The 142,806-nt window shown below is 40.5% G+C and overlaps 7 protein-coding genes across 11 annotated transcripts; 5 read left to right on the top strand and 2 right to left on the bottom strand.

Moving 5' to 3' along the window:
- Positions 1 to 33,370: 33,370 nt before the first annotated feature.
- utp6 (UTP6 small subunit processome component) lies at positions 33,371 to 40,654 on the bottom strand. Its single transcript, XM_026304348.2, has 19 exons — positions 40,399 to 40,654; positions 39,966 to 40,050; positions 39,812 to 39,853; positions 39,562 to 39,654; positions 39,164 to 39,211; positions 39,000 to 39,063; positions 38,760 to 38,878; positions 38,460 to 38,537; positions 38,255 to 38,336; positions 37,830 to 37,911; positions 37,523 to 37,701; positions 36,943 to 37,022; positions 36,748 to 36,825; positions 36,091 to 36,270; positions 35,187 to 35,267; positions 34,619 to 34,728; positions 34,411 to 34,477; positions 34,229 to 34,301; positions 33,371 to 33,882 (listed from the first exon to the last, which is right to left on the bottom strand). The coding sequence occupies exons 1-19, from the start codon at positions 40,488 to 40,490 to the stop codon at positions 33,716 to 33,718; spliced, it is 1,800 nt and encodes a 599-aa protein (XP_026160133.1). The 5' UTR covers positions 40,491 to 40,654; the 3' UTR covers positions 33,371 to 33,715.
- An 855-nt stretch (positions 40,655 to 41,509) lies between these two features.
- Positions 41,510 to 52,253, top strand: suz12b (SUZ12 polycomb repressive complex 2 subunit b). Of its 2 annotated transcripts, none has more exons than XM_026303754.2 (17): positions 41,510 to 41,848; positions 42,095 to 42,239; positions 42,787 to 42,833; positions 42,925 to 42,989; positions 43,159 to 43,227; positions 43,386 to 43,435; positions 43,912 to 43,997; positions 44,127 to 44,358; positions 44,619 to 44,724; positions 44,801 to 44,906; positions 45,062 to 45,239; positions 46,239 to 46,324; positions 46,672 to 46,815; positions 48,247 to 48,404; positions 49,009 to 49,207; positions 49,830 to 49,909; positions 50,308 to 52,253. In XM_026303754.2, the coding sequence occupies exons 1-17, from the start codon at positions 41,834 to 41,836 to the stop codon at positions 50,618 to 50,620; spliced, it is 2,079 nt and encodes a 692-aa protein (XP_026159539.1). In that variant the 5' UTR covers positions 41,510 to 41,833; the 3' UTR covers positions 50,621 to 52,253. The 2 variants fall into 2 exon arrangements, with proteins under 2 accessions (XP_026159539.1, XP_026159538.1); XM_026303753.2 differs by having other exon boundaries at positions 46,236 to 46,324.
- A 1,487-nt stretch (positions 52,254 to 53,740) lies between these two features.
- atad5b (ATPase family AAA domain containing 5b) lies at positions 53,741 to 59,415 on the top strand. Its single transcript, XM_026304335.2, has 14 exons — positions 53,741 to 54,224; positions 54,299 to 54,589; positions 54,674 to 54,770; positions 54,862 to 54,944; positions 55,741 to 55,889; positions 56,320 to 56,488; positions 56,694 to 56,977; positions 57,072 to 57,165; positions 57,237 to 57,301; positions 57,414 to 57,612; positions 57,720 to 57,844; positions 57,929 to 58,737; positions 58,976 to 59,134; positions 59,279 to 59,415. Exons 1-14 carry the CDS (start codon positions 53,774 to 53,776, stop codon positions 59,370 to 59,372), a joined length of 3,069 nt encoding a protein of 1,022 aa, XP_026160120.1. The 5' UTR covers positions 53,741 to 53,773; the 3' UTR covers positions 59,373 to 59,415.
- A 112-nt stretch (positions 59,416 to 59,527) lies between these two features.
- On the bottom strand, positions 59,528 to 61,847 carry tefm (transcription elongation factor, mitochondrial). Its single transcript, XM_026304336.1, has 5 exons — positions 61,652 to 61,847; positions 61,096 to 61,577; positions 60,629 to 60,778; positions 60,339 to 60,517; positions 59,528 to 60,142 (listed from the first exon to the last, which is right to left on the bottom strand). The coding sequence occupies exons 1-5, from the start codon at positions 61,692 to 61,694 to the stop codon at positions 59,884 to 59,886; spliced, it is 1,113 nt and encodes a 370-aa protein (XP_026160121.1). The 5' UTR covers positions 61,695 to 61,847; the 3' UTR covers positions 59,528 to 59,883.
- Positions 61,848 to 62,762: 915 nt separating this feature from the next.
- LOC113128860 (arf-GAP with dual PH domain-containing protein 2-like) lies at positions 62,763 to 66,887 on the top strand. Its single transcript, XM_026304459.1, has 11 exons — positions 62,763 to 63,045; positions 63,630 to 63,760; positions 63,946 to 64,037; positions 64,444 to 64,532; positions 64,639 to 64,751; positions 64,871 to 65,017; positions 65,267 to 65,350; positions 65,444 to 65,506; positions 65,668 to 65,745; positions 66,048 to 66,276; positions 66,406 to 66,887. The coding sequence occupies exons 1-11, from the start codon at positions 62,958 to 62,960 to the stop codon at positions 66,432 to 66,434; spliced, it is 1,143 nt and encodes a 380-aa protein (XP_026160244.1). The 5' UTR covers positions 62,763 to 62,957; the 3' UTR covers positions 66,435 to 66,887.
- Positions 66,888 to 68,431: 1,544 nt separating this feature from the next.
- On the top strand, positions 68,432 to 81,021 carry rhot1b (ras homolog family member T1). Of its 2 annotated transcripts, XM_026304109.1 has the most exons (20): positions 68,432 to 68,770; positions 69,951 to 70,009; positions 70,160 to 70,241; positions 70,446 to 70,489; positions 70,578 to 70,631; positions 70,719 to 70,771; positions 71,089 to 71,197; positions 72,157 to 72,258; positions 72,459 to 72,557; positions 72,657 to 72,765; positions 72,851 to 72,971; positions 74,727 to 74,811; positions 75,218 to 75,363; positions 75,683 to 75,783; positions 75,941 to 76,071; positions 76,332 to 76,415; positions 76,924 to 77,046; positions 77,149 to 77,351; positions 78,170 to 78,292; positions 79,429 to 81,021. In XM_026304109.1, the coding sequence occupies exons 1-20, from the start codon at positions 68,734 to 68,736 to the stop codon at positions 79,544 to 79,546; spliced, it is 1,983 nt and encodes a 660-aa protein (XP_026159894.1). In that variant the 5' UTR covers positions 68,432 to 68,733; the 3' UTR covers positions 79,547 to 81,021. The 2 variants fall into 2 exon arrangements, with proteins under 2 accessions (XP_026159894.1, XP_026159895.1); XM_026304110.1 differs by lacking the exon at positions 78,170 to 78,292 and having other exon boundaries at positions 79,429 to 81,019.
- A 3,291-nt stretch (positions 81,022 to 84,312) lies between these two features.
- On the top strand, positions 84,313 to 136,627 carry rhbdl3 (rhomboid, veinlet-like 3 (Drosophila)). 3 transcript variants are annotated; one of them, XM_026304412.1, is made up of 10 exons: positions 84,313 to 84,396; positions 84,729 to 85,371; positions 86,007 to 86,030; positions 115,937 to 116,095; positions 121,248 to 121,472; positions 122,148 to 122,296; positions 127,727 to 127,839; positions 133,693 to 133,793; positions 134,457 to 134,517; positions 135,564 to 136,627. In XM_026304412.1, the coding sequence occupies exons 2-10, from the start codon at positions 85,231 to 85,233 to the stop codon at positions 135,833 to 135,835; spliced, it is 1,245 nt and encodes a 414-aa protein (XP_026160197.1). In that variant the 5' UTR covers positions 84,313 to 84,396; positions 84,729 to 85,230; the 3' UTR covers positions 135,836 to 136,627. The 3 variants fall into 3 exon arrangements, with proteins under 3 accessions (XP_026160197.1, XP_026160198.1, XP_026160199.1); XM_026304413.1 differs by lacking the exon at positions 84,313 to 84,396 and adding an exon at positions 84,447 to 84,535; XM_026304414.1 differs by lacking the exon at positions 84,313 to 84,396 and adding an exon at positions 84,535 to 84,648.
- Positions 136,628 to 142,806: the final 6,179 nt, after the last annotated feature.

The following is a 142,806-nucleotide window of genomic DNA, read 5'->3' as shown; positions in this document are numbered from 1 at the left end:
CACACAGGTGTCTTTCCATCACTGCAAGGGACTTTATATTGGCTTACAGTCCGTTTAGCTTACACTAACCTTAACATTATCTGCTACTGGCCTAACCCTTAACTTACCCTCACCCTCTCTTATAAACCTACAGTCATCCTTGTAAAATGTAATGGTTTATGATTTGGTGACTTGCTTTTTACCACCTTAGGGATGTCAAGTCCCACAACATGAGTAAAACCAGCCCACATACAGAGATACATACATCTGAAACATCCCAAGACTCTTCCTCTCAGAGGCATTCAAAAGCACATGCTTTGATTCTGACCTCCTTCTAATATTATTATAAAAAGTGTATGCAAACAGGAAAAATACCTAACACTCCAGCTGCAAATATTTTACTGTCTCCTCTTCTTCCATTCCAGGAATATTCATCTATCTTGTTCGTCTTGTTCATCTGTCAGACACACGGAAATACATACACACACATATGCATAAATAGGCTGACCTGTTGATCGGGCTGCACATTGACTCGTTAAATCTCACATGTTGGTCCCATCTGGACTCATCAGAGGTTATCTTATGTCAGATCTGGTAAAAAGATGTGAGAGGAGCTAATAAGACGAAAGAACTACCATTAATAAATACATCCTAATCCTAATGTTAGTAATTCTTTGACTAAAACACCTACAAACACCAGGTAGTAATATAAAAGATTTCTACATAGTTACATGATTGCTAATGTTGGTGAAAGTGTGATTTCGTAAGATTTTGGTGCACATGACCTAGATTACTTGATGCCACACATCTTCGATAGGAAGTTGAAAATGAGACTGTCTTTGGTAAAAATGTGTCAGGGAAATTTCTTTGTGACTCACACTAAGTTGGTGTCGACTTGTTCTCAATTAGGGTTTGGTGAAGTCCACCACCCTCTGGTCTCGTCTTCCTCCCTCTGCCTGAATTCCTGGAGATGGTTGGATGAGAGTTACAGTATGGCGAGTGGGTGTGGGGAGACAGGTTTTCACCATCGCCCTTTATAATGCGAATACAGTCTGTGTGATGGCACTGACTCATCCTTGTTTTCTAAACTCTCTCTCTCTTATTAGTATTCTCCATTATGACTCCTGTTCTCACCACACCCTATCCTGCCAGTGTTACACAAGACAGTGTACAGTCTGCTGTAGGTCTTCACAGGCTCCTACAGGCATTTTTTCCAAATCTGGGTCAGGACCCAGTTGTCATTTAAGGCAAAATTATAATATGCCTCTCAAATATTCTGAAAAAATTGGCATGTAAAACCATTGCCTTTGCTTTTTAGTGGAGACCTAGAGCCTTCCTTTATCTGCTACTTAATGCTGTAGCCTGTAGATATGTCATTTTTCATGCTAAAAAAGAGAGTTGCATCATTCAGAGTACAGTACTTCACATGATGCAACTCATACTGCAGATAAGCAAACACAATAGTCTGAGTTCACAAAAAAAAATGTTAAAAATATGTACAGTCAACCTCACAGCCTCCTGAACTGTTTGCTGGTTCCCAGTGATATTAAAGCAGTGCTGTGCTGCCACTGTAATGTGTGACACGCACCAGCTGTAGACCCCTTCTATAACTGGCTGTTTATTCACTCTGTCTACACAAACAAACTAACAAACTATGTAGTCTTTATAAAATAAGATAAACTTTATTAACCCTCGAAGGGAAATTCAGGAGTTCAGGAATTTTTAGCCATTGTAGCAATATAGCTCCAGGAAATAGCAATTTTGGTAAGTCAAGACATTCTGCTTGTTGGTTGGTCCACCATTTTGGTCCAAACTGAAATATCTCCACAACTATAACATTAATTACCATATTTTTGTACAGACCTTAATGCTTCTCAGATGATGCAGACTTGACTGGTGATCACCTGACCCTTCTTCTATCACCACCATGAGGTTTATATTTGTGGAAATGTGGTTCAAGTAAACTGTGTTTACTTTGTGTAACTGACTTTGGTAATTGCCTGACTTTTCATCAGGTGACAGCATCAAGTCAAAGCTGAAATACTTTGTTTGATGACCACAAAAAATACCTGTAAACCTAGTAAGGTTTCCACCAGCCAAGAACATGTTAGCATGCATGCTAAGTGGAGATCGTGGCCAATTACCTGCTAATATCAGCATATTAGTTTTGTCATTGTGAGGATGTTAGCATGCTCCGGTTAGTATTTAGCTCCGAAAACAGGGCAGAGCAGAGCAGCTAGCATGGCTGTAGACGGTTTGGCACAAAAACCTGCAGTAACATCTGGACTGTATTATATAAGAATACACACTTCTGGTGCAAATATTTCATTTCTAAGAAAGACCTGCAAACAGTAGAAGTTAGTTGCCCCAGGCAAGAAACCACATGAGGTAAATGTACAGGCATGCTATTCATGTCCATAACATTGCAATCTAGATCATGATTTTAAGGCTGTGCATACACTGGGGCTTAGCCAATGTAAGTATATGTCTGGCTGTGCTGCCACAGTTCATTGAGCAGAATGAAATATGTGAAATAACTCTGAGTCACAACTATAACACTAATGTCTGTGTGGGAATGGAAATTTGATCTACAGCCTATTTAAGCATTTGTGACTGTGAGCAAGAAATATGTAAATCTGCTGTAGTGACCCTTGTCACTTAACATGCAGATAACTTGACTATTGGCTTTTATGCTAATTGTGATTATGTGACGTGTTGGACTTGTATCAGAGTTGAAGTACGAAAACCGACAGAGACGGTTACCCTGCTAGAAGCTTTGTGTGATGAAATAATTGTCTAATATCTCAGAGACAGTTTCCCCCAGGGATCACTCCTGCCTCTATCCTCACAACATCAAACCAAATCTGCTGAATAATTTACCTGCCTTTTGACTGGGAACTTGACCTCCATGCCCTGAGGTGCACGAAACCAATCTTTTCCAGTCAAATTAGCTCAATTCTTAGATAAAAGAGAAGGTATGTTTTTCAGGGGCCTCTTTATGTTGACTCCATACCTCATTTCATTTTTGAGGGGCTGCCACTCACAGCAATGCGCCTGCAGAATATTTAGCAGAATTACGATCATATCCAAAAGTAAAGTTAATAATAATGTTAGTAGAATAATATTTCCCACATCTGCTGTGCTTACAGCTCGAAAACAAAGGCAGCTCATGAAGGTTTGAGCAGATCTCTGAACCATAAAAAAGGTCAAGATAGAGATGATGATGAGCTCACAAGGCCATAAAGCTGACAGTGATCTGCCTCTGTGAGCTTATTATCACTGGCTATACATGGCGCACACACTAGTATGTGACTCAAACTCTTCGACCCCTAAAGAAATTCCTCCTATTTAGACTGTGGGTGTGAATACTGACAAGGTGCCAAGAGAAGACATTTTTTTATGAATTCATGTAACACAGGAGACCCTGGAAGTCTCTTGGGAGTAACCCATCAGGGAGGTACAGCAAGGCCTTTAAGGCAATGAGTGTCAGCACTTTCTCCTAAGTGGATAGTTTCTCAGTATTATGTGATAGTTTTAATTGTTAACCAGAAGTTAACTTATGTAGCACTGTTGTTGTCTTCTGCCCACTAACCTTAAATTATATCTTTAGTTGTATTTTAGTCATTCTTTTAAAATACTAATTTGACTCTGGTACCATTTACATTATCCAGTGGTAGAAAACAACGGAGATTTTTTTTTAAACTATGTTACATAAATGTGCTGCTTCTCTCTGTTTGCAATACCTCATTTCAAAAGAATATACTGTATTGTTTACCTTGGTTCATTTATTTGAGAACTCCACAGACCAGCTATAACAATAAACATTAATGATTCAGTGGTATAAAAGGAGAGGGTCACAGTTTTTCAAGTCTATTAAAACAATAATCTGGTATGAACATTGAAACATGGCTATTTATTCTTCCTGTTCATACTGGCCATTAGAAAGAGTCATTCCTAATTCCCGTTCTGTGTAAGTTATGGCCTGTTAAACTTTGGAATACATTTTTGCACCCAACAAGGGCTGTGATTTATACTTGGAGTGTTTGGATCTCATAAAGACCAGTATAAACAAGAGGAAATCTTAGTTTTTTACTGTTTCAACCTTCATATGGACCTTAGTATTTAATGGTGTTTTAAGGTGGATTTAAAATTTCTGAACCTGTCCTTTAATGTAATAATCAAATAATGTTATGAAAATGGACCATTTTGCATAATTCATATTTTAACTTTTGACTCAAAAGTTTAATTTGCTAGTGTAATTATATTTGTTAATTTTAGTAATATTTCAGTGTCTTTTTTAAAATATTGTGGTATTCCTACTGTTACTCAAGTATAGGGTGTGAGTACTTGTTCCTCCACTGAGGATTTGCCATTTGTACATGTTGAAATCTCCTGCTGATTTCATAATTTGCAGCTTGTTGGACATAGAGTTCTGTTTAGGATAACACAAGTTATAAAAACAAGAAAAGAAACAAACCCAGACATCACAAACAGAGTTGCTGATTTAATATTGTGAAAGGAGAAAAAAAATCAGATGAAAGTTAAAAAGGAGAAAAACATAGTTGCAGTTACTTGACTGAATATTTCTCAATATTATTGTGAAAATAAGTCAGTAACGTGAATAAATCACCCTTGAACAGAGTGTTGGTCTGTGAAAAAGCCAGTGAGTGATCCATGATGGTGTGTCATGTGGGACAAAAAAGGCAGTTGAGGCCTTGTTTGAGGAAGGAAGTCATAGTACTTCAAAAATAGATTTGCTTTGCTCCTATGGTTTTTATCTTTTAATCCTGCTTGTTTTCTCTGTTTCTCTCTCTGTGTCCCACACACACACACACACACACACACACAGGCCGTGTGATGTGGTGGGAAGACCTCGGGAGGTTTGGCTTCTGTTGGGTTCTGGGAGCAGCACCAGCTTAGTGACTTGATCCACACTCAGCAACTGGATTGGCTGGATCTGGTCTCAGCACAGCCATAGTGATCTGGTTTTGCCAGGAGAGTCAGAAGAGTGGTGGTGGGGGGTAACGGAAGAAGGAAAGGAGTTTCTATTAAGAAGCAGGCTGGCTAGCATTGATTGGGAGTGTGTGTGTGTGTGTGTGTGTGTGTGTGTTTTGAATGGGGCTTTTTGTTCCAACGTGACTCACCGTGTTCTAGCCACGGTTGGTGCCTGAAGGGAGAGATGGAGGGAGGGTGAACGGCACAGTGGAGAAAGAGTTGATGTGGTTAAGTCGTTAGGAGGCTGCATATTCGGTTGCTATGTTAAGCCTTGGCCTACTTCTCTGATGAATCAATACAGCGACCGCCTGCCTGTGAAAGAGACAGAGAGTAAGGGTAGATCTGTCTTCTAGTTTGCCTGGCTACAGATCATTTTAACTTTTAGCCAACTCCTCCGCAGATTGTATGTGCTCACATGGCTAAAAGTAACTTCGACACAGCATCAGTCAAACCAGATGGTGCATGTGATTGCTCAGTGCTGCCTGTAAATTTATCAGCAAAAATTTATTGGGTTGACATTCATAACCACTTTCCTCATGGTTCTGATTACGCTATGAAAGCACAAATGAATTCAGTGAGAATGACTTCTCGGTTATGTTTCTTAGAAACCACTGTTTACCTGCATTTGTTTACAAGTGTCAGAGCTTTAACAGAATCTTCTGGTGTTATAAGCAGTGTCACCACGTTTTCCCCTCACGTTCTTAAGTATAACCCATCAGATTTTTGCACCCTAGAGCGACTTATTGACAGGTTTGTCAAATCGAGAGCTCTGACTGTGACAAAACCTAAAAATCCTGCTCACAGTCAAACACTTACACTTACTACACTCAGAGAGCCAAAGTGAAACCAGGACTTCCGGGTTCTTAGAAATACAAAAAACCTCACTGAAAATGCCATTAAGTACAAATCCAGCCTTGGAACAGAGCCTTTCTTTACTGTATATCACGTGGTTTGTTTCATATGACACGGTAATTTAAAAAATATGGTGCCCTTTAAGGAACACCATTTCCCATGAGCCCTAGAACATTGTGGGTTAAACTATGTCATTCCTCACCAAATGTGACGAGTCGAGGCACCGTGATTAGCTCAGACATGTCTGTAATAACAGCAGGACAAAGAAGACTGAACATGATTGATGTTTTTTAACAGCAGGGATTACAGCTTGAATGTTTGAAAATTGACTTTAGAAGAGTCTTTAGTGAATTTGATTGTCTCAAGTACCTTCGCTGCTGTACTTATACATTTTCATTGGAGCTGTCGTTGTATGCTCACAAAACAATAGTTGTTGAACGCTGTTAAAATCACAAAGGTTTCAATTTTTAATAGCAGGTCCTGGAGCAGATGCCGATTAGTTTTGTAAATATTTTCACAGTGACAGATGACAGAAATGCTCAACAGAGCTACTGGGACAGAGGTCATAGCTTCAGCTCTGTGTAAATGTTAAAACGTTATGAATCAAATGCCCACCACCTGTTACTCCCAAACACACACTCACACAGAGACACCAGCAGTGTTATTTAAGCACCCCACCTTTGTTCCCTAGGACTCATTGTCATCGAAGTGTGAAAGAAACCTCCACTTGAGCTTTGCAAGAGGTGGTCACACACTTTTGCCCCCCTTCCACCCCTCCAGTTCAGCACTGCTTGCCATAGATGTTTCAAAACCATCTGACCAGTCTGTGTTAATGGGTGGCTATTTTTGGAGAGGGATGGCAAAACCGTCTGCTACTTGCAGTGGCCACTGGAAAAAAAAGGGTTTGCTAAGAGGGAGTGCTCGCTGGGGTGAGTTGGTGAAAAGGGAGTTGGGGGAAGGTCCTCCTGTGTGTGTGTGTTTGTGTGTGTGTGTATTGTACATGTACATGTATGGCTACACATTGTGATGACTGAATACTATACCATGGGAGTGTGGGTGTTTTGGGGAAGGGGAAAGGGTTGAGATTAGGCATTTAGTTAGGTTAGGATAAGAAACTCAGAAATGCATTATGTCAAGGAGTGTCCTCGCAGACATGGCTGTACAAACATACGTGTGTATGTTTACACCCAACCACGCCAGTGACCAAGTGCAGGCTCATGTGTTGCTGTAGGCCACAGGGATTTCTGTTGAAATTGGAGATTTCTTACTCTTGCAAAACCCAGACAGACGCTGAAGTTCATTCTTTGGCAACTGCTTGTTGTCAGTTCAGCCTTTCACCCACGTCATTATTAACATCTTAGTTTTGCAAATTGCAAAAATAGGGTTTTAGTCTTTGTGGACTATTACTCTGGTCACATTTTGTGACGATGGTGATGTTCATGCTGTCTTGCACAGGCTTGTTCGTATTGTATTGTACCTGTTTTTTACCTACAATATTTGCAGCTTATGGGAATTTTAAAATACATATAACCCTTTGGCACAGGGCAGTTGGCAGACAACCCGACCTTGCTTGATGTTCCTTTTAACAGAAACAGTCCACGGTGAAATATGTGTTCAGGCCCTTTGGGAAAGAGCCTGATCAACAGGTTGAGCAATGGAACATGCCAGCGAGCAAGTGTGGCATCTCTATTTGCATCTGAAACATCATCTCCCTCTGTGGGACTTGACTAATGCAAGTAAGAGAATGTGTGATGGTCAAAGGCATGACCCACCTTGGTTGATGCCTTAAGTTAACAGAGCGGGTTGAAAGGCAATGCACATATACATAAGATTATCAAGCTTTAGACTAACCTCAAAATGGTCTGATCCTTATGTGAGTGCTAAAAAATAACATGAACAGACACTGAACTGTGCCACATTTTCTGAGATGTTTTGAAAAGTCTTATTCCGCTTCTGTGTTTGATCATCTTATATTCTGTACTTTTAGACCTTAGAGATATGTTGCAATTCTAGTGACCTGCAATAAATTTCATCCTATTTTAACGATGAGGACATTTTGCATTAAAACATTCACTCACACACACATTCACACATATACACATATACACACACACACACACACACATCTACTAGGGACTGTTATGTAGAGTGAGTGGGCCGGTTCCTCCTACTATTTTTCTTAATGTGTCCCTTGTGCTGGAGGTGTGTAGCTGCCAGCATTGTTCACTAGCTATACTGGACGCTAACAGCTGTGCTTGTTTACCAATGATAAACACACTAGTTGGTGAGGACATTTTAGCATTGTAACTGCATTTAGGTTTTGTTAACAGTGGCTGTTTTAAATATAAGGCACACATATCTATATTTAAGCTTCATAGGTGTGAATTCATTTGCCTTTTGCTGTTTTATCTGCGAGTATCTGTTCAGTTTGGTTGAAATGCTGCAGAGATGAGGCGTGTCTGCGTGTTTGCAAATCCTGGACTGGTCCCACTGGACTATGTAAGCAGTTCCTCCAATGCAGTTCCAGGGTGTGGATCGCAGGCTGTGCAACTGGGCCTCCTGATGCAGCCCCAGGTCAGGTTCATCGCCATTATGGGTAGGCCTTGAGCTGCAGGTCCAGAACTGGGCTCATGGGCTTTATGAATGGGCCACATGATGCAGCTCCTTGGGTGGGGCGCATCACTGGCCTCCTGCTTTTGGTGGAACTTCAAGTGTTTTTTGAAAATAGGATAAGCAGGATAGTTGGCATGTGAAAGATCTGTTCTTTGAATCCTTTGAATAGGTGGTTTCCCACAGCTCCCGTGGGACATCAGATTTCATAAGAACTTATAATAACAAATGTGATAACTGCTAAAATTAACAGTTACAGTCCCTATGAGCATAAATAGGAAACATATATTACAATCTGAAAAAGCATAGATAACAAGATAAGATCCTCCTGATGTTCACCTGCTCTCTATTTCATTTAAACTTCACGTGACATTTCCAAACAGTTTATAATTTGTTTTGTTCAGAGCATATTTTGGTGGAGGGATTTGAAGGAATGTAGTGGTTTGCCCAGCTGTGTCTTAGGAACAAAACTCTCGCAAACACTAACCACAGATTCTTCAGGCATTACTAACAGTGATATTGACCCATACCAGATAAGGTACTGGAAACTGCTGCAATTAAGGAAGACCTATTTTAGAACATCTAAAAGTTGAAGTCATTTTTGTTTTTAAAAGAAGTAAACTGAAAATGTTTCACCGCAAAGCAGCAGCATATTACCTACCATATAATCTCCAAAAACATGATTTAGCTTATCAAACATTTGTGTGAAAGAGCAGTGTATTTTATATGCATGGAATGTCTGACTCATTATCGTGTGTGTGTGTGTGTGTGTGTGTGTGTGTGTGTGTGTGTGTGTCACATCATCAGAGAGCCTGAGCTAAACAAGGTTAGTTCAATCATTTACACATTTCTTTTCCCCGCTGAGTTCAGGGGACTGTCTATCTGTCACTCTGCACGCTGAATGGAGGCCCAGCTACTCCATGTTACATAGTATATTTAACGTGCTTTGTCTTTTCAAGAACTAGATAAGCTTCCTAGTTTTTCCTCAGATATGCTTTCATGTGTGTGTGATGCTGTTTCATCAGCATTTGTAACCCTTATTAGATGTTCTGAAAATATTTTGTGACTATTCATCATAAATGGGAAAGGCTCATCCCAGTTACCATGCACAGCAGCCAAAGAGACTACATATATATGTCTAAGTAGAAATCGCACAGGGGAGCTGCTTACATGAACTGTCAGATGTGCTTTGCTCTGGGAAATTAAAATCTATATCTGGTGATGTTCTATATAGTCTTATATGTAATGATAATAATAATCTTATTGCCATTGTGAATTGATTGTACAATCAACTGTCTGTGTTTCTGTTGGCTAAAAACTAAAAAATTCAAAACAATGTCAATAAAACCCATTTTTTGGTGTTTTTTTTCAATACATGTAACATGAACATGATATTTTTCTAACCACAGCACCAAATGTGTTCGTTCTGCAGTGGAAAGTAGTTGTCCACTTAAAAACTACAACCACCAACTATCTGAGGAAATTACTGAGCTGTTTTTTAACCAGCCAGTGGGTAAGTCAAAGGATAAGTCAAAAAAATATTGACATATGAACTACCACTGTTAGTTTTGTGTTTTCATGGGTTTTGTTGACAATTAGAAAAAAATATGAAATAATCACTGATATGTCCTTGAAGTAACATGTGGAAGGGTTTATCTACTTGTATACGATGTGAGAGGCAACTGAGACATTTTGGAATTCATGAGATGAAATTAAAAGTTATGCAGTAACAGACAACAGCACAATTATTATTATTTTAAGTTGAATTTTTATTTAAAATCACATACAAAATTCAGGAGACAAAAATTACAAACCTTATTGAACTTTTGTGTTTCCTTTAACTCTACATATCCTACAGAAGTAATTCATTCTTGAAAGCAGTCATCACTCAAAATCCATTCAAGCCATTTATCTATCCATCTAGCTTTACATCCCTCGATCCATCCATTTGTTCTTTGCAGTTACTTACAGATAGTCCTGCAGTTTGAAGCTTCTTCACTTCATTTTTCATGCACCCACCATAAATGCACCAGACATTTGACTTTTTAATGTCCTGACTGTGGATGAGCCCAGTAAACTTGAGTCAGCGAACATTATTCATAGCTCCAATATGAAGTGCACTGGGTGGACTATGGCCAGCTGTCTTGGGGCATTGCGTCTCAAGTGTACAATCTTGTGATAGACAGGCTGTCTTTACAGTGAGACACACATACATCCTCACACATTGTGTTGATATGCCCACCCCCACCCGTTTGGTTACACTTTGCCTCTATGTTTCAGCTATCAACCAAATCAAAGGGGAGATGTTCAGCAGTAAACTTTTATAACCCTCATCTGCTCTCCTTTTTTTCTGCCTGGCCTCCATCCTACTAAAAGATACCTTTTCACTGGTCGTGTAACAGTTTTATTAGCAATTTACTTTAACACCTACAGAAGCATTTTAACTGCTTGCCCATGAAACTTAGCATGTGACATAAAAATATATGGTAAGTGTTAGCCTTATTGGGCTTGAAAACTATTGCAGTGAAAACATCAGTTCCACAGGAAAGAAGATGGAAGAAGATGGAAAGGTATGACTAGTTCTATTGCAAGATGTGAGATGCGACTTATTACACTTGCAGATTTGAATGTCATTATGACAGTTAAAAGATATGAATTAATCAGTAGTACGCTGACATTGGAGTATTTGCATTTAGCTTTGCATGACTGAGGTTCCAGGATAAATGTATGAACTACAAACCAACCATTCTCACTAAGAGACAGAAGGCCCTCTAGGTAAGACATTTATAGGACATGACAAAAAATTCAAAGGTTTATTCTTGGACAAACAGGCCTTCAAAAGAAGTCTTATGCAGTTCCTTCCCCACGGTTAATGCTGCTCTCCTCAGGCTAAACAGCTGATTTGTTGACACCACACCACCATGTTTCAATGTTTTAAAAGCAGGGGATTTTTCAGCTCAAACATTTTATGAGCTTTGAACCACGAGACACAGTGTGGCGAACGAGATGGAGACCTCATGACTGCCAACAGTCAGGACAGATGGGGAGCCCATCGGCTCACTCTGTGGGACGCTTTTGTCCGATAAGAGGTCATGCACCACACCCGATTTAAGTCATGTGCTCCTCATTGCTTGACGAGCAACACAAGACAACAGGGATGTGTTTGCTTGTATATATGTGTGTGTGTGTGTGTGTGTGTGTGTGTGTGTTTGAGCTAGGGAGAATGAATGCATCGACATCTGAGGGCGGGTACATTTTGTGCTCATCTTCATCTCAGAAACATATGTTTGTTGTTTAAGTTCATATGCTTGTCCTCTCCTTGTCTTGTGTTTGTCGGTGTGTCCAAGCCCATGTTTCTTTGCTGCATAGCCAAAGCATGTGCTGGGCTGGAAGAGAGGTGTCGTGTCCCTGTGAGTGGGTGTATAGGGTCTGGTTCAAGGTTTTTAGTACTTTTAAGACCTTAACTCTGCTCCAGGGGACTCGTTCACCACACCCACGCCTTGTTCTATTAAACTCTAGACGACATCAACATTCCTGATATTAATGTAGACACAGGCCTTATAGCTACTCATGCACATACAGGATATTAATGCTGAGAGATGCGTTCATGCAGCCAGTCTTCATGAGTGCTAGGTATAGTTATTTCCAGATGCTGTAGTTATAAAAGTGAATAACAACCATGTTCTATAAAATAAGTCACTCCAATAAATAATAATTCATAATTGGCCATAATGCAACTCAACTCAGCTGCCTACTGTTACATGTGCAGTGGTACTTTCCAAGACCTGTAAACAGAATTTAATGTGTAAAATCATTGTTGCCCAAACTTAACCATGTATCAACTACAGTGGGTACGGAAAGTATTCAGACCCCTTTAAATTTTTCACTCTTTGTGTCATTGCTGCCATTTGCCAAAATCAAAAAAGTTCATTTTATTTCTCATTAATGTACACTCAGCACCCCATCTTGACAGAACAAAAACAGAAATGTAGAAATTTTTGCAAATTTATTAAAAAAGAAAAACTGAAATATCACATGGTCATAAGTATTCAGACCCTGTGCTCAGTATTGAGTAGAAGCACCCTTTTGAGCTAGTACAGCCATGAGTCTTCTTGGGAATGATGCAACAAGTTTTTCACACCTGGATTTGGGGATCCTCTGCCATTCTTCCTTGCAGATCCTCTCCAGTTCTGTCAGGTTGGATGGTGAACGTTGGTGGGCAGCCATTTTCAGGTCTCTCCAGAGATGCTCAATTGGGTTTAGGTCACTAAGGCCACTCCTTTGTTATTTTAGCTGTGTGCTTAGGGTCATTGTCCTGTTGAAAGGTGAACCTTCGGCCCAGTCTGAGGTCCTGAGCACTCTGGAAGAGGTTTTCTTCCAGGATATCTCTGTACATGGCCGCATTCATCTTTCCTTCAATTGCAACCAATCGTCCTGTCCCTGCAGCTGAAAAACACCCCCACAACATGATGCTCCCACCACCATGTTTCACTGTAGGGATTATATTGGGCAGGTGATGAGCAGTGCCTGGTTTTCTCCACACATACCGCTTAGAATTAACGCCAAAAAGTTCAATCTTGGTCTCATCAGACCAGAGAATCTTATTTCTCATAGTCTGGGAGTCCTTCATGTGTTTTTTGGCAAACTCTATGCAGGCTTTCATGTGTCTTGCACTGAGGAGAGGCTTCCGTCGGGCCACTCTGCCATAAAGCCCCGACTGGTGGAGGGCTGCAGTGATAGTTGACTTTGTGGAACTTTCTCCCATCTCCCTACTGCATCTCTGGAGCTCAGCCACAGTGATCTTTGGGATCTTCTTTACCTCTCTCACCAAGGCTCTTCTCCCACGACTGCTCAGTTTGGCTGGACGGCCAGGTCTAGGAAGAGTTCTGGTCGTCCCAAACTTTTTCCATTTGAGGATTATGGAGGCCACTGTGCTCTTAGGAACCTTGAGTGCTGCAGACATTCTTTTGTAACCTTGGCCAGATCTGTGCCTTGCCACAATTCGGTCTCTGAGCTCCTTGGGCAGTTCCTTCGACCTCATGATTCTCATTTGCTCTGACATGCACTGTGAGCTGTAAGGTCTTATATAGACAGGTGTGTGCCTTTCCTAATCAAGTCCAATCAGTTTAATTAAACACAGCTAGACTCCAATGAAGGAGCAGAACCATCTCAAGGAGGATCAGAAGAAATGGACAGCATGTGAGTTAAATATGAGTGTCACTGCAAAGGGTCTGAATACTTATGACCATGTGATATTTCAGTTTTTCTTTTTTAATACATTTGCAAAAATTTCTGCATTTCTGTTTTTTTCTGTCAAGATGGGGTGCTGAGTGTACATTAATGAGAAATAAAATGAACTTTTTTGATTTTGGCAAATGGCAGCAATGACACAAAGAGTGAAAAATTTAAAGGGGTCTGAATACTTTCTGTACCCACTGTATATACTGCAGCTTATTTACCATAATAACAGCAGTCCCCTAGCCTTGAAATGGTTTTTAGATACATAATTAAATTGTGTATCGGTAAAGTTGCCACTTGTGGATGATGGGAAAAAACGGTTGAAAAACACTGGCACTGACAGTTTGACTTCATGTTTTCAAAACAGAAAAAAACAACAACAAAAAAACAAACAAAAGAAAGCAGTGAATTTTTTAAAACCGATGATGATGATGATGATGATTTGTTGACACATGGTTCAGTGTCATGTCCATGTGGTCATTTCCTGTGGCAATACAGTATGTACAGTACAATTTATTCTTGTTAATAAATACCAACCCTTCAATTCTTTGTGTGAACTAAGAAAAGCAGCCCTTGATGACCCATCACTCATGAATTTTTTAAAAATTATTTTAACTCACAAAACTCATTATATAAGATCATGATTGGGTTCACAGTGTATACACATGCAATGAATCATTAAGACTTGTCACCAAGAGCAGACAAATCATCAGCTTGCATAACACACCTATGTACCTGATATACGTTCCTCTTTGAGCCAGTACACAGTATACAGTCACATTTTGATGCTTCTTGTCTCTCATTCTCTCTCACACACACACATAAACACCTTCTGCTAAGCCCTTAATCACAAACATGCTCGATTCCATCCTCCATGTTTACCCAGACAGATCAATCCAGCTGATCTAGCAGCTGCTGGACCTTGAACTCAAAGTAATCCTGACAGATAGAGCTCCTGTAGAGGACATGCTTCCTTTACTGCATGCATAGCACACATTGTATTATGTTTGCATTTGTATGCATCATATCTATTTGTGTGGGGGTATGCATGTGTTGAAGCGCTGGCCTAATGGAGCTACAGTGTGCTTATGTATGTGCAGGCTTATATACATATATTACATTAGTTTTTTTTTTCTGGCTGCATGTGTATTTACTCCTCTCTATGTTCCCACTCTGCGTGAACCTACATGCCTACATACTGTGTAAGTTTAAGCTATCAGTACGTGTGTTTCAGTATTAGCATGTGTGTGTCAGGAGCATGGGTTGTAACTCACTCTGACTGCAAGCCGAGGCCCCTGGCAGCGAAAGCTGTGGATTTGGCAGGTCTCAGCAGGGCTCTAAAGCAGCTCTGCAGCTCAGCTTGGCTCCGCTGGTGGTTGCGGGCTCGTCTCCATGTCACACTGAAGAGGCATTCAAGAGAACGCCTTGCTGGGAGGCCTCCAGTGAAAAAACAGGACAGTGTCATCATGTCTTATTGTTGGCAGCCATGTCAGCTCTACAAAAGGTTCTGAGCCATCAAGCTGAAAAGAAGCATGGACACTTATACCAGCTGATTTGTAACGTGTTTGCCATTTTCCCATGATAAATGGTAGCAAGACATTATAGAGAACAGGGAACAGTGTGGCACCTCTCAGGTCTTAAATTAAACTCTAACTTCCAAAAAGCATCAATGATAGATGCTGACTCTGTCGGCTGTGGAAGGCCACGAGATTTAGCTGAAATCTTGAGAAACAACTTGGACAAACTGTGACCAACAGATCCTGGGCGCATGTAGCAAAGCAGAAGTCACTGTGATTGTCATCTTGATTGTGAAGTTACCAGCTTGGCATAATTACATGATTCTGAAAAGTCCGGGTGATTCTTGGATGTAGTGTTGGTAGGTTTGCTAGCTAGAAAAAAACATCAGAAAAACCATTGTGGCACTTTTTGAAGTTTTGTGGTTTTTCTTTTCCCCCATGCTTCCAGTCTTGTGCTATGATAGGCTTAAGGCATCGTGGACTCATTGTATCCACAAACAGGACAATAACATCGATTTTCAAGCCTATCAAACCTAATTCAGAAAAGTTTGATACATGGCTTAATACAGCCCCACTCTGATTGTTTTTATATATAACAGCTCAGTACAGTCATCTGGCTGTGCACATCAATCATATGGCTGATCTTTACACCTGCCTTGGATTTTCTTAATTCCTAATGGGAGAAGAGAAATAGTTAAAAAATCCACTCTTGTATTCTCAGTAATTCTCAATAATCATCTTAATCTGAAGATGATGCCTGCGTAACTCACCCACACAGACAGCAGAGCTGTGGCCAACATAGAGTGTGTGGAGAGAGAGAAAAAAGGGAAAGGAGTGAATGAATTTAGGGCATGTGGATACGTGAAGTGGGTGAAGAGATAACACCGCATGAAGGAAGTGAAAAAACAAAGAAAGGATATTTGGAGGAGATGAAGAAGAATAAGGGTGCAGGGATAGGGAGTGTAGACCGCTGGTGAGTATGTGAGAAAGAGGTTATGGTCTGAATACTGACCCAGATTTCAAATATGGAGTCTGACAACCTGATCTGACCGTGCCACTGTGTAGTCGTCTTTTCTTTCCATTCGTTATGGATGGAAACCACACACTTCTCCTCTCACTCTCAGTGCAGCCAGTCAGTTCAATTTGATGCAACATTAAAGGGACATAAGCTGGAGGTCAGAGCATCACAAGAGGTCAAAAACCACCTTGCTCCTTTAAAACACATGCATGTGCTCACCAAACACAGATGACCCCTGAGGCTCTGAGACAGAAAACGTAGGTTTGTGTAAAGGCACTGTATGTAGTTACTCTACAAGAGTTTGGTCATTTTAGAGTGATATTAATAAAGCATGCAGAGGAATTGTGTAATTCAAAGAAGTAGGCAGAACATTTCTCTGTGTACCAGGAAGAGAACACGGGGTGCAAGCTGAAGTCATCAGCAGGGTTTGTTGGCATTCGTCTTTTGCTTTTGCTGGTTTGCTGGCAATGCCTACGCCTGTTTGGTTATTTTATGGCCAAGCAGGGGCCAAATACAGCCAATTCCTTTAGAAGAAGAATAAATAAAGATTTTTGGTGTTTGGCAATGTTAATGGGATTCTTTTTTTTTAATAGCCAGTGTTCATAGTAAAATCATATCAGATTTTAAAAAACTGTTGTAGGGCTGAAATTCTTGGGAATGTCTATATTTCTAGTCTTTGTAGGATAGCAAAGTGTCGGTGTACATTTCTTGAATCTACAACCCACCTGCCTGGATGAACACACACACAGACACACACGTCTGTGTGTGTCTGTGTGTGTGTGTGTGTGTGTTATAGATTCAAGAAATGTAAGGAGGGCTAAGGCGCACACACACACACCTCCTGTACTGTGTGCTGAGATCATTGGGAGTTAGGTGACAGATACTGAGAATGCTTGGACCTAAATAAAGCCCACTGCTTCATCAAAAACATCCTGCCTTCCTGCTTGGACTGAGATTGACTTCTCATGGGGCTTGCAGGTAAACTAGTGGAAACAAACACGCACCCCCTTACTCATACACATGCTCCAGGTTTCTGTAAGATTTTCTCTGACTAGTAAAACAAATATGTTTTGTTATAGCTTTTCACTTGTCTTGTTTTCACGGTTTATTTTTAGTCAAAGCATTTCACATACGTGTGATTCTAAAGATTAGTGCTGTGATTGAGTTTATGATAGTTTCAATAAATCATTTTTAACAGTTATAGTTCTTGTAAAGTGTGATGTTTTTTGTTTTTTTATTTAATATAGCAAAATATAGAAGGAGATGCAACACAAGGTGAACTGTTTAGAGTATATATTGTAGATTATTAAATATGGCTTATAATGTCCATGCATATGTATCAACACAGATACAGTACATGCACACAGATAACAGATGTGAAACGAGCAAAATTGATCTTAAAAAGTTGACCTTTACTTAAAATTCAGCATTATTCCACTGTGTTACTAAAGTTAATTTTCTTTTTACATACTAAGGGGAGAAAAAAAATGTACACCAGCATACACACAATTGTACTATGACCCATATACAGTTACAGTGAGGGAAAAAAACGGGCAGGAACATGTGAGGCAAAGGAGGAGAGCTCTGCACCACTTTGCTCCAACTCCACATCCACTGGTGACCCCATGGTTGTAAATCTGAGATCAGAAAACCATTTCTGACTTCCAGATTTTTGTTCCCTTCTCTGTTTTACTTTTTGGTGCTGCAAGAAATTACTCCTCAGTATTTAATATGGACTCATAATGTGATTTTGGCAAGTCATAGTGAGTTATAGTGAGTTCAGTGTGTGGTTACAGATGTTTTGGACTTTTTCATAGAGAGTATGAAATTGAACGAGAGCTGGATAACCTCACAGACAAAACAACAAAAATCTCTTTCTGTTATCAGACGACTTAATTCCACTGCCTTGTCATTCAGTTCAGTGAGCGGACCCACACCGCTACAAGAATTAAGTCATTTTTACTCCTGCTCATTAGGCATGCATGTCCTCTTATTTACACCCACTCCAAAGCTTTCTGTCTGACAGTTGCTAACAACAACAAAAAAAAAAATCAAAAGCAAAAGAGGTGAGAAGAGAGAAATATCTTACTAATGTAGTCAACATCATTTTCATGATGCTTGTATCACAACACATCCCTGTGAGCATCAGCCAGGCAGGTCGCCCAAAGAACAGAACTATTGACATGATGGTGAACAGCTACGGGTTTTTAGTTAAAGAGGTTTTAGTTTTTTTTTTTATTTACAGCCCTCACTGGCTTTGACAAGTGGGATCAGGTTGAAATGGCTCCCAAAATGACACTTAAGATACTAGTATCTGCAGCAGTGTTGCAGTTTCTTGCCAAAGTCGACCCAAATAAATTGCTCTAATGTAACATAAAATAAGTATTGTTGGTTTCTAAATCAGCTGCCAACATGCAAATTTGATATTTGCCTACAAAATCGCCTGCAATATGAGACTGAGAGGAAAACTGCCATACTGCCAAACTTTAATGAGTTACTGTTTTGGTTCAGATTTTTGTAGGCATGTTGCACAACCTGTCTAGATGAACTATATCAGCATTTCTGAGGAGGTAGGGTCCTGGGACACTGCTGTTGAGTTGAGTATCATTGAGTTGAGTATTAGTTTGTCCTGCTGAGTCATAGATCCCTATGCAGCAATAAATTATGTAGCATTTCTTTTGCTTTCAGAAACATAACGAACCTCTTTCTGTACGCGAATTGCTGACAGCCATGAGTTGAACACATCAAGGCTTGACAGTAACACTTCAGCAGGTGACTGAAAACAACATATGAACACTTTAATCAGATTTGAAGGAAGCCATCCCCTGATGAGGGGAATTTGGGTGCACTTACAAACTTGAGCTGAGACCAAACTCCATCACACTCTGACCCCGTACTCCAATCCTCCCTTTCAGCTTTGGGAACAGAGGAGTGTTTATTCTATTATGCACATATGCCTTTATATCAAGCTGATTTATGGAACAACTGTAGCTGTTGCTAGGGCTCTTCTGGCAGGATAAGGACTCAATGCTTGTTTATTTTAGCCCCTATATCTCCTGAGTTGGTGTTGCCTTGAGACATCACTATCCTCCCCTTGCTTAATAGAGCCAGAGGCTATTTGACAATTAAGCGCACACAGAGTTTGAAATGTCATATGATGAAAGTCAAGTGATTGACTGAACTCGAGCTGTGATGCAGCTGTGTTGTCAGTATTTCAGAATCTGAACAGAGAGAACAGCGTCTGAATCCGCCCCACCTCACCTCACATGTACACATTCATCTTCTTTTCCTTTTCAGCTATATTTCTTTTTACATCTACTTATTTCAACAGGATGTTTAACTCACATTTAGGTCTAGCCAATCAGAATGAACTAGTTAGTTTGAAGCGAACCCATAAGAACAGCCCAGCGTTTTATTTAATGCACTAACTCTATGTTTTGTAAAAAGTAGTGAGAAGATCTGTGCCACTCTAATGTATCTAAAGTGAATATGTAGCTTGAGGCGGGAGCCAATTAGCTTAACATGAGGACTGGAGACAGGGAAGTTCTAGTCTGGCTCTGTCCAAACAAAATGTGTCTACCAGTACCTGTAAAGATCACTAATAGATACATTATTCTCATTTTCTGGTAAAGAATAGCACCTAACAGTGAAACCACAGATTAGTATTTTTAGACTTTTGTGTTTCTACTGATTAATCAAACAAGGGGTACCACGTTAACTGGTGGTAGACTGCTCCCATGTTCTCTGTTTCCATTCTTTGTGCTAAGGTGAGATAACCAGCTGCTTGTAGTAGCTTCACATTTCCACGACGTACAAAGTGTGTAAGCTGAGCAAGAAAGTAATCCCATTTTGTAAAAAGTTGATCTATTCCTTTAAGAATTATTAGGGTGTACTATAGAGAAACATATTAAAGTAGTCAGTGGTGCCATGACATAAAAAGATGTCTCCACTGCATGTACTCATAATGTATGTGCTACAAATTGTTTACATTCACACATCCACACTGCCCAAAATAACCTATTCTGTACGCTGAGGCGATGAGTCAAGACAAAACCAGACGGGAATGACAAGAAAATACAAAATGACATAAAGGAAGAAAAACACTGTCAACCCAAATAAGAGTGTCATGAAAGCACGTCTGAATATTTGGGATGCAGATGTAACAGATATTTCCCAAAATGTTGGTTTTGGAGTCACAGAGGCCCTGCACCACAGTTTTTATGCCCAAGGAATGAGGAGGAAGTTCCAAGAAGGCACATTGTTGGGCTAAGGTCGCCTCAGGTCTGCCCGTCACATTGTGGCTCCCATCACTCTGCTGCCAACATAAAGCAGCCCTTCATTCAACACACACACACACTCAATGCATTAATGTCCACATTAGTTGTAAAGGTTAGAGTAGGAAAAGCAATGCAGATGCTGGGATTTCACAGGCATGTCAGATGCACACGTGCTCTGCAGGTCCAGAATGTTTGCATACAACAAGAGCATCAGGGGTATAACACTTGCACACACAACGTCTCTTTCTTCTGAAAACCAGCTTTGGAAGAAGCATGGTATCCCCATGACTGATGAATTTGCCAACAAAAAGACTGAAGAACTAGCAACTGATATTTTCCAAATGGCTTGAATAACTTCTATTGACCATTCGGATAGAAGTGGAAAACCTCCTCTCTGTAATGGAAGACGGTTCTGGAGAAGATGGGTTTTCCCTTCTTGTAATATCCTCAGAGCCAAGCTTGGCACAGAGGCCCTCTGGACTGGCCAGACGGTGGTACTTCAGAAAAAAAAAAAAGATCAACTCTGTCTCTGTCCTGTCTCTGATGAGCTGAAAAGGTTTATTACATCCCTTTAAGTTAAGTACAGATGTTAGAGATGTTTGGAGCAACATCAATATACCTCCACTGCTGTTTTTTTATATTTCAAGTAAAAACCACACTGAAACAGGTTTACCACCGTTCACCATTAGCCCACTTAGCTCACAAAAGAGCTGTGAAGTGGGCACTAGGAGTAAAATGGCCACCTTCCCATTATGACTACTGAAGAGGTTGGACAGATAAAACACTTACTGCCGCAGGTTTGTTTGGTACATTTTGGCAGTGGAGCTTCTTTGGCAAATGATCTTTGTGCCAAAGCAAATACCTGCTTTTCCTCACCCCTTATACACATACACGTTAACACACACGCACACATTCAACGGCATGACCGTATCTGCAGCATCAAACAGACTTCTGCCAATCGCCCTCCGGAGCTCACTGTTACCCAACACAGGGCACACTAACGCTGAGCCGAGTTCAGCCTCCAACAGATTTTGCAATGCAAAGAGAAAGTGAGGATGAGGTTTGCCAACATGCACCGTTGACCCCAAATAGCAAGAAAACAACTGGAAACCAACATGCGCCTGTCAGTCGTGGGCAAGAGAGAGAGAAGAAGGGAGGAGGAATGGCTTATCAAAAATATTTAGGCTGAACTCAAGCTCAGGCACTGAAGCACTTCTCAACTATGAAGGCTGCGTTTCCATCTTATACCATAGCAAGTAGTTCCACAAAATGCACAGCACTATAAAAATAAAACACCACTCTGCTTCTGTGTATGCAAACATAATCTCAAGGACAAACAGGGGAAGATGAGGCCTGGCAGCCGACTGAGCTGAACCCAGCCCTTCAGAAAAGTTCGATACCAGTAACTCGACTGACATGTGACGTAAAGAGCTAACGGTGCATAAAGCCGAGGTCAGTTGATATAGTTTGTGTGTCTGCCTGTGTGCACTTGTGCATGTGTGTCACTGGGTTTACATTTGTGCATACACAGTGCTGACCCTTGACACTAAAGCTCTCATTTCGATGTGTGTGTGTGCAGACAGAAACACTTCCTCCACCTATCACTCAAGCCTGGGACTCATGCGGTGTTTATTTTGACGATACTGTCTGCAAACCACCTAAACTTACACAGCCTCGGTGTTTTATTTCTTTTTAATTCCAACATGTTTTGTCCAGATTTTTTCAAAATGAGCAACTGGAATTTTGTTTGTTCCAGAGTTTATTTATTGATGTTGGAACCTTGAATTGATCTCCTACATCAAACCGTGTTGCACAATCTTTTCATAAATCTGTTACTACAGTGCGAGTTAAGGTTTACCTAATTTCTTAATCACTACTAGCTATTTACAAATTTACTGAATTGGGTTACATCAATAAAACTGAAGTAATATAAAACAATTAGCACTGATCTGTTGCTAAATATCAAAACCCATCAGCTATTTCAACATTGGGTCGTTGTAGCATCACAACCTGTGGCATAACATCCTAAAAAGATTTTTAAAGGACTATATCATATATTAAAATTAACTGCTAATACTTCATAGGTGTAGTTATAGTTTTTGCTGCAAACATAGAGGAATATGTGTGTTAGAAGTATATAATTGTGCTAAGCTAGTTTAATGTATTTAGTATGGTGATATTGGTGTAAAGTCAATACTTTTGTGTATTTTGTGTTATTTCTTTAAGAAATCTAACTGAAAACCTTCCCAGTTTACATCTTGATTAAACAGTGTCATGTTATATGTGTTAATATTACTTCTCGGTCTATACAGGTGAACTATTACCAAGCTGAGATTAGCTCTGTCAGTTAATCCAGTTGCCACAGGCAGGTAACAACTAATCTATAGTTAGTTTGAAAACAACAGCATGACAGTAATATTAGTGAGAGGGGGAATAACCACTGCAGATGTGTGATAGCAGCTTACACTCCTCTCTATTTACTCTAGTCATACCAGAGCCAGGTCTCATGGGTTGTTTGGCTAAAAGCAGGTCAGGAGGGTTCATTCTCATTTTTTAAAGCGGGGTGCTGAAGGGAGCCACACAGAGGAAGGAAGGTCTGCTCCAGTTTTTCTTGCCCTCTTGCTTTTGTCTGCAGTGTTTGCTCTGGATTTCAATGGCTCATCTGGTGTTGAGCACTGTCAGCCCACACCCTAATGGCAACCTATGCTAGAGAAAGCTCTGCCGCTGGGACGGGAGGCGGGGAAGGGGGCTAAATTAGTCTTATGGGAGTGTTCCTTTCACCTGTTGAGTCATGCCACCATAATATACTCATCACCATCTTGTTGCATGTTAAGCGTTCAAGGAAATTGTTGTATAGAAGAAGTCTTGCGACAGGTGTATAAGGCACATAAATATGTATGAAGTAAACCTGGGTGCATATCGGCCACGTAGCTCAGTGTTAACACCCAATTACCATCACCCACATCCATGGGCATCTATGGGTTCAGCTGCTGAGTCTCCAGCAGATAAAGTTGGTGCATGTTGTGGCGGTAACCCTTTCACCCGTTTCTGTTCTCTGTCTTGTCACCACTCAGTACAACTTTGTCATCCACAGGCTCACACTAATGGCACATTTATCACTGTAAAGATGGATTTATGTGGCCCTGAAAGAGCTGTTTGTAAGCTGAGCTACAGAAAAGAAAAGAGGCTACTGGATTTTAAATGTCAGCTTCTGCTCACTGTGTATTGTAGATACATATTCATAAAGCCATTTTCAGTTCCTCTCCATTTGATGAGTTCCTTTGATTAAATATTTTGATAGTATTGCCTAATTCGGAGCAAGAGGAGAGAGACGTGCTCAGACTTGCTGTAATTTAAAACTCAAATATAAGCAGACAGGGACTGAGGTGTTTCCAAATACCTCAATATTTACACTTGATAACACTTTCTATTCTTGATTAAGACAAGGACCTGAGACTCTGGTCTCCAAATTTCAGGTTTTACTAGAAATTCTGCAGCTGTTCCACATGGCCAAACTCAAATTCCCTCCTCTTACACCCAGAATGACAGAAAAGAAACGTTGTTCGCACAGAGGGCCGCAGAGAGCTTGGTGATCAAGTGTAGAGTCGTGTAACTGATACCTCCTGGAGTGGATTTGTGTTTGGACAAATTTACTGTCATTGGGCCCTTGAGGTGACCAAACGGGAGAGAACCCAGCTTTTTTTTTTTATTAAAAAGCCTTTCCATGTAAATTTAACCCTGGCTCACCATAGTCGCTACGTTCTCGATTCTCGGTCGGTGACAGCAGGGCTGGTTTGTGATCAGCTGGTGCCTGAGGGAGTGACAGTGGCTGGATGGCAGCTGAGTAGCAGCCATGGGGGAAGCACACTGTAAGTCCTGTGATAGCCATATGAGATTCCACATGCTCTGATGAGTAATTCCTCCCTCCCTCCTCCATCACCATGTGGTTCGTGGCCCTGAGTCATCGTCCACACTTTCCCTCACTCCCTGTCCCCTTGTGTATCTGTCTTTCTCTCTCTTTCCCTCGATGTGAAGAAGATTCTTCCTTCCTCACTTCAGCGGCGGCCATCCCACAGGGAAGCTCAACAGAATAGCCTCCCTCCGATGACTCATTCACCAACATTGAGAACTCCACTCCACAGCCTTAGCTCTCCAGCTACAACAGCCCACCACACCACACCCAGGCCTGGATCCCAGTCCTCCATTGCTTTATTCAGTGACTCTTGTTTTATTTGTTTGCCTGTGTCACTTTTTATCTTTTTGCCTCACTTTGCCCGTCTGCCCTGTTGCTGTTTTCTGCTGCTGTCTTGTCAAGCTGTCTCATTGTTTACCTGTCTTTATACTGTCTACCAGCCTGTACTGTATATCTTCATATTCTCTGACTTTTTTTAGTGTGGCTTTGCAACTTGCCAGCTGGTCTTATTTGCCAGTCTGCGTTTCTGTCGCTGTCTCTCAGTCTGTCCCCTGGCACTCGATTCCAAAGTCAAAATACCGAAGGAAGCGTCCACTCCCCTGTCTGCATCTTAAACTACAAGGTCCTGGGCAGAAAAATAATGACAGGGCAATTCAAAGGTCTGCTCGAAGGGAACACTGTATTGTTAGTAAAGACATGCTTTTTATTCTGCTTGTCCACATAGAGATAGTTAATAAAATGTCCAACTCTGTGCTAATCTGCATTGGCAAACGTGAAACCTTTGACAAAGGTTATTTCTTGTTATTGTTCATGTTCTCTGTTCTTCCACTCATATGCTCTGAAATTCTCTAAGCTTTGTGACTTCTACGTTTGGTTTTAAATCTCTAAATGTAACCTGCTTAACCCGACTTGTGCCCTGGGCCTGTGGCAGGCTGTTGATACGGATCCCGTTGAAAGATCCTCTAAATGCTGCAACTGGAGATTTGTTGACCATTGCAAGAGCAATAAGGATTTTTAGGGGCATTATGACTGGGTTAATAAAACACAGCTGCCCCTAAAAGTCCCTCACTTTTCTTGCTGCCTTTTCTTTCTCTCCCCCTTCCTCCCTCCCTAACTTAATCTTTCTATGTCTCATTCCAAACTTTTGAGATCAAACTACAACATTTGCAGTTTTTTTCAGTGCATAACTTTGATATCTGTTTAATCGTAAATTTTTTTTTAAAAGTATATGAAACAACCTGGAGTTGTCAAGGGGGCTGGGTCATGCATTTCACAAACGTAAGCATGCTTTCCAGTATTTATGTATTGTATATTTATAATGGCAGAGTTTTATTGGGATCTGCAGTGACAGGGGGGCAGAATGGGCCCAGAGCAAAATTTCCAGGGAGCGTTCCTTGTGTTCATTAGAAGTTCAGCCTCTACAGAAAGGGTAAACACAATCTGAAGGCTTTTCTTTTTTATACCTTAGCAGAGTTTTCTATATCATGCTCTCAATATCATACACATGCACTGATTGATACGGTCAATTTGAAAACCAAGTGAACCTGGTGACCCAGAGCAGAAGACGCTCTGGGAAATGTAGGAAAAGTCTATTTAAAGTCTACAACCCTGCTAACAAGTGGTGTGAGGACAGAATATGAGACAGTCATGGTGGGAAAAAAAAGACGTAAGCAACACTGTGCAGCAAGTGGCAAGATGAGTCCGACTAGGCCTTTTAAACAATGTGAAATGCCACTGAGAGAGGCTTGGCAGGCAGTAGCAGCCAGCACTGTTTAATATCACAACTTTAATCAGCTCACTTGGTGACTATCCCAGAGCTCCCCATAGCCGCGCTGCTTATTCAAACCAGGCTCATTCCACCAAGCCTCCCTTACTAGGCCCTCAGCACTCAGGCTCACACTAGCTCGTACTCTCCTACAGCATATATGGAGAGCTTTTGGCTGGAGTGCTTTTATCTGCTTTCTGTGATGTGTCATTGAGCTTTAGTGGGCTACGTTGGAGGGGATCGGTGATCGTAGCTGAGTCCATCTCGACCAATCTGAGGTGAACTAGACAAATTTTATTTTATTTTATGATATCTATGAGCTACCTGATAACCTGGATGTTAAGGATGTTTGAAGTGTTTTCTACATATGACATTGTTAATTAGCAGCAGGATATCATCTACGACTACAAGGAGTTTGTCAGTTTTGCTGTAGTCCACAGCAATTTATTACAGCCACAACGAGAAATAGACGGCTGTGGAAAAAAAAAAAAAAAAAAAGATCTGTTATACTCTGCCTACAAATAACCTATCATCATGTATGAACTTTATAATAAATAAACCTGACAGTAAGATTAATCTAATGGCCTCCCACCTACTTTGATGACAAGGGAGTCTGTTTTATGTACAGGACTATGTTAGGTGTGTTTTAATAATCACAGTGCTCCAGTGTTTTTAAAATAAAAATCCCATGCTTCAGCGAATGTCTTACCTATGTGTCACTTGCAGCATGGAGATGCCACCATGGCCCTGCACTCTATTAATTACATAAAGCATCTAGTGTCAGGATGCTAAATTCATTAGCCAGGTATTTATGGCATGCTGGGGTCAGGACAGATATAGAGACAGGCAGCCAAAACAACTTCTTCTCCACTTGACACACTTGTTTAACATAATTTGTGATTTTGATAAGTGTCTCACTGTTATTAATTTAGGAATGTGTTAGCTGTGAGCTTTCACGGTCGTGGTTAAACTATTGATTCAATTTCTTATTTAGCTTCAAGGAGGATATGAGTAATTTGCTTTTAAAGGTACTAATTTCCATTTTTTACCATTTGGATAGTTATTCATTCAATACATTTACCTGATTCTTCATGGGTGTTTACCTTTGTTCATGTTTCCATTTCTAAATATTTTGGTTAAGCTAAATAAAAACTACACTGCAAAACTCAATCTGACTGGAAAACACTTAAAACTTAACACTAAAAAACAAACGGCATGAGAGAGTTGTTCATCCTCTGCTCTAGCTTCCTGTGCCTCACTTGAGAAGCAAACGTCTCTTTCAGGAGGCTCCACATGAAAACTCCAAATTTGATTGTTAAGAAATGATATTCACACTTGAGCCATTTAAATTTTATACACATTTACATTCATGTTTTTTTCTTTATGGTGGGGATCTGCAGCACTTTTTCCTTTTATTTACTTGGTTTGCTCATATGCTTTTTCTTATATTCATATGTTTTACAGTTTATAATCACCTCTAATATTCATTAGTGACCTTATTGTAGTGTTTGTGTTTAGCCCTTAAAGTTTTAATATTCTCTAAAAATCCAACAAATTATGTATCGACCGTATTAAGTGACTTTATCATTATATCACTGCTCTTTTCAAACTTTGTACTAGAATAAGACCCACCTCTTCCTCTTGTCTTGACTTTAAAATATTGCTATGCACCAGAATTGCATTGTGTAGGCTATAACCTGGGGGTCACATGAGCCAGAAACTGGGACTTTGTAGGCCAGTTGAATTAACTGAGGACTCACCTTGCCCGCAAAGACCCAGCCTCTGACACACACCATCATCATCGTCATCTATCCCATCGTGTGTGGAGGATACTGCAAAGCTTTGCCTATAAAATGTCTCTTGTACCAGAATATGTTACTTCCAGACCTGGAAATGAAGGAATGTGAAAGGGTTTAATCTGTGAACACGCCGATTCATACTCACTGATCTACTGTCCGTGAGTGTGTGGAGAAGTGATGCTGCCCAGTAGGAGTTACCTGCGTACCGGGCAGGTGTCAGCCATACTGGGACTTTGCGTAAAAAGCGCCGACTGTCTGGTTGCTTGTCTGGCTGCCTGGAGGAGATCGCGTCTGCAAGCGAAGTTCAACTTCATCCACCGCCAGCACCAGCACCACCGCCGCCCCAGTAATATCGGATCCCTAGGCGTTGCACGCATCCAAAATTGAGCAAGATTATCCTTTTTCGGGGGTGGAGGGAGAACGAATTGTCTTTTGGAATAAGTCGGGCAGTCCCCTTTGGCCTATCTTTTCACCCCTGTCCAAGGAGAGACAACATGCAGACGCAACAGTGTCGCGCCTTGTGCCAGTCTCGAGGCTCCCCCCTCCCGTCCTTAAAAAAAAAAAGCTTCTGCGATTCCCACCGAGAGATCCCCGGTGCGCACCCAGCACCCAGCCACTCACCCAGTATCCATTCTGCGAAGGCATGGTTGGGGAAGAGAGGGAGACGGAGAGAGAAAGGAGCCCGCTGCCGCGCCTGCTACTGCCATGCTGCAGCTTCGGTATTATAAGCAGGATATTCCCAAACAGCTGGAAGGAACTGATATATGGTGCTGCGCCCTCGTGCTGGGCCCTCCCCAAAATGGACCGGTGCTAAGTGGTAACCTGGTTATTTTCAGCGCGTCACTGGCTCCTCTCCAATTATAGGTTTTCATCGGGGGCGAAGCAGCGTGGCCCTGTATTTCCAGTTGTTCTGAAGGAGGACTTAAAAAAACGACCACACTGAGTAATGTCCGAACATGTGTTTGCCACACATTCCTGCGGTGAGTTGGTGTGTCCATCCACATTCGCCACACGGCCCGGGCTGCGCTCAGCTACGTCTCCGACGGCTCGTCTGCGGCTCTGTCAAGGTGTTCCCCTCTTTTATCGATGCTGGCTCTACATCCCAGGTTCATCACACCTCTCCTGTTACGTCCCTGACCAGCGACGTGTGAGCGCGCTGCGACCCCTGGTGGCAGCGACGCGCCATGACGCCCCTTACATACGTGTGTCAAACACAACCTTTATTGTTTTATTCTCATCACTGGGTGATCACGTGTAACTGCACATCAGGGAGCAGGAGCAGCGTCACAGCTGGATTCTTATTTATATGAATTCAATCCAAGTGTTAAAGTCTGCTCTGTCTGATGTGCTGCACCATTACTTCACTTTTCCCTACATTATGTTCCACCACGTTCTTTAAGCCATTTCCTCGTGTATTTTTATTTTCTATTCCTCTGTTTCATATGTCAGTATCTTTTTAATTCTGTTCTACTGTTTTAGCTGTGTTGCATTTTGTTCTATCAATGTTATTGTTATATTTTGCCATTTAATAAAGTTATTTTGGTCAGATTTCTCTTTAATGTATATCTCTATTAATCAGTTGTATTCTAGCATGTTCTAATCATTTCCTTTGCATCATATTCGGTTCTACTGGGGCGTTTTGCATTCTGTTCTGTGATCTTGCATTCTATACTATTCTATTATATCATATTCTATTCTATTCCATTCAATTCTGTTCTATCCTATCCTATTCTATTAACTTCTATCCTTTACAATCTTATTCTATTCTATCCTATCCTTTTCTAGCCTATCCTATTTTATTCTATTCTATTCTATTAACTTCTGTTCTATCCTATCCAGTTTTATCCCATTCTACTCTATTCTTTTCTATCCCATTCTATTCTATCCTATTCCGAGGTTATGCTCCAGTTTGAGTGCCTGTGGTGACGCGCTCATTTGGCATCAGTCAGCTGCTTTAATAGAGACAAGAAACCCGAAATGATGCCGGAAAGTGAACATTATTCCTATCAAAATAAAAGAAAACACACCTTATGGTGTTTATTTCACCACGGGGTGTGTTTATTTCAACAGCAGCTGCATCGTTTTTCTGGGATATTTCCACGTCATGTTGGTATTTCCGTGGGCTGTTTGTGTTACTAAAATATGTTGTAATCGGTTTATTTTTAGTGTTTTGATCGGAAGCGCCGTGTTTGAGTCGAGGTGGCTTGACACCAAACAGCAATGTCCGACTTGGTGCCTGACAAGAGCAGCCGGGCTTCTCTCAAACGAGATAATCGATTAGTCCATCACCAGCAGCGCGGATGTTGATCAGCGTCTGTTTTACCACGTTAACGCCTGACACCAGCCGGTGAGTTTCTAATCCATCTTTGGTCAAACAGCCTGTGCGCTTGGGTCTCTGTGTCCTACACAGTAATTCCCCTTTTGTTCCTCATTTTTTCCCCTTGTAAGATCAAATGTCAAATCATGTGAATCCTGTTCAGGACCCTAACTGGACAAAGTTTATTAATACATAGGCGACGTCAGCGCGTTGAGGAACCAGCGGAGAACAGGGAGCAATATGAAGACCCTGAGGCCAGAAAGGCGCATACACAGCGACTACAAAGTCTGGTTCAAACTTCAGTTACAGATGCTTTTATTAGTGAAATGTTGACACTAGTGACATATTGTTCCTCTTACTAATAAGCAGTTAAATTAATTGATAAAACAAGGCAATTCTGAAGATACAGCAAAGTGAATTCTTCTTACTGAAATTACAATGCTACCAGGAAAATGTGCAAAACATCACATGTAAATGCACAAAGTACTTTCAGTGTGGCATTATTTTTTGTGTTAATTCCTCCATAAACTGTTATCTACTCTAATGTATATTCCTGGTGATGGATTTAATTATAAGATGTATTTTAATGGAGCCCATTCAGGATAATTTAATGCAAATTCATGACTTTAATCAGATGCTTCAGACAGTTTTGCGGTTTTCCAAATAAATCTTTTCTACCCAAAATGCTCTGTTCATAGGACGGCACAGTGTGGCAGTGGGTAGTAATGTTGCCTCACAGCAAGAAGGTTCACATGTTCGACCCTGGGGTTTTCCTGTGTGGAGTTTGCATGTTGTCCCGTGCCTGCGTGGGTTTTTTCAGCATACTGCAGCTTCCTCCCACATCCCAGAGACATCTACTGTGGGGTCAGTTTAATTGGTGACTCTAAATTTCCCGTAGGTGTGTTTGTTTCTCTCTGTGGTGTCAGGCCTTTGATAAACTGGAACTATGGCCAGGCTGTACCCCACCTCTCACCCACTGTTTTGTGGGATTGGCTCCAGCCCCCACTGTGCCCCCCAGGGTGTACCATGATAAGCCGTAGATGATGGATGGATGCTCTGTTCATGGTTGTGAAGACTAAACTGCTACACTCACACATTGTCACCCTCTTCTCTTGCTCTCTGCAGCACAGTGGGGCCAATACGCAGCGGATGCAGCTGGTTCCTGGCTGCTGGCTGCCCTCTCAATGGTCTCTCCCACCATGAAAGCGTTGGTGGATGCTGTATGGGCAGTGTGGAGTATCGGGGCCTCCATTTATGACTACATCCACACCACTGCCATGGAGGAGCGCATCCACGCCCTGGAGAACATCATAACCATTCACCAGTGTGTGATTGGGCTGCTGTCTGCAGGAGTGCTGGTGCTCTTCACCTACATCCTCTTCAAGAAGCTCTGAAGACATGTGAAGGGGCAGGCTGGGGCTGGCATGGGGGAGGTGAACCCACCAGAATCAGACACTGGGATCGGATGTGGTAAAGGAAACACTGACCAGACAGACAAAGGGGAATTTTCCCAGGCTCAGAAGTTCTATAGGGTACATGCAGTTGATGCAGACAATGCAGTACTTAAGCCATTCATGGGGACAAAGATAAAGCCTTCTCTTAAAAAAAAAAAAGGGTGAAAAAAAGCACTACCAATGATCAAAACTTTAACCAACTTTCTTGTTTTTTTACTTTTTTAACTTCATTGCAGTGCCAACTTTTTTCTAAATCTGGCTCATGTCCTCCCATCATGTCGTGGTTGTGGAGGAGCTGAGCATGTGGGTCAAAGTGTTTTTTAAAGGCTGGTATAGTTTTTGTACTGACAATGGCAGATTCAGTATATTCAGCTTTTCATCCTAAATGCTGATATAATACTTAACAGTCCCCTCTCAAAAAATTATATTTTGACTAAAGTTGAAAAAGGCCATTTTGGGATTGACTCAGCAGCACATTGCTGGTTTTGCAGGCTATTGCCTAAAATCAGTTCTCAAATATCTGACATGAAAAAATCTACAGTTAGAGTCAATAGAGAGACTCATATCATCATCAGACATCATATCTGCAGAAAAACACCAAGCACTAGACTATATCAGTACATCTCCTCCACACACACATTATAGTAGCAGTGTCAATATTACTTCAAACCCCGTTTACATAGAGAAAACATTCTCTGACTCCATATGTCTGTCCATAGCCACAACAATGTAATTCCCTCACTTTCACGTCTGCCTTAATGTACATTATGTTTTATTGTCTTGTTTTCATTTTGGCAGTAACTGCTCTCAAAGGCCGACTGAGACATCAGGACAGTGCAGCTCTTCTTCTGTATCTGAACTATTGCATCTCATATTCTGTGAAAATGGCCAATTATGAGGATCTTTTTCAAATACACACCATTAATTCAGCTGATAACACCTTTACATCGTCTAGAAATGTATGCATTTATCCTTGTGTCAGAAACAAACACATCCTGTGGTCCCTTATGATAGTTTTATTGGTCCACCTGTGTCTAATCTTTATTATTAGAGTTGTGAAACCTCATAATCCATTTAAACAATACTTTTCCTACTCATGTTATACCTCACAGCAGTTACATCACTGTCAGCGTGAGAGCTGCATAAACTAAATAAAGTGTCCTTAAAAACTGTAGATTTTGCTGTTAATGGACAGGGTTTTTTTAGCTGTGTAATAGATGTGGTAGTAAAACACATTAATGCTGCTGCTTTGTTTTTACTACAAACACATTTTTTATTATGAACGATAATTTACTATTTAACTGAGATGACTGCTAATATTTGATTTGATGTGTAGTGTAAAATGAGAAGTATATTTTAGAGGACAAAGTTTGTTCTTGTCATGGTAGCTTAAACTATCTTCACTAACCTACCAAGACAACTGGTGGTTCATGGGAAACTAGTACCATATGAGTCTTGAGTTTAAGAAAAGACTATGTGTGTTGTGTTTATCTGTTTACAATTGTTGTGGTCATTCTGAGACAGTGACATGACAGAAGAACAACCAATAATGAAAGACTGTTTATTATCACTTTAACATCCTCACATTTTTGCTCTTGAAACCCCAGAATATGTGTAATTTAATTCAACCCAACCTCCTTAAAATACTCCATTTCCAGCATCAGTCCACATCAGACACAGCACAGACTGTTGTATGCAAAAATGGAAGATGGATTCAAGTTCAAAATGCTACTGGTTAAAGCTGTAAATGCCAGAGGCAGCTCAACTGCATCTAAGAACAATTCTTTAAACAGAAGAACCACTGTGGAAGGATCAACAGCAAACTGAAAGAAATTTCTCTTGTGGGTTGGAGGCAATGAAACAGTCCTTTATAAAAAGAGGAACATCTGCACCAAAATCTTCACAGCCTCTTCAACTCAAACTTCTATGCAGTTGTTAAACACCGGTTGCTGTTCTCTGAACCTACGAACACTGATCTACATTAGTTGGACCTCAGTAAGTGTCCAGTCTGCAGGAGAGTATATTTGGAAGTGAATCTCTCCACGCTTTCCCCCTCCAGAAATTTCATGGCTCTCCAGTGGATCTTGCCACAGTTCTCTGGCTGTCCGAGAGGTCCCAGCTCCTCCTGAATGTACTGAAGCCACAGATCTTGAGAAAAATAACAGAAATCATTTAAGATAAAATTAAAGTGTGGACATGTTTTAATTGAATAACACTAACTAAGGGTGCTTCAACTTTCTTTAGTCCCAGACCAGTAGTTTGTCAGTTCTGAGCATCCAAGAATGTATTTTCATCCTCAAAATAGATGTCAGCTTCTCTATGGTCAAATAACTAATCAAGTGCTTGGCAGTGACATGTGTTTCATCTGTTCAGTCCCACTTTTTGGTGAAACTGTTATGTTTGATAAAATCCTAGAAATCTGAATAACAAGCTGTGGAATAAATATTTTTATCTAATACAACTTTTCCTTTTGACTTATTTAAACTCCACTCACCATCATCTGAGGTGCCGAATTCCTCCAAGACCCTCTCGTAGTACTCTCTGAGGTTGTTCATCTTCGGATTCTCCTGGAAGAACAAACACCACTTTTACCACAGCTCAGGATTGTCTTGGATTTCCAGAGATAGAAATAACAAATGACCAAACTATCAGTGAAACAAAGACAGACGGACATACCTGTTCCTTCTCAATCTCAATCATTCTGGTGAAAAAGGCCTTGGACAAGGGGCGGTTGTTCTGTAAGCTAACAGGAGACAGCAAACTTAACAATTACAGACAGTCTCAAGAGTTTATTGTGCATTTTCACCACACTGTTTAAAATGTGTGTTTCCTCTCTGTGTTGTTTATCACTGAATTGTGAGCCGTCAAAGTGATGTGTTTTTACCTTGTAAAGGTCTTTCTAGCCTTCTTGTAGCCTCTGGTGGAGTAGGACCAATCAAGGTAGCACTCTTTCATCTCCATGGCAACAGCCGCTACTGCAGACAGCAGACCTCTCTGGGAACAAACAAGAGAACAAACTGTCTGCAAGGCGTTCTCATTTCACAGGCCAAAACACTGTGCAGACAAGACGCCCTATTAATCTTTCCTGCCTCATCTCTCAAGTATTTATCAGCAAGTATTATCAATAACACCACCTGCTCTTTCTGTTTTCACTGCATCTTCTTCACTTTGTTTACTTTGCCTTTATCCAAGATCATCAGCCTGGAGAGTAATTTATCTTTTTAGTGAAATTTATTCTAGTTAGTGTAAACTAACATAGATTTGTCTTTATGTGCTTCAGTGGCTTCTGAAAATATTCAGACCCTTTTATTTTTACACACTTTATTATGTTGTCTGAGGCTACTGAGGAAATACATGACTGTAAATGCAGCTGAAAAACATGGGTTGTGATGAGAGCATGCCATGAAGAAGTTTCAAACTGATTTTCTTGAGGATTAAGGTGGACTGACTACCTTAAAGACACCTTCTGTCTCCTCAGGACTCTGGTTGGCCACGCTCCACTGGACCTGCAGCTGCCAAAGTGGTAGACTCTCCTATCAAGACAAGGCACAAAGGATTTAGCTGAGTAACCATCTAGCAACCACAAGCAGGTGCATGTTGGATGTTTGCTTCATGAGTGTAAGAGCAAAGAGCAAAATATAAACATTCTCCTGTTTGACGTACTGGATGAAAACTGCATGGGGTTTCATAATATTTCCCAACACTTAAAGAGGGTTTATCTTGAGATAATGAGATACTGAGCGGCGTGTAATAATCCTTTATTTAACAAGAGCTGTGTCCCATAAAGCTAAATATATGATAACTTCTGAAAATCCTCCATGCTGGCTTCACGATGACCAAAACGACACTGTGACTCCCACATAAATCTTAGGTGCTGTCGGGGATTTTTAAGGATTGGTTCACTATCCACCAGGGTCAAACTAACTCTGTTTATTTGCATTTAATGCCATACTTTACTAACATATGTATCTGATTTCAAATTACTGATGATTAAACTTGGGCTTAATATTCTCTGTGTATACCTGAAATGTTTACCATTTCTCACATATGGAAAAGGGTGGAGGAAGCTATTTGAGTTAATGCGATAGAGAAAGTAATTAGGCCAAGGAGATGTCCCACTTATACATCATTGGCTGGTGGCTGATGTGTGTGTATGTCTGTGTGTGTCCATGAGTGTCCATTCTCTGAGGAAAGCAATTACACTGGAGCACACCAAGAGCATAGCTGACATGGTGTGTGCTTGATGTAAGCAGAGAAAATAACCAAGGTTGATGTGATTGAAACAAATAATGTGAAGTCAGAGTCAAAGTCAAAGTGTGTGTGTGTGTGTGTGCGCGCGCGCACACACGCGCATACCTTGGGATTAACGTGTGTGAGGGCGTCCTGGAATAGCCTTCCTATGTCTCCACTCCCGAGGTGCATTAACGTCTGCAGGCTCAGGCTCCACACTGGCACTGATTGGCTGTAGCGCTGTGTGGCTGCCAAAGCAACCCTGGCTGCTCCCTCAGCATCTCCAGATGAGAGTAAGACCTGCAGCTGGTCACACAGAGCACATCATGTTAGTTGTTTCCATGCTATTTCCTCTTTTAACATAATATTTGGGAAACAAAAAGAAAATTAAATAAAGAAAGACAGTCTGATTTAACATTGTGCCACCATATGCTTCATCTTAAACTGCAAGCACCCTCACTTTGATTATTGTTGTTCTAATCATAGTTAGGAAAAAAAAGTGATATATTCTTATAGTTGGCTTGTTCAGGTTCATACTGTGAAGTTAGAAGTGAAATTGTGACTTGGACTCACAAATTACTGAACAAAGTTGTAATTTTTGGTGATCAAGTATCCTCACAGGAGATTTTGACAGCAACACAGAGTCTAAATGTGCTCTCTGCCAAGTTATTTTACTGGATATGCAACTGTACCAGCATATATCTGGAAGAGGACTTAAAGAGGCTTGTTGGTATTGGCCAACTAAACCAAAACAACTAGACATGGTTTGTGTGTGTACCTTACCCAGTTTTTATAGTTATCCTCCTTCAGCAGTGAAGAGTCGTGGGCACGCTGCAGCACTGTGAGCAGCCTCTCCTGCCTCTGCAACACAGAGACACATAAATATGTGACATTTCTCAGTGTACATGTTTAATTGTTATTCAATAAAATACTGAGATCGAGGCCGATTCATTTTAAACTGAAATATTGTTCACTTACTTTTTCTTTCAGCTCCTGGATATTGGTCTTTCGTTTGACTCTTTCCATGCAAAAGGCCAAATAGGAAGTCCACATGGCCTCTAGAGCAGACGGTACACAGGCAATGCTTTGTTATATCAAGATGACATGCAAAAAGTGAAATAAAGTGAAATAAAGATGTCGGGATGTTTCAAAACTGGATTAGAGTTTTTAACAAAAAAAAAAAGGTTTATTCAAATTAAACTGAAAATATCACTGACAGGAAAAGGGACTGCAGTCCTGGTTGGTAATTAGGTACAATTATATTACCAAAGTGTCTGAAGTGTCAAAGTTGTGGGACTAGTGGGTCACTCATGGTTTATTCACTCACTAAGTAAACCCCATGTTTGAAAGCTGTACAGAACCCTAGTGCTGAGTTGAGATAATACCACTTTCATCCACAAGTAGTCTGAAGAAACATTTCAATGGATAGTGACAAAAGCTCAACTGTAAGTATGACTTAAATGAAGGTCATTTAGATATTTTCATAAGTTTCCTCATGTACCCTCTAATGAAATGTTTATTATAATTGAATCTTGACATGTTCTTTATGTGAGCCTACCAGTGTTGAGGTTCTTGACGCCCTCCTCATAGACCTGGCAGCAGTGCTCCTCTCTTCGGTTGATATCTGAGGCTCGGCCTTTGGCTGACCGCAGCTCCTCCCCTGCCCCTGGAGCCTCCAGCTCTCTCTTAGCCATGAAGTCCCATGTCAAGCTATCCTCTTTGTAGTTGGTCTGTAAGCTGGAAACAAGGGGACGGAGGAAGGTACGGTACGTTCATGGTTCATAGTAAAACTCTGTTTGAGGTCAAGGATGCAAAGAGAGTTTAAGACAGAGTGTAGGTGTTTTGTAAGTAGATGAGGATCTTACTCTTTCAGAATGGAGTCCTGGAGGTCTTTAGTGAAGTCAAAGATAGTTGCTATGTTCAGGAGTGAGATAACAAACTCTGCCTCTGTAGGACAAAAAAACATCAGTAACACAAAGGTAAAGTGACCAGACCCAGGAATGAATCTTATTAACAAGGCTGGGTGTGGCACCTATGATACCTCAACTTTGTCATGTTTTTCGACAAAACCATTTAAATAAACAAGCTTCACCCATGCATCTGTGTTGCCATAGAAAAGGCACAACATAGATCAACACAATTTTGTTAAAACAGAAATATCAAAAAATAAGTAGTCAAGTCCTAAGCACAATCCGTGCCTACTCTGGTACTTTGGTTGGTAAATGTATTTTAAGTGATAAATAATGTGATGTATAATGGAAAAATTCAACTCTTTTATTTAAATTCCTACCTTTGATTTTTCCTGTTGCATCTTTGTACACAACCTCAGCCAGTTTACCACTCAGGATTTCTGGAGAGAACTCATATTCACCCTGGAAGGTGTGAAGAGCAGGTATTTGGGCAATGAGTACATGAGTTACTCTCATGTGCATATGTGTGCATGTATTGACTTTTTTCATTTCTCATTGTTTGTGTTCAATTTGTCTCACACTCACCAGGTCCATGTCAGCCTTCTCCAGCTCTTGTTTCTGCTTCCTCAGTTTCTCACAATGCAGCAGCTCCATACGGAAATACTAACCCAAAGTTAATGGAGAAAATCAGCAAGGAATATTTGGCCAATACTATCACAATAATCGCACTTTCAACAACAGTTAACACTCATTTTCACAGATTTTGGCTCCACCCACTTCCACTGTTCAAGAAAAACCCAGGTTTTTCAGTGCAGGTTTCATTGTTTAAAATGTAAACTAGACTGACTCACTTTGAATAAAAAAAACATATTTTTATTCTTTTACCTCCTGATACACCTTCTTGTTGTTGGGGTGGAAGCGCAGAGCCCTCAGGAACAGGTGCCTGGCACTTTCAGAGGAATTTCTATCTTCCAGCTCACTCTTTGCAGCCATTATCCACAAGGCTAAAGAAGAACGAGAACAACATAACAGCTCGTTTTACATCACTCTATACTTGTCTGTTCAACCCTAAGATTATGATTATTCCACTGAAATGTGACAGTGCAAGGTATGAGTCTTCTGTACCTGGTTTGTCTGGGTGGACAGCAAGCAAGGCTGAGAACACCTTACTGATCTGGCCTTTGGTGGCCTGATAAATGAGACCCAGAACACATCACAATTAGAACGAGAAAATCAGTGCTTCTCCTGACTCAGCCGTGCTGAAAGCAAATCATGAGACCTTTACATACCCATTTTTTACAGAAAGCAACATGTGAGAGCCAAAGCTGCACATCGTCCTGTAGGAAAGAAGCACATTTAATTATACACAATTCATTCATTTAGTTTAAACTAATTAGGAACCTGTGCCCACTGCAAACGTATGAAGCTAAATGAGTTTTTGGTTTTTACATTCAGGTGACCATTACAAATTACATCCTTACTTGTTTGTAAAAAGCATAATGTGCCACATTACTTCTCTGGAATAGTCCTGAGATGCACTGCAGAAATATGGTACTGATTTAAGAACATTTGTCTGACTTAAGTGTTTTAATATTGCTAAAGTTTAAGCAATCAGATCTGATTATTTGTTTCCTAGTGTACAATACTGTAACTAACTGTAGCATCACAAATGCTGTGTGTGTAGTACCTTCCACTTATTTGTTGCCCTTCTGAAGATGCTGTTTATTCTGTGGATGATGGGGAACTCAATCTCTTCACGTTTGAACTGGTAGTGTATGTGCTGCAAACGAGACGATAACTCACAGTCGAATGATGCATCAAGCGGCAATGAAAAGGTTCCCAGTGTCCACTCGTGTTAGTTGAGTATGTTTCACCAAAACACAGTAAATACTTGCACCATAAAATTAACCAAATCCCAAAAAATAAAGGTCACTCACTGCTCTTCTCTTCTTGATCAGCTCTAAGACGTTGATTTCATACTGCAATTAAACAAAATTTTGAAATAAGCATTTTTTTTAAACTAAACTTGTAGCTTTTGTGTTTTTATTCTAAAACATGATGTGATCATCTTTCATAATTGTGGTCCACTACCTGAATGTAGGCTATGAAGTCCTCTTTGTTTACGATCAACCTGTGGAGTTTGTATTCCAGGGCTGTTACTCTCTTGACTATGGATCTACAGCAGTGGAAATATAACAATAATAATAATGTCAGTGAACTGTCCTGTAAAGACTTTACTGAACAAATCCCCAGGAACAGATTTGGTGACAAACAAAGGAGCACACAGGAAAGCGAACAGTACTTGGCTATTAGTTAACAAGAATATGTTTTGAGAAAGTGTTTTTCTGGTCTCTTATTTGAGAGAAAGGAAAATATAAAGTCCTCTGTGAAACCGTGATTAAGTCTGTTTTTTCTTCCGATGCACCAGTTATTTTGGTTTACAACTGAGATGACATGGTGTATTCTCTTGTTACGTGTGACTGTGTCAATGTGAGCCCTTCATATAAACTCAGAGCTGTCTTACTTCACTTCTTTCTTCGTGAACAGTCCGACTCTCTCCAGTTGCTCCAGCTCAGGGATTCTCTCCTCGATCCGGTGCTGAACGACTTCTGCCATTTTGTCGACGCGATCGTTACGGGCCGGGTTTGATTATTATTTATTGATAATAGTAATAATAATGTTATTACTGCGAACGTTTACATCAAAATACCAGAAGAATACAAGAAACGGGAAGAATCTCTTCACCACACATGGGTGGAAGTTGTGATTCGCCGCGCTTCCGGTTCCGTCGGGAAATAGTTCCGTCCGGAAACATGGACTATTATAAAACACATGATATAATTATTTTATTTGTTATAATAATAATTATTATTATTATTAATGTTTACTGTTCAAACCTCTTTGGCATTAAATAGGGAGCAGATTAGTCAAATTCTTCTAAGTAAATACAAAGTTGTTGCTAGAGACATTTTCAAGAGAGAATATATACTTGGGAAACATTACAAGGTCTTTAATTTCAAATGTCATATCCTCGCAGGTGATCCTGCTCTGTATGAAGACATATTCTAATGACATTTGCTTATTTATTCAGTATGAAATAATAACATTGCACTCTACACTGGAAAATTAGTTTCCCACTGTTTCAACGTGAAAATAATATTTATTGCTTATTTGCCGAACTGAAAAGCAGGTATGGGAAATAAACTATACCAAAACCGCTGTAGACTTTTGAGCAACCTTTTGAGAACGATTGCTTTCCACTTATGTTCTTCATTATTATGTCTTTCTATCTAGTTTTTTACTATGTAGGTGTTGCCTGTTTATGCAGTGTCAGACTAGTGTTTGCAGCAAAGGGGAAAACCTTCAGCCTTTGCATATTGATTTATTGCAGACATGTGCTTCCTGCGGTTTTTTTATCACATGAATACGATCGATAACAACGTAAAATTAAATGCAGTGTGTTTAGAGCAGACTCGTCCAGTTATCGACCACCATAGACCCATAATAGTGAGAAATTATCGGCAGCAGGCTCGTTCTGTTATCGATGCTGATAGACTCGATTTCCCGCAAAATCGCAGAAAGCGAGAGCGGGTTGTACGTCATCTCCGGGGGTCACCAGCCAATCACAGCGCAGGATGGTATGATCCCGTCGACCATTGGCTGACGACAGCCTGCTGCTCTGTTGTTCAGTACAAATTGAAGGACTCCTCAGCGACAATAATTTATAGTCGGATACTCAGTAATTTGGTCCAAAATCCTCAAACCGCCTCTGAAATCCGACGGTATTTATGACAGTCGAATGCGGGGGGAACCTGTGGCGTTCGGGGGTTTGTTTTTTTAGGTAACCATGCTAGCAGTGCTAGCTAACTAGCCAGCGTTTCGCCGCCTCCTCTTCGTCTTCATGGGTCTGAGCTGTGAGTCTGCCGGGCTGGTGCTGGGGCAGCGAAGCTAACGAGTTAATGCCATCAGCCAGGGTGGGTTGCCTTTATGTAGACCCAGTATCTCAAACATGTTGTTTTTAAGGGCGTGTGGGAACAGTAGTAACAACAAACGAATGGATGGTGTGTTGAACTGCCAAGAAAGCTAACGTGTTAGCACTGTGCTTTTAGCTGAGCTAGCTAGCTCGGCTGCTAACGCCTACTGGCTAAGCTAACTTCTTGTGCCTGGCCCGGTTTGTTCTGTGGCAGCTTTTCGACTAAACATGTGCCTTTGTCTCGTAGAACTCAGGTCATATTATGAGCGGGGCGAGCTGCAAAGCTAACGGCGCTCTGTACCCTGCCTCCTCCGCCGTGATGAACTCTATGAAGAAGCCGAAGATGGAGCAGATTCAGGCCGACCATGAGTTGTTCCTACAGGCCTTTGAAAGTGAGGTTTCACTCCGCTGCACCTCTTTATTATGATCTGTTAATAGGACAAGAACAACTTCATGCACTCTATAAGCCTTAGCCATCTGCTTGTCAATTGTTTTGTTGTTAGGATCTGGTTTTCGCTGAGAGGCCCCCCTGATCTTAGATAATGGCTGTCATAACTAGGTAGATGCGATGATAACTGCATTTAGGTTGGTTATTACAGTGGAATCAATAAAAACACGAATAGATATAGATTTTAATGTGCTTATATTTTCTGTGGTTAATGTTGTGCCACCACCTGTTAACATCCTAGTGTTTTGGTATGTGTTAATAATATTTTGGTTTAATATTTCAGAGGTGGAGGCAGAGAACTGTAATGACAGTATAATGATGGAGGGCCAGTCTCATAAAGCAAAACAGCTGCACTCTGTAAAAACAGTTGTTTTTTTTTGTTTTTTTTAAGTCAAAGTTCATTTTTACAGATTTGAGAAAGATTTGTAGTGTAACTTAACTGTAAAGTTATCCAAATGTGTCATCATGGCTAAACTAAATATTATTTCCAGAACCTACTCAGATATACAGATTTCTCCGCACAAGGAACTTAATTGCAGTAAGTGAAATTCTTCTTTGAGTAATTTTTACCGATCAGCCTGCGTTTTCAGATTGAGTAATTAATTCATTCTTTTTTCTCCCCTTTTCAGCCCATTTTTTTGCACAGGACGCTCACCTTCATGTCTCACAGAAATAATCGAACAAATGCCAAAAGGTGAAAAGTCTTATTTCCTTTTCATTCATCATATCTGCACAGGGTTCCTTATATGGCATTCAAATGTGCACCGACTAATGTGTAAATGATGATTCATATCTAAAGTACTATTTGTGTTCATTAATTAGTTTTAAAAATCACCTGTCTGACCTTGAATCCTTCCTCCCAGGAAAACATTCAAGGTGGATGATATGTTGCAGATGGTGGAGAAGATGAAGGGAGAGCAGGATTCTCCAAGGTAACAACGCTCTGCAAGATTTTATGTGCCTTATTATTGCTCAATAGTTTTACATGAAATTTGTTTGTAGAGTTTTGTGCATTCAGCCGTTCATATTGACAGTTGTAACTCTCACTATGACTCATATTCACCGTTGCATTTTTCTTTTGGATCTTCAGCATGTCTTCACATCTACAGTTAACTTTCACTGGGTTCTTCCATAAGGATGGTAAGGAGACTTTACCAACAGCTTTATCAAGTAGTTGCATTTAGTGAAGTTGTTTAAAACACTCACATGTACATAGAAAATTGGCTGAGTAAAGGACATTATTTTTGCACTCTTTTGCCAGTTTATTAGGTACTCCAAGCTAACACTAATGCCTTCTAAAGTTTTAAATCTGCTTTAATTGTCAGTTTTTGGTTATAGTGATTTTAGAGAAGTGTTGTCTAATTGTGTGTTGCCTTTGGAAGATGTACTTTATAGTGCTGTTGAATTTTTTTTGTGTTATACTAGCAGGTGATTCTGTGAATTTGTCCACCACATTTATACACGTGAGGCTAGAATAAGTACCAGTACAGTTCAACACCAGCACAAGTTACATCCTTCAAAGTAATTGTACATTTGAACCATGATCACCCTAATGAAGGAGGAGGTAACACAGGACTGTTGTAGACTGACATGTAGCTCTTTTTGTTTCCATACAGAAAAGCCATCTCAGAATTCAGAAAATGAACAAAATTCTGTGTCCTTAGAGGTGCTACTTGTCAAAGTCTGCCATAAAAAACGCAAGGTAAAGTAAATTATTATAAAGCCTGCATCTCCATCTGGCAGAAAATAATTTAATCTCCTTTTACTTTCTGGTAACTTGTATATTCTGTTCATTTTAATTAGGTTATTTAATTCATGAATTTATTTTTAGGATGTCAGCTGCCCAATAAAGCAAGTGCCTACAGGTAAAAAGCAGGTGCCTTTGAATCCTGACAGTAACCAAACCAAGCCTGGCTCCTACCCTTCTTTACTGGTCTCCAGCAATGAATTTGAGCCCAGCAACAGCCACATGGTGAAGTCCTATTCACTCCTGTTCAGGGTGTCACGCACAGGGAGGAGGGATACAAATGGTCTGGTCAATGGAGAGCCCAATGAGAACATTGGTAGGAATTTCACATCAAAGATTTTCTATTCTGGTCTTGATGAAGTACAGTTTATATTGTCATGACTGATTCTAGTATTAAAAGTGACTTATGAAGGGAGACTATGATGACTGAAAATGGGCCCAGGGTAACCTGCTCGCTGCAAAGAGCCAGTGTTTCTCTGGGCACATTATCTGAAACAAACACTGAATGTAACTAAGATGTTTGCTGGTTGAATGCTATCTTTCTTATTCTGTTTTCACTTTATTCTTTATCCAAAGATGTAACAGATACTCCCAGTAGAAAGAAGAGAAGTTCATCCCATAGAGCGGAGGGTGACAACACAGAGACATATGTTGCACAGATGATGGTCTTTGATAAGAATAGGTAAGGTTTGTGATTGAACTTGAACTTTCTTTTTTGCTATACCCCAAAGTCATGGGCTCTTGTTTGTTTTCTGCAGGCGACTGCAGCTGCTGGATGGGGAGTATGAGGTGTCAATGCAAGGGATGGAGGACAGCCCTGTGAGCAAGAAGCGAGCCACTTGGGAGACTATTCTTGATGGAAAGGTAGAATCACTTTGTGCATGCGTCTGCAACCACTGTGTCACATTTGACTTATGAGAACCTATGACATTAAAGTCATTTTGTAGTTTACTTTTACATGGTCATGCTCTCCTCTTCTTGCCACCACATCACCGACTTACTCGGTATGACTCCCACAGAGACTGCCACCGTTTGAGACGTTTTCTCAGGGACCCACATTGCAGTTCACACTGCGTTGGACAGGTGATGTCAGTGGAAAGTCCATTGCCCCTGTGGCCAAACCCCTTTCTACCCGCAACTCGGACAGCTCCAGCCCCATGGAGACCAGGACGAGCAACCACCGAGCTGCCGTCATGAGTAAGTAAAGAAAACACCACAGGGTAGTTTCTTTTAAAACATGGTTTGATTTAAGAAGTTGTGTGAGACTATCAGTTTCTGCAGAAATATTCAATACATTCTTGTATTTTATGTAAGAGCAGGAGACAGAAAGCATCTATAATGTTAAGATGGGAGGGGACACTTTACAGTTAAGAAAAAAAAATCTGCTTTATTAAAAGTGCTGTAAACTTGGTCACAGTGAACCCTGGACAAAGAACAGAGATCATGCCAGATTCTGAGTGAAGCTGAATCAGTCATGCTTTTGGAGTTTTCACCCACTGTGATTTGTGTGGGATGTTCTATTTGTGACTTAATTTGGCAAAATGTACTGAGTCCCTTTCAGACATGCGCTTCACTTTTTATTGTGCACAGTTTGTATTTCCATGTGTGTAATAGCTGAAAGGCCCTGATTCACTTTTCTGTAGAAGTCCCAACCTTGCTAGCTGTCTTTATTTTATCAACTGCGTATGAATATCCAGAGAAAAATGCTTGTACACAAATATATATACATGAGTTACTACCAAACAGCTTGTTGTTAAGTCTGTCTGGGATGTTCGAAATATGCAGTAGAATCTTTACATGTTGCATCTAATATATGTATAAAAAATTGTGCGGAATGTCAACAGGGTTATTTAGACAGGCTCGTAGAGGGTCGAGCCTTTGTCCCGATCTCACGATGTGCAGTGGTCATTAATTATGCCATAGAGATTCAACTGTAAAATACATTTTTAACCTGTCTCTGATCCAATCTGTGACATTACAACTTAAATATATCCTGTTTTTACATCACAGAGCCCTACAGTGAATTTTAATGACAGATTCCATGTCTGAAAGGGACTTCAACATTTGTGTGCTGATTTTATTTATTTTTTTATCTTGATGTTGCTGGGGAAAATACTGCTCTCTACAGTTTCTCAAACACATTTGAAATTTGGTGGTTCTCCAAGAATTAACTTCTCCATCTGTTCCCGTCAGCAGTGAAAGAGTCAGTCAGCACAGACATTCAGACGAGGAAAGAGCAGGTCCCATGTGAGCCGCGGCAGAAGCTACGTATATTTTATCAGGTACACCACGTAACAGTAAGGAATACACCTGGGTCTGGCACACTGATTTCAAAGATTCCTTTGGTGAGGTGGCTGAAAAGCAAAATGTGGTTGTGCTATGTTTTTTTTTTTAATTATTAAAATGATTGGAATTACTGTCACGTTTTGAAACCATATATTAGGCTTCACTCTTTTTATAGTAAAATGTTCATATTTGGTCTAAGTTATGAATTGCTTTGATTGTGTAAAGTTCTGCATTCTTTGGGTACCAGAATGTGACAGTAACTATTAGGATCACCTATTGACATCTCTAGGTTGACCTATTCTGCTGTACACTGTACTGACTAATGTGATCTGTTCTTGCTCAGTTCCTGTACAACAACAATACACGACAACAGACAGAGGCAAGAGATGATCTTCACTGTCCCTGGTGTACTCTGAACTGCAGCAAACTCTACAGCCTTCTCAAACACCTTAAACTCTCCCACTCCCGCTTCATCTTCAACTATGTGGTAAGGGTCGGGGGGTGTGGTGGGGCTAGCATTTATGAAGTTTAGAAATGTATCCGAACCAGAGATGCTGTATAGCAGCTGTATTTAAGAAAAATGTATATTACTTTGAATTGTACATGCATATTGAAAGATGCTCAGTATTGGATAACTCCAGTCTGGACTGGAGCAGGACTTTTACCAGGGAATTGTCAGGTTGTAAGTTATTTTAAAGACAATTTGTTTTTGCAGTCGTTTCTATTCATGTTTGGGGGGCACGCTGACATGAGTAATGTAGAGTAGTGTCTGTGCTTTACAGATGTTATAAAATGGCATTGCCTCTGACTATGTAATGGTCAGTTTACTGGTGTGTTCACGAGCAAATGCTGTGTGCACAACTTCTTACTGCTGACACAACAGTTTAATGGCACAGTGGAAAGTGAGCTTTTGTAGTAAACTGTAGTATATGATGTAGTGGTCGACCGATATGGGTTTTCTCTTACCGATGCCGATATTTAGAAATCAAGGCAGCCGATATATGATGCCTATTTATTTATTTATTTATTTATGGCCGATTTTAATTTTCCCCTTCATCTCACAAGGTATAAAAGTGCCCATGAATGAAAAGTATATTATTGTTATGTTTGTAGTATTTTTTTGTCCTTGCTTTTTCTGCTCCCATGCTCAGCAACTTCTGGCAGATATTGCATACTGGGTTAAATTTCTTTTCAGCCATCAGACTATAATTTAAAAAAAAAAAAATACAAGATTTATTTTAAACTCACTTTTTCTAAAATTACATTATTCGATGCACATCACAATCCTAATATGTTTTGGAAAAAAACAGGATTGATGTATTGCAGGGTACCTGTCATGATCCTTATGTTTGTTGACAGACCCTGCTATAATTCAAAGGGCCATAGTCTAAGAATATGCGTAAACAAATATGTGCAACAAGTAATTTGCATGTGAAGGTAGAAACGCGCAGTTCAGACCAAACTTCAGGCTAAAACGTGCACATTAACTCTCCTCATTAAAAGTATTTTTTGGTGGGAGCATCGTGCCCGTGTTGCGTGTGTCGGACACACACACTTATTGAGGAACGTTATCCTGCGCGTTTTAGCACATTTCTACTTTCACATTTGTTGCACACATGACGGTCAACATCAATTCTAATACGCTACAATGTAATTACATGTTGGAAACGAAAGGTTTTCAACGGCCATCAATAGCTGAAATGCCGATTAATTAAATTGTGCAAAAAATCGGCCGATTAATCGGCTCTGACCTCTGATGTGATGTCTGTAAGAAATGTCCTCACCAATACAAGATACACTTTGAAATAAGTGTGTTGTTTTTATTTTGATGAGTGGCAAGGCAAATCACCATAGGCTAATAATTTCCTAACATCCTGTTTGATTTTCATTAATTTATTATTGTTTTTAATATCTGCAGCCTCACCCCAAAGGAGCAAGGATAGACGTGTCTATCAATGAGTGCTACGATGGCTCGTATGTAGGCAACCCTCAGGACATCCACAGCCAACCAGGCTTTGCTTTCAGCCGCAACGGCCCCGTCAAGAGGACTGCTGTCACTCACATACTGGTTTGCAGGTATTCATTGTCGACGCATGTCTCACATTGTAATTATTTTAAATAAACTTTTTACGCAGACTTTCACTTAGTCAAGCCTTGTGATAAATTGGTAATCAGTTGAAATCACTTCAAGGAAGTGTTCCTGAGTGCTTAGTTAGACTTGATGCATAAACACTAGTTCAGTCTGAGTTTAAAAGGTGTGAAAAACCTTGTGTGGCAAAGAATTTGGATCTAGTTGAACTTATTTGCTGCAACACATTGCAACATCATATTGCCAAGAGCTGCGTTGACAAATCACGCTACAGTCCAGGCTGATTCCAAAAACGGTACTCTCAAAGCTGTATCCTCATTTAGTTGAAGTTTGCCATCTATGGTGGGCTCGAAGTCGAAGTTGCAGATCAGAAAATAGCAATAAGCTTCCCAGTCTCACACATTTGATGGCTGGAATGAAGACATACGTTGGATGTACAATCCCTGCAAATGTGATGCATGTAAGAATATAAATAAAAACAATGGAGATGTCAGTAGATTATATAAGTATCTGTTTACGTGAAGTCTAAGAAACATGATACATTTTGAGAATTCAATATGCAAGATTTGTTTTCTCCTCCTCTCACACTAGACCCAAGAGGACCAAACCAAGCTTGTCAGAGTTCCTGGAGTCTGAAGATGGAGAGTTGGAGCAGCAAAGAACCTACATCAGCGGGCACAACCGCCTCTACTTCCACAGTGACAGCTGCATGCCGCTGCGGCCCCAGGAGATGGACGTAGACAGCGAGGATGAGAGAGATCCAGAGTGGCTCAGAGAGAAGACTGCCACTGTGAGAAGCCATTAGTCTTTGTTTTTTTTTTTGTCATACATCTGTTGAATTAAAATGTCAGACCACTTACCAGAGAGCAAATTTATTCTGTTATTCCTATGTATAGAGGCAAATCAGAATCTCATCGTGGTTGGGTTTTTACATTTACAAACAAACACAATCAGACAGAATCAAACCAATCATGTACAGATTTCAGTGTCCGGAGACAATTTTCAAAGGAGAGGAAAAACATAAAAGTGCAACTTTGAGATACTGTTTTGGTGTTGGGTTACCATAGCAACAGAGAGTCAAAGCATTTGGGTCGGCCCTGCGCTCCATAAATAACTTAAAGGTGCTAAGAGCATAAATTATTGCCAACACTGAAAGTTCTTCAGCTTGCTGTTACACCAGTACACATTTGTATCACATCGGTATCAATTTGCTTAATCGGCTGACAATTCCTGCAGTAAAAAAACATCTGTGTCACTGTTGAGTTTCAGTGTCAGGATATTACTCCTTTTATCTGTGGAAACTTTAATGCACATATAACAGTAAAGGTGTGAAACATAACCTACATTATACTCTATCTCAGAATTTAACAGCAATGTGTTCACATCACACAGAATTTTTTGTTTTTTTGCAGCAACTGGATGAGTTCACCGATGTCAATGAGGGAGAGAAGGAGGTGATGAAGCTGTGGAACCTGCATGTTATGAAGCATGGGTACGTTCAGTGCGACAGTGCTGACAGATGCTGCTGGGAAGTCCTAGTATAGCTGACGTTGGAGCAATTTTATGTGGTTTTATTCATTTTATTCTGCTGTTTTGACTTGCCTCACTTAGAAATGACCTGCTAATCTCACATGTATGGTTTGTCTATGGTAGCGTTAATCCTACTCATTTAGTTGTATTAGATTGATTTCTCATTAGTTTCTGTCTCCTTTTTTTTTTTTTTTTTCCAGCATGTTAAATATTTGACTTTTGCACATTCTATGAAAGCTACTGTCTTTGTGTACAGTTGACCTGGTTATGGGTGGCATCAGTCAAAGCCAAAGTAGTAGTTCTACTTGTTCTTACAGCTACCCTTGTCCAAACCATGTCTTTTTTTTTTTTTTTCTGTAGTTTCATAGCAGACAACCAGATGAGTCAGGCCATCATGCTTTTCGTGGAGAACCGTGGTGCTCACATCATCCGCCGCAACCTCTGCCGCAACTTCCTCCTGCATCTAGTCAGCATGCACGACTTCAACTTGGTGGGCACAGCCACCATCGACCGTGCTATGGCCCATCTGCGACAGATTCAAGAAGAACTGCCAGACACAGAGGAGGAGCCACAGGACCAGAACCTGGTTTTAACAGGCGCCTGCAACGGCATCGCCGTCACCTTAAGTGGGGGAAAACAGGGCAAGAGGACAAAAAGCGCGTTAACAGACTGATGCAGGCTGGTGAACGAACGATGATTGTCGTATTGGGTTTCCTTTTATTATGTTTGTTTTTTTTTTTTTCCTTCTTCAGTCGACATTACCAACCCTTTGGTGCTTAGATTGGTGGGAGAAGTCATCAGACCAGTGTACAAGATAAACAAGTTTTTGGAGTTTGAGAACTGAACCAAATATGAACAATATAAAAGTGAATCACCCACAGTTACATGAACCAGGAGTTTGAGGACTGGATGATTTGAGTTGAACCTACTTTATATGCATTTTGTAGGAGGCACTGAAGTATCTGTGTTTGGGTGAGAGTGAACAAACTGAGAATCTTAAGATGTGGCATGACATGTCTTTGGTATGTCCTCGTTGTATACAACTGTATCAAGACTACAGTTTCAACCTTCACCTCTGATTATTTGTACACATATACAATAACCTTGTTGAATTATTTTAGCACTTGGTGTTTGTATTTAGAAAACTGACCTTGAAATTGTCTTTTTGTTTTTCCTTTTAAATTTATGCTGCACCAAATGTTTATTGCAGCTTTTCCACTTTCATCAGTGGTGAAATGTTAGTGAGTTCCATTTCATTGTGGTGAACAACATTCAATTATGAAGGTTCAGACAGAGGCCATCATGGTAAACATCTACACGTGGCATTGGTGGCTATAGTATATAACGTTTGTAAAGCTTATATTAGGACCCTCAGATGGATTGTGGGTTTTACTGGTTGCCGTGATAGTAGTGTTGCTACTATAGTGTAATCATGGGTCCTGGACGACATAAATAAATTTAGATTATGGGTCCAGGCTAAAACTCATATTTCATCATTCATAAGTCTTTTGACCTGTGTTGATAATAGTTTATGACAAGCCAGGGAAATCAACTTTTTCTGACTTATTTTCTTGTTCATATCCTTTATTGAAACAACCAGCAGCACGTCACCCCGTGTATGGTGTAGAGTACATAGCACCAAACATATTAAAATGTTTCTTAACATGGTTCTGAGTGTCAGTAGCTGATTGACAGAAATGTGTGTACATGTAATCCCATCACATGTTAAACTGCTCCATTGTGACTCCAGTAATTAGCAGATTGCAGTGCCATGTGCTGTTTATTGGAGGGTTGGTTTTCAGGTCCAAATAAGTCGTCTGGTGCAGTTTATGCCAAAGCGGAGCATTTTCATCAGTCTCTTGGTTCTGTATGTTTTTGTTTAAGTGTCTTTTTGTCCATTTCATAACATGTTTTTACAAAGTAGTAGATGTGTTTTGTAGTGTGCACATAAATAGGTGATAATCACAATTCATTATTTCATTAGCCTTCCCTTGGGGGCAACCAAATTAACTATATGTATTTTACCTCCCTCCATTACTCACAAAGGTTTTTGGTATTCATTTGGAATAAGAGAAAAATCGACACTGTTATTGTTAGAAATTCTGGACTGTGCATTCTGGCTGAGGGGGTTTTTATATTTAAAGGAATAAATTACATTTGACCTTATTCATGCCCAATTTTGGACAGAAGCAATTATTACACTCTCCATTATAACTGGTTGTATAATAACTTGGTTTTAATATTTTGTTAAGGCTAAGAATTATGTTTATAAATTATATGAAACAAAATGTTATTTCACACGTGGACTGAAATATTTGTTTTTTCTGTGCCCTTTTCTGACGAATCGACTGCCAAGCCCTTGGTAGATGTTTCTTTTTGCCACCGTACGTTGAAGTTTTAATGGAGTCTTCAGAAAAATGTGTTGCAGATTCTCACATGCTCCATGTGCTCCTGTCTCTTAGAACTGTATGTCATTTTATTGATTTCAAACACCTGACTGATGAGTAAGCTCCTGTATTTTTTCTCTCCACAGTTGGTTCTGCAATCAGCATCTCTAGTTTTTGCAGTTATTTGCCTTCCATTTTCTAGTCGTCCTTGTTTGTTAGGCTGTAAATATTTTTTTAGGGAAAGACTCTTGGACAAAGTTGGCACCAAAAACCTTCAGCACAGTTGTCCCCCTTCATGAGGAAACACACCTCTGCTGTCTTCTATATTTTCAATATGGGAGCAGTAAATTGGAAGAAGTTCTGATGGTCTGCCTGTCTTGGCCGGCCAAAGCCATCTGGCCCATGAGCAGGTCCAAGGTCTGCTCCATATTTCCAGTTTGTTTATAATGAACAAGAATGGAAATCACTTGCAGAGGTAATGTAAGGTGGTGAACACTTAGTGATAAGTCTGCTTTTGTGGCATGCTCCAGGTTCTTTAACATGTGAAAGCACATTATCTTAGTCTAAGCTGGATCTGATTGCTCCTTAGTGTCTTTCTGCTCAGGTAGAGACCATGGGTGGATGTGCAGCACCACCAGTCATGTTCACCATTTTTGACCCACACAGATGAACTTTCTTTTGTAAGTCATCACAACAGCAATGTGCCATTTAGGAGACATAGCAAGAAACACAAGGCTGCCGTGTAGACCTTCAGGATCCTGTCCAACACTTCCCTCTGGTGGTTCTTCTGTTTGCCACTACTGCTCATATGCAGTGACTGACTGTTTTATAACAGTCTGCAAACCCCCTGTCAGTCATCTTCATGTACTCTTTCAATAAATAAGTGTACTTGAGATATTGTGGAAGAATGTTGCATTTTAATCTGACAGTAACATTTACAGCCAGGAAATATAGAAGAAAATAAGTCCTATAATATTTCACATAAAAACAGGTAAGGTGATATTTTTTAATTATTTTATTATTAAGTGATGCAAGCTTTTAATGTGAAAGTTTCCATTATTATTGCCTGATATTTAAATATCCTCAAATGTCAAACCAGACATTTTGAATTTTCTATTATAGAAAAACAGGAACAGAGCAAATATTATCAGTGAAGTTGGCCCGAGAGAATTTGTGCTTAAAAATAAATACACTTATCAGAAATGTTACCAAATATATAATTATCGCCTCAGATAGGCCTCTCTGTAGTTTGTCTTCATATATACGATCTTCGGTTTATACGTCATCACTTCCGTTTGCGATGTTTCCGCCGCGACGTTAAAATGTTTGTGTGTTTTTATTCATAGCGTTGATATTTATCGTTGTCGGTAGTTTAGCAAGAATCCACGTTTTTTGTTAAAGTCGCACATATTGAGGTTTTTCAACGTGGATACTTCACGATGCGGAACAAAGTCAAGCGGAGCAGAAACTGTAGAGACCCATCAAATGAGAAGCTGCAAACGTCCCCGGCTGCACAAAACATCCCTGATGCTGCTTCTGCGGCGAAACACATCAACATTGCACCTGTTTTTACATGTACAACTCAGCAGGGCAGGAGTAAATGGATGAGTGATGGTAAGAGGGATCACCCTGCAGAGAGGAAGCAAACATCAGTACTCCCTCCTCAATGCAATGATTTGCAAAGGGTGAAAAGTGAGAACCAGTTATCAACATCAGCTGTATGTCACCTGGCAAAGACAGAGGAGCCTCTCCAGTCCACTTGTAGAGGACCCTCAGCTCTGCACATCTGTCTGGACGAAATCCAAACATCAAATCCAGCATTTCCAGTCCAAACGGTGTTCGACACATTGCAGAAGAAGGCCAATAAAAGCCCATGTTTCGAACCCACAGGTGAGTCTGAGCAGCTTATCAGTGTGACTGTGTGTTCATTCCATTCATTTAAAACCGATCTCTCCTTTTCAAAGCACATGATCCCCCCTGTCCGACGAACCACCTGAAAGAGAAGAGGAAACGAGCAGGGGACCTGAGCTGTGAGCGGGTGACCAAGCGTCACAGGTGTATCGTCGCTGCAGAGGCTGCTGCTGGTCACGTGCCGACACAGGAAGTCCAGGGAAGTGTCTCTGTGAAGAGGAGCACAAGGCTGAGTCGCACTTACAGACTGAGGAAGCAAAGTGGGAGCCTGGCAGGTCCGGTGAACAACTGTGAGCCGACCTCTGACAGCCAGTCACCTGTAACAGGTGACACTACACACAGAGGTACAGTACACCTCGTCAAACAGCAGCTGGTGGGGCTTTATGTTTTCACATCAGGAAAAAAACACTTTTCTTCCTTTTGTGCAGAATCCTGTGTGGAGGGTGTTCTCTGGACCGACAAGTACAGTCCTCAGCAGTCAAGTGAGGTCATTGGCAACTCTGCCTCTGTAAATAAATTGCACAGGTGAGTTTTGTGTATATGCTCCCAAATACTTTCACTGACATTATTATATTAGTGTGAGTATAAGCTTTTCATTTGCTTTGCTGGAATTCAGTTGGTTAAAGAAATGGAAACTAAAAGCTGACTCTGACGAGAAGAGAAAAATGGAAGAAAGGAGAACAAAGGAAAACAGCAAAGGTACGTCCTGGTATTTGCTCTTGCAACTCCACTCAATGAAAACTTTAATACATGACTTTCACTAAACTGTGGCCACCCTGCTTGTTTTTTTTTGGGGGGGGGGGGGGGGGGGGGGGTGGTGCAGTTTTTAATGTAAAGATGGTGATTTTAACCTTTGACCCTTTTGAGGCTGAGATTAGAACTAGGAGGGGCCAGAAACTAAATCTAGAGTAGACCAGATTATTGCTGAGGTGGGGCTTGGTTTAGGACTAGAGGGGACTAGATTTAGGACCACACGGGATCAGGGCTCTGAGTCAAACTATGATGAGCTCACTTTGCCAAATCATTATTGTACCTTAAATATTTTCTTCAACTTATTTTTATTGTTTTATCTACTGATCTGTCTTGTCATGTTCATGTGTCAAACCTGTGGGGAAATCAGCTTGAGCAATCAACCTTTATTCATCAAACCAAAGGAGAAAGTGTTGGACCAGGGTCTGGGTTGGGGCTAGCAAACTGATCCAGTCCTAGTTTTTGCAGCTATACAAGGACCAGATTGTGGCTGCAGCTCCTTGATTAACTCTTTGAACTAACCTGAAAATTAAACCCTGTGAATACAAGTAAAAATCGAGAAGACAGTGAGGAAAAAATCCTAATCAGTAAGAATAAGCAATCATTTAAACTCATTTTTCCATTATAGTATCCATAAGTAACTAAGATTTTATTATAATGGGATTTTACAGAATTTTTAATTTTTTAATTTATTTATTTTTTTAAGGGGTGGGTTTGGAAAAGTAATGACTGTCCTCCTGCGCAGATCCATGGGACTGTGGAGACTTCCAGGGTGAAGCTGGGGTGGAAGATGACGAAGAGGAGCCGCTGTGTAACACCACGTTGATAACAGGACCTGCAGGTGTGGGGAAAACCGCTGCAGTGTATGCCTGCGCTCAGGAGCTTGGCTTCAAGGTTGGAATGGATGAATAGGTCCATGAATCCAGAACAATATCATCATAACTAGAATACGAAAACATGCATCTTGTCTAAATATTGCCTTGAAAGATATTTTTAAATAATATAAAACATTTGAATAAGATTTAAGGGATTTCAATAGGTAACAGTTATACACACAATATAATAACAGTTATATATCAGCAAGTTGAGCCACATAAAAATCAGATACCAGGTTGTTCTGCTCTGTTAGCTGCTGCTGCTGCTGTAGATTGAACTTAAACTAACACCTGTGAGAGGGAAGCTTTGTTATTTAGGTGCTCCTTCACTGCCATGTCTGTGTGGACATGTTTTGCGAGGCTCAGGTCTGCTTTCATATAAAAGAAGCATCTGAAAATCGAGCTTAGAAAAGGAGAATTGTGCTCTTTCTTTATCTTTTCAATCAAAGGTATTTGAGGTGAATAGCTCCTCACAGCGCAGTGGCCGTCATGTTCTGGCCCAGTTGAAGGAGGCTACCCAGTCTCACCTAGTGGAGACCTCAGGGAAGGACCCACTGAAGCCAGCTTATTTCAATAACTACACCACCAGCTGCACTCCTAAATCTGAGACTTTACCTGGTAGGAGATGAATGATAAAGACTGGCTTTTCATTCAAATGCAAAAAATACAAGACCTGTTATTTTTTCTTAGACATATGTAAGTGAAGTTTTTAAAAACCTTATGTCAGGTTTATATAGGGTTTAGGTTTATTTTTATACAATGATGGAGGCCTCATTGTCAAACTAACATATTTTAAAGGCATTTGTATTCTTATCTTTAACAGGAAAAACTGTGCATCCTAAAAATCTCAAATCTAGCTCAAAAAAGAGGGCAGCCCAGAACGGTGGATGCTCTGGTTCCAAAGGAAAAGCAAATCCAGCCACAGTTACTTTGACCAACTACTTTAAGATGAAGGCCAGGGCGGACCACCTGCACATTGGTGGCTGCTCGCCATCTGAGAAACCAGACAGCAAGAAATTGGACATTCCATCTCTGGTCTGTGACCAAACAATGCCAGAGAACAAAAAGACCAAAAAGACAGCCACATCACTCATTCTGTTTGAAGAGGTAAAACATGTGGCAACCTGTAACTGAGATTTGCGTCTGAACATAATCCATGTTTGGTCTGGGTTGATCTGTTTGCAACCATCTGCTCCCACAGGTCGATGTCATATTTGATGATGATGCTGGTTTCCTTGCAGCTGTCAAGACTTTCATGACAACCACTAAAAGACCAGTAATTCTGACCACCAATGGTAAATGCACACACTGTAATATTAAGTAGAATAGGTTTGAAGACAATTAACAAAATAACGGTCCTTTTTAGATGCCTCATTCAGGGAGAGATTTAATGGCAACTTGGAGGAAATCATTTTCAAAGCCCCGCCAGAGGTAAGTGTGCATCCCTGTGGTGTGAAATGCATGGATGTTTTTCTTACACTTTTTGACACTGACCACTTTGTGTGTCAAAAATCCCCTTTTGATTAACTCCATCTGTTTGAAGATGAGCATCTGTAGCTACCTGCAGCTGGTGGGTTTGGCTGAGAATGTAAGACTGGACTGTGATGACGTTAGCAGCCTCCTCAGACTGACCCGGGGGGACGTCAGACACTGCCTGCTGCAGCTACAGCTCTGGGTGCACGGCGGTAGAGGACGGGCTTCTCAGAGCGCCGGTTTGCTTAAGGAGCCTACTCAGATAAAATGTAAGTTTCCTAAATAAATCCCAATCTCCTTACAAAGAAGGATTTTATGACAAAACATTTCAACATCAGTGCAGGTTTGCAACAGTTTCCTCAATCTGTTCATCTAGACTCAAATGATACCGAAGGGAAAGGCAGTTTAGACTCTCAGCCTCCCCCTTGTGAAACAGGCTGCACTGCCAACATGCTGGGTCTCTACCCTTTGACCCAAATCCAACTGCTGAATCATCTAAAGGCAAGATTTTTTTACAGTATCTTCATATATGTAAACTTTGTGAGGCATTTCGTCTGCCAATACTTTCTATTATTGATTCTTCAGTGTCAGGACTGGTCTGAAACTGACATGAACAAGCTCCTCAGGCCCCTTGCTGAGAGCTGGAGAAGATCTGTGCCTCTTCTCTACTCCAACCTGGAGCTGCTTCTACCCATCGGGACCAGAGGAACCTCTGTCCACTGCCAGGACAAGGTCAGATCTGGGCTGCAGAGGGAGCTGGCCCCCTGTGACACTGATCTTCACATTCAGCAGACCAATGGAAACATTAGTCCAAAGGCGTCATCAATCAACAGTAAATGTGTTAAAATCTCCAGGCTCAGCCGGAGGAAGCGTATCACAAAAGACACCACTGTGCCTTCCACAGACAAACCTCAAAGAATCTCATTGCCATTAAAGGAGGCTCACTCAGCAGCCCCTGGTTTAAGTGACAAGGCTGAACAAATAGCAGCCAAGGTGGCAACCAGCTGTTTCAGCGCTCTGACTGACTTCTTTGACCTCATGTCGTACCTTGATGCCACACTGCCAGCTGCAGCACCACTTGTTTCAGGATCATGCAAACCTCAGGCGTTTGTCTGGCCAGGAGCAGAGATAAAGGACGGCCTGTCAGATGAAGTGAGTGATGAGGACGACAGGAGCTGGAGCCAGGAGTGGTTGTTGAATGTTCAGGCTGCTGTTGAGGGATTGGGGTGTCACCGGTGCTGTCGGCGAGTGTCTGAGGCATGGATTGAGGCCCAAAACTACAGACGGGAAACCAAGGGCGAAGAGTGGGGAAGGCTGGTGGACATATTGACATTACCTGCGTCTTCCAAAAGAGAAAGTCTCTGCTTTGGTTTTCAACCTCTGTGTGCACCAAGGTGAGTCTGTTCTCCATCTAAACTCCTAAAAACTGGTTAAACTTTTTCATCATCTGTTATTTTAATGTTAAAAATAAGATGATTTGGTTTCACCATCAGTTCTTTATTTTTCATTCCTGCATCCTTTTTCAAAATAACAGCTAATCTGGAAGGCCCATGGTATTGTACGCCCAATTGTAACGCAGAAAGCAAACAAAAAGAGGTTCATGTTTTTTATGTTTCTGGCCTGTTCCTCCAGTGTGTCCCAACAGAGGTATGAGCTGAGCCAGACACTGCTTGGCAGTAAATCCTTCAGCCTGCTGGGGAACAGACAAGCCGTCACTGTCGACTACTTGCCGGCTCTCCGCTCCATCTGTCGCTTTCAAAAAGCACGGCAACTGAATAAAAAACCCTTCAGGTGAGGCAACACAAAAGGTTCACTGTGACTGCAGGAGGTCGGCTGACCATTATGGGCTACTCCTAACTATTAATATGATTCTGTTTATCAAAATAATGGTCATTATTTGCAGCCAAAATTGGAATGATTTGTCACCCGTGTTAGGTGCCTGAACTACCTTAGCAGCCTGGACCTCTCCAAGTCAACTATCCAACTTCTGGCAGAAGATTTCTCTACGAAATATCAGGAAAAAGATTGACTCTCACATCCTCACTTTGGTCCAGCCAGTGTTCAGTTTACTGAATACTGAATTTTATACAGATATAAAGTTATGCTTTATTCACATGCAAGTGCCACCATGAAAAAATATATTTTTGTAAATTATCTTCATTGTGTAAAATCCTTTTTTTACACTTTTTAAATGATGCAAAACCTTCACCTGTCCCTGTACACATAGTGTGCTGCTGCCTAGTTAACCCTGTTTTTATTTTTAAATAAAAACATATTGCATAAATTTTAACACAAGATCCTAAATGGGAATCCTCAGAAAGCAGGTGGCAGACAGAATCAACAGCACGCTAAGCTTCCCAAAACAGGACCGTTTTAAATAGTGTTTTAACAGTAACAACAGTCAATATCACAATATTTCAAATGTACTATTAACCACCACCAAATCTGCTCAGGGATGAACATTTGGTAAAAATCCTAAAGTTCAGAATGGCACAGAGCGCCACACAGGAGGTTTTTTTTTTTTTTAAACAGTCAGAGCATTAACACTCACTGAGCAGCTCGTAAAAGGCAACAGCCTGAAGCAGGGCGTCACAGAGTTCCTCCCCTCCTCTCCTGCTGCCCATTTGGAAGCAGCTCCTGTATTTAACCAGCAGCTCTTGGGGAAAGTTGATTCTGGGAAGCTTTTGCGTCACCGACTCGGTCATCAACCGTCGCACCGTCTGTGCCCCGCTGGTCCGACACTCACCCACCATCAGTCCAAAGTGACGTCCCACAGCAGTTCGCATCATGTTGAGGACTCTGCAGGAGAATAAATAAATAAAGGGATGAAATACTTCACCTTCTTACGATCTTCAGATGTGACTTCATGTATTTGCCACAAAAAGTGACAAACGATTAAAAGCAGCACATTTCAAAACTGACTGCCTTTGTAAAGTTAATTTGTGCTATTTATGCCCAAACAGAGTTTTCACATCTGTCCCCCTTTTTTTCCCACCTGGGAGGAATATTTGACTGGGGGGATGAGTTCTGGGGCTCCAGCAGGGCAAAGAGCATGGCCTCCACAGCCCTCATGTGGGCCATGACAGGGAACAGAGCTGTGTTCTGGACTGAGATGGAGGATTTCTCTATTATGTAGAAGTCTGCTGAGGGCAGGAGCGCCACAACTGCAGACACCTGTTGGCAGAAAATGACACAATCATCATAGACAGTGATCAACAACAACAAAGGTGTGAGGCAGGTCAGTCAACAAATTTCAATAACATGGAGTCTGATAAATGTACTCACATCATGCAAGTAACATGAAGCCAAGTATGTCCCCTTAAAAAAATTAGGACACTCCAGCTGTTGCCAGTCCTGGACTGTCATGTCCCGGTGCACATGTGCCCAGGCGATTTTATTAGTCCCACATACTATGGACACAATGGAGTTGGCATCCTGAATAAACAAGTACAGGATCATTATTATTATTGTGCATGAGCCTTTTTACAGTTAACATTTAGTTTGAGAAATGCTGACTCTTATCACAGACATCAGGTTTATTTTGTTTGTATTAAACCTGCACCTCAGACAGACCCAACAGGCGGGTCCATAAAGCCCCCACATCATTTTCACACTCATCAGTCTGATCCAGTGTATGGAAGCATCTGCTCCTGTCAAATCATTTGCCACCTGTCTGTTCAATACTAACAGACTAATGCAGGATCAAATCTACATACCCAGGATCAGGACCAGGACCAGGACCAGAACCTCACCTCCAGCCAGGACCTGTCGACCTCTGGCCTGATAAACTTGGCCAGCTGTATCCTCACTTTTCTCTCCTTCTTTACCGGGTTGAGGATGGAGTTGAAGACCGTGACAGCACTTTTGTGCTTCAGCAGCGGGACGTTGACGACACTCTCCAGGTTTTTAAAGGGCCCGTTTTTAGTCCTGTACTCCACGATGTTCAGAGACTTGCGGCCTCTCAGGAGCTTGACGGCCGCCAGCTCCGACGGCGTGGCGGTGTTGAGAAGCTGAAGGATGGCGTCCCGTTGCTCGGAGGTGTAGTACTCGTCCAGAGGCCTGTTGTCGTCTTTGCAGGGTCCAGGCGTGGAGGACAGGGTGGCGTTCAGGGTCTCGAAGTCTGCCACGGGGACTCTGCTCCTCCAGCAGCAAGTGCACTGGAGGTACCGCAGCTCCAGGTCTGGGGGGGAGCCGCGCTGAGAGCGGCGGAATAACCCGGACTGGCCCGCACGACCTGGACAGATGGGTCGGTTTATGGCCCGTTTGAGAAATGAGTACAGGACTAAAGGTGTCAGTGCAGGAACTTACTTCTCTGGATGACCGACGACAGGAAGCGCCTGGCGAGCCACATCCTCGTTAATAACAACAAACAATCTCTTTTCTAACAACAACAATAATAACGAAAGCAAAAATCTCTTTTTCTAACAACAATAATAATAAAAACAATTATTTTTCTAACAACAGCTTCAATCAGCTCGGCCGATGTCCGACGCTTTACAATCGGCCGGTGTTGCACAACACCCGCTTCCTTTGGTTCCGATGCGCTGTTTACGTTCACTGCGCTAATTCAAGCGGTCACTGGGCTGCATTGATAAGCATAATTAAAATGTTGTTTATTTTAGTGAGTAAACTAAACACGCCTGGACTGTCCAGTACAGTTTAATACAGTTTAAATGTACCACCTACTATAAGTGACCAGGTTAAGTTGCTCCTCACCATATTTACTTCACAGCTGGTGAACCGCTCTAAGTCAACATGTGACTTAGAGCGGTTTTTTAATGTGTTGATAGAAATTAAAGAAAATTCTAACTTGCCTCATCACCACTAGCAATAGTGTTAAAATGCTTATTATGTATTAATGCATTAGTAATAGTAAGGTGATAATAGAAGACACTGAAAGGAGACATTCTGGTGTCAATTACAATCTGCATACACACTGTCTCACTATACATGTGAGGACATAATGCATCCCCTGACCCTAAACCTAATTCTAACTCTAAAATCAAGTCTTAATCCTCAAAAAACCATTTGAAATTGAGAAAAGGCCAAAATGTTCTCACAAGAATAGTACACAAAATAATGAGAGCAGGTCTAATCAGACATAAATAAAAAATATTGCAGTTTGCAAAAGAGTGATGTTGATGTTTTAGCATTTTATATACACAGTCTTAATTAATAATTATTGTTTTTGTTATAATTATCTGTCAACTATGCTTAACTGAACAAAAGTGTATCCAAGACAGCTCAAGTTTACAGTTGGCATCTCTTAAAATGAAAACAGCCTTTTAACGCCAGTAAAACTAACAGCTTTCGCTGAACTACAAACTACAAGTCTATCAGCGTGATATTGTAAGTTAATCATCCTGTTATGTTGTGACGTTTGTTTCACTTCCTTTCTCTGTTATTTCTGGACCTCTGCATTTGTGTGCAGAACAATAAACTTCATGATGCTCTGCTGATAAGAGGAAATGTTGAGCCACTGGCCACTGAGAAGAAATTATGTTTTTCATCTGCCACAGAGTAGATTAGCCGAGAATCAACATGGAGTTAATACCTAGTAGCTCTTTTTTTGGGACTCAACTGTCAGTCTGACAGAAGGAAACCATCTTCACCTATGGCCAGTCTGGATAGAAATAACAAAATCCTGCTTGATCTGGTTCAGCAGCCAGGTAACAACCTGTGTGCTGACTGTGGAGCGCCAGGTGAGTACAACAACAAAGACTCACAACCAAAATCTATGTTTTTATTCAGGATGTTAGCTCTATGTGATCTGTGCTTAACTTTTCAACAATACATGTTAACTAGAAAAAACATTTTATTTGCAACATGTTTTCTTTATTAACGTTTAAATAAGGGTAAACAGCAGCCTGTGCTATCAGCTCATATAATGGCCTTTGTTAACAGAACTATCTCCAAATTAATATTTTATATCAGTCACATTTTATAACAAACTTTAATAAGGGGAAGTGGAGCGGCTGCATGTTCTGTGGCATGACCTAATTGTTCCTCCCAACACTTTGCTGCCATCATTAACAAGGACAGTTAATAAAATGTCTGTGTGACTGAATGAATAAAAGATAATACAATTAAAGACAAACTAGAAATTATACTTTGGTTTATATCATTGTGCAATTTACCTGCTGATTTGTTGTCTGCATTATATGCCTAGAAAATAAACACTTATTTGCACTTTTGCCAAATTGTTGTGGCTCACACATCAGGAGTTTGTACTGTATTTAATCCCTTTTTATAAAGTAAACTTTCTGATATATGCTTATGCTCACAGAGCCTGACTGGGCCTCCTACACTCTTGGTATTTTCGTGTGCCTGAACTGCTCAGGGATGCATCGTAATTTGCCCAGTGTCAGCAAAGTGAAATCCATACGTCTGGATCTCTGGGAAGATTCACTAGTAGAGGTACAGTGTAAATTTATACAAACTATTCCCCACATAACAAATTTATACTGTAGTCCAGTAGTTTCCAAATAGTTTGGATTATTTTGCTGATAAACAAAGTAATGCTCAAAATTGGGATCTACAACTATAACTATAGGTTAACCATTAGTTGTTGTTTCAGAACTTTTTAAAATCTCTGGTTTCAGTTCATGCGGGAGAGGGGAAATTCTGCAGCCAAAGCCATTTTTGAGAAATATGTTCCTGCCTTCTTCTACCGTCCACAACAAACAGACTGTGTGTGAGTGACTTTCACCGCATGTAGCTTCCATTCACCTCATTGCACCACAGTGGAAGTGAAAAGTGAAGACTCAACAAATATTTTAATTAGTGAATGGCAATGGAGAGGTCCTGTTGAACAGACATTAAACAGGAACAAACATTGAGGGTTTGGTACTAAGCTGGATTTTCTGGTCAGACTCATTAACCAATGACAAGCCTACACATTGTCAGTAGTTTGGGTAACCAACCATGTTCCTGGGGATCTACTTCCCTGCTTGTTTTCCAATTATCTCTGCAGTTTGAGCTTCTGATTGGCTGAACACACTAATCCAGATCATCAGCAGTAGAACATGGTTGAGCTACCTGTGACCTAAATTTTTGTCTTTCATCCATAAGGAAACACTGATGGGCGTTTTTGCCTTTAGGGTTCTTAAGGATCAGTGGATCCGTGCAAAGTATGAAAGAAGAGAATTCACAGGAGAAAACAACTATGTTCAGCAAGTTTATAATGCAGGTAAGTATGCTGGCATGAAAATATTCAAAATTCTGTACAGGTTTTCTACATATGCCATAAGATGCAGATTTTAGTTGATTTCTATTATTTGATGCATCTGATTCAGATCCATTTGAGTCAACACTATGGAAGAAGGGCAAAGACAACAAGCAGTTTCTTAAGAGGATCTTTGTGCTGTCCCAGAAAGACTTCACCCTGAAATACTTCATCAAAGAGGATGTAAAAAGATGCTTTGACATGTCATCATTTAGTCAACGGTGTTTATGAGCATGTTTGGATAATAGTCAAATATCTTGTCTAATTTTTTAAAACATCTTTTCCCTTCCATTAAAATCAAGTCCAAGGTCCCCAAAGCAGTCATCTCTATGAACGACCTCAATGCAGTTTTCCAGCCAGAAAAGATTGGTCACTCTCAAGGTCTGCAGATCACCTACCTGCACGACGAACGCACGAGGAACCTCTTTGTTTACCATGAGAATGGGCAGGTGAGTTTAACTGCTATAGTGCTATTTCATTTACACTTGAAATAAGTAAATCCCTTGGCAAATACAGCATGAAAAGTCTGCAACATGAACAATAATCAGTGTGTGTACAGAGTTTCTTACCTTTGTGCTAGATCTGAGAAAAGCACTGTGATTAAAAGTCATATACTATATCATTTCTTCAGAGGGTTTAGTGGGTTACCTAAAACTATAAGACCCTCTAAAGACTCTGTGTCCTTTCTTTTTAAACAGGTAATTGTCTCCTTGTTCAATGCTATTCGGGCGACACGCTTGTTGTACCTTCAGAAGAAAAATCCCACTCTTCGGGACGATGATGTGAGATCATTTTTTCTTAATCCCAGCTCTGGCAGACTCTTGAAGTCCAGATTTTTTTGTTCAGTTAATTACTCCCTGTTTTTCTTTGTACAGTTAATACCACAGATAACAAGACACTGCCTGAAGGAAGGGTACATGGAGAAAACTGGTCCAACGGTCTGTCAGTTACCTTAAGTTATTACAACAATAAACTGGATGTATTTATTTTTATATATCTGAAGAATTCTTAATTCACAAAAACCTCCTATATTAGATTGGATTCTTCTGACTTCTGTCTTTCTTTCCCTCTATCCCTGTGTGTGTGTGTGTATTTTTAGCAACGTGAGCCATTCAAGAAGAGGTGGTTCACACTGTGCTCAAGAAACAGAAAGCTTCTGTATTATAAGACTCCACTGGTAATGGGCAATGAAAGTGCCACTTTAATAATAATAATAATAATAATGATCCCAAAACTAAATGATTTCATTAAACCTTTATTGAAGTGGTAGGCAATGATTCTAACAGTTATAAAAATACAATGATCATGTGTTTAAAGTGCATTATTTTGGACAACATCTCTAAGAAAATGGTCAGTTACCTATATTTGGACATTAGTCTGATATGAAACAATAACTAATGTTTGCATTTAATTAAAGACACATTATTTTGAATCATACATCTTCCTCATTTTTATTTATTTATTTTTGTTTGTTTTTAGGATGCCACAGAACTGGGTGCTGTCTTCATTGGCACAGAGAGCCATAGCTACTCTGTTTCGGAGAGCAGCAGCAAGAGCGTGAGGGGCGGCCGGTGGCATTGTGGCATCACCCTGCAGACTCCAGACAGGCAGTTTGTGTTTATGTGTGAGCAGGAGCAGGAGCAGAGGGACTGGCTGGAGGCCTTCAGAAAGGTCATTGCTCAACCCATGACCCCACAGGACTATGCTAGTAAGACACTATTTTTAGATACAGCAGATGGCATGAACTTGAATCGATGGTGAATTGCAATGTGCTACTGAAATCCTCAGTGAATATGAACATCTAACTCTTTGGTTGTTTCTATGTTTCTTGGTGTAGACGAAGCCAACTTGAGAAGAGGGAAATGACACTTTTATATGCTGGTTTGCAGAAGTTCATGATGCAATAAGGAGAAAATATCCTTTTGGACCATAAAGAGACCAAAAGCCTAACCCTAAAAGAGTGTTCCTAAAACTGTCAGTGGGGGAAAAAAACACAGACAAACACCCTTTTACTGGCAAGACTCAACTAACATGTGATCAACTCTAACTCACTTTGCACAGGCCGCACCGTCCATATTTACAGTGTGTCAGTTTGGGGAAGTGGAACTGTGTTGCTGTTATTTTTGCCAAAAGTATTTTCATGAAATACATTGCCCACCATAGAACTAAATGTTGTATTTATTACAAATAGAGACTATTTTATGCATAATTTACATTTTTTTGTAATAATTTTGTTTTTCTGTATCTTTATCACTCATATTAGTTATCTATGTATTTTAATGAGGCTTCATAACTTTAATAAATTTAATTCACAATGAACTGATTGCTGCTTTTAATATTTTAGCATTTTAGATGTGTGTACTGTAAGACAATGCAAGTTTAATTGTGTAACACAAGTCATACACAGAGTAATTCAAAGTGCTTTACAGAAATAAAAGACAAGTTAAAAGGCAAGAACTAAAATAAAATATAGATTTTAAATAGAATCAGAAATTTGAATTAAATTAGAAGAGAAGAATGAGTGCAGATAAAACACTTTCAGTTGTCATATTCAGAGCTAAAGAGACATGTTTGCCAGAGATGAGGATTGTCTAACATCTTCAGGAAGACTATTCCAGATTTTAGCTGCAAAAAACTGAAACTGATCTCAGCAGAACGTGGTACCTCATGGCCACGTGTTAACTATCTTGTTCCAACGCATTAAGCATCTTGTTCCTATGAGTTATCTTATTTCCACACGTTAAGTATCTTGGTCCCATTAGTTTTTTCATTCCCACACTATAAGTATCTCACTCTCACAAGTTTTCTTGATCCCAAGCATCAAGTATGTCTTTTCCAAGCAGAGCAGCCCGACGATATGAACACTGACTTACTTTTATGTGCTCAAACCAGCCACAGAAGAGCCTCACTTTGTCTGCACCTTATCTGCATTTACAATCTCTGCTGCCAAGATACAAGAGTAAGGTGGAGCAAAGTGTGACCTGACTGATGGATCTGCCTGCACAACAAAGCATAACCAAACCTGGTCAATTAGTGTCTGTTAAGAGGCCAAATTAGAGAGCACCCGTGACGTTATAATATTCAGCACAGCACCAAATGAGCTGCTGGTGGTTCTGTTTGATCAGTTGTTGGACCTGAAGGCACTTCCTTTCCATCCTCCCTCACCTGAGATGGCATCTCCTAGCTTCTGATTGAGTGAGCACACTTGATGCAGTTACTCAGGAACATGGGTGCCCACCTGTTTTCTGCAGTACACATGCACGTCTAAAATGTCTAATTGTTGTAGTTTGTTTTTGTGGCCTGTGGGTGGTGTTGTGTCAAAATCTTTCCCCCAGTGTGTTTCCCTCTGTGGAAACTCTACTGTCTGTGCCCCATCTCCCCACTTTTTATGGTTAGGGTTATTAATAAGGTCAGGTTAAAGTTCAGTACACACAGAGTCATATCTCACTATAGTTGTGAGGACACTCATAATACATCCCCTAGACCCTAAAACCAAGTCCTGAAAAAACCATTTGACGTTGTGAGGACCTGCCAAAATATCCTCCTAAGAATAATGTCAGAATAAAACATGTCCACACAACCATAGAAAGATGTACACACAAATCCACTGCTGAAAATGTTAACGTCTCCCTCTGTATCATTTTCCCGGTACCAGAAATGTCAGTGAGCTTACTAACCAACGGACATAAGTCCGAATAATATGTAGATCTCTGTCTGTATTTCAACTCACAACAAGTCATTATACTACAGTGACATAGTGAAGAGACCTCCAGCCCTCATACCTGAACGCCAATAAAGTGGGCGACTTTTAGTCTTTCAGTGCTAGTTTGCCTCAATATACGATCTTTGCTCGCACAGTCAGCTGAAGAGAGTGGTGGTGCAAAGCAACTTGCTAGTAGCAGTCAAGTTAGTTTGTAGGTTGGCTGACTGGAGCTAGCACCGGAGGACAGGTGTCTGCGGCTGACAGGTGGGGTGCGGATATCCCGGTTATCTAACCACAGCTGTAATCACAGCGTCTCTTAGGAAGCAGCGTGCCCCGGAGCTTAAATGCAAACGTAGCTGTTAGCCGAGAGAGCCAGGCCGTGCAGAGCTGGGCCGGCTGTGTCCTTCATCCAGACAGGAGCATAAATGTTTCACACTAATCAGGTTTTCGACTCTGGAGAGGATGCGCAAGGACGTGAGGATCTTATTAGTGGGAGAGCGTAAGTAAAGCTGTTTGCGGTGGGCTGCTCAGGTGAAACTATGCACAGCCAGACCACTGTCTGATGATGATGATGATGATGATGTGGGGTCAGATTAGTCCTGGGTGGATTACGAAAGGCCCAAGGGGCCAGGGGGGCCCTTAGATCAGAGAGCTATGAAGGGACTGTTAACCTTTGTGGCCCGTGATTAAACCTGAGATGATTCATCACACTTGTGTTTGGTTCTGAGAATTAGCAACTCTCAAACTTAAAGACATTTCCAGGACACCTTTCTGTTGGAGAGTCAAGCAAATGATTACAGAATGACTGCAAAAAGACCCAAATTAAAAAAAAAAAAAATTGATGCTAAATTATACAAAATGACAAAAAACACCAGTGAATATGGAAAAAATGATATGCGGAAATATGTAAAATGAACTAATAAAAGAAAAAAACAAGTAAAATAAGTGTAAACACAATTGCAGAGTTTAAAAAAAACGATAAACGTTGATATTACACATACATTTAAGAACCACAAAATTTAACAACCACAAAATGCAAAGTGACTACAAGTCATGTGGAGTGTAGGAGAGGTATGTGTGTACCCATTGTCTCCTAATCCATCTATGATATTAGCACATTTGTCCTTGTTTCATAATCTTTTGGGTTAAAGTAGTTGCTGAATATATTAGAAATATAGAGGTTTATTCTTCTCTTTATAACCATCATGTTACCCATCTTACTACACTTCAAATTTAGATACAGTTTTTATTTATGTCTTAAGAGGTGGCATCTTCTGGTTTTGGTTCAGTGAATTAAAGGAATATCACTGAAGAAGGGGAAGTGTCTTCCAGAGTATTTTATTTTACAGGACATGTTTTTTATTTTGTGCTTCCAGTACTTTTTACTTCTCCACAGGAAGCCCAGCTGTTTTGGGAACTGAGTTGTTTCCCCATATTAACTGCAAAAATTGAAATATTTACAGGTCAACTGAGGTTTTAGGTAATGGTTAAGGTTTCTGAATCATTTTAAGGACAGTAATGTTTCCCTGTAGTGTTTTGTACTGTCCATAATATAAAATCTGTGCCCTAGTCACATGGCCAGAATAGCTTGTAAAGATCAGTGATAATTATTTTAATATTAAATTAAGAGAAAAGTATTTCTGGGTTTGCTGAAACTTTGTTTCTCTCTTCCTGCACAGCCAAGGTGGGCAAGACGTCTCTCATCATGTCCCTGGTCAGCGAGGAGTTCCCAGATGTGGTATAGAGAAAAGAACATCTCCACCTTGAACTCAACAAATATCTGCTTTGTGGAGTTTAATGTCCCTGTTTTGAGTGCATTATTGAAGCATGTGGCAGACGTGTCTATTTACACCATCACTTGTGTTTGTTTGTTTGTCGTTTGTCCTAGGTGCCCTATCGTGCTGAGGAAATCACCATACCTGCAGATGTCACTCCAGAGAGAGTTCCCACACACATTGTGGACTATTCAGGTATTTCTCTGCCATGACCTTTTTCTTTTTTTTTTTTTAACTTAAGTAATATTTCCATAAAATGGTGTCTCAATGTTGCTGCATCCGGTTTTGACAACATGTGTGGGCACATAGTAAATATACAGAGTAGTGTCCATTTTTGCAAATTAAGAAAGAAGTTGGACTTTCTTGTTTTCATCTGTGGCCCATGATTTCCTCCAACAGAGGCAGAGCAGACAGATGAGCAGTTGTTTCAGGAGATCTCCAAGGTCAGTCAGTGTTTTGTGTTCCACCCAGGGAGAAGTCCTGAATTCAGGTAGAAGCCTGAGTGTCTGCCTTGGTCTCTGTCTTTCACAGGCAAATGTGATTTGTATTGTCTACTCTGTGAACAACAAGAAGTCCATAGAAAAGGTGGGTTGTGTCTGCTGCTAGCTGGTGTCACTTAACGTCTCTCAGACAATTTTTTTGTTTTTACAGTGTCACCTTTGTTTTCCGTAGGTGACCAGCCACTGGATCCCACTCATTACTGAGAACACAGACAAAGACAGCAGGTGTGCACGTCAATAAAAATAGTCCAGTTTTTTTGTCAGCCATTTTGGACAAATGAAATATGAGGATGGAGAGTGGACATTTGGACTTTGTGTGTGCATAGCATAGCTCTTAAAGGCACTAGCTCAGCCCAGTGGAAAATATGCAAAATACCACTTTCTATAGCAAGAGGTCAGCTAGAGAACCTTTCTACTGAGAACTGGGGCCAATGCATAGAAAGAAAAGTACTTTTTTATATTAGCAGTTGTTTTTTTTTTGAGTATGTAATTAATTAGTGTTAATAGATTGCATTGTGCCTGTGCATTGTTGGTGTGTCCAGGGTTCCTCTGATCCTGGTGGGGAACAAGTCTGACCTGGTGGAGCACAGCAGCATGGAGACCATACTGCCCATAATGAACCAGTACAGTGAGATAGAGACGTGTGTTGAGGTGAGTCAGTGACCATTGTTGATTCAAACAACAGACACCGATGTGTTTCTCAGCAAACCAAAAGTCAAAGGGGCACAGTTATGAAGGGAAATGTATATTGACACATTAACAAAGAGGGGAAGAAACATGACAACAGTGACTGCTGGGTGAAAACTGTAACTTTGTAGAAACCATGAGGAACAGGTTTGTTTATAGATTACTGTAAACAGAGTTTCAGCAGCAGAGGTGCAGCATTACTGCATGAACACATGCATATTACATGCACTGTTTAGAACAAGGAAGCTCAAAAATGGTACATGTGCCGTGTTTCTGTTTTCAGTTACGTTTTGAGTAATAGCAGAGAGGTATACGGGAACGTGATAGCTCATGTGTCATGAGCTTAAGTCAAACTCACTGTGCTCATCACTGTATGAAACATGTCTGAAATTTGTGAAGAAGCTTTTTTGTGTCACTCTAACACCGACTACTATCCTCTAACAGGGCATCGTGTGTGTGTGTGCATGCGTGTGTGTGTGCGTGTGTGTGTGTGTGTGTGTGCGCGCGTGTGCGCGTGCGGTGCTCTAGGCTGGTTAATTAGACCAGGTGCGTTGCTCAGACAGATCCTGTGTTAATACCCTGTCTGACGGTCACTTAGCTCTCCTACACACACACATACATATATATATATATATATATATATATATATATATATATATATATGTGTGTATATATATATATGTATGTGTGTATCTATGTTATATATATATATATGTATGTGCTGTACCTTGTACTTGTACACTGGCAAACCGGAGCCAGGACACTGTTAGAATTACAGTGTCACTGCAAATACTTGCATGTGTCAAGATGTGAAGGAGCGCTGCATTGTATTTTCACAGGGTTGTTTTTAATGATTAATGCAAGACGCATTGCAATACTGATGTATAACCAAACACCCTTCTTCCTTTTCTTGTTGTTCGTAGTGTTCAGCAAAGAACCTGAAGAACATCTCAGAGCTCTTCTACTATGCCCAGAAGGCAGTTCTGCACCCCACAGGTCCCCTCTACTGTCCAGAGAAAAAAGACGTAAGAGCAAAAATAACCAACTCAAGATGTTTGTGGGACAAAGTGGTTCTCAGCTTGTTTTGCATTTGAATACCTGAGTTTACATTTGACTGAATTATGTAACACTATATTTGAATCTCTTAGTTGTGTCTTAGTGAAGACACACACTTTTGGGTGTTAACTGTGCAGAATAACTTTTTGTGTACGGCTTTGATTTCCAGATGAAGCCACTTTGTGTAAAAGCTCTGACTCGAATCTTCAAAGTGTCAGACCTGGACAATGATGGGACTCTCAACGATAATGAGCTCAACTTCTTTCAGGTAAATCAGCCAATAGCCGATTCAACAAAAAGTAGTATTTGCTAATACTTTTCTTGCTAGTTGTGACTCACGCTGATGTCTTTGTCTGACTGCTCACAGCGGATGTGTTTCAACACCCCACTGGAGCCTCAGGCATTAGAGGATGTAAAAAACGTAGTGAGGAGGAATTTGATCGATGGAGTGTGCGACAACGGTCTCACTCTGAAAGGTAAGAAAAGATGATGGACTTTCTCCTCATGCTCATGTAGACTAACATTATTCCTGGTTGGTATTTCTGTGATTCTGCTCTCCAGGCTTCCTCTTCCTCCACACGCTGTTCATTCAGCGAGGTCGTCATGAAACAACCTGGACAGTGCTGAGGAGATTTGGATATGATGATGACCTGGAGTTAAACCAGGACTACCTCTTTCCTCCGTGAGTCTTTTTTTTTTCTTTTAGTGCTAGCTAGTTTTAATTTTCTGTATTTGAGCAGCCTTGATTAAAATCTGGTTCTATTTTAATAGTTAGTTTTACAGTCAGTTCTATTCAGATGTGCTGCCTCACTGGGGCATGTACAGTGGTGTGAAAATGTATTGCCCCCTTCCTGATTTCTTTTTTTTTTTTTTTTTTTTTTGCATGTTTGTCACACTTTGTTTCAGATCATCAAACAAATTTAAATATTAGTCAAAGATAACTCAAGTAAACACATCATGCAGTTTTTAAATGAAGGTTTTTATTATTAAGGGAAAACAAAATCCAAAGCTACATGGCCCTGTGTTAAAAAGTGTTTGCCCCTCCGTTAAAACATAACTTAACTGTGGTTTATCACACCTAAGTTCAATTCCTCTAGCCACACCCAGGCCTGATTACTGCCACACCTGTTCGCAATCAAGAAATCACTTAAATAGGACCTGCCTGACAAAGTGAAGTAGACCAAAAGATCCTCAAAAGCTAGACATCATGCTGAGATACAAGGAAATTCAAAAACAAATGAGAAAGAAAGTAACTGAGATCTATCAGTCTGAAAAGGTTATAAAGCCATTTCTAAAGTTATAAAGCCATTCCTAAAGCTTTGGGACTGCAGCGAACCACAGTGAGAGCCATTATCTACAAATGGTGAAAACATGGAACAGTGGAGAACAGTGGAGAACAGTGGAGAACAGTGGAGAACAGTGGAGAACAGTGGAGAACAGTGGAGAACAGTGGAGAACAGTGGAGAACAGTGGAGAACAGTGGAGAACAGTGGAGAACAGTGGAGAACAGTGGAGAACCTTCCCAGGAGTGGCCGGCCGACCAAAAATAGCCCAAGAGCGCAGCGATGACTCATCCAAGAGGTCACAAAAGACCCAACAACATCCAAAGAACTGTAGGCCTCACTTGCCTCAGTTAAGGTCAGGTTTTGGGAAAAGTAACACTGCATTTCAGAAAAAGAACATCATACCAACAGTAAAATATGGTGGTGGTAGTGAGATGGTCTGGGGCTGTTTTGCTGCTTCAGGACCTGGAAGACTTGCTGTGATAAATGGAACCATGAATTCTGCTGTCTACCAAAAAATCCTGAAGGAGAATGTCCAGTCATCTGTTCGTGACCTCAAGCTGAAGCAAACTTGGGTTCTGCAGCAGGACAATGATCCAAAACACACCAGCAAGTCCACCTCTGAATGGCTGAAGACAAACAAAATGAAGACTTTGGAGTGGCCTAGTCAAAGCCCTGACCTGAATCCGATTGAGATGCTGTAGCATGACTTTAAAAAGGTGGTTCATGCTCAAAAACCCTCCAATGTGGATGAATTACACCAATTCTGCAAAGATGTGTGGGCCAAAATTCCTCCACAGTGCTGTAACAGACTCATTGCAAGTTATCACAAACGCTTGATTGCAGTTGTTGCTGTTAAGGGTGGCCCAACCAGTTATTAGGTTTAGGGGGCAAACACTTCTTCACACAGGGCCATGTAGTTTCATTTAAAAACTGCATGATGCGTTTACTTGAGTTATCTTTGACTAATATTTAAATTTGTTTGATGATCTGAAACAAAGTGTGACAAACATGCAAAAAAATAAGAAATCAGTCAACACTTTTTCACACCACTGTATTTTTATTTTATTTTATTTTATTTTTTTAAGGTTAACACTTTTTTTTTTTTTTTTCAAACATGTTTCTTTTCATTTGCAATATCTCACTCCCTCTAGGTTGAAAATTCCTCCAGACTGCACCACAGAGCTCAACCACAAAGCCTACCTCTTCCTCCAGGGTGTTTTTGACAAACATGACAAGGTACAATCCTGTACGTCTGGTTCTATATTTACATTAACCTCTGTCCCGGAGAGGCACTTAGAAGAAGCTGCTAAGTACGGAGCACTGTGGAAAACCAAAATACACTCCCACAAAAGACGCTGACCACCTGCTGAGGTGTGATTTAGCTTCTTGCTGCTGAGAAGGGATTGACGGGAGAATTAGCTGCGAGGATCGAATGAAAGTCAGAGTGAAAGTTGCTGGCTGTGCAAGGATTAGCTTTCTGCTCTAATGTTTAGTGTTCCACTGTAAATGTGTGGTCCAGTCATTTGTGTCACGACAAATCCTGTGTGTTGACAAGAAATAAGAAAACTAAGTGAATAACTTTTACATCTAATGAGTCAAGACATTTATCTCCCCCTCACTAACCAACCTCTGCCTGTGTCAGGACCGTGACTGTGCCTTGTCACCAGAGGAGCTCAAAGACCTGTTTGATGTTTTTCCATACATGCCTTGGGGTCCAGATGTCAATAACACAGTTTGCACTAATGACCAGGGCTGGATCACGTACCAGGGGTATCTCTCCCAGTGGACGTAAGTGGGATTGTTGAGTATGATTAGCTCCACCCGGTGATAGAATCAGTGTCCAGCATGGGAATACATTTTTTTATATTGTTCTGTTCCTCACTGTGACCCATGATTTTGTCTAGCAGCAGAAACTCAGCTCTCATACTGGCACCATTATCAACATTTCATGTAATACGCTTCCAAAATTTCCTCGGTCATGGTTAACTTTTGCCAGTGTTGTTTTCAGGAAAAAAAGTTGTCAATGTGTTTTCCTCTGTGGCTTGAACACATCATCTCAGGAACATTTGATTTGAATTTTCTTTTTGCATCTCTGTTTTTTGTTCAGGCTGACAACATATCTCGATGTCCAGCGATGCTTGGAGTATTTGGGATACCTTGGTTACTCAATAATTGCTGAGCAGGAGTGCCAGGCCTCAGGAATTACAGGTGAAATAAACCATACATACCATTTCTGTTAATCAGCTTTGCCATGACGTGAGGCAGCAGTTGAAACTGACTGTTGTTGCCAACTGACCACAGGCATGTGTTGAGCAGCACTTGAAACTGATCCTGTCAGGCTCCGTGTGTTGTTTCCCCCCTGCAGTGACTAGAGATAAGAAGATTGACCTGCAGAAGAAACAGACCCAGCGCAGCGTCTTCCACTGTAACGTCTTTGGAGACATTGGAAGCGGCAAGAGTGGCTTCCTCCAAGGCTTCCTGGGTAGAAACCTCATGGTAAACAAAGAAACAAACAATATAATGGACATGTGACATTTCACTAGATGTCTCTTAGAAACCTTCAGCTTCAGAGACACCACTAAAAGCAAACACTGCATTATGTTGGCAACTCTGTCACACAGTCACAGATTACATTAATGTGCCATAAATACACTTTTTATTCTGGCATTAATGGGACAAACTGGCAAGAATTTTTCCCATAGCTGCTGTGAATTAGTGATTTATCTTGTGTAATGATCAGTCTTCTTCACTCTCAGCGCCAAAAGATGATTAGAGAGGAACACAGATCCTACTACTCCATCAGCACGACGTATGTTTATGGCCAGGAGAAATACCTTCTCGTGAGTATCGGACAACTCAAATAATACTTACAGTACTGTTTATTTGTGGCAATGACGTAGTCAAACATTAAGCATCTCTTTGTTACCTCAGCTGAAGGACTTCTTTATGCTAAACACATGAAGTAGTTTTAAGTTGCTGGTCTTATTTAAACATAATGTTTATTTGAGTATTTAACATGTCAATAGCACTTGTTGGAACTTAATGCCATTTTAAAATAATCTAAATGCTTCATTAGATCCAGTTTTCACTGTGACCTGCAGCTCCTGTGTGTTTGGTCATGTTTGGAACTTCCAGGCTTCTCAACTCTGTTTTGTTTTCATCTGAATAAGGAATATGCTGCCAGCATTCCTGGAGTGTTTTTTTTTTTTTTTGATTGTTGGTTTTGCTTTAGTTTTTTTCTCTTGGAAACCAAGAGAAGCTTGGGCTAATGTGTTTTATGTTAGCGTGGCTTTTCTATGTTTAAAGTCAGCTGTGTTAAGCTTTGTGACTGGATCTCCTCCCCTCCAGCTTCATGAAGTGTTCCCTGACTTCGACTACCTGGCTGATGCTGATATGGCCTGTGATATTGTCTGCCTGCTCTATGATGTCAACAACCCTTACTCCTTCGAATACTGTGCCAAAGTCTTCAAGGTAAAGCTGTTTGTGACTTGCCTCACATTATTTTAAAAGCCAAATGTTTAAACCGCTTCATATGTCAAATCTCTCAAACATGATCATTCCTCTCTTCCTCAGCAATATTTCATGGACAGCAAGACACCATGCATGATGATAGCAGCAAAGTCAGACCTGCCAGAGGCCAGACAGACATATGGCTGCAGTCCTCTGGAGTTCTGCAGGAGGCACAAGATGCCGCCTCCACAGTCCTTTACCTGTAACACAGCAGGAGCACCCAGCAGAGACATCTACACCAAACTTACCACCATGGCCATGTACCCGTACGTATACAGACACCTCACATCAAAACTATAAACACTATTAAATTAACATTGAAGATAGTACTAAGATTTGTAAAGACATATATCATATATGTCTCATATATCATGTTTACCATATTTCACTGTGCCCTGTCTGTTTGCACACATGATGCACAGCGTCCTAGTTTGAAATGTTCCACATTCATGGCAGGACATTTAAATCTAAAGCTTTTATCATCTTCTCTACTGATAATGAATAGCTATGGTGTCAGGATATGGATGGGACATTTTATACTTTGACTGTAGTCAATTACATTATTTTGGTAAAAGCATTTGACTTTCACACATTTCTGTAATATATTTCTTCACATGGTTAGGATTCATATATATGCAGTTTCCAGTTTAAATATATAAAGCTTTATACTGTGTAATTTCATTTACTTCATTCCCTGCATCAGGACCAGCTCATTCCCTGTGGGGGTGTTTCTACTTTCTGCAAGTGCTAGTGTCATACATTATGTTTGTCAGCCTGCACACATAGTGCATCTCACTGCCCTGTCGACATATTGCTTTCAGTCTGTTGCCAGTGTTTCCCTGTTGATCTCTCACACCCTTGTGCTCTGTCAACACACAGCACCGCTCTACCCATCACACACTTATATCCCGACGTGATGGTAGACTATGTAGAAACACTTCATTTTCTCTTTACGGCTCTCATGCCGAGTCACATTGGATCCTTGTAATGGGGGAGACATCTTTGGACGCTAACACTGTTCTTTCTTGCCCTTTTTTCTTTGTGTGTGTGCATGTGTGTGTGTTTTCCCGGTATCTCTCCTCAGCCACGCCCGGCTGCGCTGCATGTGCACTTGTAACCGGTGCACCTTCTGCTTGTGTCAGAACTTCCTCAACTCTGAGCTGCTGCAGACGGTCAGGGCCAAACTCTACGCTGTTGTACTCAGAAGGTCCTCTTTACCACCTTAACTACCTCATGCTGTTCTTTTTGTCATTTCTTCTTTTGCATTGTGTGATTTAAGCTTTTATTTTGAGCCATTGTCTCAGCACAGTGTTTTGTTGTAAATTCCACCCTACACAAGTGAGACAGCGTTACTGTGTAAAAAAGGTGGGAAACCTAACACATCACCACAAATACACATATTGAGAGTATTATACAAAGATACTTTAAAAAATATCTGATTATATTCAAGTTTGGATTAATGTTAATGACTTAACACTTGTTGTGATTGATAACAGAAAGCAATTTGAACGTGAATCTTTTGTGAATAATGTCTCCGTTTTCATTTTGGGCAACAACTGGATGAGTGGCTGCAGATGATAATGCTGACATCTACAGATGTATAGCAACATATTTGCAGGGTGTTACTTTCACATAGATTAGTATGAAGCAAGTCTTCTTTCTAGAGCATAATTTTCCTGGTACCTTTCTCCTTTGCTTTGTGTAGTCACAGTCCTTGGATTTTGCCCTTTTTCTTTGACAATCCTTTTTGGTATTTTCATTTTCCTCTTGCTTTTTCCTTTTTTCAGCTTTCTTAATCTAGATGTTGCTGGCAAGCCTGCAATGTAATGATTGTATGCCGTGTTTGATTTCGGTCTCATTGTCATTCAGTCAGCGTTGCCGTTGCTCATGTCTGTTCTGGAGCCGTCTCATCCAACAGAAATGTCATAACCCATTTCTGGTCATAAATGTAATCCTGCTTGTCCCTCACCAGTGTGACTTTGTTTTTCGTCTATGGTTTCATTTCTCAAGGCTCCAGTTCCTTCCTATCATGAGTTCATCTATATTTTCTTCATGCTCATTTATGTATTTTGACATCATCTTTCCTCAGAAACATCTTTCAACACTCAAACTGCCATTTATTGCTTTTGTTTCAATCTTCAGAAATTATTTTTAATTTTGTCAATTTGATTGTGGGGCTGAAATGTCTATCAGTCAACATTGACCCAGTGATGATTAATTTATGAAGTAGTGCTTCTTTATCTTACTTTCTTTCTGATCTCATACTTACATCTTTAGCTCTTAACTGTCCTCCCCTTCGCTCTGTCTCTGTACTTATGTCTCCTGTCCTCCTGTGTTTATCAGACACATAAGCCAAGCGGACCTGAAGAGCTCAACATTCTGGCTGAGAGTGAGTGTCGGAGCCACAGTGTTTGCAGTGCTGGGCTTCGCCATGTGCAGAGTTCTGCTCAAATCACGGTGATCCTCTCGCACCTGAGTCAAACCCTCTTTACCCATGGTACACATAGAGCTAGTTTGACCAGTCACAACATAACCCATTCCCATGATGGAAAATCTGTCATGGTTTTGTAGATCAATCTAAGAATGCATTTTGTTTGTTGCTTTTGAGGGGAAGAACATTTGTGGACATATACCGAAGTTCATTATTTCTTGCATTCTCATTCCACTGTAAATTTCTCTTCCTAGGGATAAAAGAGCAAAGTATTTAATTTTCTACCTAAATTGCATATTTGCTTAAACTGTCTGTCTGCAAGTGTTTGCAAATTAACATATGTATATATATATTTATATAAAAAAAGAGGAGATGCTGCTGTGGAGCTGTAGTGAGTTAGATATGATTGAGTTACATATAGAGGCTATTTTCTTGGTTGCTTGCTGATTGAAGTGATGAACAACCTTGTCATTTGTAATAAGGACCGCAATAGGACTGATGCTTTTATTAGACTGAATATCTGTAAATATTGTATATAATGTTGTAGACTGCACTGTATTTGTTTGTGTGTAAAAGGGCCATGTCTAATTCACACTCAGAATAGTTGATGCAAAGGTATTTGTTTCATAGTCGGGTCACGCACTCACAAACACAAGCACTGAGCTCTGACAGAACAAGGATGCATTTATTTGTTTTTACATCTCAGCTGGTCTGTGTTGGATTAGGGCATGTGAATGTGTAGATGCGTCTACCTACTGTCATGTTGGTTGCTTTATTTGTCAGTGTGTGAGTGTGTGTTCAGATGTTAATATATCAAAAATATGCACCATACCGTCATTTCTACAATTTATTTACATGCTTCCAAATTTATGACCACACTCCAGTGTTTTAAGGCTTACTGGGAAAAAAAGATGCTCTGGCTTTCTTGCTTCCAATAATCCAGACACGAGTGCTGAGCAGATGGTAGTTGAGTCAGGGGATCATGCTGAGGTTTGATGGTTATTCAATTATTGTTGTCATTCCATATCAGCGTTCCCAGTCACAGAAGATGCAGTAATGTGATCACTCAGTTAGTTTTCATGCAATTGCATCTGCTTGCCACCAGATTCAGTTTGATGTATTGTATGAGCTATGCCTTTCCAAAAGTTTACAATAAATAAATGTCTGCTCTGTCTGGTTTATTGCAATTTGCTGTTGATGCATCCGTTTGATGCGAACTGTATTTTTTTTTTATTAGAGAAAATGAGCTTTGTTGGTTGTTTGTTGCCTTCACAGCTTTATGTTTTCCTGTGATTCAGATTGTGTGGAACAAGTCTGTAGTAATTGAACAGGATTTACTCCAACACCAGAGGGCAGCATTGTGTAGAAATCTTCACACTAAGTTGGTTTCCTGTGAGGTAGTGGTTAGAAATATTTCATAAATTTTCAGTTTATGGCCTCTGTACGTTATGGGTCATTATCTTATTATATAATTGTTCCAGTACTGAACACAAGACCCCAAGTATGATCAAGATCTCCTTGGCATATAGGATTTCTAAGTAAAATGAAAAATATTTTAAACTGCTTCATAGTTTGTTTTTTTTTTTTTTACTACGTCTTCCCTGTGAGTTTTTGTGATTGATAAGGAATTTGATCCACGAATGGTATCATCTGCAGTGTTTTGCTGGATGAAATAATTCACATAGCGTAAAATAAATTGGGTCATTTTAAACCTGAATTTAGTTTATTTTCCATTCCAGTACAGGTTTTTCCTTATTTATTTTTTTAAAGCAATACATAAAATAGTAAGTTGTGGTTGAACTAACTGCAAAGTAAAGACATTGACCACATGGAGAATATGAAAATTGTCTGGTTTAGTTAAAGCCTTGACCTTGAATTTTTTTTTTTTTTAAATCTCTTCCAGATATTTTTTTTCAAACTGTCTCACAAACAAGCAAACATTTTAAAAAGCAGAACTCCAAACTGTGTTAAATCAAGGAGTCTCTGTGGCACTTAGGAATCACTAAAATCCTCAGAATCTCAGGGCTGGTAAATGTACTGTTTAAGAGAGTATTTGAACATTTGAAGCTATCTGCTGCAGCTGTTTCCTCGTGGCATTTGACAGTCAGAGACACACTGCTCTCCATGACAACTACGTAACTGTGAAAATGAAGCCCCTGCTAGTCCAGCCTACCTTATGTTAGGTGTGTGTCTGATGCAGTGTACTGGGAGCAGCGATTCCTAAACCTCAGGACATACTGTGCTTCTGTAGCTTTCATGGTGAGTTGACCACCACCTGTTTTAGCTGAGGGTACCTATATAGTTAGTAAGCACATGGAGATGCTGAATTACCTAAAGGAAATTAACAAATAGTAAAAATTAACTGTTGAAACCTGATGACTAGTCAGTTGACTAAAATCCTGGGTGAATGGTTCAAATATCCATCTTCTGCTACTTGAAGTGTAGCTAATACACACAAAATGCAAACGTAGAAACTTCAGCAGACTGACCTTAAACACACTTATAGCTCAATTACATGAAAACACTGAGAACCACCCAGTTTCAAATCTGGTCACATGAACACATTTGGGAAATGACAGCTGATGAAAATGTACTTCATATTTGTATGGGCCTGTGGTGGGGCATGTCAGACAGAAAGGGCTGGGAACCACTGAGAGCAATTAGTGTCTGCAGACAAGTTCAAGAGAAAGTTTTTGTCAGAACAAACTAACACCAATTTACACATGAGCTGAGCTGTTCCACATAGCAGGTGTTTTCTTGCTGTATGTCTTGTCTCTTTCTCCTTTTGTTCACACTCTCTTGCCTCACTATTCCCAATCTCCCCTTATCTTCTCCCCCTGCCTCTCATGTTACAGCTCTTCAGCTGATGTTAGCACATGACTTGTGAAAGCAAACCACGTCAATGCTTATTTAGTCAGGTTAGCGACTTTAAATGGAAAGTCCCACGGTGCCTGTAGCTAACAAGATAATATTTCCCCTCATTCATCAGCCGTAAAAATGATGGTGATCTGTTCTAGGGAGACCCTGACAAGGTTTTGGAATTGATCTGTTTCTTAGTTCTTTTAAGACCCAAATTAAGGCGTTTTTCATAATTTGATCTAATTTGGCATCAGGTGTAATTACACCTGTAATTTCATGGGCTTTAATGAAGTATTTTTATTTTTGGTTCCTGGAACAGCTGTGAAAAAAATAACTGAGGAGATTAAAAAGCAGAGTTAATGCAGATGATACAGTATATGTGTTACAGCGGTTATGCAAATCTCAGCAGCTTTAATTCTTGAAATCCTTCTGTTATGTTACTGAATGTTCAACAAATCACCAGTTCAGTGTCCCCATAACACTGCATTATTTTGAGATGAAATCATTGTTAAGCCACAATAAATTAACTTACTATACAACTTGTTTTGTATTGTTTTAAATCCAGAACCACTGACACAGAATTGCTCCTGGGTTTTTTCTTAACAAAACAAACTCCAAGATTAAATATATCCACCAGCCCTATTGTTTCCACGGCCGTGCTAGTACCTGGAGCAGTTTCAGTAGAGTGATAGTGATCACGGTACATCCTGCAGACCACACCCCCATCACAGAACCTCTTCTCATTCATGGCTTCCACCCAACTATTAGCTTTGCTTTATGTTTCTCGATGTAATAGATAGGTATTTGTCTTAAACAACCTGGAATATCCTACCATGGACACTCCCTCCTTTCTGAGCTCTTAATGCATGTAATTACAGCATGAATGCTGTTGCTGTGGGACATGAATAATTAGTACTTATAACATAAGACGAGACTGAATTAAATGTGAGTGAAACCCAATGAGTGGGACTGGGCTACAAGCAGCAGTAATAATTATTGGCATAAACAAAAAGTAGTTGAACAAACACAGGATTTAACGTAGAGAGTAGCCTGCAAAATGTGCAATGTGAACAGCAGTGAAAGATTAAAAAACTGTGACAACAAAATGATTCATTGTGCCTGTGCTGTGTGGACATACAGTTAAACTCTGTTATGTGCTTTAAAGAACAGATCTGATGTGTGCGCTCTACAGGTGAGTCTAACAACCTGTCTGTAGCCTTAACTCACGTTTGTACTGCACTTGGTGAGTACTGATCAATAACTGGAAAATATCCACAGACTGGAAGATGATTGATTGGAGCCAACAGAGCTGTTACCTTATGGTTTTTATTTCTGCATGAAAAAACAGCAACTTTTAATTTGCTCCTGAATCAAACAGATCCTCTACAATAACATTATACTTATTTCTCATGTTGACACCTGAAGTACAGTAGCAGCTGTTTTGGAGATGAGCACCAGATAAAATGCAGAGGTTTAAAGTGTGACCAAACTGTATCATTCTATTTATCCACTGAACCCTAAAGTGAATCAGGTGTTTTCCATCTCATTCACCTTCTTTTTTTCCTTATTAGCCCTTTAATTTATTAGAAAGACCTCTCCAATGTGGATTACAGTGGATCACAAACTTCACATCTGGGAAAGGTTTCCAGCAATAGGACCAAAGATTCATTTACAGTTGTTAATATTCCCCCCACAGAGCAGATTAAGATGAATTATTAAAAAAAAAAAAAACAGCCATCCTGTGTATTAATGACTTTGTAGGAAGACTACAAATTACCAAACAGCCCTACAACCTCTAAGCCAGTGTTGACAGCCAGTGACCCGGAGTTCCTCCAAACCCCGCAGCAGGACGGTGATCCCGCTTCACCGTGAGCCAGATCAGTCCCTGCCTCCCCTGTCTCTGTCTCTCCGCCCCCATCCTCTCTCGCTCTCCATCCCCGTTCTGTGCCTGGAAAGACGCATACGGCCGGAGCAGAGTCCCGGGTTCTCCTAGAGCTGAACCACCCATCCCAGCGAAGGCGGTATGTATGCCCCCACCCCATGACCCACAACCCCCCAACCCTCTCGCCCTCATTCGAGGCTTCCTGCCGACACAGGGCTGAGAAAGCAGACGGCTGGTCTCCGCGCTGCGCCGCCGACTGGCAGAAAACTGCTTGCCAGGTAACATGACGCACCAAAAAACTGGGCACTTGCACTCTGCCATGTGACTGTGCCCACGCGGTTTAAGTCGAGTTTCACCGCATGCCCCCCTAGATGGATCAGCCACATGAGACGTGCGTCATCCAGTCGGGTTTGTCATTTCTGTCCTGCGTTTCATGTTGTTGTCAGTGTTTGATGATGTCATTTGTTTCAGATGGATCTGCTGCTGCGTCGCATCTGTTAAAGTGAAAAGACTCGCTCTGCAAATGTGCATCTCCTGCTCCACAAACTTGGACCGCTGCCTCCGTTTGTGGCAAGCGCAATTCAGACTCCTGTCCACCTCTGCAAGCCTCCGCCACTGCTGAGGAACGATGTGGCGCACGGCGGTTTGACACCGCAAACGGACTTTACAGCCCACAACTATTACTAAACTGTCATCACACCAACTTTTTCTCTGCGGATCAAGGTTTGTTCCGCCTGTCTGTGCAGAAATGCGCTGGAAATAAGTGCGCACACCTATTTGATTTATCGTCGTCTGGCATCTCACCTGGAATCATTTCACCGTCCTGATCCCAAAAAAAGACTCGGCTTGACGGGATGCGCAAGCAGGCATGATGTTTGGCTTTCATACCTTCGGTCGTTGCTGACGCATATTGGGAGCGAGATGGGATTGTGGACTCATCCCTGAGGAGCGAGTCGCTGCTCTCCGCGGGTCTATGGAGAAGAGCAGCACGAAGATGACCGGCAGAACCCGGGAGGCGCCGGTCAACTCCTCACCGGCGGTGGCGGCCAACGCGGAGGGCGAGGAGATCGAAGTGTTGGAAAGTACCGACGTCCTTCCAGTCGCTCCAGAGGACGTAAGTCTACGCACACTACAGGGGGACCTCAAGTAGCTACACATGTAACCTCTGTTATCTTAACGCATTTTTAGAATTAAGCAGCTATAGAAGAGTCACAGTGCATTCACAGCTGAGTCTAAAACACATTTCTAGAAAAATATATCGGATTAATTGATAATTATAGTTTAAAATGATAAAAGGAGGAATTTATAATACTGAGAAGTATTACAGGACAATTAGAGTCGGATCCTTTCAAGGAATGGAGAAAACACACACACATGCACACACACACGGCAGCTGTCACAGGCTTTTCAGACTACCACTATTAGAAAACCCTCACATATAATGATCTACAATTTGGCACCTTGTTATCTTTTGCTGGGGCTCATTGTTCACAGTGCTAAAGACAATAATGACATGTGATTGAAGGACTACAATTAAGGAAGGAGAAAGGTCATTTCAAAATCATATTAAAAGCCCAACATTTGGGCTGCTGCCTTCATCATGGGCTGAACTGCACTATAATTAAGGCAAATGCACAGGGAAGTCCTTTAAGGCCATGCATTCAAACAGGTGATCCTGTCTGATTTAGCATCTCTCTCTCTCACTCACTGATTCACTTGCTGTTTTTTTTCTCTCTTTCCTTGTCTCAGCAATGGAAGTCTCTGTTTGACAAGGTATGTACTTCAAGATAAACTGGCTTCAGTCTCTTTCCGGCTGCATGTTTCACTTCTTGTCGTGCTGTGTTGGCTTCGAAGGCGCTCATGTGTGAACTGTGAGTGACCTCTGACTAAGATGTGTTTAACAGATGAAACACTGCAGTTTAAAGGTCTTGAAACATGGGGAAAAGCTTGGAAGAACTGAAATACCTCAGTGGGAATGGGAAAACAGGATAAAGGTAGTTTTTAATGAGAAATATCAATATTTAGTGCGTTATAGTGATACTTGTGCTTATAAATTACACTGATAAGCTTTTTTATACAAAATTTTCCCCTTGTATCATGACCTGTAATTGAACTGTAACACTGGTTTTATTACTAATGGAAGTGACATAAATCTGCACATCGATACCAATAAGCAACTGTATGAGACATTTTAACTTCAGTACCCAGAAATAACACATCATGACATTAGTCGATTGGGGCCTAAAGCATCCCCCAGAAAATATCTGATGCTGGTGAATACAGCTACTGCTCTTTAGAGTTTCTATGCCACTGGTTCATTTTGATTTGATGTTTTGTTTCTGTGGGTAAACATACATGGCACTAGAATTCAATTTGGCTAAATAAGGTGAATCCACTGGGTCTCAGCTGGTGAAGATAGCAAGTTTGTGATTTAGCTTGATTATACAAATGTGTTTTCAAATCAAAATCTTGTCTTGTGCAGCTCTAAATCCGTTGCCTGCTGGGTAAGATTCATGGCATAACAATTAAGCAGGTCACAGCTTTGTCGTACCAAACTCACGCAGAGACAAGAGCACCAGGGGTGTGGGAGCACACTGGGCGACATTAGGGGCTGTGGGTGTGTCATCTGCTGACACTGACCCCAACAATGCTGTTAGAGTGATACATAATCCTAGATGCATTGATCTGTGGGTCAAACCGAACATGTAAGAAACACATGCAGGCGTACACACACAGACACATACACACACACATACAGTCAGGAAACCCCAAAGGGAGAAAAACACAGACCGGCTTATCATGCAAGTAGCAGGTTAGACTGACAGACGGCAAACGGTTGCCCCTCCCACCCCCAACACACACACACACACACTCTAATGCACACACAGTCACCACTCAGTGGGGCTGCCACAGCACCTGCCCGCCCTGGGGCCTCCTGCTTTCTCCAGGGAGGACCATTGTGTGTGTGTATGCAGGCGTTAGTGGAGATATGCAGGGTTGAGCCAGAGGCTCGTGTCAGGCTCACTCTTTCAGAGGGAGACAGAGGTGCCATGGGATTACGGGAAAGGCTAGCTGTGTGTGTGTGTGTGTGTGTGTGTGTGTGTGTGTTAGTGAGGGAGCATATTCACTGGACAGGCATTAAGTAGGCTTCTCAGTCCGTAGTCTTTATGCATGGGGCACAGCTTTGAGTTTCCTCAAGTGGCCATTGGTCTGAAAAACGTGGGTTTGTCCAAATGGTGAAGTTGCTGCCTGGTCTAGCAGCTACAGATGTCCTTTCATGTTCTTTTATTCCGCTATTCGCCACATGATGCGTTGCTGCATTTGTCAAGGGACTGACCTCAGAGATGTTATGTGAAATGACTAAAGAAGAGGAATAATGGGCCACTGAAGACCAGGACAAGAAGGATCTGTCTGGGAGTCTGGCACCTTGTGTCACTGCAGGAGGGTCACAAGATAAATCCTCCTTGGAAACACAGAGCAAGGTCCAGGTCTGTGTAATGCAAAGATGTGCAGTGCTGTATAGTTTAATTCATTTGACAAGGGCAGAAGATGATATCGTATTGAAGGCATGGCCTAGCTGTCGGCCTGATCACCAGGAGCAGCTCCATGTGGACGGAGGGATGAGGATCGAAATGGCAACCCTGAAATGAATGGATGGACCAGCGGCCTATGCCAGACATTTTTATTGTGGCTATATGCAAAGAGTGATGGTGTGAGTCCAGGTGCTGGGCACCATCACACAGTCAACCGATCGATACAGGCTTCGGCATGCTTCAAATTAAGTTCTAGGGTGATTGTCCAGCAACATCTGGGCCAACACCCCACGGCTTTTCAATGTCACACCTGGGGGTGGGGGCACTTTTTATAACTTTGTGAAACCGACACTGCGGTGAATGTGCTGATGCAGAGGTGAGAAAGTTATGTGCCTTTTTATGATGCCAACTATTGTCTTTGTCAGAAGAGACTGCCTAAAATGTGCGCTGTTCTTCTTATTACGATTTATTTTGTCTCACATCTGTTTATAATGTCAGGCTTTTTATCCTGCTGTTTGGAAGAGCTTCATATAAACGCTTTTGCCTTTATATGTGGTCAGATAATGCTCTGTCCAAACTACACTAGCAAAACAAGATGATGCATCTCTTCTGTTCATTTCAGCATCCCTTCCTATTTCTTGTCAAACACGAGCTCATTCTCTTCTGTCCATAACATCAGGGATGTTTCCACAGCAGAGAGGATCGTCTTTTCTCCTTCATCGTTGTTTTGTTTGGACTACACAGCTTTAAAGCAGTTTGGGCTGTGAACAAAACCTGATGATCCCCGTCGTGTTATTTTTACAGGCTCCCGTGTGAGCTCACTACATATAGCTATCAATTTCTGGGTTTCAGACCATCGGGGGCTGGAATCAAAGTGCTGCGTTGTTCTGTTCGCTTTCCCCTTCACTCCTCTCTCCTGTCCCCAGAGAGGATTTTGTTGCTGTATAAGTGCTTTCCTCCTCTGTGTGCAGGAAGTAGGATAGCAAACCTCAGAATGCTTTAATTCATTTTCCCTGTTGCCTGAAACAAACACGAGGACTGATCACAAACAGGGGCAACATCTGATGTAGAGAGGAGATGTTGTTAGGACGTGGGCAGCTGGACTGACCTCTCTCTTCCTCATAATCAAAGTGTCCCAGCCTCATGTTGTCCTTCAGACACACACCTATCTGGAGAGACTCATAGTGAGCACAGTTCATACCATCGAACCCAAAAGAAGAAGAAACAGTCTGCATGGGAGCATCCATCCTGTGCTGACAGATAAGCACAGTCACTGAAGTGCCCCATCATGTTGTTTTTCAAGAGATTTCTGGGGATTTGAGGACAGTTTATGTCCTGGATTTATCTGGTAAACCGTATTAAACATGTTTAGATTTCACTCCAAATGAATCAAACATGTTTGTTTTCTACTCCCTGTGACTGACAAAAACCCTTAGTCTTTACTTTATTATTTTGTTTGGAAGTAGAAAGTGGAACCTATATGTTTCTCTGTCTTTAGGTTCACTTGGATGATGATTATGGGCTACACCTACAGCACAGACATACAATAGTTTGTAACGCCTGAGAAGTCCCTTGGGTCTGTGGAATCTGGCTTGACTAAAAGGAGATTAAGCACTTTTAGAGACAGGATGGATACAAACCATTGACTATATCTGTAGTACAAACACTTTCCTGCCCTTTAGAAATATCTATCTAATCTTTTTTTAACTCCTTTGGCTTGTTATGGAGCCAGAACAGTGACTTTTAAACTTTGGCACTGAAACCAAAATCATAACTGAAAAATAAAACAGTGGTCTTGAAGCATTTGTGCTGAAAATACACTTTGGCATCAATACACAAAAAATTACAGACCTTTTTTTTTTTTCAGTGACAATCTTCTGATTTTCAGTCGTGTAAATGTTTCACAATCTGTGGGATCATGCACACACACACACACACACACACACACACACAGACACAAACCTTTATTGAAACTTACATCAACAAAGACAAAAATGTTTTTTTTTTAGTTGTAATTCTTTTTTCAATTTTTTTTCTTTCACTGCAAATGCACAATTTGGAATTTATTTTTCACTTCTGATTTTGTTTTCAGTGCCAAAGTTTACCTGTCTGTTCTGGCTCCATAGAGCTTTACTGATCCTCACAGAGGTTTTTGTCTTTTGTTGGGGAAGAAGGCTGAAAGCAATAAAACTGTAAGTTAACAGTGACTGATTATGGGCTATGTGTCCAAATATGTGTCCACAAGTGCCTTTGTACTGACAACCTGCTCCCAGTGCCATGATAAAATGCCCCAGGCATGCACACACAGGAGCTTAGTGATTAAACACTTTCACATGGCTGCATACTTTCCATTAAAGGGTTTCCCCAACAATTTCGTGCTTGGTGGCATAGAAATCCCCCTGAATGCGAGTGATCCCAAACCTCCTCACTAAATCCACACAAATTGAGTATTTCTTTCTAAAAAAATGTTGCCTGCAGTATCTAGAAGGACCTGCTCAGCTTGTAGTGTCATAGGGAAATCAGTGTATTAGCTATGTGGTACATGATTTATGATCATCATCCCATCACTTCTTACTGTAAGTAATGACAGTGAGGCTTGGTGTTAAAGTAGCCCTGCTAACATCACTAATTAAAGCAAGCAGAAATTCAATTGTGGGAAGGCACCTGTTCCCAGTGGGACTCCTGTATCCCAGAGTTTCTGTCATGTGTTTCAATGAGCTTGTTAGACATTCAGTGGCTGTGGCTAATATAAAAGAAAGGTCATTAGTTAGAGTTTGCCCAGCAGAGCCATCTCACCTTGTCATCCTGTGCGTGACACAGCTGGCATCGCCTTTGCATTGCTCTTTTTTTAAAGTGCTCTTCAAATGAATGGTCCACTGCCTAGGTAACTGGTGCTTAATGGATAAGCCAAATGGGAACCCTCAGCTGTGTTTACTGGTGCATGCAGGGACTACATATCTCACTGTGCCCTGTCAATTTTATCTACATTAAAAACAAGAGGAGGTTTATGTCTCCCACTGTTGCTTTTTCTCTTCTCTTACCACCAGTGTTGCTGATATGGCTGTGGATTAACCTGTTTGGATTATTCTTCTATATTTTTTTGTTGTTGCTGTTTGCTGCACTGAACTTGTTATGCATAAACCGTGTGTTGTTTTCAGTTTTTAAAAAAATTGAAAATATAATATTTGAAAAAGAAAAGTGCTTTACAATGCAACTTTTCTAAAACCCAAAATGAAGGTTTCTGGTGCACTGGTGGGAAAAAGGCTGAAAAAGATTTCAAGAAATTCAAGAAGAGATTGTCTGATTTAAAAAAAGGGCATTTTGTGTAAACATGTATCACAGAATATTTCCTGTTTATGCTCTTTTTCTTTTTGGGACCGTGTCACTTAAATAAGGCACCTTTTCCCATTAGTTGTCCGCTTCAAGGTGTTCCTTCTTTTATAATACACACAGTTATTGGTGTTTTCCTTTGTCTAATTGCCACTGACACGTAGCGTACACAGATGGGGAGGTCACAGTCTGCCGACCTGCTCATCCAACACATCAGCTGTGATTGACAGCTGTCGAGTCTCATCAACACTTTGTGGTGATAAACTGTGTTCTCTTGATTTAGGATCATAAAAGTAGCTACACCCAGCAAACTGCTCCCCAATCCCATTCTATTAATGAGCATCATGTGATGATGAAATAGCAGACAGGGCCTCAAAGATTTCCATTGGAAGATTTAATCGGAGCTTATCTCTTTCCTTTCCTCCTCAGCTCTAAATAGATTTCCTTAATGAAAGGCACAGTTGCAGTTGGCGAAGCGTGAAAACAGTGTCTGCTCTTATGTAGAGGTAAAAATAGCTGCTGTACCTGATGATCTGTATATGGGACAAAGAAGGCGTGCCAGTTTATCCATAATTGGACATAGTGTATAAACTTATAGTGGTGATGGCATGAAATCGAAGCGTCTCTTTAGTTAGTTGAACGGCTCAGTGGTCTGGAAACCTGCAAAGACTGTGTATGGGTTTATGGGTATACAGTGTGTTTACACCCAACAGGCCTAAACATGTCGATCACTAGAGATCAAGACAGTTCAATTTCAATTTCAATTCAATTCAATTTTATTTGTATAGCGCCAAATCACAATATCATCTCAAGGCATCTCAAGGCACTTTACAAAAACTAAAACTAAAAACCCAACAATTCCCTTATAAGCAAGCACTTGGCGACAGTGGAGAGGAAAAACTCCCTTTAACGGAAGAAAAAACTTCCAGCAGAACCGGGCTCAGTTTGGGCGGCCATCTGCCTCGACCGGTTGGGGTGAGTGGATAGAGGAGAGAGAAAAGAACAGCAACAATAAACAACAAATAGACACTGCAAGTTGGTGGGACCAGTAACTGCACATCAGCGATAAACAGCTCCAGGACCAGGGACACCTGCAGAAGGTACAGAGAGAATAGAGAGAGAGGGAGAGAGCACAAACTACGGGAGAGAGAGAGCACAAGGTTAGTGACATTCAATGGTGGAATATACATGTGAGGGGGAAGGGAAGGGAGGGGAGGGGTAGGGAAGCTTGGTGCACCGATGGTCCTCGGGCAGTCTAGGCCTATAGCAGCATAACTAAGGGATGGTTCAGGGTTGCCTGAAGCCAGCCCTAACTAAACGCTTTGTCAAAAAGGAAGGTTTTAAGTCTAGCCTTAAAAGTATAGAGAGTGTCTACCTCCTGAACCCAGGCTGGGAGCTGGTTCCATAGGAGAGGAGCTTGATAGCTAAAGGCTCTGCCTCCCATTCTGCTTTTGGAAACTCTGGGAACCACAGGTAGACCTGCACTCTGAAAGCGAAGAGGTCTATAGGGATAGTATGGTACTATGAGGTTTTTAAGGTATGAAGGAGCTTGATCATGAAGGGATTTGTATGTGAGAAGAAGGATTTTAAATTCTATTCTGGATTTTACAGGGAGCCAATGAAGAGAAGCCAATATGGGAGAAATATGATCTCTCTTGCTAGATTCTGTCAGGACTCTGACTGCAGCATTCTGGATTAACTGGAGGCTTTTTATGGAGATACTTGGACATCCAGATAGTAATGAGTTACAGTAATCTAGCCTTGAGGTAACAAATGCATGTACTAGTTTTCCTGCATCATTTTGAGACAGGATGTTCCTAATTTTAGCAATGTTGCGCAGGTGAAAGAAGGCAGTTCTAGAGATTTGTTTTATGTGTGAGTTAAAGGACATGTCCTGGTCAAAAATAACTCCAAGGTTTTTCACAGTAGTGCTGGAGGCCAGGGTTATGCCATCTAGAGTAGCTATAATTTGAGAAAAGTTATTTCTGAGATTTTTTGGCCCAAATATAATGACTTATATTTGGGCCTATATCTGACTATAATGACTGTTTTCTCTGAATTTAAAAGTAGAAAATTACTGGTCATGCAGGCCTTTATGTCAGTTAGACACACTTGAAGTCTGGTTAACTGGTTTGTGTTAACAGGTTTAATAGATAGATACAACTGAGTGTCATCTGCATAGCAGTGGTAATTAATAGAGTGCTTCCTAATGACATATCCTGAAGGAAGCATGTACAGGGTGAACAGAATCGGTCCTAGCACAGAGCCTTGTGGAACTCCATAACTAACTTTTGTGCGTGTGGAAGGTTCATCATGGACATGAACAAACTGGAATCTGTCTGATAAATAGGATTTGGAACCAATTTTAATGTTGTTCCTCTGATACCAATCACATGCTCCAGTCTCTGTAATAAGATGTTGTGGTCAATAGTGTCGAATGCAGCACTAAGGTCTAGGAGAACAAGTATAGAAACAAGTCCATTATCTGAGGCTAAGAGAAGATCGTTGGTAACTTTCAACAGTGCTGTTTCTGTACTATGATGTGCTCTAAATCCTGATTGAAAATCTTCAAATAGTTCATTCCTGTGTAAGTGGTCTGATAGCTGCTTAGCAACAGCTTTTTCTAGGATTTTAGAAATAAATGGCAGGTTAGATATTGGTCTATAATTAGCCAAGACTCCTGGATCAAGACTGGGCTTTTTGAGTAAAGGTTTGATTACTGCAGTCTTAAAGGCCTGTGGTACGTAGCCTGATACTAGAGATAAATTTACTAAGTCTAATAAAGATGAGTTAATTAATGACAGGGTGTCTTTAAGCAGTCTAGTCGGAATGGGGTCTAAGAGACACGTTGATGATTTAGATGATGCAAATTCATCATTACATTACTGATGTAAATTCAGAGAGATCTATGGGAGAGAAGCAGTCTAAACATAACTGAGGTCTTACAGATGATTCAAGAGCTACTGTAGTAGAAGATTCATTTATTGCAGGTATAGGAAGCATCTGCTGAATTTTATCTCTAATAGTTGTGATTTTATTTGTAAAGAAACTCATAAATTCATCACTGCTGAGAGCTAAGGGAACACTGGGCTCAACAGAGCTGTGACTTTTTGTCAGCCTGGCTACAGTGCTGAAAAGAAACCTGGGATTGTTCTGATTTTCCTCTATTAGTGATGAATAGTATGCAGTTCTGGCTTTACGGAGAGCTTTTTTATATGTTAGTAGACTGTTTTTCCAGGGTAGAAAAAAATTCCTCTAAATTTTTGGAACGCCACTTCCTTTCCAGCCTTCGTGATGCCTGCTTTAAGCTACGAATATGTAAATTATACCATGGGGCTAGTCTTCTCTGATTCCCTAACTTCTTTTTCAGAGGGGCTACAGAATCAAGCGTTTCACACAGTGAGGCTACAGCACTGTCAACAACATGATCAGTTTGGTAGGGAGTGGGATTGAGGCAGCTGCCCTCCACTATGTTTATACTTGGCATAGATGTAAATAAAGATGGAACCATTTTCTTAAATTTATTAACAGCGTTGTCAAATAAAGATCTGCTGTAGTGGAATTTTCTTCCAAATGACAAAACAGGATTTGGGGGAAAAACTATTAGATGTTCAATTTCGATGCCATAGGTCAGAACAAGATCAAGGGTGTGATTGAAACAGTGGGTGGGTTTGTTAACATTTTGAGTGAAACCAATTGAATCTAATATAGAATTAAATGCAATGCTGAGACTGTTATTTTCAACATCTACATGAATGTTAAAATCTCCCACTATAATGACTTTATCTGATCTAAGCACTAAATCAGACAGGAAGTCAGGGAATTCAGTTAAAAACTCTGAGTAAGGAACAGGTGGACGGTACACAATGACAAGTAGAACTGGTTTTTGTGTTTTCCAGTTTGGATGTGAGAGACTAAGAGTGAGGCTCTCAAATGAGTTATAATTGTTCTGAGGATGAAAGTTTAATAATAAGTTTGAGTGGAAGATTGCAGCTACTCCTCCACCTCGACCTGTGCTTCGAGGAACATGATAATTTTTATGACTGAGGGGGGTTGATTCATTCAGACTGACATATTCATCCTGCTGTAACCAGGTTTCAGTAAGATAAAGTAGGTCAATTTGGTGATCAGTTATCAAATCATTTACTAACAAATATTTAGATGAAAGGGACCTAATATTTAATAGTCCACATTTGACAGTTCTGTTTTTCTGTTCAATAAGAGGAGTGGTCTTAATTTTTATTAAGTTTTTATGAATAACTTCTCTTCTGTTAACTTCTGATTTGTTTGATTTATATGTTCGAGGGGCAGACACAGTCTCTATGTGGTTTGAGGGGGGCGGCGGCTCTAAGGAAACTGCAGAGAGGCGTTTTAGACTGAGTCTCTGCATCCCGGTCCCCACCCTGGATTGTCAGGCTTTAGGTCGGCTAAGAAACTCGGCCAAATTTCTAGAGATGAGAGCTGCACCATTCAAAGTGGGATGGATGCCGTCTCTCGCTACCAGACCGGGTTTTCCCCAGAAAGTGGCCCAATTGTCTATGAAGCCCACATCGTTTGCTGGACACCACCTAGACAGCCAGCGACGGAACGACGACATGCGGCTAAACATGTCATCGCTGGTCAGATTGGGGAGGGGTCCAGAGAAAACTACGGAGTCCGACATTAATTTAGCAAAGTTACACACCGACTCAACATTAATTTTAGTGACCTCCGATTGGCGTAATCGGGTGTCATTGCTGCCGACGTGAATAACAATTTTCCCATATTTACGATTAGCCTTAGCCAGCAGCTTCAGATTTGAGATGTCGCTCTGGCCCCAGGAAACATTTGACTATGGTCGCTGGTGTCTCTATTTTCACGTTCCTGACTATGGAATCGCCAATTATCAGAGTCGGTTTCTCAGCAGGTGTGTCGCTGAGCGGGGAAAATCTATTAGAAACATGAACAGGCAGGTGATGAGCCGTGGGCTTCTGCTTAGGAGTATGTTTCCGTCGGACCGTCACCCAGGCTAATTCTCCGGGCTGCTCCGGAGCTGCCCTTGGACCGCTAACAGACCCTGAGCTCGGTGGCTCCACACCAGCTAACGGGGCTAGGCTAGCTGGCTTTTGTTCGAAGGTGCGGAGCCGCGCTTCCAAATCAGTGATCCTCGCCTCCAAGGCTAACAGAACCTTACACAACAGTCTGTTTCTAATCTGTAGACGAACTATACAACACGAGACGCTTGCAATAGGAAGTGAATCACTTAACGCTACCCGGAAACAGACACAGGCTCATGGCACTTTAATGAAGAGCTGGGACATGCTGATCAGGGCATCTGAAGTGACCACTAAGTGTGTGTGTGGTGGTTATGTATATGTGCTGCGTTTTAGAAAGTGTAAATGTGACTGTTGATGACTATTGATTGACAATAAGTAGCCCTGATTTGTTTGCCCTCTATCTTTTCTTTTAGCTCCCTCCAACTTATTACACAGATCTCTCTGTCTTATGTGTCTCTGCCCTGAAGTCTGATTCTCCATGAGTGGATGACGCTGCATCAATGCTTTGCTCATCAATGCTTTAACCTTATCTCTTTTCATTAGCTCTGTTTACAGATCAAATTCACCAGACTGTTGCCTTATGGATTTGGTCCTCATTACACTGAGGTCCTGATCTGGGTTTATTAAGCCACACTGATGTCCACGCTAAGACAGCTAAAGCTGAAAACAAAACAGATTATGAAAACAATTTGCATCCACTTCAATGATTCCTGGTCTTTTTCTGTAAGATTTCTTCAGTCAAATCATGTTTTATAACAAAGTCATCTGATGCATCTGAATGAAGAGAAGAAAATTATGAGATCAACTATTTAAAGAGGGCTAGAGGTGGGACTTTTTTAATTTTTCTACCACACAAGGCCGTGTCTCACCAGGCATTGTTTATTTTCTCTGTTCATAGTCTCTGTTTATGTTCTCAGATTTTAGTTGGACTACGGTATCAGTATGTTTTCTCGAAGGCATTCCTAGTGTTGCACTTGCTTGCACATACAAAAAGTAACGTAAATAGTTGTGTGAAGAATGGAAAAGAGCTTTAATTAGAAGGTCAAACCCTCCTTATTCTCTAACTTTCACATGCTTGGGCTATTGTTGTCACAAAGTGGAGGTGATGGTGTGGTGAGAGTGTGTTTCACAAACCATTTGACCATCTGACAAGCATTTGTCTTGAGCTGCATGGAAAGTGCCAGCTGGGGTGATCTGTAAGTTGAGAGAGAGAGAGAGAGAGAGAGAGAGAGGCTTGTGTTAACTGATTTCTGTCTCATTACGCTGAGCTGAAGACGTCCACATCAAATGTGCAACTACAACAGCTGTTTCATTGATTTCTGTTCTTTCTGTAGAATAACATTTTACTTTTCATTGAGGCAGATGACATTTAGATGTTTTGACCACCAAAAACAAAACTATTACCAATTACTAATGCCAGGTACATTTTCTGGGTTTGAACTCTAAATTGTTTGCTGGCTTACAGAGTCCTTTATTTTGCTCTCCACTGTCCGTGAAGCACTTGTCTACCAACAAATCTCAGCAGTTGTTCCTCCTTCTAATCTTGTCTTGGAGGGTTTGCATTGAAATCACAGCAGACCGGGGTGTAGATGACATAATGCGAGACATGCAGACTTCTAAGGTAACTGAATTTTCTTTTTTATGTTTTCAGTTTCTAGCTTTCTCTGGATTCCCTCCTCACATTTTCTAAAATCTTTCTTTGTTTAGGGCTCATTGTTGTCTGTTTTGTTAAGAGAAATCCATACAACATAACCCACAACCCTGTGCTTTTTCTCTGTTGTCTTTCGTCGGCATTGCTCTCGCAACCTGCAAAGCAGTGTCTCTTTACCTGACAGCCAACTTATGGGAATAAAAACAATTTCCACTTGGCACAAAGCAGGTGGGTTTGTAGCCAGTTAAGGGCCTGTGATAAACTATAATAATCACAGTAAACTCGCTCCATAACAGTTGTTCTGTCTGCACAGCCCTGAATCTATTTCACCTGTCTGACAGGCACTTGATAAAGCTCCCAAGTGGCTTAGCTTATATTAGAACATCAGAGCACATACTGTTTATTTTAAGATACTGTTCACAATCACAGGATAGTCACTTAACTCTGAATAGGCAACCACAAATGGATTTACAGGTTGATGTAACTTTTCCTGGTAATCCAAGAATAAAAAAAAAGAGAATAATGTGAGTAAATGTTGTAATTTCATTAGAAAAAGAAGAAGAATAGTTTGAGAATAAATTCAATATATTTTTACAACACATAATGATATTTCAGGTCATTATATGAGAAAACTTTCTATCATACGAGCATTATCATCAAGCACAGAATAAAGTTTACCACCACATTAGTTTTTGGATAAACGTCCCATCTAAAGTTTCATACTAATTAAAACAGAATTGAAAGATTGATCAGATATCCAGGTGTATTATCAGGACTGTGTTTATACTGGGTCAATTAATTAGACTAACATCAGGTTATTAAAATTATTACTTACATCAGCGTCAATATGGTAAACCTCTAGCTTTTAAGTGTTTGGTTATTCTGGGATGTGCTGGCTGTTTTGCCATTGTCATGGCAAGCTGCCCTTGCCCAGCCTCGCAGGCTCAGCAGATGCCCAAGGTGAGTGACGCTGCTTAGCTTTCACTCAGATCTCCATTCCTGTCCTGTCCCATTCGTGTCGTCTTACAGGGCATTGCTGCCAAAGGCTGCAGACAGGCCCAAATTGCTGAAGTGGCTAACTGTGTTAAGAAAAAACAGATTAAACAACACAAATACCAGACAAATAGAAATGATCGCCTTTTTATGCTTCACTACATGGTGTGTTTTACCTAATTCTAACATCTTCTGTCTTTGTGGTAGCATCACTGTTGACTGCTGGCTGTGTTTTGCTCATATGCAAATTGTGAAGGTTGTAAAAACAGATGTCCATTGATGAATCCTGATACCAAAATAGGGAAAGAAAATGAGGTCCATCTGATAACATTTTATTACGTTACCTAATATGAAGTAAGAGGGTCTTAGAAGAGTCTGTCATCCCCATCAAGTATTTTCATGGTTCATGGCATCAACTGTGATTGTTCAAAGACTCAAAATTATTTTTAGTGTGACCATAAACAAGATTAGCCTGTTGTTCAGCATTTGCCTGTCTATAATATCAAAAACTATTGTTCTCCTGTATTTTAACAATACAAATATGACATTTATACAGAGGTTGGTCTAGTAGAGAAGTAATAAATCACTGTGCCGTATTGTGTTATAGGCCTTTGAGCTTTAGCCGAAATACCTTCTGACACTTGCTCATTTCATGGATGAGCAGGTGGAAATTCATGTAAGGTTGGTTGGATCTTGAAAGTGAATACTGTTGGCCAGAAATCCTACCTTTGAAATATGAATGCACTGATCCCACCTTTACTCTTATTACCAAGTACTGACACAGTAGCAGTGTTGTGTTCTTTTCAGTTTTGAAATCTCTTCACCTCCCTGCAGAGAATCAGTGAGGCCAGGGATTGTTGTACTGCCTGTAATAAGAAATCAGGTTTACTGTGAAATGGTGACATTATGACCAATAATCAAATCAGCTATGGAGTTTCCTTGCAAACAAACACGACCCAAGTTTATATACTGAACAAAACATTGTTTACCCTCATGTTGACTTGATTTCTTCCATGCCTTTTTTGGTGAATACTGTGGAGCAGACAAACAACCCAGGGACCTACTAATGAATAAAAGCCACTACCGGGGGTCAAAAACTTGATGGGAACCTTTATTAAGGTCACTGTTGGTGCTGATGCTGATCCAGCTATGAAGATTGGTGCATCCCTACTTTAATTTAAGTAGCACTTGTTGGTGTAGTTCAGTGTTAGAAGATTCCTCTGAAGCATATTATGACTCTCCATGTTCATGAAAGATTCACATATTCACAGTTTCTAGTATCTTAAAATGAGTACTTGGTTTTGCAACTGCAATGTAACTGTGCTCTGAGTGTGCTGAGATGTTCTCATCAGTGTTAATGTCACTGCACGTTGAGCACATATCTCGACGTAGCCCCTTGGAGGTCAGTTATTATTTTGTGCTGTGAGGCAATAAAAATTATATTTATTGCATTGGTTTTTAGCTGTTCACTTCTCACTTGCTGTATCTTTTGCTGTTGCTGAGCATTAACCACTAGGACAAGGAGCTATCTTCTTTTTATAACAGTGCATTAGGAAGGTTCATACTGTGTGACTCTGTCCCAAATCTTTTTCAGACAGGGTCCACATTGCAGAAACTGAGAACTGTTACAGATTAGATGAGATTAGATTAGATTAGATTAGATTAGATTCCACTTTATTGTCATTACACATGTACAAGTACAATGAATTTCAGTTAGCATCTAACCAGAAATTCAATTAGCAGCAAGTGCAGTAGCTTCAGTATCTGCAGTATGTACAGTAAGGCAGATATACAGAACAACATATATACAAATGTGAGTACTATGATGTGCTATTAATGTATGTACAGTCTCAGTGGAAACTATAAATGCTATTTGCAAATGGATATGTACAAATGATATCTCAAGCTAAATAAATCACTAGTGCAAACATTGTGTGTTTTGCTGGGTGTGTAAATGCAACCAGAAAAAAAGGTCCCAAGGGTCTGTAGTTCTTGGGTCCGTTCCTCGGTGGGATTCAGTAGTTCTTAGAACTGGTTCCCTAGAACTGAAAAAAAAAGCACCTATAGAAACACACAAATACTCATGGTCACATTTACGCCTGCAGTCACCAATTAACCTAACCCCAACCTGCATGTCTTTGGACTGTGGCAGGAAGCTGCAATAACCAAAGAAAAGTCATAAAGACACATGGAGAATGTGCAAACTCCAGACAGAAAGGCCCCAGGTTCAAATGGGAATTAAACCCAGGATCTTCTTGCTGTGAGGCAACGTTGCTAACCACCATACCGCAGTGCCACCCCATATGTGCTCATGTCAGTTCCAAATGAGACTGAATATCAGTGTGTCCTTCATACGTTTTAGATACAGTCACACTTATATTTACAGCTGGAATTGGCTCACCCAAGCTACATGTTAGTGCTGAGTGTGAAAACAGGGCCAAGGAGGGCCTTCAGGCTGACCTGTTCAGTGACATTATCACTATCCTGACAATGTCACTGCTTCTAATAGAAATCTCAGCGTTTCAGGGGCAGAAGGGAGAATTTCTTATCCTTGTTGCTGGATTTACCACAGCCACAGTTGCAGATACAGCAGCTCATCAGGGTGCCTGTCAGAATCTGGCACTGAGGCCATTATTATGATAAGAATTATCTCCTTCAGGGGAACAGCTGCCAACGGTGTGATAACTTACAGTTCTATTACATGTGAAATAAGGTTTGCTTTTATTTGTTCTTTTTACAGAAGGCCCTTTCCAAAAACAACTGTTAACTGTTTTAATAGGGTATAAGAAACAGTGTCTCTATGTAAACACAATTACAGATTGATGTACCTTTTGGTATTGAATTGACAGTTAGTGCCTTTAAGTGGTGTGTACATGTGTATATTTGTTGTTGTCTTTGCATTCAAATGGGATAGTTGTATATGTGCTAACTATTGTTCTGGTATTTCCTTTGTAAAACCAACCTTAGGGTCCATAGTTCATTTCATTACGTTTTGTGTTTGCTCGAGTATCTTTGTGATTCTCTGGGAGTTGTAACGATATTGGATGTGAGACCGGTTAATCAGTCAGAGCAGGGTGGAAAGAGTCTCACCTGCTCTGTCTAATGAGCTGATTTTTCTTTGAAATAGTCTCTTTCTTTCTGCTTCTGTACCTCAAATGGATTCAAAGGCAAAGTTGGACATTTGTGGAAAATACCTTAAGCAAATACCCTAAAATACTGGATATGAGAACATCAATATCATTCTCATATATCTGTTCAGCCAGGGCACACTGGAAGCACTGATCAGTGTCCAAAAGTATACCTAGATGTCTCAACATGTTGTATCTTGTTATTGTAAGTAGCTATGTTCTAGGCTACTTCCTGGTGGGATACAGTGATGAAGCCTTATCACTTTGAGGCTGACAGGCAGCATTTTTTCTAAGAAAATAGCAACTGTAATTTGTTAATCAGTGAGTCGCGGTGGTATGCAGAATTTGTTCCCTTTGTACAGAGCCAGCCAGGCTGTTTCCAGTCTTGATGCTAAGCTAAATTCACTCTCCTGGCTGTAGTGCACATGTCAGAAAGACTTGATTAAATGAGGTACAGGTGAGAATGATATGGAAATCATCCAACTGTAGAAAGTCTTGGATCTTCATGAATCATTCTGCTGCTGCATAAAGGCCTTGAAGGTATTTTGCAGTCACAACTTATGCAGCTGGAAAGAACTCACCTTTAAAGGAAAGGAGAAGTTGCTCATAGAAAGAGTGAGGACTGTTTCTTTCTCACTGACGTCTGAGGACTGTGGGAATAGGATTATGAAGTAGCGGGTGTAATTCTGGGCCTTTCCATCGACATTGATAGTCTCAAGGCTGCTGAATGGCTGAGCAGCCAATCATTAAAAAAAAAACTCCAAAGACTGAAACAGCTCAGCCTGATCCTTATGGTAGGGGAGTGGTTCTTGTTGAAGACTGACAGACAGAAGGGTACCAACCGACCCAGATGGCAACCTTGAAATGTTTCCTAGAGCCTCCCTCACCTCCCCCTTTTCTCATCTCTTTTCTTCTTAAGATTTGAAGAAAATAAGTCTGGGGCCTCCCCTCAGGGCAGCCCCAGTGTTGGGTCCATTTGCCAGCTATTAGAGAGCATAAATCTCTATGCTGAATGGAACTGCTGCCATCAGTGGTGCATGGTTTTGATGGTGCTGCTAGGGGAGTTGACCTGAGGGCAGGCCTGCAGCAGATGAAGGGACTGAATGGGAAAGAAAGACAGCCTGGGGCTGGCTCGTTAAACAAATGTTTCTCCCCTCTTTTTGTTCCCCTTATTCAGTGAAGAGCTGCTGAGTGCAGTGAAGGGAAGTTTGATAGAGGGTTTGGCCTGGCAGCGATGAGGGGTTCTCATCTCGTTGTAAATGGGAGGTCTGGGGGGAAAAGGTCACCAATCTCTGTCTTTGTCCCTGTGCTGACCTTCCTCTGCCCTGTGCCTGAGTGACATGGATACTTTATCACAGCTTTGTGTGTGTATGTGTGTTTGACAAGGATTTTGACTTGTGTATGTCTCTTGGCAAATGAGCTTACATTTGTGTCTCTGTGAGAATTTCACCTGGTTTGCACCCTTCCTTCCTCGTGGGTGTTTGTGTGTCTTAGGTCTGAGTTGTGTTTGTGCTCTGTTGTATGTGTTTTGTTCTGTGTTTTATTGTATCTTTGTACATGTGTGAATGTTTTCACAAGCACCGACGGGGGTTAAAGTGTTTATTTGAACACATGCTAGAGAGCCTGCTGAGGGTCGTTCGGCTGTCTGCTGCAATCCCCTTAGCTTCAGGAGACAGCCTGGGGGCCGCATAGCTCTCTCCTTCCCATTTGGTCTGTCTCTCCTCCCTCTTTTAAAGTCTGTCTCTTTCCATTTAGCATTGTCACACAAAATCATATTGCGTCCATACTAATGCAGATAATTTTGAAAACATCCCCTCCCCTCCAAAAGTATTGGAACAGTGAGGCCAATTCCTTTATTTTTGCTGTAGACTGAAAAGATTTGGGTTTGACATGAAAAGATGAATATGAGACATGAGATCACCATTTCAGCTTTTATTTCCAGGTGTTTACATCTGGATCTGATACACAACTTAGAAGATTGCATTATTTGTAGTGGAAGACTAAATTTTTAGGTGAGCAAAAGTCTTGGAACAGATGCACTTAAAATAGATTAAAGTGAATAAGACTTAATATTCAGTTGCAAATCATTTGCTTGCAATAACTGCATCAAGCCTGTGACCCACTGACATCAACAAGCTTTTGCATTGTTCTTTTGTGATGCTTTTCCAGGCTTTCACCGCAGCCTCTTTCAGTTGTTTGTTTTGGGGGTTTAGTCCCTTCAGTCTCCTCTGTAGCAGGTCAAATACTGATCTATACTCCTAGCCGCTCTCTTAGATCAGCTGACCTCCTGCTTCTTGACGTGCCAGATATGAGGAGGAAGCTCCGTGGAGATGGAGCTTTCTCTCTTGTTGCCCTGAGGCTGTGGAACAATTTGCCTTTGCACATAAGACAAGCCCCTGCATTACCCATGTTCAAAGTACAACTTAAATCTGTATACTCAAGCTTTTGGATCGATTTATGAACTGTTTCTACTGATAATTTTTTACTCTTGTTTTATGTATACTTGTTTTTCTGTTTGTTTTGGTGTACAGCACTTTGTGTCAGCTCTTGCTGTTCTTAAAGCACCTTATAAATTAAAGTATTATTATTATTATTATTAATATTAAGTCTGGAGACGGACTTGGCCAGTCTAAAATCTTCCACTTCTTGGCCCTGATGAACTCCACTGTTGATTTGACAGTGTGTTTATCTTGCTGCATGATGAAGGATCTTCCAATCAGTTTGTTTTCATTTTTCAGACAAAATGTTTCTGTAGCCATCTGAGTTCATTTTGCTGCTGCCATCATGTGTTATATCATCAATGAAGATTAATGAATCTGTTGTTGCTGATGTCACTAACTGTTGTTTTAGGGTCTTTACAGCTTTCACGAAGTTTCTGTCATTAACTGCTTCTGTTTTCCTTGGTCTACCTGTTTGAAGTCTGTTACTTAGTGCAACAGTGCTTTCTTTCTTCTTCAGGACCTTCCAAATGGTTGTACTGGCTATGGCCAATATTTGTACAATGGCTCTGATTGATTTTTCCATCTTCTCTCAGCTTCACACAGACAGCTCTGTGGTTTTCCTGTTGGTTACACCTCTAACTATAAATGCAGTCTGCACAGGCAAAACTCAAATCTCAAACTGACACTTTCAGCACTATTTAATGTTTGAATAGTCAATGTAATAGGACACACCTGTCAGTCACATACTTTTGCTCACATTAAAAATGGATGAGTTCAAACAAAAGGTGCAATCTTCTAAGTTATGTATCAGATCCAGATTTAAACACCTGGAAATAAAAGCTAAAATGTTGATCTCTTGTCTCATATTCATCTTTTCATGTCAAACCCAAATGTTTTCAGTCTACAGCAAAATAAAGAATTGGCCTCACTGTTCCAATACTTTTGGAGGGGAGGGGATGATTTCCTTGTTTCCTCTCTAGTCGATTCAAGGTTTCATTTATTGGTCAAAGCGGATTTTTTGCTCCAATGCCGGTGTACCTTGAAGGATTAACCTTGATAGAAACCCATTGTTCAGATTCAAGAGCATATAGAATACTTAATGGTTTAGGTGTAATTTACCTGTTGAATCAAGAATTCTCTACTATTAAATGAGTAAGATGCTAAATAGTCTGTGTGTGTATGTGTGTGTGCATGTGTGTGCGTGTGTGCGTGTGTGTGTGTGTGTGTGTGTGTGTGTGTGTGTGTGTGTGTGTGTGTTGTGTGGCCACTTGCTCATGTCCTGGTGTTTCAGTCCATCACAGTCAAGGGATCAGGATTAAAGTGAATCATACAGTGTCTGATGGCTATTGATATTACAAGCACCATCTATGTCTATGTGTATGTGTATGTCTGTGTTTGTATGTGTGCATATGTGCGTGAACCCACTGAAGACATCTTCACACCAACCCACGTTGCCTGGTTACAAGCCAGTTGGCAAGGAAACGACGGCCCATTCTAATTTATGATGGCCTCTGTGATGGCTACGTGTGCGATGGGTTGGAGGTGGCGTTTATGGCTGTGCACGTGTGCGTGAGATGAACAAGGGCTAATCTGTCAAACAGGTGACCCAGTATCCAGTTAAATAGCCCAGACAAACACAACTTCTTATGAAACACATTTTTATGTGATTAAAAGAAAAATTCAGGACTGCCTGAAATCCAGGTCAGTTAGTTTGGTGATTGAGCCATCTGTAAGAATCCCTGGAAATTTTTCTTGTAAAACTATAGAGACTATTTGCAGGAGCTATTTATATATTTTATTATCTGTGTATTCATATCATGTCATTTTTTGTATTAAGGTATAAGAAAACTTGTTTCAATCAGCAGTGCAGTAGGATAGACCTTTCCCTGCTATTGTGTGTTTCAAAGCATTGTGGGACTGAGTTAAAAGAAAGCCAAGCTTGTTTTGTATGTAGTAGGCTAAAGCATAGCAGTGCAACAGATGCATAATCTGAAGATTCATTTTAGTCCCTGAATATGTGCTGCATGTTGTCAGTTTTTCTATGCCTGGGAAGATGGAAAAAATAAGAGAAGGGGAGCAGAGCATATTACACTGCAAGTGAGAGAAAGCAATTACCTGTGGCAGACTATGTGCATTTCCTATCACAGAGTACAGAAAAGCAGTGGAGAGAAGAGAGAATGGGAATTGAAAGCAGACACAAGAGGACAGGAGAAAAAGGGAGGATGAAGGGAGAAGGAAAGTAGAAAAGGAAGAAGAGAGAGGAGACGAGATACTGGGGTCAGCTTGGTCTGCCAGTCACTTCTGTCTGTGCTTGGTGATAAGACTAATCTGTGTCACTATAGCTCTGCAAGTATTGCCATGCTCTTGAAATTTCTTTTTTGAGGGGAGGGGGTCTGATGAGTTGAGGTAGGAACAGCTGCTCTGCTGAGAGGACTTCACCCTCACTGCAAAAAGAAGCCATCTTCATTATGATTCTTCCCAATGAGGGTGGTCCTTCACGTCTTCATGTAGTCCTCTTCTCACCTTTCAAACACATGGAAATCAGGTGAATTAATAAATTACTCATATGTGTCATCTGACAATGGATCCCTGGAAAACATTATAATTTAATGGGGATCATAGTAACATAAGATTGTGATGTAACATTTGATTTATAATGTTCTTACTACGTCACGTAGCACGTTCATATATGGAGTGGACATGAGATAGTGAACACCTGTTTGCATCCAGTTGAATTCACTGTCCTATAATACCTGCTACCTTTACGAAGAGAATTTCTCAAAGTAATGTGGATTTATTTTTACTATGTTTTGTGGATTAGTTGTACTGTATTGTTACATTATAGATAATATCATATATTTTGCCACTTCCCTCATTTCCTTCCCAGTCTTTATATTTCAAATGTCCAAGTCCTCACCTGTTGTTATTTTCTTCCTCTTCCTGTGTCCCCTCCACTTCAAAGCAGGGTGTATTCAGTCTGATCTCTGTCCCACAATAATCGGCTGTTTGCAAAATAAGCCAGGGAAATAACAAGTTGGGGTGTGCAGCCCTTGCCCCCTCAGTCTTTCACCAGAGTTTCCCGAGGGAAAACACAGCTTCTATTCAAACATGTGCAACAAGGGAAAGAAAAGGGAGAGGAGTGGGTGCGAAGCTGTGGAGGAGATGCTGTTTAATGAAAGTGGCCTATGACAGAGTGCTGTGCTGGGACAATCGAGGTCCTCTCTCAGCTTGTTGATCTCGCTGATGTACGCTGTGTCAGATTGTGCCTTTAATTGACTCGGTTTGTGCCTGAAGGTTATGCTATCAAAGGAAGTAATTTTACCTGCCACCTGCCAGTAATCATGGTTCATTTTTGTCCCGAAAGCTGGACTGTATTTTTCCTTAATCCGAAAAGCATGGGCACATTTTAAATGTTATTAAAGCACACAGGCATCATTTGGTTATGTTACCATGTCACACAGACATAGCATTAACATTACTAAAAGAAGATAACAAATCAGCAGGATAGTCTGAGTTGAATAGGAGCTTCTAGTCCCAAAATGTCAGAAATCTATATTTTGATGTTCTTTGTTATTTTTGTGGTTTTCTGATTTCATACAATACTATGTGCCTTTACAATGTGTGCACTGCACTCTTTCACTTCATCTATTTGTAACTCCCCTTTTTAACTACTGCTTTTCAATCCTTTACTCCTCCTCTTTTCTCTTCTTTTGCTATTTCCTCCTTGTTTTCTGCAGACGCCACCACTTCGCTTCCTCTCTTTCTGTCCTTACTCATCCGTGGCCTCGGCCTTAGCCTCTGCGTCGGGGTGTTGTTTATGGCTGCATTAACAGGCACTGCTGTGGCATTTTGGTGGCTATTAGAAGTCTTGTTGAGGCATTAGTCATGTCTCTGAAGTGTGACGTGGGCAGGGCACTGGCTGGGGGTGTGACATGCATGGCGAGCTGGTCTTTATGTGAGGCAGACGGCTGACCTTTTTCGGCAGAATCCTTCACAACAGGAGAGGTGATGTCTGGGTAATTAATGTTGTGAAAGCTCGGAGGCTCATCACATCTCTCCCTCCCACGTCCCGCCTCACTCTGCTGTCACTGTGTCACTCAGCTGTCAAGTGACACCAGCAGGTGACTGGGAGGAGCAGGGTGGTATTGAATCTACTTATCTGTGTTATCTCACAGGTGGAAATGTGTTTCCAGCTGAATGCAGGCAAAATTGAGTTTGAACACTTTGACGATAATGAAATTGAAAAGAGTTTGCGTGACAGCTGGACAGATGTGGGACATCCAGCTTCACAAATCAACGTAAGCCATCAGTGTAGACCAAAGGAGAGTATAGTTACTATAACAGTTTCCCTCTTGAGTTTGTATTATTAGCCGCTGCAACATTCCTGCATCTCCTCCTGCTCTGAACAGTACTGCTTTTGTGTGGGCAACTCTGAATTCTCTCTCTGTTAGAAAACAATGAAGTGACCCACTGGCTACTGACTGGTACCCCGTCAGCATCAGCGTCTGGCTGAGCTGTCAGACCAGACCCAGACTGTGTTATATATCAGACCTGCTCATGTCAAATCGACCTTTGTGAGTGTGGCACTTTTTCTCTTCTTTTCTTTTTCTTACAAACTGCACTAACCACTGTGTTGGCTTATCTATGTGTGTTTGCATGTGTGTGTGTGTGTGTGTGTGTGTGTGTGTGTGTGTGTGTGTATACACTGTGTTCCCACACTGCATATTTCTCTCCAGGAGAGTATTTGGAAAAATATATATTTTTTGGAGTAAACAAGATATGTAGAGTCTACAGCTATGCCTATGGCTTTGTGACACTGTGATCTGGTGCTAGACAAAAAGTCAACGAAGTTATTACATTTAGTCATGAGGGGGCTGGTGAATGTCTGAGTGAAATTTCAAGTCAATCCATCCAGTACAAGTCAAGATATTTCACTGGCCATCTCAAATGGTGGCAATAAAGAAAGTTGGTATGATACAGCAAATGTTGTGCCAATGCATCTATTGGACTTAATTTACAGAATAAACAACATGTTTGACACTTATGTACCACACTGACAACAGCATGACTCCTCACAGACAACAGGATGATGGCTGATTGTGCGACAGTCTTAATTGGGGTCGTCTGGGCAATGCCAGCTGTCGGTCTCGGTGTATGACTTTTCACCTCTCCATCACTGCCCTGGAGTCCCCTTTTCAGTGCTTGTGCCCACTGACAAGCTGTTGGCTCCGCTCGACTTGAACTAGTCTAATAAATGAGACCAAGGCCAGCTCCCACTAGTATGTTAAAAACATGAGACCTGAGAGAGAGAGAGAGAGAGAGAGACAGACAGAGACAGACAGAGACAGAGACAGAGAAACACACACACAGACACAAGAAAGATGTCACAGAGGAAAACCCCCTGGTGTCAGGGGCATGGTCTGAAAAGCCTGATTAACATGAGACAGCAAGCATGTGTCAGTGTGTTTCTATTATACCTGTCTGTGTGCGTGTGTGCGTGTGTGTGTGTGTGTGTGTGTGTGTGTGTGTGTGTGTGAGTGAGTGTGTGAGTGTGATAGCCAGTAAATGAGGCGCCCCTAGTCTCTCCCCTTTCTCCTTCTTATTTCAGTGTAATTAATGGAAAGACCATTGAGGCTGGAGTTTTATTAGATCTGCTAATTGCTTCATATCAAAGGAAAGGTCAGGCTTTGTGTTCAGGAAAAACGACGTCGCCGAATAACTGATTCTTTTGTGTGTGTTGATGTATGTATATGTATAAATGTCTGCAGTCTCTGTGGCTTCTCTGTTTTCACATCCACAAGCCCACACTGATAGAAAACCTGGGGAAGCGATCACTTTGAGAGACTGTATTTATAGAAGAATCCACACATAATATTACTCACATGTATTATATGTCTGGACATGTGCTTCTGGCTGCCTCCTTCACATGGCAACGAGTTCAAGCTGATTGAACTTTGACCTCCAAAATCACACAGCTGTTCAATGTTCAGCCAGTTTAAGGTGAGACCTGCTCTCTCACTCAGCAAATTTAGTTTGTTTATGATCTTATTTTATAATTGTGCCATGAAATAACACAAGCAGCTGCTTGATCCCCATGAAGGCTGAGATAGTGACAGGTTAAAGATAAGAACAAGTATAAATTATAACTCTTCAGCCAAGTCAATGGCTGTTATTAGATAGTAGCTCCAGCAGTTCATTTTAGCAAACTGACACAGTTTCCTATCTTTGCAAGTTTTGGCCAAACCATGTGAGTAAATGTTGCCTGACCGGTATGGGTCTGACTGCAGCTTAACTGAACTGCTGAAAGATGTTAGTCTATATGTGTTTCCTTGAGTCATGAGACTGAAAACACTTGTGTGTGCGCATGTGCCAAAAGTGTGTAGTAGCTCTGTTGTTATGAAGATTAAGATGAGACCCTTATGATCAGTGCATAATATAGATCATGAGCCTTTTTCACAGCTGCGATTTTTGTGTAATAAAATGAATGATGGCTGAATTCCTTTTAGGTGCTTCAGTTTTAGGCTTCTGGTATTGTGCACGTTGGGTTCAATGTTTCGCTGTAATAAGCATAATGTATCCTGGATAACTCCTCTATAATCAGTGTTGATTCATTAATTGCTTAACCAGCGTGATCCTAATTTCCTCTCAGTGTTTTCATTCCCTGCCTAAGGCACTAAAACCCTGTTCACATACATTTCTTTATGAGAGGTTGGATAATTTAAATTTTTCATGTGCTGCTAGTCAATGATTTTGATCCTGTCTGTAGCATTAGTGGAATATCAAATACAGTCTTAAATACATAGTTTTTTTCCTACATATTTTGGTGCTACACACCTTGCATTCTAAAAAGATAGGTCTTTGTTTTTAATGCAAACAGTCCTGTTCGGGAACCCTTATGATTAAGGAGAAAAGTCATTAGGAGAGCAAGACCAGCTGCCAGCTCATTAAATGAGCTGTTATAATGTCAGCAAGTTAATGGTCTGTCTTGGTTAGTCTGCCCACAAACCATATACTGTAAGAGATTTTATGTGTACTGATATACACAATCACCTCATGCAGTAGAATTGTTAAATTAGATGCTTGCAATTTATAGGAATGAGTTGCAAGTAAAAATGAAAAAATCCAAAAATATCCTTTAAATAGCCTTTACCATCATTTCTGTAAAAGCAAAAGTTTATACACTACAACTCTATAATATAGTACAGCTTTACTGTTTGAAGTTTTAATACACAGTTTTAATGCACTGTAGAATATATACCCGTGATTGGATAATATAATAGCTTGGTTTGCCTGTGGGTCAACAAATCAAGCAGGTGTTTTTTTGGGGTTTTTTTTTCTGAATACTTCTTATTATAGCAAGAACTCCATGGTGCACAGTGTCTGACTCTGTGGGGGCATTGACAGTATTTATACTGCTGGGCAGGTTGTATGCTGACTGAATTTACCACATATTCATATATATATATATATATACTGTGTGTATATATATATATATATAAATTTCCCTTCTCACCCCTATGGGTCGTGTGTTTGTTTCTTCCTCAATCTTGGGTCCTTGGAGTTCCTGGCTCCTTCTCAGTGTTTTAGCTGTTCCTAGCACTGCACTCTTCTGAACTGACAGCTCTAATATTGTTCCGGGGATCTGTTGGAGCCACTCTCGCAGTTTGAGGGCCACAGCCCCGAAGGTGCTGATTACCATGGAGACCACTGCTGCCTTCACCTTCCACGTCTTTTCTAGCTCTTCTTTCAGCCCTTCTTCAAGCTTCTCATGTACCTTCTTTCTGATGTTGCTATCACTTGGGATTGCTACATCTACAACTACAGCTTTCTTCTGTTGTTTGTCCACCACTACTATGTCTGGTTGGTTAGCCATCACCATTAAGACCACTGACTTCAGTGTGGGAAGATCAAAGGGTCGAGATTTGAGTCCTGACCAGGGCATGACCCTGAGGCAAGGTCCTTAACGTTACTGGCATTACAAGGTGAGTGATATAAACACAGGAGTCATACCAGCTCGTACGTCGCCTGGGTCATCAATGTCCACGTCAGGTGCTAGGAAACAAGGGCACCCTGATGAGAAATGGGCTACTGGAACATGACACTCATGGATAAGGGTTGAGAATATATATATATAACATTTCTAGACCACAGCGATGTGAATCTTTCTTTGTCATTCATGTTGCTATGTTGATTACCCACGGTCATGCCTGCTACACCTCCTCCTTAGCTTGGAGCAATGGTTCCCCAAGTGCGGGGTGTGACCATTATGGGGGGGGGGGGGGGGAGAGAATCTTGGACAGTCTTTCCCAGAATTCTGATTTTAGAAGGTAGACAAACTGTTTACTTTTTTGAAGGTCTTGTGATGCTTCAGTCTGTTATTGAGGGCTAGATTTTATCAAAACTTGAATTGGTGTGAGTCTGATTTCTACTATACCATTTTATATGTGTTATGTTGTCTACTTCATTTCTTCAGGCGTTCTGTGTAATCTTGGAAAAACTCCCTGACCCTTACTAAACTGCTTACCCTCTGATTCCTTAATATTCAGCTTTATGAAAATAAGGCTGAAGACAAAAAGGCTTGCATTGTGTCCAATCTGCACACCCTCACTGCTGCCTCGACCTACCCACCCCCATATTTTTCTCTTCCTGCAATGACACCAAGCTGCTGAGGAGCCATTGGCTCACTGGCTGTGAATGTTTTGTGGTATTATGTCTGAACCAGGATTGTGGTGTGTGTGTGTGTGTGTGTGTGTGTGTGTGTGTGTGTGTGTGTGTGTGTGTGTGTGTGTGTGTGTGTGTGTGTGTGCATGTTTATTTTAATCTATGGGATTTGCATCACAATCTCTTTGGTATTTGCAAAACAAGCTTTATGGTGAAGAGACAATAACATAGTTATGAGAATGAAAATGTGCTGATTGTATGGTACGGTAAATGCATTGCAATCACACATAGATGTAAAATGAATAAAGTCAAGCCGCTGTAAATGTGAATAAATAAGATTAATAATAATAATAATAATAATAATTAATTAGAGCCCTATAATTGAGATAAAAAATAGACATGTTAGTTTATCGTTTGTGGTGATGTCCTTCTCTGCATGGACCTCTGGGTGCATCAAGAGGAAATGATCACTAATTGGAGAGAACGGATTGAGTAAACTGTGCATGAAATTGCCAGAAGACATCCATTGTGTCCCTCTGCAGCTCTACCCCAGCAGCCAGCCTGTTGACTTCAGCGAGTACTCACTCAACTATAAAGTCTGTGGTGTCACAGAGTGGAGCGAGGAAGTGTCTGTGTGTCTGTGTGTGAGGAAAAATAATGTATGGATGCCTATGTCTGAGAGTGACAGCAGAATAGATAACGGGGAAATTTATTGAAGTACCTATATTTCTCGGAAGGTAGTTTGCATGTTTGCTTTAGAGAGAGAAAGTGAAGGAGATTAGGATGAATGTAGGGTAAAAGGGGGGTGCTCTGTGTGGGGTGGAGTGAGGAGGGTGAGAGGAGGCTGGCTGGGGTTTTAGGAGTGTGTGAGTCTGTGTGTGCTTGTGGTTGAGAAAGAAAATGGGGGAGGTGTGTATTGAGGGTCTTGGATTGGACTGAAATCCTTTAGTCCTGGTTAGAAATAACCCTGAACAGTCTGGGACAAACAATATGACAGGGACACACAAATGTACACACACACACACACACACACACACACACTTACACACAGCACATTGTCTGGCTCATGCAGTGTGGGGCGAGACAGACTTTGGCTGACTTTACTTCATCATGACAAAATGTCTACGGCAGAAACTGGCTGTTTTATTGCAAATTAAGGTTGGTTCTTTCTGTAAATTAGATTTCTGTAGATTTAGCTTTTAAGGGTGTGTGTGTGTGTGTGTGTCGGTGTGTGAGACAGAGAGATGTTTTTGGTGTGTTGGTGACAGTACGTATCTGTTGGACTCAGAAGATGAACTTCCCAAAGGGAAACCTAAGTCTTGTACATAGTCCTTCTTGGTCTTGTACATACTATGAACGTAATTTTGTTTAAATAGCCATAAATTTGCCTAAAGTGTGAAAAAGTATTGCAGACAAAGATTTAAAGTCATAATCATGTGGACTTGTCCTGTCCAATTTTATTACTCTAATTACTGGGAGATTGTTAGAAATTGTGTTTTTAGTGCTGAGCCATTATACAGAAACTGCCTAAAATGACAATATAACTGTTGCTGAAGTAGAGCTGCAGCTTTTGTTAACCTGCCAGTTCTTTTTTCTCTATTAATTGTTTTGTCTCTAAAATACTAATAGTGGCACCCATTCTCACCAACTGTTCTATTCTGGTTAATGCAGGTGTCTGTCTGCAACAAAACTCAACCACTCATTCGTTTCCTGTTGTCCTGTCTTGTTGTAGTCCCATTTGCCCACTCCTTATCTTAATATAGCTAATGTAACAGTAGCCTGATAGACTGTGATCTATTATTCCAGCCATATCTCAATGATGACAACTGTTCATGACAACAGGAAATAATAAACTGCCTGATCACTGTTGGGTCATATGGAGAAAAACAGTTGGGTGGGCACATAGCACCTGCTGAAAAGCCTGGGTTTGCACTGTGTCTGCCAGCACTGGCATATGGCAAACACACTGACATACACACTCACACACACATTCACGGTCACTATTTCTGGTTCAGGGGTGTTGGAATCTGGCAGGCGGCTCATTGTTTGAATGTCACATCTTTATGGATGAATGTGTTGTATTTACACACCAATACGGTTACGCTCATGCATACATTTGCAAATATTCAGATACAAAGACACATAGTTATAAATACACACATACAGAAGCATAGAGACAGAGGTGGCAGCTGTCCTCTGCATGCATCCACAAGGACCCGGATATTAAAACCAAACAGTCCTGGATTGTACATGATCCAAGACAGTTTGTCCTCAGTTGAGCAGGCACATACTGACACACAGCTGCAGCCTCTTTCTGTTTTATCCTTCTGTTAAGGGATCAAGAGCAGCTTGATTTCTAAAAATCCAGGCAGAATTACTGGGACTTTCTTCCATTAGAACAAAAGAAGTCTGTAATAAATGCTAACTTTGCACCAAATGTGAATCTTCTTTTTAATATATTTGACCACATAAAGCACAAAAAACTATATATGTTTTTCTGTTTATATATTTTTGAGTGGCAACTTCACTCTCAGTTGATGTGTAAGATTTAAAGCCCCAAGCAATTAGCTTTAAAGGAGAGAAAAAAGCATGTGAGACCACAGTCCGGGGTAATAAAGCTGGAGAAAGGTGCACAGCTCTTTTCACATGCTAGTGCTTTAGCAATCGCTGCTCTGAAGGTCTTTTGCACTTCCATGTTTTTAAAATATTTTTGGTTTTATCAGTATTTTTTCACGTTGTATTGCAGATGTTTTACTTGTGTAATGTGTCTTTAGGTGGTTTTTCTGTATATTCTGTTGGTGGGTGAGATTCTGCAATTATTATGGCTGACTATATAATTATTATTAAGATTTTATTTATATATGTAAAATCTTACCACTGTGATTCGTCTGTGTGTTTATTTGCAGTATGACCCAGATAATTCAGGCTTTATCAGTACAGAGCGGTTCAGGGACCTTCTTGCCACCCACGGCTCTGAACTTGACCCCCACAAACTGGAAGTCCTGCTGGCCCTCGCTGATGGCAACGCTGATGGAAAAATCTGCTACCAGGACTTTGTAAACTTGGTGAGATGTTTGATCTTTTTCTACCGTTTATTTTCAGAGGAAACCACTAGTTTTTTTTTTATCTTCCACTGTATTAGAGCTTCACATACCTGTTTAGATATTTATTTAAATATAACTTCAACATTATATAGTTTTTCTATCCAGTATGTTATTACATGCTGTACTGAAGGCAGCTCAGACTCAAATCATAAATCTGATGACATTAAACTTAATAAATGCAATGTGCCTTTGATACTGATGATTCCCGAGTTTACTTGAACACACCTTTTGAGTTATAATGACTTGATACCCCATCATGAACATTTTCCTCACAATGGATAGAATTTACATCATTCCATCAGCAATCATGTTTTTCAAGCAGAGACTATAGGGACTGAGAAGACTCTGCCCTGGACAACAAAACAATGGATGGCAAATATTCTCTGTGTGGTTGTCTGAATAGATTTACTGTTACTGTGTCACAGGATCATTTTCCCATTGTTTATAAAGTGTATTTGAAAGCAAAACACACAACAACTGTTATTTCTGTTAGGGTCACTGAACAGACTGTTATGCAACTGTACTTTATTTGTAACCTCAGAGCCATGGCGTGAGACTTGTGACTTATAAAGCAGTGTTTGTGTTCCACCTCTTAAAGAACTTCACTGTTCACAATATCGTTCCTATTTCTTTCTCACTTTAAACTTTTCCTGCATGTTTACATCCATTTCCAAAAGGTATACTCCAAGATCTCCTATTGGAAAGGCTTCCTAATAGGAAATCACCCTCATATTGGTCGTAAATGCCTCTCTTAACACCCACCTTGGCCTAATTTCTGTTTCATCGTCAAGCTGCTGCCTGCTGCTGACTTTCCAGGGTGTCACTCGAGCATCTCCAGCTGTGCTTGCTGCCTCATAACCTTCTCACTTTCAGTTTTCTGCTGTCCTGCTGCTGTTCTTCTGGGGAGGCTGAGCTGCTGACCCTGAGCGGTGTGGAGTTGTCTTGAAGAAGGAGTATTATTGTGTGGTAAACAATAACTGCTGGGTCTCTGAGGGGTTGGGTTGTGGTGTGTACATTTGTAGAGACTGTAGAGAATCCATTGTTGTTCTTCGGAGCTGTTTATTGTCTGATACATTGGATGAGGAATGGGGCCTGTAGGAAGCTTGGAAAATGGTTAAAGGGTTTTTCCATTGGTAGTTTCCTATTGGTGCATTCATGTCACATGACTGGCTGTTGGCATATTGTGCTACTGGAAGTGGGACAGAGAGGAATGGGGTGCATGCATCTGGCACATTCACATTTTTTTCTTAGGACCTATTGTGTCCACCCCCTCAATGGTTTATACAGTACAGTCACTGAGGCAATTCAAACAGAAGCTAAACACAGACAGCAATGAAGGGAGGGAGGGGATAAAGAAAAAGAGAGAACATCTATTCATTATTATGGTAAAATGCAGTGGAATGAGTGAATACGTTTATAATACTTAGACTGATTGAATAATCTTTTATCAAGCAACTTTCACTAGTTCTCAAAGGTGAATGTGCTTTGTTGCCTTTTGTTTAATTGCTAAAGAAGCTATTGAAGTTATTATTTATGGATACAACTTAATGTCCTTTTTCATTTTTATAAGGACAGTTTTGTAGTATAGTGGTCAGTGTTATCTGTAAGGATTTCTTTATTCTCTAGTAAATATTATTTAAATACCTCAGAGGATGAAAGTCATGCTAACACCGCATACTGGATTTGGTAAATGGTCTACAGAGAAAATCAAAGACTCAAATCCAAGAGGGGAACCTGACTGATTTATAATCCTTCCAAAAAATATATTAGCAGTGCCTGGTTTCTGTTGCTACATCTTTATATCCCCAGATGTTTTGCTTCCAGAGATGGAAGAAAGAAGAAAAAAGGGAGAAGGAAGGCCAGAAAATGCAGAGATAAACTGTGAAGGTTTTATTTGCCATGCCATCTCTCCTTTACACTGCAAATCTTCCATCACTGTGATTGTCAGTAATTACCCACTCACTGCTCCATCGCAGTCAGAGTTCAAATCACTACTCACTCTTCTCTTTACTGCTTCTCTCACTCTTTACTTCTGTTTCTCCTCCTTCACATAAGCTCTTGATTTTTCTCCTAGCTGCTTCTGTCTTATATGTGCCTTTATGTTCATTTCTGTCTTTCTGTCTCACTCTCTCTCATACATCACACTGCAGCTGTCATAGAAACCTGCTCAGTAATAGGGTTAGACTTCCCAAAATATCTACAGACAGGTACATCTGGACCATTTTTCCCCACTGGGATGAAATTGTGGAGCGATCATGATGGGTTTGTGCCAGTGTTTTGAGCTGTGGTCATATAGTTTGGATTTTGTATGGCTGATACAGCCATTTATATATATATATATATATATATATATATATATCTGCTGTCACTGATATCTTAGCTATGTCCAATAACACCTTCATGGTAGATTACTTTGCTGCATTTGTAACGAAAATGCAGAATTTCTACTATTTACCTGGCAAGAAAAAATGATTCCTGCCTTGATAATGTTTCACACTTACAAATTGCTCATATGATCGAAAGCCGGTAACTGGTAGATTTATTACTCTCTGGATTTTTTGGTTCGTACTTCACTTCACTGTCTCAGCAGACCTTTATTTCTTCTAAACCACTGTTTTACACCCCCCCCCCCCCCAGGTTCTCCTATAGGAACCCATCCCGGACTGAATGCTGTGTGGCTGCATAGTAAATATTTCCACTGTGCTGAAATATAACATTTAAACAATGACTTGTGGTTTGGCACAAGTTTTCACATAGTTTTGGTCATGAAATGTATTTTTGTGATAAAGCCAACACACAGCTGGTCTGGCTTTTACTCTGTATACTATTACTATTATTTAACAGCCTTCTTCATCCTTCTCTGATTCCTTCTTTTGTCTGCCTCATTCTCCTTCTGTTTATTTTCTACCTCTAGCTTTCTCTTACTTGTGTCCCTCTTCTCTGACTGTGATCCATTGATCAAAGAGTGAAATTGTCTTTTGCTGGTAGAAAACCTATTTGTCCCTTTCACCTCTTCTCTTCATCTCACCCTCCTCCTCTTACCATTGGTTAAACCGATAGAGCATAATTCTTTCTTTAGTGTCGTACTAACAGGAGAGGAATTGCAGTCACCTCACACGAAGAATTGGCTGTACTTATGCTTTTAGGGAGGTTGGTGTGTGTGTGTGTGTGTGTGTGTGTGTGTGTGTGTGCGTGTGTGTGTGTGTGTGAGCACACATGGGTGTGCACTTGCTTTAGTATGCAGGCTGGAAGTGGCCATGGCAACTCCTAATCATTTTCCCACAGTTCTCTGTGCAGGACATAAAGGCTGAAATAATTGGGCTTTTCTGAAGTTTATGTCCAAAGCGTGATCCCTGCAGAGATACTAAATGTCTCATTAAATTGTGCCAGTGAAAACATCTGCCAACTGTTCACCCAGAGGCTTTACTGATGTTCTGGCTTTACATCTGTCTTCTTATCTTCAACTCAATCAAACTGAAATGAATTGAGATATACACCGTTATTTTCACATTGTTCACAGGTTTGTTATCTTTGAACCAGAATGGTCCTTATTGTTTTACAGTAATAACCTTTTTCTTATACTTAAACATCAATCCCAGCCTCATTATACATTCAACATTTTGAGGCAACTTAAAGTGGTAGTTGCAATAGTTATATCCACCATCCTTTTTATGATACCGTTATTGCTAATCACCAGTCTTGACACATTACATTTATCTATCTCACCAGTCCCTGTCCCAGCTGAAAACAATATCACTCATCCTTAATGCCTGAAAATAACATTCACTAACTTATAAACATTCGTCGTGCTGCAATCCTGGAGACAGAGACACAATAATGGAGCTGATTTGTGAAGAATGGCATAAACAGACCTAAGTAAGACGGAGTTAGAGGAAAGAGAGAAAAAGAGACAGGCAGACAAAGAGGGAGAGGGAGCGACGTGGGACAGAGGGTCATTTTGTCGTCATGGAGAATGGTATAAAACACACAACATGTGCAATAAAAGGCACAAAGCTTGGACACAGCAGTGATTTAGACAGAAAGCTGAAGGACTGTTAACAGCAGTGATAAAAAAGAATCTGTGGTAAAGGTTTGCAGACTGTCTCAGCTGCACTTTACTGTAATTGTGACAAGCTCAGACCTTTAGCGTTGTCTTTTTTTTTTTAAACGTTGACTTGGCATTTTAATTGATACAGACATCTTTTTTTCCCAGTATACATTATTTTTCATTTCTTCATTTTATTGTTAGTGTCAGGATGGATGCAGTCATTCAAAGTGTGTGAGGATAAAAAGTACAGATTCATTTAATAAACATATGTTCAGTTGGTTACTAAATTTCTAGTCCTACAAAAGAACCTGCTTTCCAACCCAGCTGCTGAAATACCCACTTATTATTCCCATTGTTCTCACCTGCTTTTTGCACTGTTGAACTGTTTGAAACAACTAAAAATAGCTACCACTGAATGTGATTAAGCTTGTCGTCTTTTCTGTGCTTGTAGATTTTGTACTGTTATCTCAATTGAGCACTTCCACACTTAAGGAATAATTTCACTGTATGATGGTGACTTGAATGCTCGAGCTCCTTATTATTTCATATAAAATATACATGTTTCTGGCCTTCAATCATTCTGTATCTGAGCTTTAATCGACCTCATCCTCTATGGGAGGTTCATGAATAATTTCCATATGAAAATTAGCAAGGAAAAGTTTCTCAGCTCTTGTTTTGTGTTAAAGATGCCCCAATTTGAACTTTCTTGTTTAATCAATTTGTCATTTGGCTTATAATGTCTTCTGATATTCTAACTAAATGTTAAATATATCTTTGGAAATTAACTTTTCTTTGGGAGAAAAGGATGACGAGAAGGGTTTGGTGGTTGCTCGGTGATGATACAGGTATTCTGTTGCCATGGCGACGTGGTGGTGTTCTAATGCTCCAGTTGTTGAATATTACAAAATAAAATACTTTGAAGTGCTTACGTTTTTTTCGTAATACACCAAAACCTGCTGAATTAGTCACTAGCAACCTTCTCTGATCTCAGCCTCACCTTGTCTTCTTTCTTTCTCCCTCTCTTCCTCCTCTTCCTCTTCCTCCCTGTACCTCCCATGTCTCCAGATGAGTAATAAGCGCTCCAACAGTTTCCGGAGGGCCATCCTACAGGGCAGCAGGCAGCTAAAAGGCTGCAGCCTCAGAGATGAGGTCGGCTTGGGACTGTCCCAACAGCTGGTCCGACACATCGCCTACGAGACTCTGCCCCGTGAGGTCGACCGCAAGTGGTATTTTGACAGCTATACATACTGTCCCCCGCCCTGGCTCATCCTGACTATTACCATTGCTGAGGTATATAGTTTGTGTACTATAGCCTCTCTTATTAAAGATATGATGTTGGGTTTGTTTTACATGTTGTGCTAATATGGAGTTATGTTATGCTGAGCAGACACATATCTGTAACATTCATACCAACTGCAGGAAGCACCAGTGCAAATGTGTAGTGTGTGTAAACTTGAATTGGCTAATGTGATGGTAAAATGATGTGGCATTTACAGCACCTCAGACATTTCCCATTTCAGTCACAATATGACATCCCTATGTTTTACAATATTCCCCCAACAGTTATGCTGTAACACAGCAGGAAATATAGAGATGTGCCACTTACAATAAAATAAAAATAAAATATAGGTAACAAAAAGCCTTTGCAAGTTTCTGCTGATATTTTTCAAAGTTTGGTAAAAAAAAAAAAACTTGGATGCAGCATTTGATAATTAGATAAGACAGATTACTTGCAAATATCCATGAAGCACCAGTGGCTCTTAGAAAGCTGACACTGGCTTGTGATCCCAGGATTTGTTTTGCGTTCCTTGTTAATGTAGTTTGCCTGATAAGGAAAACAAGTTGAAAGTTTATCTTCAGCGTTGATTACGAGAACAATTTGTTTTAATTTATTATGTTAAATATTCCTTTTTTTTAATTCGCTGGTTGATCCCCCTTTGTGTTCATCCCTCTGTGCTTGCCCAGGTGGCTGTGTTCATGTACTACGGGTTCCAGCTGGACCGCCTGGTCTTGCAGGTGTCCAGCCCATCATTCCTAAAGAGCCCCTTACCTTACCACCCCCAGCTACGAACCCAGGCCTGGCGATACCTCAGCTACATTTTCATGCACACTGGGTGAGTTCACGTTCGATATTGGATTTCTAATAATGAACATCATGGGTGGCGTCGCAGTGAAGTGGTTAATACTGTCCCCTCACAGCAAGAAGGTTCTGGGTTTAAACCCAGTTCAACCAGGGACCTTTCTGTGTGGAGTGTATGTTCTTCCTGTGTCCGTGTGGGTTTTTCTCTGGGTACTCCCAGCTTCCACAGTCCAGACACACATAAGTTGATTAGTGACTCTAGGTTGTTGTGAATGTGTGTCTGTGTGTGATGCTTTGGAAAGACTGTGATCTGTCCAAGGGTGTATCACATTGACACCCACAGATTGACAACCCTTGACAGGAATAAGCAGCATAAATAGTGGATGCATGGCTTATAAGCATTGCACCCAGGCATAGTTGTGTGTCTCTATAACCACCAGCATCCACACTTTAGACACTGGAAATGTCTTTCTCACACTTTGATGTGAACTGATCCTCTCAAATTTGTTTATATCAGTCTGTGTAGCACCACTGGGCTGAAATTACATATTGCAAATTAGAGATACTGAGAATTTGTCATGCCATGAGTGGTTTGGGTTTTATGGCATTTGAGTCAGAGCTTATTGCATAACAATTTTATCAACAAAAATAGACTGAGCCATTATTTTTCTATTAAAACAGACCAAGCAAATGAATGAAAGTAGATGAGCTGAGGAGAGATCATAATCTGCATTTTGTTCCTGCTGCCTCTTAGGATGCATTTCATAATAATTAGTGAACTCAGCGTATGCAAAGTCACAAAACAAATAAACGAGAGAGACCTAAACTTATGGTATCATGTTTTCTAACAAACTATTATTACTGGGTTATCGGGGTGATGTGTACACTGCAGTACTGCTGTCATATCTATATATATATAGATATATAGTGTGGGGAGCATTTAGCTTCATAAGTACTCTCCCTTATAACATGTCTTAGAGTACAACCTACAGTACTCCTGTCCTCTCACTTTTGCCAGTACAAGTACCACACACTGTTTTATTATCGGTTCAGGGCAGGTCATCCAGGTTTAATTAACCTTCTGGGTAAATGTAGTCAATTGTGATAACTAATAAAATGGTAATTTAATTAGAAGAACCTGGAGGTTATTGGGAGAGATGGTAGGTGGTGGAAAGATAAACCAGTAAGGATGAATAGGGGGATGAAAAGAAGGAGGTGGGATGTTCAACATGCATTGATTGCGCAGGAACATGCTGAAACGATCTAGGTCCTCAAGGGAAGTAGCTATAAAAACAGGCACACAGAGACTTAACATATGCAAACACACACATACAAAGAGTGGACAGAGTAACAGGAGTAGCCAATAAAATCAATTCAGTAACCGCCCAAATACAGAACAGAACAGATACAGAACAAATACAGAATTTGGGAAGATTAAGAGAAGCTTCATTTCACCTGAGGCAAAAATATCATCCATCTTTCTGGTTTGTGCAATGACACAAATCCATTTGTGCTGTAAAGCAGTCCCATAAATTATCTACTTAATAATATCTGGTGGCTTACAATATAAAATTTAGATTTAGGAAAGCCAGTGTTTGTGGTCGTCACCCCTTTTTTACTTATTATGTATAGTTAGTCTCAATACTATACATTGTCTTTTAACCTGCCTCATCAAGTCTGAGTGACTGCTGTTTTTTGCTCAGTTAGACCACAGCTTAAGTTTTTTGTTTATTTTTTACATTGGAATATACCTTTTGAATATGGATGATTTTCTGGACAGTGCTGCCAGTTTGAGCTTCTGAACATTCAGCATGTGGTACATGGGAGCAGTAGAGGTGGTGCAGATGCATAAAATGATACCAAATTCAACAACTGAAATGCCTGTGAGAAGAAATGGACATCCTTTTGCATGCATACATGTATTGTGTTCACTACCAAATGTGGTGCTACAACATGATAAAGACACCCCATATTGCCCTAGGAAAAATTACCCTTTAATTATTGTGCATATTCTTATTATTGGGGTTTTGGTGGCAAAATAACCCAAAGTAACTGAATCAGTCTGTAATGACTGAATATTAGGAATCATGTAACATTGCAATTATTATACCGTATTTTTCTGTTTCTTTATTGAGCTACAATTCATTAAACTGTAACAACAAACACTGGTGCTGCAGCAGAATGACCTTTAACAAAAACAGAAAAAACATCCACAGCAATCTGTGATCCCTGAACCATTATTCACTAATAGATGCAGTACTCACTACTCACATCATTAAAATGTCTGTCTTATGTAAATCTTTCCATTTCACTTTTGACTAAGCAACCTCTCATTCTCACTCTCTTTCACACATATTGGTATAAACATATCTGTGAGGGGGCTCTGATATAATGCAATTCCTATGCCCTTACACAAACTTTAACTCTTACCATGATCTAACCTTAAACCTACCTAAACCCTGAAGCAACCATTTAAAGTCGTTTAAGACAAAGTGTCCTCATAACGACAGTACTGACCAATCTGTCCCCACAATCATAGAAAGACACATACACACACACTCACGCACACTCATCTACAAACCATGTAATCCCATTAACAGCTCAGCAGCAGTGATCCATCCCAATTCTCAACACTAAAACAGACTGAAACATCGGCTCTGAAACACACCTCGGCAGAGTGTTATTCAGGGTAGCTCTTTCTCTATTTCCGCCCCCTCACTCCCTGAACCACAAGAGCAGTGTGTGTCTGGAACAGCTGTGAAAAGTTCAGGAAGATTAGCTTCCTGTAAGATTAAACCGTGGCTCTAAATGTTTTAAAGTGGATGATTCTGTTCCAGTAGCAGTGGTCCTCATCATAAAAGCTTTGCCCTACAATAATAAATGATGGTGTTACAGGGCTGTGACTGTGCTGTTTATTATCTAGCATAAGTTTCTTTATATTTCTGTTGTGAAAGGTGGTCCAAAGAGGTTCCACTACGTTTAATTGTGCAGTAATCTGAAATGAAAGTAAAGTTCCCATGCAGTTGTCCCAGTGTCCACAGATTTGCCTGACAGCACAGACCATCCCTCACAGACTCATTAGCAGCATAGAAATAGATAGCCCCTGTTATTTGGAGTGGACTTGTCCTTGCATTTGGACAGGCCTCTCCCAGTCAATATGCCCCACTGTCTCTCTAGTCACTAAAACTATCCTTTATTTTATAGTTGTTTCAAACAAAATAGATTTTGTCATTTTTCTGTCTGTGGTGTCGGAATTGTGTTCATGTGTGCGTGTGTGTGTGTAAAAGAGCTAGTTATTTTCAGGGACGTTTTTACCACAAGGATACAGAAGCTGTTTGTTTTGTTGAGAATACACCGTCAGGGCTGTCTGTCGATTTGGGTGGGGTGTTGGGTGTCGGCGGGGGGTGCCCGAAAGAGTCAGCTTGTGTGTCTCTCTTTCTGTCATCTCTCTTTCAGTGAGACAGAAATGGGAGTAGAAGGGGGGATGAGGGAGAGAGAGAGAGGCAATGATTATGCTGCTGTCCTTTTGGATTCTGTTGTGACACCTCAAAGTGTCTGAGCTGCTGACTGAGGTTTGGCTGAAAGGACTAGACATGAAGGGCTGTGTGTTTGTGTACTTGTGAACAGGCTACCCTTTGCTTACACAAACCATAAGCGGATTTGGGTAAATTTGCTGCTGGCACACACATCTTAGATTGTGTGGTTGTGTTGTTGTGTATGTGTCTGCGACTGGGTGATTGTATTGTGTGTGTGTGGGGGGTGATTTTGTGTGTACATTGTGTGCCTTTGACTGTAGTCATGTGTAATATCTGAGTGCACTGTAGTGTGTTGATTATTTGTGATTATTTGTTGATGGCTGTGGTTTGACGAAGGAGCAGATGTTCTGTAGTGTGTTTGTGTGTGTGTGTGTGTGTGTGTGTGAGTGTGTGTGTGTGTGTTTGTGTGTGTGTGTGTGTGGGGGCGGTGGTTGTGCAAGCATAATCATATGGTCTTGGACGGAACAGGCACTTGATAATGTGTTATAATAACAGCACACACTGCAGACTTTTATACTCAGTCCCACAGTATCTACTTTTAAAATCAGTGATATGTTAATTGTTTTGGTGTGGAAATACAGCCAATACTGAGACCTCAATCCATCCATCCATTAGCTGTACTGCTTATTCTATAGAGGGTCACAGGGGGCTTGATCCCAGCTGACACTGGGAGAAAGGAGGGGGGGGGGGGGGGGGGTACACCCTGGATAGGTCGCCAGTTTCTAACAGGGCTGACACCCTAAAGACTCAGACCTACCCCTACAGGTAAACTCCACACAGAAAGTCCCCGGTCGACCCAGATTCCCACCTGAAGCCTTTGTGCTGTGAGGCAACAGCACTAACCACTGCACTACTCTGTCAACCCAACTGAGCTTTTGCTAAGGTACTTCCTTGACTATTACTCGTGTAATTTGTCCAAGAAATATATTGGTTGTTGTACTTATGGACCTTGTCCTTTTATTTTTTGTCCTGATATTTTTGGTCATGTCTGTGCACACTTGATATCACTTGAAATATTGTGTTTTCCTCCTCTCAGAAGAATCAGTTTTCTACCATTCACACATAGAAAATAACTTCCATCACAATAAACTGAAACCCAGAAGTTGAATTTGCCACAATTTTCTTTTATCATTGCACGATGTCCGAGTTGAGTGTGTTTCCTGTCAATCACTTCATGCCCACAGGAAACGTCTCGCTCGTACAGACTTTATTATCACACCCATGTCTTTGCATGCGGAGCATTGTTTTGGCTTTTGATTTCAAGTCTGCATGACATTTTTTAAAAAAAATGCAGAGCTGGTTTTTGGTGCAACTAACTCTGAAAAAGCAAAATGTACATTAAACTCTAGCATCTGAGCAGTGTATCAGACTGTAATACTGAGGATCTGATTTGTTTATCAAAAATCTGCTGAAATTGGCTTTTTTTTTTGACTCGTGCTCCTTAGTTGCACACACCAAACCCTATCACAACTCAACAACACTGAATACCTGCCAGTTGTCAAAACACAAAACAGAGTGCAAATATCAGCCAAAAACACTCACTTTCTGTCAGCATTTAAAACATGTTTTCCTATTTCTAATAGTTTGTAATTAATGGATTTATTTGTTCAGGTTTTCAAATATCTTCCTCTTTCCAAATACATTGTCCTGGTTACTCTGTGTAATCCCAGGTTTAATAGGAAATATTTCAGGAGTAGAAAACAATTGGAATGAAAAATGTTCAGTATATGTTCTGTGGATTACTCTCAGTATAAGCATTACCCATTTAATTCCATGTTTTCCCCAAATCCTACGTCCCATATAAAAATGAAAAATGCAGCTTGAATCATGTCATGTTGTCAATGGTGACGTCTAATAAACTTTTTATATTTTTATAGCACTTTAGTTTATCATCTGATTATTATAATTAACTCATGTTTTTATTACAGGATCGAACATCTGAGCCTGAATATGGCCATGCAGCTGCTTGTGGGAGTTCCCCTAGAAATGGTCCACGGAGCCCTGAGAATCGGACTAGTCTACGTGTGTGGTGTGCTGGCAGGTGGGCCTGTTATTTCATACACCACACATACACCCAGTTACTAACTCTGTACTTCTCTCTCTGCATACACCTCCCCACTTTATATACACAGTCACACACTTTATCTTAGAGACAAACACACACACACTGTGGGGTTTTGTCTTTCAGCTCCATCATTGTTCCATCTGCTTGTTTTGTCTTTTTATGTATTTAATTGCCTCTCAGATTTTAGCCTATACGTTAATGGATACTGGTCGATGAGAAAATTGAAAAGTGTGCGAGTGTTGTATATGGATATCAGGACAGATGGTCTTGTGTTTTTGTCTTGATGATGAGATGTAGGGGGGTGTCAGTACCCCTGTGGTCATATATAATAGCACAGAGGAAAGAAAGACATCTCCAATGGGACACAATCAAAAACACACACACATAGTAATAATAAAATAGGAAAGGGGTGTGTGTGAAGTGGGGATGAAGGAAAAGAAGAGATGGAACAGAGGAGATGAATTCATAAGTGTTAATAAGCCTTCGAGGGTTTGGTAGTGGAACCAGGATATGAGAAACAGAGAAGGGAGAGGAGCTGGGTGAGATTTAGGAGAAACCAAGCAACTGCAAATGAGAAACTGCTCTCTTCCAACTTCCCTGTCAACCAGGCACTGTTGCAATTTCAGTTCTGTTTAACTGAGACAGTAAGTCGGCACTTCTTTAATTGTGTGTGTGATCAGGAGCTCTGGGTCTCATGAGTGTTGCTTTCTTTCACCAAGCAAAACATTTTAGATGTTCCTGGTGTCCAGGGGCTGACGCTTTGAGATAAGTGGAGTGTAAATTTTCTTTTTCAGCTTTAGAGATATTTTTGCAGATGGACATGTGGTGTCTAATGGCAGAAGAAGTGTGAGGTGTGTGTGTTTTTGATAGAAAGAAGAAAGAAGAAAGAATTGAGGGTTATGAATTGCAGCCAGTCTGATTTTGTTTAATATTCATGAAAATTATTTCTCTCTCCATCTCTGAGTCTCCATCTGTCCATAAGTCTGTCTGTGTGTGTGTGTGTGTGTGCGTGCATGTGTGTGTGTGTGTGAGTGAGTGAGAGAGGTGAGAGCAGAGGTCATTGTCTAACACCCAGGGGATACCAGCTGTGGTGGTCTGTAGCAGTAACCTCACAGTGAAATGGGGAGGAAATGCACAATAAATCACACCCACTTACCTACACACACACACACACATAACACACACACACACGTCTGCTGTTTTAATTAGATATCGACCAACAGCAGAAGACGGGAGGCACGGTTGGCTTGGCAGCAGTGTTTGGATTTGTTGTGTCTGTGTTCGACACCAAAAGGACGCTAACCAAAGTCACAATTCTTAGAATATTCCCCCTTTAGCAACAAGTGGATGGAAGTAATGAGCTGATATTTGCTTATTATTATTATTACTTCTATATAGAGCTCGTGTTTTTTTTTGGCTGCAGTTTTATGTACGTTTAATGCCATTACTGTCCTAGTACATAACTTTTCTACAACTCGATAAACACTTTTGATATATAATTAAAGTATTATGTTTTTACTCATAAATGAGTAAAAAAATCACGTATCACTTGTCCTGTAGAGTATGTGTAACAAAACTTAAGATACACTGTATATTGAAAATAACTGGTTTAGTACGCAGATAAAGCTGAATCAATAAAAAAAATGCTAAGTGAACATTTCTGCAGCTTACTGCTTACAGCTTAATGCCTTCCCAGTTTTTAAGGAGACAATGTAAGCGATGAGTTCCAACATAAACAACGACACTGCAGGACTGTGTGAAACAAAATATGCGAATAGTGAACAGGCTCATCTGGCTCACGGCAGAGGTCAGAAGTCAGTGACCCTTTTGCGCCAACACACACTTTGACACTATTGGGAACAACAGACGTGCATGAAAACACACAAGGCCTCTGGACAGTGGGCAAGTAGGTAGACACAATGAAACAATGGTGGAAGAATCGAAATACATTTACTGAAGTACTGTACTTAAGTACAATTTTGAGGTAATTTTTTTCTTACAAACATTATACTTTTACTCCACTACATTTCTTGTAACATTTTAATTACTAGTTATGTTTCTGAATCAGATTAATAAAAAATACATCATAAGTATAAAACTTTATTGATCCTCTGTGGGAAATTCAGAAGCTACCCAGCAGTATGTACAGTACTTTAAATTATAAGCATACAAGGTAGTTAAAATGAGCTCTGCCTTTACCAGCTGCAACATTAAAGTGATAAACACGATGCATCAATTATAATCAAATAATGTAATATACTGTACATTAACGTGAGCTGTGCCATTGAGAAGTTTAATTTTTAGTACTTCAAGAATATCTGCCTGCCAATACTTTTATCAAAACGGAAAAATGGACATAAAGACAATAGTGTAAACAATCACAGATGATACGTCAGACTCTGACATTCACACACATCCAGAGGTGACAGAGGTGACACACACGCCACCAAGTTTAATGATTCTGTAGATGCAGTCAGCTTAACACGCAGCCAAACTACTGTTTTTTTACATGATGAGCACCGATGTGTGTCATTATTATTTCCCCACATGTCTATGGTTCTTCCTCTGCACTTTGGAAGCACCATGAACAGCCAAGATATGTGAGATAGCACTTCTGACTGTAACAACTGCAGGTCTCCTGGACCCTGCTGAGGGACTATCAGGGACTGCATCCTTGTCTCTATGTGTGTCAGGGACACATATCCACTGTGCTAAAATAATGTTATTAAAAAGTAATAACAGGGATTGTGGTCACCCTGCTCAGACAGACTTCCTAAGCACAGGAACTAGAGTGGAGGAGGGGTCCTAATACAGGCAGAAGGAAGTCTTTACAGTGCTTTAAAATAGTGTCACCTAGGGAATGGACATCTCAGTGAATATAACAGCCAAGTTTTGTTACTCAGGATTCAATTTAAAATTGATGCTTGATTTAAAGTGTCTTATGATTATTATTGACATTGACAAGTATAGTTGCTACCAGTATTGTCACAATTGTTATTATTAACATGTAATATTTCTTTTATTTCAGAATAAATTCAGTACTGTGAAGCACCTTGTAACAGGCAGTTATATAAATAAACCTGCTTTGCTTTGTTTTGAAGCAAAGAAGAGTCTGAGCTTGTGTTAGAAAAGGAAAACTGTTTATTTGCCCATTCGAGAGTGTGGGTTTGCGTGTAATCACCCAGCTGCTTAGATGAGTCTGGTGTTTAATGATCTGGTGAGTCAGATGCTGTAACTGACACCACCTTGCTGAGCTGTCATTATAGTTCACACACCTGAGAACTGCACATATGAAGAAGAGAAGAAACTGCTATTTGATGCTAAATGTCAGCTCTAGCTTTTCACTTTGAATCACATGCACCTTTGAAAGTGCAAAATTGGCTGCCAGAGAAGCACTGATTTCATTTATCAAAGGGTAAATAGGTATGGAGACTGGGCAGTTAATGTCTTTCTTGTAACCATTTGATGATACTATTATCTCATATTCAGTATTTACTGTATAGACGTGTTATTGTCCATATGTAGTAGCTCAAACCTTTTTAGTTATTACTTTTTTCAGTGACTCCAAAGTATTAACACAGAAACATAAAAGCAAAATACCCTAAATATACTGACAGAATGAGGCCACTGTAAGGGCACGGCCATCATGGGAATACTGTTTCACTTGTTTTTGTATCATGTTTAGATGGTGTGTGTGTGTGTGTGTGCGTGTGTGTGTGCGTGTGTGTGGGTGTGTGTGTGTGCGGTGTATGCATGTTTCCTCATGCTTATTTTTGTGTATGTGTGTGTATGTTTGTGCACCTGCCCATATAAGCTTTCATTCACGTTTTGCTGAGCTCACTCCCATAAATAGGATCATGATTGAGCTGCCCCAGCATATCCAATCATCTGTCCTATTTGATTTGATATCTATGAACTCTAGAGCCCTTTCTGTCTGCTGTAATTATATACAGTGCACCTGTAGTGTAGTATAACCTCATATTTATGTTTTTGACCGGCATCTGGGAGGAGAGACAGGAGAGTATCTAAGTATGATTTAGCTTTATTCATATATATACATATATATATATATACATACATACAGTATGTGTGTCTGTGTGTGTGTATGTATATATTTTTGGCATTTTGAGCCTGTTTCTTGTGGGCTATGGAGAGGTGGACAAGAAATCTCAGCAGTCAGCCTTCATATTCAGTTTTTCATTCAGCATTTCAGATACATAGGTAGATGTATCTATCTCCTATGCAATGTGGGCAGTGTTGTCTCATGCACTTAGCATCAATAATATACACAGGCCAGTGTTGTGGAGTGAAGGGAAGTAAAAGACAGAGAAATGGAGATGGATTGAATGCATGTAAAGTGAAACACTGATTTTAAGAAAATGAAAGAAAATTAGCAGAAGAAAAAGAGATGGTGGATGTTCATGTTTGGGTAATTTATTAGGCGAAATGAGCATTTCTTTATCTCCGTATTTCTTTTTTTCTGTTGCTTGCTCCAATGCCACACTGAGAACAAATGGTCTGTCTCTGAATGTCCCCCTATTTAAACTTTTCAATGCTTTATTTAAACTTTTCAATGCTTTATTGGATCTTTTGTGCACATAGTGATTGGTGCCAAGGTGCATAAATGCATTTGTTTTATGGAAAACCACAGTGTGCACTGGTACAGTATGAACAAGCCTCTATTCACGAAGGCCGATTATACACCCACATTTCATAGCAAGTAGCAAAAATGCCTTTACAAATACATACAAAATTAATGTTTTCAATAGACAAATAGTCAACTTGTACAAAAAAGGTTAAACGTCAATTACAGTTTATAGTTACTTAAAATGTCAATCAGTATAACCTGAAGGAAGGAAACAACTAAAACTTCTCAGACTCAAGACACATTTAAAATAAATAGATTTTGGTTTTGTATCATTTAACATTATTTGTAATGATACAATTTTTGACAAATTACATCTACCCATTTATCCCATAAATGGCCAAATGCAAGTGTGAGCAAATCTAATCTAGATGAGAAAACATTCTCAGTTCAAGGTAAAATAGCTTCAGTGACATCACATGAGCTTCATCAGCAGAAGGAGCTGGCCCAGCTGGGATATGTGTGATAGATGGTCACATTTCTAGTTTTTTGAGCATTTTAAAGCAGCTGCATGAGAATATTTTTATAGTAACAATGGACCATATGATAACTTCATAACTTCATTGTCTTCCCTGGAAGACAATTAATGCTGTGCTTGTTTGTTCACATAATGCGTGAGAAACATTTGTGTCAAGAATGAAAAAAGAGAGCTACAGAAAGAAGTTTAAAGCCTGGCTGCTTTTATACCCCCACACAGCTGGACAGTCATGGTGTGAATGTCAGAATCTTAGTTTTGAAAAGTTACAAAAATGGTCAGACACAGATCTGACATATGAAAGTTGTGGAGCGGGGGCATCTCCAAAGCTATTTTACCATCTGATAAGCACTTCTGAAGAAAATTAGTGGCTGTGCAAATTCAGGAGTATACCTGAGGCGACACAAACACAACTTCAAATGAAGGCCTATGTTGCTCTGTAACTGCTGAGTGCATATATAACCAGCTGTTTCACCTTGAAATGAAAAAGTAATAATTGTTCCTACAAGTTTCTTACACTTGCCAGTCATACCTTAAAATATAACGGTGATAAATTTAGGGAAAATCTTATTGTTGTTTGTTTATAAATGAAGGAAAATCATTGTCATTTTATCTTGGAAGATAGTTCTCAGTTTGGAGAATTAGATGATATCATAATAATAATGTTTTTTGATTAAAACCAGGTTCACTGACCTTTGACTTTTCTCAGGGTCTCTGGCAGTGTCCGTCACTGATATGACAGCTCCAGTGGTCGGGTCATCTGGGGGAGTGTATGCCCTGGTATCAGCACACCTGGCTAATGTAGTAATGGTAAGTTTTTGTGTGTGTGTGTGTGTGTGTATGTGTGTGTGTGTGTTTGCATGTGTGTGTAGATGATAATCACATCACTCAGTTGTCCTGTCACTACAGAGCGTTGCCACATCATAAAAGCAGCCTGTTGTGGGGCCCAGCAGGTGCTTCTCTATCTACAGATGCCTCACATTCCTCACCATCAGTTTTTCCTTTTCCCATCGAATGAGCAGAAAAGTATGTGAGCACGTGCACACATTTCTCTGACAGCATGTGAAGAAAGCTCAACCCACTGCACTCTGCTGTCCTTTGCCATCTATACCTGCTCTATGAGGTCTAACCTCCCTTACTCAAGGTGAGCCTCCATTATGTGTAATGGGGTGCTCATTATATAATCTGCCGAATCCTCCATAACATTATTGGGGTCAGAAGGGAGAGGTTTTTCTTTCTCTTCTCAGCTGAAATCATATTATCTAACACAGCAAGTCCAGATTTGGGGTCACAGTGTCTCCGGGGCTTTCAGAATTGATGTGAATTAAGACAAGAGGGTGAGGTCCCCAGTCATGTCAGCATGTGACTGTGTCTGAGGACTTGACCTTGCAGCCTAGTTTATTGTGTTTATCATCAAAACTTGAAAATGCTATTATGAATTGTGTATCCTCTCTTTTTTCTCTCCTTCTATAGAATTGGTCAGGAATGAAATGTCAGTTTAAGTTATTCAGGATGGCCATGGCTCTGGTGTGCAGTAAGTTTCAATAAATACACTACACTTTCACCTCACATTAAAGGGCAAGTTTGCTAATATTCTATATTTTTTTCTTATGGTAAATTCCATGAAAAGACCAAGACCAACAATACTTTGTCTCTCATCATTACACAGACCTCCCTACTCTGTGGGTCTTACCCCTTGGTCTGTTTGCTTATACATATGGTGTTACTTTTATTTACTAAACTTACAATGTTTTCTATACTCTTTTTTTCTTTAAGAAGGATCAATAATTTCCTAAAACTCCTGGGTATTGTGGTTTGGTGCAACATGTAATTCAATAAGAGTAAATAGTGCATTTTTTGGTGCAGAATTGAATTTTTGTAGCTGAACAGTGTATGTGGTATTTACTCAAAACAAATCACAGTGCCCAATGTTGACCATAATAAAAAACAAGCAAGGCAACAGTGGGGCTCATTTATGTGTTTTTAATAGTCGGAGATTGGTGGCACAGAATAATAAGATATATCGGCCTTTGAATACACTATAAATCAATTCATTGTTGATTTCTGTCTTTTCATGCGATTTGTTCAATGTGGATATAAAATATCTTGTGCCAGACATATCATGTTATTTTATTTTTTTAACATAAATGTAATTTTAATCTTTGTGGTTTTACATCTGTAAAATTTCATCTCACAGCAAAGGTCCCCCTTTGGAAAAGCATGATTTGCTTCAAAGACAACAATGTTAAACTTACTGACATTGTAACTTCAGTCTATATGATTTCTAACTGTGAAAACCCATTGAGGAACACGTGGTGATTCATCATTTGCTTTTATATATTTTTTATGTATCACAATCAAATTGCTCTGTGAAGCTCTGTGTGACTTCAGCCCACACAGGACACTTATGGAGTATTGTCAACCAGACCTTAAGGTCTAGTGGGAACATTATTCATTTTTGTTTCATTCCAGAATATAGTTTTAATAAATGAAAAATAAAAAAAACTCTAAATCTTCTACCTTTGTATGCACTGCCTACTCACATCTTGCAAAATATTTTTTTGTCTCCTCTTTTCACAGTGAGTGTGGAGTTTGGCCGGGCAGTGTGGTTGCGGTTCTACCCGCCAGCCTTTCCTCCGTGCCCCAATCCCAGCTTTGTAGCTCACCTGGGAGGTGTGGTCGTTGGTCTGACTCTGGGTGTTGTGGTCCTGCAGAACTATGAGCAGCGACTCCAGGAGCAGTCTCTATTCTGGATCTTTTTCTGTGTCTACACCTTGTTTGTGCTCTGCACTGTCTTTTGGAACATTTTTGCCTACAGTTTGCTTGACGTGCGATTGCCACCACCACCGTGACTTGTTTATTAGAGACGGACCCTTTAGCCCCTTTATTCCTCCTGGTTTGATGAGTCACCTCACCTCTCGTATTCTGAGCTTCATCGAAGGGTGATGAGAACTGTCTAAAAGGCTCCTTCCTCCTGCATCCAGTGCTCGGCTGCAGAGATACCTGACTTGTATCAGCCCTCTTTGTTGGTCTCATCATACATTTTCCAACTCGCCTGCTGTCCTTTTGGGTCAAGCCTCACTATCTCTTGAGCTTACCATACAAGCTAACCATACCTGCTCTTGGTCTTTGTCTCGTTGTACATTTGTCTTGTACATCAGCCAGCAGGACCTTTGTTGACAACATGGTTTTGGCAAATGAGCAGCCACTATTACAACCAGCTCATGATTATAACAAGTACAGATAGCTAAATCTCTCCATGATTCACAATACAGCGAGAGTATGGAGTATACACTATACTACAGCAACCTTCAGAAGTTATTATGAATTTACCTTGTGTGGGATACTACTTAGTGTCCGACACCATCTCAGAGAAGGATTCATTTGTGTTCAGCACTATTTAAACCCTATGTTCTTGACTGTTCTTGTGTGTGCAAAGCGTGCAGTGATTGCAGCATTGTGTGTACAGACAAAAAAAAAAAACGCAGAAGTGCCATTCAGACTTTAAGCTTTCAAAAATAATGCCAAAACATTGCTACAAGCTCCAGGGGATGAGCACACCCTCTGACAAGTATCGCCTTTGTGTTTGCAAACTGAATTTACTTTTGTCTGCAAATAGTCCGTCGAATGTAACACAAGGTTTTCATGAACAGCGAATTTTGAGATGGTTGAAAATTGCCAAGAACTGACAGAAGTCAATTTATTGATTTATTGGTGAGGTGGTGACTGAAGGAAAGTGGAATCAGACTAATGAAAACATTTACCAATGGGGACAGCTGGGCCATTCTGAGTAAGTCTCATCTTGTTCTTATTACTAAACGCAGAAAAGAGCACATGCCTGACCTCGACTACATTTGCACTGGGGTCATTTCGTTCTTGGTTCGGGAGCCAGTGTGGGATGAAAACTAAATCAATACTCTCTCATTAGCTCCTGTCACAACTGAAATTGTTAACTGATTGTACTGGAATAGAAAGTGACCCAGCCCTTAGCTGTGAGTCTCAGAGTGTACTGTACTTTAACCTCATGTTACATTGGTAACTGCTTCGCACAGACATTATTATAATATAATTAAATTCAGATTAATATTTTAACATGCAGTTGTTGATTATTTTGTTACTGATATGTTGTGTAAATTGGTGGGGCGATCATTGTGATATGTTAGCTCTATACTTACTGTATGTATTCTATTTTAAAATTGTTTAAAAAGATGATCTGGGATTGTATTTAATAAGGGCTATGACACAAAATTGAGGGGGGTAAATCAACTGATAATATTTTAACATTGTCCAAATTTTATAGATTTGATATGTACATAGTGGAATACATTAAACAGTTTTGTACAGAAACAAAATATGATTTTTTGGGGTTTTTGCCCTCACTTAGGTTTCTGTTGCACCAATGTGTTAATGAATGAATGAAATGATTGTCCTATAGTTTTAGAGTTAAAAAATGTCTTTTATACCATTTAGTTGTTTAGCAGATGGAAAATTGAGAAAAAGACCAAAGTGTGCTGGGCCTGTTTGTAGTATTACAAGTGTGTATGGATGCATGTGTCTGTTAGTGAAGGTTTTCAACCATTTAAACCCAATTTTTCTGCCAAGAAATGGAAAAGTCAGACATGCTCACATAGACAGAGGCCAGTTGTATTCACTATCTATGGGCAGAAATAAAACCTATGGTACAAAACAAATTCTTAAACTAAGCATGTCTGAACCCTTGAAACCAGTTTAACTTTAAATCAAAACCCAGTGTGAAAGGGCTCAGGGCCCCAGATTAGAGAAATCAGAGTGTTCAGCAAAATGTGTGAGCAAGAATCAGCCATAAATCATTCAGAGAAGGGATGCCTCAAGTTGTCATTCGTCAGCCTCTGTCTATATGGTACAGCCATATGGAGAACAGCAGTTTTGAAGGCATACAATGAAAAATTCATTAGACAGCCTCTGTTGTGTTTCCTCTTCATAAATCTCTGATTTCAGATGTAGTTGTTAACCTTCGTGAGAAGAAGACAAGGGCTGCTGTAGGGAAAGAAAATCTGCCTGAATGCATTTGTAGTGTCTCTGCACTCATACCTGCTGGGAAAGGCACTTGTTACAATTTGATCCTGTTTTAATATGCACTTCACGCCTTTTTAGCTGCACAAGTAGAGAGGCAAACACTAACTTTATACTGTCTGATGAATAATTATCACCAGTGTTTCTAACTATAACACAGGCTACTTAACGGCCTTTGTAGATGGTGTAGCAGTGACATTGTTGGTGTCTCATTCTGTTTTGTTATTGTATGTGTGTGCATGTGTAGGCCTATTCACTAACAATACATTTTCAAATTTTAATGTTTTTTTAACATCAGAAGAACGTTGGCCATTGTAAGTCAAACTGTGCCTTAGCTAATTCAGCAGTCTCCAGTATTAACATAGCACAGAGAATTGTTAAATGTAAAGGTATGTGCATCAACTAGTCCCCATGACCTGTGGATTTGAGATAAGGGCTCTCTGTCAGGCAGTCAAGCTCTTCTAAACCAAACCTGGAAAATCTATTGTTTATGGACCTCACTTTGATCAAGGGCATATTGTCATGTTTTTTGTCCAAGCTGTGACCTCAAGGTTAGATGCTTTTCTCTATCATGTAATGTTTAGAAAGGTTTCCCCTAATTGGAATTTATTGGCTATTCCCAAAATGACTGAAAACAACCCCAATCCAAAAGTACACAAAAGACTGAAGAGCGGTGTGTGCATAGACTACTCTCTGATAGGTAGAAACTTTTTCAGATCTTACAACAATCCATGTTGTCTGTCTGTATGTGCCAGCCCTCTGTCCAGGGTGTAACGTCCCTCCCACAATCCTTGATAGAAAGAACCAGTGGAGATAATGGATGAATGTTCAGAGACCTAACGGTGCATTTCTGCGACGTTGTCTCCATCAAGTGGACGTTGACCAAATGACACCGGCAGTCATGTGCATGTGAGAAGTTGAGTACAAGACCTTTCTGCCAAATGCCTACCTGAAATGAATAACACACCATGTCCAAGAGTCATTGTTGTTATGGTGCGAACCTCAAACAAATAAGCAGATCAGGACCTGTATAATCAGAAACATTCTGGCAAAAACTACATAAAATGATGTGTTGCCTGTGTTATTTGCCAAAAGATACAGCAAAATAAAGTCCAGAATGAATTCCACTTCTCCCAGGCTGTTTGCCAGCACCTCACACTATAAAAACCGTACACGCTGTAGCTCTTTATGCATTATAAGCTATGATGTATACATCGATATCCCTCTGTGGTCGACTTTTGACGCATCTTCTCCTGATAACGCCGAAACAAACTTAAATTACTCCCTCAATTTTGATCGTACAGATAAGAGAATTACAGTTAATGCGATCCCACCTTGTGCTCTGTTCACTGTTCACAGGTGAACCAGGTAAATATGTGCACACCCCCGAGAAATTACATAAAACGTCAAACTTCATCATAGAATTTACTAGTGATGGGCAAGTGAAGCCTCATGAAGCACTGAGGCTTTCCTGACAGTTGTGCCGAAAAAGATTCAAAGCTTCGAGACTTCAGTGACGGTGACATCTGGTGGACAACTGAAGCCATAGCAACCTCTAAAGAGCACGACTGAAGCACGGGCACTGTTTCAATCCCATGACAGCAATAAAAGTTCAGACCTCTTGAGATCAAAATGATCCCAAACTTTAGAATGTCGCTTATTGGTGGGACTCGCCATGAAACTTGCCAAAATACTCTCGCTCTCCAAATCCTGAAGCAGAATGATGCGTCTTATATAGCTGGTATGGCACCAAACCACTCACATCTGTCAAACCTGTCAAGCTGTCATTGGCTCAGAATGCATTGAAACGCCATGAGCCAATGACACACACTGAAAGACTATGAGCCAATGAAAAGCTTCGAAACATTTTGAAGCAATGAAGCGCGAAGCGAAACAGTGATGACGTTCAGTCACGTGACACTGGTGTTTCGATACAAGCCTCGACACAGTGTTTCGAATCACTCCACTTCAGGAAGAGTGACACAAGCTCCGAAGCCTTGGAATCATTTGCCCATCACTAGAATTGACTCACTTTTTCTGCTCGTTTGGATGATGGCGCGTCACGGACGTGAAGAAGCGCTTCTCGTATTCCACACAGAGACAAAAAGTTTAGTTTGTCCTCAGAGTAAAAACACTGATTTTAACTCAAATGAGTACGGTGGCCGACAAGGGCAAACGCGCTGCAAAAGAGAAACGCGCTGCAAAAGAGAGAACACAACGGAAGTGCGCCAAGCCGATAGGGGGACCCCGAACTCAGGGGTGCAATGAACAAAGAACTTTTACAGAGGCGAGAGAGACACTTGTAGTGATATAAGTCACATCTCATTTTGGAGGCTGCGTAATGACGCAGTTATAGTGTTGAATTGCAACAGAATGAGCGACCTCTGATGATTGTTCTCATGTGCTAATATGTGCTAACAATGTTCTGTTACATTTGTTTACTTGATCAAAATGTCATACAACGTGGAAATCTGAAGGTGCGTTTTCCATTTGTTACTTAACACTTGGCCGTCATCTTTTACAACATTGTACTTTTATAATACTGTAAAACATGACGGCCAAGTGTTTAAAAAATAATAAATGTAAAACGTACTCTAATGCCCGCTAAATTCACAGCCAGCAGACGTTCTTTTGTCACTTTGCTTTATTAAGTTTTTAGTCAGAACAGGTAACAGGCTACTGTTTCAGCCGTAGCCACGCTAACTAGGGATGGGAATATCGACTCTCTGGAATCGATACTTCCATACTTTGGAGTCGGTACTTTCTTAAGTATCGCTCGATACCACTCCTAATAAAAAACGTGCAATTAGTTTTCACTTCTGAGAGTTTTGGATGTGTGAAAACCAGCCCAAGCGTATTTTAAATGGTCTTCCGTATCACATGATGATGGCAGCCAATCAGATGTCAGAGCTTTCCAGAGCCAGTCATGCACTGCAGAAGGAAGTATTACTCTCTCCACTCTGCAGCGTGGAGGGACCTCCTCCGTCTCAGTGCTGACAGGCATGGCAGCATGGAGAGAGATAGAAAAAGAAGCATTGTGTGGTGCTATTTTTCACCCACTACGAAGGGAAATGCTATTTATTTATTATCATTTTATTATTAGCATTTAAACAAGTATTTATGTTCATGAGCATTATTCATGTTGCCATTGCAATAAAGATATTAATCAACACTGTGCAATAATGATTTTCCTTTAAGGTGCAGAAGGTATCGGTATCGTCGATACTGACCCTGTAGTTACTTGGTATCGGATCGATACCAAATTCTGTTGTATCGCCCATCAGTAACGCTAACTCCCCTCACCGAACAGCTCTCTCTCACCCTCCCTCTCTTCCCTCCACACACACTTCTTCCCTCCTCCCTGACCCATCTCCCTCTAGCTCACCCCACCGACTCCCCAAAGAACACCCTGAACAAGACAACAACCTATAGTCATTACAGCACCTTCAGATCTCCCACCCTGCAACACACCCCGCCCCCCGCCACGTCTCCCGACGTTGTATGACATTTTGATCAAGTAAACAAATGTAACAGAACATTGTTAGCACATATTAGCACATGAGAACAATCATCAGAGGTCGCTCATTCAATTCTTTTGCAATTCAACACTATAACCTGCGTCATTACGCAGCCTCCAAAATGAGACGTGACTTATGTCACTACATGTGTCTCTCTCGCCTCTGTAAAAGTTCTTTGTTCATTGCACCCCTCAGTTCGGGGTCCCCCTATCGGCCTGGCGCACTTCCGTTGTGTTCTCTCTTTTGCAGCGTTTCTCTTTTGCAGCGTTTCTGTTTTGCAGCGTTTCTGTTTTGCAGCGTTTCTGTTTTGCAGCGTTTTTGTTTTGCAGCGTTTCTCTTTTGCAGCGTTTTTGTTTTGCAGCGTTTCTCTTTTGCAGCGTTTTTGTTTTGCAGCGTTTCTCTTTTGCAGCGTTTTTGTTTTGCAGCGTTTCTCTTTTGCAGCGTTTCTCTTTTGCAGCGTTTCTGTTTTGCAGCGTTTCTCTTTTGCAGCGTTTCTGTTTTGCAGCGTTTCTCTTTTGCAGCGTTTTTGTTTTGCAGCGCGTTTGCCCTTGTCGGCCACCGTATTTCTGGACTAAAAGTGTCTTAGAAAATTTAAATCAGTGTATTGTTTACTGTGAATGTATGAACAAGATGACATTCACAGCACTCTGAAGTAAACACTTTAGCCTACAACATGCTGGTCTCCAAAGTCTTGTGAACCAATGTTCTGTTTGTGTTTTATGGTCTTATTTCAGTGACTTAAAAATTGTAGTTTGTCACTAACCATGCATAAACACTGTTTTCTCAAAAACACAATCATGTATAAACTTGCTGCTCACACATTATTGTAGCCAATTTTGTGCTGATTACAGTGTTATTAGACTTTAGACAATATGTTTAAAAGACACTGAAAAAAGCACAAATGTCAGGACATGTCAAAACTTGTCCATGCCAAGACCCCCCACAGGGATATGGGATATAATATTGTGGTAATGTAAAGTGATATAAAGCCTCATACAAGGTGAGATATAATTTATCGGCGTTCCATTTACAATATTTAGTATAAACAAGATAAACTTTATTCATCCCCAAAGGGAAATTCTGGATAAATGTTGAAATATAAATTATAAATTTAGAGCTGCTGCACTTAAAATGATTACAGAAGAAGGAAATATGTCAAAATTGTCTGGTTTCAGCTGTGCAAATGTGAATAATTAGTCCTACTTGTCTTTTATGATTATAAACAATATGTTCAGATGTTCGACTATAAAAAG

This window comes from Mastacembelus armatus, chromosome 1 (assembly GCF_900324485.2).
Source record: "Mastacembelus armatus chromosome 1, fMasArm1.2, whole genome shotgun sequence".
NCBI classification, from domain to species: Eukaryota; Metazoa; Chordata; class Actinopteri; order Synbranchiformes; family Mastacembelidae; genus Mastacembelus; species Mastacembelus armatus.
Note: the sequence above shows the minus strand (reverse complement) of the source record. Positions and strands in the feature narration are given on the sequence as shown.

What these genes read in the sequence shown, in the direction of transcription:
- utp6 (XM_026304348.2), bottom strand. Translation starts at nt 40,490, where the DNA reads ATGGCAGAAGTCGTTCAGCACCGGATCGAGGAGAGAATCCCTGAGCTG. An exon ending in TTCACGAAGAAAGAAGTGAA is followed by an intron (nt 40,051 to 40,398) that starts GTAAGACAGCTC and finishes CCACTGCTGTAG; the next exon opens with ATCCATAGTCAAGAGAGTAA. An exon ending in AGACAGAAGGTGTCTTTAAG is followed by an intron (nt 34,729 to 35,186) that starts GTAGTCAGTCCA and finishes GTTTGTTCCCAG; the next exon opens with AGAGGTCTGCTGTCTGCAGT.
- suz12b (XM_026303753.2), top strand. An exon ending in AGACTATTCTTGATGGAAAG is followed by an intron (nt 44,907 to 45,061) that starts GTAGAATCACTT and finishes TGACTCCCACAG; the next exon opens with AGACTGCCACCGTTTGAGAC. An exon ending in AGCTACGTATATTTTATCAG is followed by an intron (nt 46,325 to 46,671) that starts GTACACCACGTA and finishes GTTCTTGCTCAG; the next exon opens with TTCCTGTACAACAACAATAC.
- atad5b (XM_026304335.2), top strand. Translation starts at nt 53,774, where the DNA reads ATGCGGAACAAAGTCAAGCGGAGCAGAAACTGTAGAGACCCATCAAAT. An exon ending in AGGTGACACTACACACAGAG is followed by an intron (nt 54,590 to 54,673) that starts GTACAGTACACC and finishes CCTTTTGTGCAG; the next exon opens with AATCCTGTGTGGAGGGTGTT. An exon ending in CACTCATTCTGTTTGAAGAG is followed by an intron (nt 56,978 to 57,071) that starts GTAAAACATGTG and finishes CTGCTCCCACAG; the next exon opens with GTCGATGTCATATTTGATGA.
- tefm (XM_026304336.1), bottom strand. Translation starts at nt 61,694, where the DNA reads ATGTGGCTCGCCAGGCGCTTCCTGTCGTCGGTCATCCAGAGAA. An exon ending in TCGACAGGTCCTGGCTGGAG is followed by an intron (nt 60,779 to 61,095) that starts GTGAGGTTCTGG and finishes TTGTTTATTCAG; the next exon opens with GATGCCAACTCCATTGTGTC. An exon ending in CTTCATGTTACTTGCATGAT is followed by an intron (nt 60,518 to 60,628) that starts GTGAGTACATTT and finishes TTCTGCCAACAG; the next exon opens with GTGTCTGCAGTTGTGGCGCT.
- LOC113128860 (XM_026304459.1), top strand. Translation starts at nt 62,958, where the DNA reads ATGGCCAGTCTGGATAGAAATAACAAAATCCTGCTTGATCTGGTTCAG. An exon ending in TCAGCAAGTTTATAATGCAG is followed by an intron (nt 64,533 to 64,638) that starts GTAAGTATGCTG and finishes CATCTGATTCAG; the next exon opens with ATCCATTTGAGTCAACACTA. An exon ending in TTTACCATGAGAATGGGCAG is followed by an intron (nt 65,018 to 65,266) that starts GTGAGTTTAACT and finishes CTTTTTAAACAG; the next exon opens with GTAATTGTCTCCTTGTTCAA.
- rhot1b (XM_026304109.1), top strand. Translation starts at nt 68,734, where the DNA reads ATGCGCAAGGACGTGAGGATCTTATTAGTGGGAGAGC. An exon ending in TTTTTGACAAACATGACAAG is followed by an intron (nt 74,812 to 75,217) that starts GTACAATCCTGT and finishes TGCCTGTGTCAG; the next exon opens with GACCGTGACTGTGCCTTGTC. An exon ending in TACGCTGTTGTACTCAGAAG is followed by an intron (nt 78,293 to 79,428) that starts GTCCTCTTTACC and finishes TGTGTTTATCAG; the next exon opens with ACACATAAGCCAAGCGGACC.
- rhbdl3 (XM_026304412.1), top strand. Translation starts at nt 85,231, where the DNA reads ATGGAGAAGAGCAGCACGAAGATGACCGGCAGAACCCGGGAGGCGCCG. An exon ending in GGAAGTCTCTGTTTGACAAG is followed by an intron (nt 86,031 to 115,936) that starts GTATGTACTTCA and finishes GTTTATTTGCAG; the next exon opens with TATGACCCAGATAATTCAGG. An exon ending in GGCCATGGCTCTGGTGTGCA is followed by an intron (nt 134,518 to 135,563) that starts GTAAGTTTCAAT and finishes CTCTTTTCACAG; the next exon opens with TGAGTGTGGAGTTTGGCCGG.